The sequence below is a fragment of the Bombina bombina genome, chromosome 8 (assembly GCF_027579735.1).
Source record: "Bombina bombina isolate aBomBom1 chromosome 8, aBomBom1.pri, whole genome shotgun sequence".
Taxonomy (NCBI): Eukaryota; Metazoa; Chordata; class Amphibia; order Anura; family Bombinatoridae; genus Bombina; species Bombina bombina.
The window spans coordinates 271,560,457-271,689,297 of record NC_069506.1 but is presented as its reverse complement, the minus strand read 5'-3'; the positions used below and the strand labels follow the sequence as shown (position 1 = coordinate 271,689,297).

At 41.2% G+C, this 128,841-nt stretch overlaps 6 protein-coding genes across 10 annotated transcripts; 4 read left to right on the top strand and 2 right to left on the bottom strand.

Moving 5' to 3' along the window:
• The first annotated feature begins 9,550 nt into the window (after positions 1-9,550).
• DPAGT1 (dolichyl-phosphate N-acetylglucosaminephosphotransferase 1) lies at positions 9,551-21,877 on the top strand. The gene is made up of 9 exons (XM_053691343.1): positions 9,551-9,749; positions 10,001-10,121; positions 11,650-11,863; positions 12,219-12,365; positions 14,384-14,468; positions 15,005-15,193; positions 15,301-15,388; positions 15,528-15,683; positions 17,623-21,877. Exons 1-9 carry the CDS (start codon positions 9,604-9,606, stop codon positions 17,686-17,688), a joined length of 1,212 nt encoding a protein of 403 aa, XP_053547318.1. The 5' UTR covers positions 9,551-9,603; the 3' UTR covers positions 17,689-21,877.
• Positions 21,878-22,823: 946 nt separating this feature from the next.
• LOC128639149 (histone H2A-like) lies at positions 22,824-24,488 on the bottom strand. The gene has a single exon (XM_053691354.1). It carries the CDS (start codon positions 24,446-24,448, stop codon positions 24,029-24,031), a length of 420 nt encoding a protein of 139 aa, XP_053547329.1. The 5' UTR covers positions 24,449-24,488; the 3' UTR covers positions 22,824-24,028.
• An 820-nt stretch (positions 24,489-25,308) lies between these two features.
• LOC128639148 (late histone H2A.2.2-like) lies at positions 25,309-26,106 on the top strand. The gene has a single exon (XM_053691353.1). It carries the CDS (start codon positions 25,380-25,382, stop codon positions 25,803-25,805), a length of 426 nt encoding a protein of 141 aa, XP_053547328.1. The 5' UTR covers positions 25,309-25,379; the 3' UTR covers positions 25,806-26,106.
• A 4,287-nt stretch (positions 26,107-30,393) lies between these two features.
• HMBS (hydroxymethylbilane synthase) lies at positions 30,394-119,713 on the bottom strand. 4 transcript variants are annotated; one of them, XM_053691345.1, is made up of 14 exons: positions 119,624-119,713; positions 82,323-82,376; positions 80,667-80,739; positions 80,330-80,379; positions 78,508-78,563; positions 78,278-78,355; positions 75,541-75,618; positions 73,891-73,966; positions 71,886-71,999; positions 71,682-71,720; positions 47,941-48,060; positions 46,923-46,976; positions 32,121-32,207; positions 30,394-31,329 (listed from the first exon to the last, which is right to left on the bottom strand). In XM_053691345.1, exons 1-14 carry the CDS (start codon positions 119,711-119,713, stop codon positions 31,156-31,158), a joined length of 1,143 nt encoding a protein of 380 aa, XP_053547320.1. In that variant the 3' UTR covers positions 30,394-31,155. The 4 variants fall into 4 exon arrangements, with proteins under 4 accessions (XP_053547320.1, XP_053547322.1, XP_053547321.1 ...); XM_053691347.1 differs by lacking the exon at positions 119,624-119,713 and adding an exon at positions 86,846-86,983; XM_053691346.1 differs by lacking the exon at positions 119,624-119,713 and adding an exon at positions 83,125-83,463.
• Positions 85,116-102,178, top strand: FOXR1 (forkhead box R1). 2 transcript variants are annotated; one of them, XM_053691349.1, is made up of 7 exons: positions 85,116-85,345; positions 90,681-90,778; positions 91,346-91,435; positions 99,502-99,686; positions 99,855-100,069; positions 101,538-101,770; positions 102,009-102,178. In XM_053691349.1, exons 1-7 carry the CDS (start codon positions 85,305-85,307, stop codon positions 102,035-102,037), a joined length of 891 nt encoding a protein of 296 aa, XP_053547324.1. In that variant the 5' UTR covers positions 85,116-85,304; the 3' UTR covers positions 102,038-102,178. The 2 variants fall into 2 exon arrangements, with proteins under 2 accessions (XP_053547324.1, XP_053547326.1); XM_053691351.1 differs by lacking the exon at positions 85,116-85,345 and adding an exon at positions 87,025-87,359 and having other exon boundaries at positions 101,538-102,178.
• On the top strand, positions 119,636-128,094 carry TTC36 (tetratricopeptide repeat domain 36). The gene is made up of 3 exons (XM_053691352.1): positions 119,636-119,787; positions 122,046-122,234; positions 127,522-128,094. The coding sequence occupies exons 1-3, from the start codon at positions 119,676-119,678 to the stop codon at positions 127,782-127,784; spliced, it is 564 nt and encodes a 187-aa protein (XP_053547327.1). The 5' UTR covers positions 119,636-119,675; the 3' UTR covers positions 127,785-128,094.
• Positions 128,095-128,841: the final 747 nt, after the last annotated feature.

Here is a 128,841-nt window from a genome sequence, read left to right as displayed (position 1 = left end):
TTTTAACATGTCAACACATGTTACATTTTCCTTTATTACATTTATAGGTACCCATAGGGATAGATAACTAATTGCTTAGATTGATTTTTTGGAGGTTACCTTTAATATCAACCCTAGTGCAGCACTGTAATTACATTCACTCACACCCTTAGTACTAACCCTAGTGCAGCACTGTAATTACATTCACTCACACTGTAAGTATTAACCCTAGTGCAGCACTGTAATTACATTCACTCACGCCCTAGTATTAACCCTAGTGCAGCACTGTAATCATATTCACTCACGCCCTTAGTACTAACCCTAGTGCACACTGTAATTACATTCACTCACGCCCTAGTATTAACCCTAGTGCAGCACTGTAATCATATTCACTCACACCCTTAGTACTAACCCTAGTGCAGCACTGTAATTACATTCACTCACACCCTTAGTATTAACCCTAGTGCAGCACTGTAATTACATTGACTCACGCCCTAGTATTAACCCTAGTGCAGCACTGTAATTACATTCACTCACGCCCTTAGTACTAACCCTAGTGCACACTGTAATTACATTCACTCGCACCCTTAGTATTAACACTAGAACAGCACTTTAATTACATTCACTCACACCCTTAGTATTAACCCTAGTGCAGCACTGTAATTACATTCACTCACACCCTTGGTATTAACCCTAGTGCAGCACTGTAATTACATTTACTCACACTGTTAGTATTATCACTAGTACAGCACTGTAATTACATTCACTCACACTGTTAGTATTAACCCTAGTGCAGCACTGCAATTACATTCACTCGCGCCCTTAGTATTAACCCTAGTGCACACTGTAATTACATTCACTCGCACCCTTAGTATTAACACTAGCGCAGCACTGTAATTACATTCACTCACACCTTTACAGTGCTGCACTAGGGTTAATACTAATTACATTCACTCACACCCTAGTATTAACGCTAGTGCAGCACTGTAATTACATTCACTCACACCCTTGGTATTAACCCTAGTGCAGCACTGTAATTACATTAACTCACGCCCTTAGTACTAACCCTAGTGCATACTGTAATTACATTCACTCACACCCTAGTATTAACCCTAGTGCAGCACTGCAATTACATTCACTCACACCCTTAGTATTAACCCTAGTGCAGCACTGTAATTACATTCACTCACACTGTAAGTATTAACCCTAGTGCAGCACTGTAATTACATTCACTCACACCCTGGTATTAACCCTAGTGCAGCACTGTAATTACATTCACTCACACCCTAGTATTAACCCTAATGCAGCACTGTAAATACAATCACTCACACTGTTAGTATTAACCCTAGTGCAGCACTGTAATTACATTTACTCACACTGTTAGTATTAACCCTAGTGCAGCACTGCAATTACATTCACTCACGCCCTTAATATTAAACCTAGTGCAGCACTGTAATTACATTCACTCACACCCTAGTATTAACCCTAGTGCAGCACTGTAATTACATTCACTCACACCCTAGTATTAACCCTAGTGCAGCACTGTAATAACATTCACTCACACCCTTAGTATTAACCCTAGTACAGCACTGTAATTACATTCGCTCACGCCCTTAGTATTAACCCTAGTGCAGCACTGTAATTACATTCACTCATACCCTAGTATTAACCCTAGTGCAGCACTGTAATTACATTCACTCACACCCTTAGTATTAACCCTAGTGCAGCACTGTAATTACATTCACTCCCACCCTTAGTATTAACGCTAGTGTTGCACTGTAATTACATTCACTCACACCCTTAGTACTAACCCTAGTGCACACTGTAATTACATTCACTCACACCCTTAGTATTAACCCTAGTGCAGCACTGTAATTACATTGACTCACACCCTAGTATTAACCATAGTGCAGCACTGTAATTACATTCACTCACACCTTAGTATTAACCCTAGTGCAGCACTGTAATTACATTCCCTCACGCCCTTAGTACTAACCCTAGTGCACACTGTAATTACATTCACTCACACCCTTAGTATTAACCCTAGTGCAGCACTGTAATTACATTCACTCCCACCCTTAGTATTAACCCTAGTGCACACTGTAATTACATTCACTCCCACCCTTAGTACTAACCTTAGTGCACACTGTAATTACATTCACTCACACCTTAGTATTAACCCTAGTGCAGCACTGTAATTACATTCACTCACACCCTTAGTATTAATCCTAGTGCACACTGTAATTACATTCATTCACACTGTTAGTATTAACACTAGCGCAGCACTGTAATTGCATTCACTCACACTTAGTATTAACCCTAGTGCAGCACTGCAAATACATTCACTCACGCCCTAGTATTAATCCTAGTGCACACTGTAATTACATTCATTCACACTGTTAGTATTAACACTAGCGCAGCACTGTAATTGCATTCACTCACACTTAGTATTAACCCTAGTGCACACTGTAATTACATTCACTCATGCCCTTAGTATTAACCCTAGTGCAACACTGTAATTACATTCACTCACACTGTTAGTACTAACCCTAGTGCACACTGTAATTACATTCACTCACACTGTTAGTACTAACCCTAGTGCACACTGTAATTACATTCACTCACACTGTTAGTACTAACCCTAGTGCACACTGTAATTACATTCACTCACACTGTTAGTACTAACCCTAGTGCACACTGTAATTACATTCACTCACACTGTTAGTACTAACCCTAGTGCACACTGTAATTACATTCACTCACACTGTTAGTATTATCACTAGTGCAGCACTGTAATTACATTCACTCACACCCTTAGTATTAACCATAGCACAGCACTGTGATTACATACACTCACACCCTTATTATTATCACTAGTGCAGTACTGTAATTACATTCACTCACACCCTAGTATTAACCCTAGTGCAGCATTGTAATTACATTCACTCACACCCTAGTATTAACCCTAGTGCAGCACTGTAATTACATTCACTCACACCCTAGTATTAACCCTAGTGCAGCACTGTAATTACATTCACTCACACCCTTAGTATTAACCCTAGTGCAACACTGTAATTACATTCACTCACACCCTTAGTATTAACCCTAGTGCAACACTGTAATTACATTCACTCCCACCCTTAGTATTAACCCTAGTGCACACTGTAATTACATTCACTCACACTGTTAGTATTATCACTAGTGCAGCACTGTAATGATTCACTCACACCCTTAGTATTAACCCTAGTGCAGCACTGTAATTACATTCACTCACACCCTTAGTATTAACCCTAGTGCAGCACTGTAATTACATTCACTCACACCCTTAGTATTAACCCTAGTGCAACACTGTAATTACATTCACTCACACCCTTAGTATTAACCCTAGTGCAGCACTGTAATTACATTCACTCACACCCTTAGTATTAACCCTAGTGCAGCACTGTAATTACATTCACTCACGCCCTTAGTATGAACCCTAGTGCAACACTGTAATTACATTCACTCACACCCTTAGTATTAACCCTAGTGCAACACTGTAATTACATTCACTCACACCCTTAGTATTAACCCTAGTGCAACACTGTAATTACATTCACTCACACCCTTAGTATTAACCCTAGTGCAGCACTGTAATTACATTCACTCACACCCTTAGTATTAACCCTAGTGCAACACTGTAATTACATTCACTCACACCCTTAGTATTAACCCTAGTGCAACACTGTGATTACATACACTCCTGCCCTTAGTACTAACCCTAGTGCAGCACTGTAATTACATTCACTTACGCCCTTAGTATTAACCCTAGTGCAGCACTGTAATTACATTCACTCCCACCCTTAGTATTAACGCTAGTGTTGCACTGTAATTACATTCACTCACACCCTTAGTACTAACCCTAGTGCACACTGTAATTACATTCACTCACACCCTTAGTATTAACCCTAGTGCAGCACTGTAATTACATTGACTCACACCCTAGTATTAACCCTAGTGCAGCACTGTAATTACATTCACTCACACTGTTAGTACTAACCCTAGTGCACACTGTAATTACATTCACTCACACTGTTAGTACTAACCCTAGTGCACACTGTAATTACATTCACTCACACTGTTAGTACTAACCCTAGTGCACACTGTAATTACATTCACTCACACTGTTAGTATTATCACTAGTGCAGCACTGTAATTACATTCACTCACACTGTTAGTACTAACCCTAGTGCACACTGTAATTACATTCACTCACACTGTTAGTACTAACCCTAGTGCACACTGTAATTACATTCACTCACACTGTTAGTACTAACCCTAGTGCACACTGTAATTACATTCACTCACACTGTTAGTATTATCACTAGTGCAGCACTGTAATTACATTCACTCACACTGTTAGTACTAACCCTAGTGCACACTGTAATTACATTCACTCACACTGTTAGTACTAACCCTAGTGCACACTGTAATTACATTCACTCACACTGTTAGTACTAACCCTAGTGCACACTGTAATTACATTCACTCACACTGTTAGTATTATCACTAGTGCAGCACTGTAATGATTCACTCACACCCTTAGTATTAACCATAGCACAGCACTGTGATTACATACACTCACACCCTTATTATTATCACTAGTGCAGCACTGTAATTACATTCACTCACACCCTAGTATTAACCCTAGTGCAGCATTGTAATTACATTCACTCACACCCTAGTATTAACCCTAGTGCAGCACTGTAATTACATTCACTCACACCCTTAGTATTAACCCTAGTGCAACACTGTAATTACATTCACTCCCACCCTTAGTATTAACCCTAGTGCAGCACTGTAATTACATTCACTCACACCCTTAGTATTAACCCTAGTGCAGCACTGTAATTACATTCACTCACACCCTAGTATTAACCCTAGTGCAGCACTGTAATTACATTCACTCACACCCTTAGTATTAACCCTAGTGCAGCACTGTAATTACATTCACTCACACCCTAGTATTAACCCTAGTGCAGCACTGTAATTACATTCACTCACACCCTTAGTATTAACCCTAGTGCAACACTGTAATTACATTCACTCCCACCCTTAGTATTAACCCTAGTGCAGCACTGTAATTACATTCACTCACACCCTTAGTATTAACCCTAGTGCAGCACTGTAATTACATTGACTCACACCCTAGTATTAACCCTAGTGCAGCACTGTAATTACATTGACTCACACCCTAGTATTAACCCTAGTGCAGCACTGTAATTACATTCACTCACACCCTTAGTATTAACCCTAGTGCAACACTGTAATTACATTCACTCCCACCCTTAGTATTAACCCTAGTGCAGCACTGTAATTACATTCACTCACACCCTTAGTATTAACCCTAGTGCAGCACTGTAATTACCTTGACTCACACCCTAGTATTAACCCTAGTGCAGCACTGTAATTACATTCACTCACACCTTAGTATTAACCCTAGTGCAGCACTGTAATTACATTCCCTCACGCCCTTAGTACTAACCCTAGTGCACACTGCAATTACATTCACTCACACCCTTAGTATTAACCCTAGTGCAGCACTGTAATTACATTCACTCCCACCCTTAGTATTAACCCTAGTGCACACTGTAATTACATTCACTCCCACCCTTAGTGCACACTGTAATTACATTCACTCACACCTTAGTATTAACCCTAGTGCAGCACTGTAATTACATTCACTCACACCCTTAGTATTAATCCTAGTGCACACTGTAATTACATTCATTCACACTGTTAGTATTAACACTAGCGCAGCACTGTAATTGCATTCACTCACACTTAGTATTAACCCTAGTGCAGCACTGTAATTACATTCACTCATGCCCTTAGTATTAACCCTAGTGCAACACTGTAATTACATTCACTCACACTGTTAGTACTAACCCTAGTGCACACTGTAATTACATTCACTCACACTGTTAGTACTAACCCTAGTGCACACTGTAATTACATTCACTCACACTGTTAGTACTAACCCTAGTGCACACTGTAATTACATTCACTCACACTGTTAGTACTAACCCTAGTGCACACTGTAATTACATTCACTCACACTGTTAGTACTAACCCTAGTGCAGCACTGTAATGATTCACTCACACCCTTAGTATTAACCATAGCACAGCACTGTGATTACATACACTCACACCCTAGTATTAACCCTAGTGCAGCATTGTAATTACATTCACTCACACCCTAGTATTAACCCTAGTGCAGCACTGTAATTACATTCACTCACACCCTAGTATTAACCCTAGTGCAGCACTGTAATTACATTCACTCACACCCTAGTATTAACCCTAGTGCAGCACTGTAATTACATTCACTCACACCCTTAGTATTAACCCTAGTGCAACACTGTAATTACATTCACTCCCACCCTTAGTATTAACCCTAGTGCACACTGTAATTACATTCACTCACACTGTTAGTATTATCACTAGTGCAGCACTGTAATGATTCACTCACACCCTTAGTATTAACCCTAGTGCAGCACTGTAATTACATTCACTCACACCCTTAGTATTAACCCTAGTGCAGCACTGTAATTATATTCACTCACACCCTTAGTATTAACCCTAGTGCAGCACTGTAATTACATTCACTCACACCCTTAGTATTAACCCTAGTGCAGCACTGTAATTACATTCACTCACACCCTTAGTATTAACCCTAGTGCAGCACTGTAATTACATTCACTCACACCCTTAGTATTAACCCTAGTGCAACACTGTAATTACATTCACTCACACCCTTAGTATTAACCCTAGTGCAGCACTGTAATTATATTCACTCACACCCTTAGTATTAACCCTAGTGCAGCACTGTAATTACATTCACTCACACCCTTAGTATTAACCCTAGTGCAACACTGTAATTACATTCACTCACACCCTTAGTATTAACCCTAGTGCAACACTGTAATTACATTCACTCACACCCTTAGTATTAACCCTAGGGCAACACTGTGATTACATACACTCCTGCCCTTAGTATTAACACTAATGCAGCATTGTAATTATTAATAGTATAAATAATCTCAGCACATCTATTGTGTATTTAAAAAAGTAATTTTTATTAAGCAAATCATATCAGAATATATAATTTTAGTGATCCTAAATGCACAAAACATCTCTATTCACCATTCAGAATCCATTAAAAAAAAAAAAGAGCTAAAAATAATAAGGGAAAAAATAATTTAAAAGAAATAGTGTTTAGATGTGTTTTGATTGGTGAACACACACCTCCAATATACGTGCCACACTATACCCTTAAAGGGATAGGAAAGTAAAAATAAGCTTGCATGATTTAGATACAGCATGTAATTTTAAGACACTTTTAAATTCACTTCTATTTTCAAATGTGCTTCATTCTCTTTGTATCCCTTGTTGAAAAAGAAAATGCACATATCATATTCCATTTTTGCATAACCAACACTTGTATTAATACACGTTTTACCTGTGATTACCTTGTATCTAAGCCTCTGCAGACTGACCCTTTAAGTTCTTTTGAGAGACTTGCATTTTAGCCAATTAGTGCTGACTCATAAATAACTCCACGAGAGTGAGCACAATGTTACCTGTATGACACACATTAATTAGCACTGTCTAGCTGTGAAAAAAATTCAAAATGCACTGAGATAAGAGGCGGCCTTCAAGGGCTTAGAAATTAGCATATGAGCCTACCAGGTTTAGCTTTCAACAAAAAATACTAAAAGAACAAAACAACTTTGATGATAAAAGTAAATTGGAAAGTTGTTTAAAATTGCATGTCCTATCTGAATCATGAAAGTTTATTTTTGATTAGAATATGCCTTTAAAATGGCTTGATTAGCTAAATATCTCCTCTCTGGTAAACTTATCTAAGAAATCTTGTCAGTATTATGAGGTCCTTCAAAGAATTTTAGAAACGAAAATTGTACCTTATGAACCGTTTCTCTAGTTATGAAGGTCCTGGATGTTAAGGACAGATACATAAATAAATTACAATATAATGCTAAAAAAAGCCCCAAAGATGATTTTTCTATGCCAGCAAGTTTTTGATCATTAGGCCCCCATTGTAAAGATGCAGAACTTCAATAATTATTACTTTTAAATGTTAAATAAGAGAACAACTTTGAAAGGAACTGCAGGAACAAAAGGAAAAACTATAGCACAGTGAGTAGTAACCATGCAACAGTAGATATTAACGGTTAACCCATTTTCAGGAGTTAAAGGGACAGTCTACACCAGAATTTTTTATTGTTTTAAAAGATAGATAATCCCTTTATTACCCATTCCCCAGTTTTGCATAACCAACAGTTATATTAATATACTTTTAACCTCTGTGATTATCTTGTATCTAAGCCTCTGCAAACTGCCCCTTTATTTCAGTTCTTTTGACAGACTTGCAGTTCAGCCAATCAGTGCCTGCTCCCAGATAACTTCACGTGCACAAGCACAGTGTTATCTATATGAAATACATGAACTAACACCCTCTAGTGGTGAAAAACTGTTAAAATGCATTCTGAAAAGAGGTGGCCTTCAAGGTCTAAGAAATTAGCATTTGAACCTCCTAGGTTAAGCTTTCAACTAAGAATACCAAGAGAACAAAGCAAAAGTGCTGATAAAAGTAAATTGGAAAATTGTTTAAAATTACATGCTCTATCTGAATCATGAAAGTTTATTTTGGCCTAGACTGTCCCTTTAAACACATGGATCCAGCCCCACACCCATAATAAAATACTGGAACATATTAAAACATTTTCTTTTTGCACACTTCAATCCTTCTAACCGTCTCTGATATGATTGTTTTTCAATAGCTAAACTTTACAGACCACTTGTCTTGTGGAGGAGCCGTTCTGGATTTGTTTCTGGGATAAAGTAATTACTTTGCTGGTTTTATCAGATCAACTCTGCTGAAGCCAATAAGGAACAGACATAGCAAAAGTTTAACTTGACAAGCCAAAATAGGGCAAAAAAAAATAATGAACACTTACTGCAAAGTTGTTTTTTTTACTCAGAAGACATTTTAAATGACAAGTTCTAAGCTTTCACTGTCATTTTAAATTACATTAAACTTGCCTCACATTTCCAGCCCATTCTTACACAGCCTGGCCCTCATCAGGGTTACAAACTGATCTCAGAAGATTCTCTGGCAGCATTTTACAGCCAGATCTCTGGTCTTTCTCTTATAATAAGAGATTGGTGAATGCAAATCATCAGAGAAGAAACTGAGAAAAACATAACTTTTACTAACAGATAGCTGTATCATGTGATCTATATTCAGTCACATGACACCTCAGAGGTCCAAGATATCTAGCCGCTAATAGGTGGGTACCCATGTTTCATTTTATTGCAGAGCCCGCCCATCAATTCACTACCAATCAATTACTCAAGTCAAAAGCATATGGTTAAAAAAACCTCCAATCCGTACATGCCACTTGTTCCCACCCTCTAATTTCTCCAATCATTCTATGAAAATATGTCCCGCCCTTAAAGATCCTCCAATCAGCACACAGAACACGTGGAAGTCGTATGTTACGTTAGTGTTGCATTGAATAATGTCTGACTGGAAACAGGAAGTGAAGTTGTGATCTAAACATGCCGGCGATTCCGTTGCTCGTTAATGTGGCCGGTTCGGTACTCGGGGGCCTAGCCACAGCCAAACTTATTCCAGCTTTCCGGGAACACTTCATAGCGGCCAGGCTTTGTGGAAGGGATCTGAACAAGAGTGGCGGGGAGGCAGTGTGAGTGGTGATGAAATAGGGAGACTGGGTATTGAGGGAGTTAGGGTTGTATAATAAATCAGAGAATAAGGAGAACTGAGAGGTTGCGTATAAGGAGGAGGGGGATAGTGTGAAATTACTTTAGGGAGTGTGTCAGTTAAAACTATAAATATTGCTAGTATTGTCATATATGCTTGTGACACTGAGATCGGTAAGAGGGATTATTATTGCCTATTCTGATTAATTACCTGTGTCTGGTTTTACTGTTGCAGCCCAGAATCCCAGGGAGTCATCAGTGGTGCTGTTTTTCTCCTAATCCTGTTTCTCTTCATCCCGGTGCCTTTCCTCAGTTGTTTTGTTGAAGAGCATTGCAAAGAATTTCCTCACCATGAGGTAGGCAATCTGCTTCAAGATGCTTTTTTTTTTTTTTTTTTTTAAATTCTAACGAGATATATATATATATATATATATATATATATATATATTTGTATGTGAGATTGGACCTGGAAATTTGTACCCTAAGGTGAGGTTCAGAGCAGTTCCACTGTGCTGTACACCCTTTTTCAAGTGCCACCAGGGGGACCAGTGTTCATGCTTTTGGGAGAGCTACACAACTAGGGCTCGAGTTATCAAGCTACGGCAGGCAGGGGCGTACATATGCACTGCTGTCCATCGCAGCTCACATCTGGCGGACTGAATTCCCCTTGCGGAATTTAACATTGCATGCAAGCGCTATTTTGCGATATCGAACAATGCTGCCCCCTGCCCACGCACAGCCAATCACGTGTGGGCAGGAGCTGTCAATCTCAGACGGAAAAGACCAGGGAGATTTAAATTCTTAATCTAAAAGGTGGAGAAGTAGCTAGGAAGCAGCGGTGTGATGACCTCTGCTTGATAAATTGTGACTGCAGGTTCTCTTGTGAAAACTTGCAGTCGTAGAGGGGGGCTTGATAAATCAAGCCCCTACTAGCAACCCTATCCGCAGTTATTAAGCTTTGTTGTGAAAAAAGCTCTTTCTCTCCTATACAAACACCAGACAAGGCTTAGTGCAGTAGAGTAAATAATTTTAACGGTCAAGACAGGCTGTTTTTATACAGTACAAGATATAAAATGTAAATATGCAAACGCCAGTTACATACCGCAACCTCCCTCCTTGGGTCCAAATCTGCTGTGCTTAACTATTAGCCCCGCAACTTTTATATCCGGTAACTTTAACGGTGAAGCACCAGGCTTTCTAGAGGGGGTGTCCCCAAGTGTCTGATCATTTTAAAGCTCTTGTTCAGGTGCACATTCTTTAAAAGCTTGGCCCATTTTAGTGCAGGAGCGTCAAACCTTTTTGTGTTTACTGGGCGCTTACAAGATAGCATAGCCAGGATAGGTAGGGGGTATTGTAGGTACAAAAACGCATTCAGGCAGCTAGAAAAATGCACTGAAATGGTGCTTTTGTGAGGTGATGGGAAACAGAGTTTAATAGGGCAGAAAGAAAAGAAAAAAATAAAGGGACTTGTGGCTAGGAACCATCTTTTTAACCCCTGAGTGGCTGGGCTGTAGAATAAGCAACAGACTTTGTGTCTATATAGCCATAACGTTTATATTTTTAATTATACTTATAACACTTTTATCCCCATCCTCCTGTTATCCCCATCCTCCTGTTTCATTATTGTTATGTGTTACCCACCATCTTTGCTTGGTCTGCACTCTCTCTTATTACTACTTTTCTCATTTTGTTTTAAACCCTACCTTTTATTCTTCCCTTGCTCTCACTACTTACATTAATATTCTCTTTTGTTCCCATCCTTTAACTTGAATCATTCTACTCCCCCCACTTCCCATTTTTATTCTTGGTCTTCTCCCATTTTTCATTTTTTTCCCCTAGTTCCTCTCTTCTTTCATGGTCTGTTGTGTCTCCCGTTTCTTTTAGTTTGTGGCTCTCATTGGCTCCCTCTTGGCCATCTGCTGCATGATCTTCTTAGGATTTGCTGATGATGTCTTGAACCTTCGATGGCGCCACAAATTGCTGCTTCCTACTGCAGCCTCGCTCCCCCTCCTTATGGTCTATTTTACCACATTTGGCAACACCACTATTGTGGTCCCTAAGCCCCTACGGCCACTTCTGGGGCTTCATGTGGACTTAGGTGAGATCCATTAATCTGATCAATTGATTTATATAAATGCTTTATTGTTCATATAGTTTTATCCTAAGTCTCTCTAACCAGATGCTTTGTGGTGGTATTTGGCAGCTAGATGTTATCTGTGTCTTCCCAGACAGCTTATAATAGTTTGCCCTTCATCTTCTGAGATTAATTATTTCATTTTTTTTGTCCTCTCATGGGAGACAGTCTATGTCCTTGTCACTTTAGATTTTCTTCCTAGACATCTCTTTGCCACCACTGCTCTCTTGTATTCTGTTATTTTTCTTTTTGGGTCCACTGCCCTTCATCTCTCTAGATGCCCATATAATATTCATCTCTTCTACTTATCTTTCCACAGGCCTCCTGTACTATGTATATATGGGAATGCTGGCCGTCTTCTGCACCAATGCTATCAATATCCTAGCGGGGATTAATGGACTAGAGGCTGGTCAGTCTCTGGTCATTGCTGGCTCAATCATCTTGTTTAACATTGCAGAGCTGAATGGTGAGAAGCTTCTGGGCATATGTTTGCATGACTTAATGTGTGTGTAAGATGCATTGTAGGGCTAAGTGTTCCATTGGGAAAGTAGAAAAACCACTCAAGGCTACAGAGTGTCTTAATATAAAATAAACATTTGGTGATGCAAGTTGTAGTATCAAGATTTAGATTAGACAATGGTGTAGCTCTCTAAAGTACAATATACAGTATGTTATGGATAATATCATGTATATTCACGAGTCTCATCATGGAATGACATAATTTGAAATATATATATATATACTCACACTAGTATGTAAAAGTTTAGGCACCCCTGACAATTTCCATGATTTTCATTTATAAATAATTGGGTGTTTGGATCAGCAATTTCATTTTGATCTAATCAAATAACTGAAGGACACAGTAATATTTCAGTAGTGAAATGAGGTTTATTGGATTAACAGAAAATGTGCAATATGCATCAAAAACAAAATTAGTCAGGTGCATAAATTTGGGCACCCTTGTCATTTTGTTGATTTAAATACCTGTAACTACCTAGCACTGATTAATTGGAACACACAATTGGTTTGGTGAGCCCATTAATCCTTGAACTTCATAGACAGGTGCACCCAATCATGAGAAAAGGTATTTAAGGTGGCTAATTGCAAGTTGTTGTTCTCTTTAACTCTCCTCTGAAGAGTGGCAACATGGGGGCCTCAAAACAACTCTCAAATGACCTGAAAACAAAGATTGTTCAACATTATGGTTTAGGAGAAGGCTACAAAAAGCTATTGCAGAGATTTAAGCTCTCAGTGTCCACTGTGAGGAAATTGAAGACCCCAGGCACAGTTCTTGTTAAGGCCAGAAGTAAAATATCGGAAAGGCAAAGGATGGTGAGAACGGTCAAAAACAGCCCACAGACCACCTCCAAAGACCTACAACATCATCTTGCTGCAGATGGTGTCACTGTGCATCGTTCAATAATTCAGCTTATGGGAGAGTGATGCGGAAGAAGCCTCTTCTGCACACACGCCACAAACAGAGTCGCTTGAAGTATGCAAACGCACATTTGGACAAGCCAGCTTCATTTTGGGAAAAGGTGCTGTGAACTGATGAAACAAAGATTGAGTTATTTGGTCATAACAAGGGGCATTATGCATGGCGGCAAAATAACACAGCATTCCAAGACAAACACTTGCTAGCCAAAGTAAAATTTGGTGGATGTTCCATCATGCTGTTGGGCTGTGTGGCAAGTGCCGGTACTGGGAATCTTGTTAAAGTTGAGGGTCACATGGATTCCACTCAATATCAGCAGATACTTGAGAATAATGTTGAGGAATCAGTCACAAAGTTAAAGTTACACCGGAGCTGGATATTTCAACAAGACAACGACCCAAAACACTGCTCAAAATCAACTCTGGCATTTATGCAGAGGAACAAGTACAATGTTCTGGAATGGCCATCCCAGTCCCCAGACCTGACTATCATTGAAAATCTGTGGGTTGATTTAAAGCGGGCTGTCCATGCTCGGCAACCATCAAACCTAACTGAACTGGAGATGTTTTGCAAGGAGGAATGTTCCAAAATTCCTTCATCCAGAATTCAGACACTCATTACAGGCTATAGGAAGCGTCTAGAGGCTATTATTTCTGCTAAAGGAGGCTCTACTAAATATTGATGCAATATTTCTGTTGGGGTGCCCACATTTATGCACCTGTCTAATTTCATTTTGATGCATATTACACATTTTCTGTTAATCCAATAAACCTCATTTCACTACTGAAATATTATGTCCTTTGGTTATTTGATAGATCAAAATGAAATTGCTGATCCAAACACCCAATTATTTATAAATGAAAATCATGGAAATTGTCAAGAGGTGCCTAACATTTCTGCATATGACTGTATATACACATTTTATTTATTTAATTCTGTAAGCCAGAACCTTTTGAATCACCAAACTATTACAAAAATGTTCTCCATCCTTGCAGAATTCATGTATCATGAGCTTGCAGTAACTGATTATGACCTCTCTTCACCAACAGGTGATTGGCGGGATGATCATCTTTTCTCTCTTTACTTCATAATTCCATTCTTCTTTACCACTCTGGGGCTTCTGTACCATAACTGGTGAGAATCACAAACATTGGGTTCTAGGGGATTCACCTGAAGTCAAGAGGGATGGCATAGAAAATAGTGAATAAATGAGTTAAGTAGCAATGCTAAGGTATAAGTGTAACAATGTGAATACCTGCTTGGAAACTTTTGAGAGAATGTTCTTAGAAAAAATAATAATAATTTAGGGTCTCCTTGTCCACTCATTTGCCCTCCGTTGTCAATGGGGTACAACTGATGTGAAAGATCCTTATATTGCACCCAGAACAGAAAAATACACCCATTGTGTTTGTGATTAAGAATGGAATAGTTGTGTGACTGTTAACATAGTGGATATGTGATTTCTGATTATAAGAAAATGTGGTCTCCTGTCCTAATGAGCAAACAGTGAGATCATTGTAGATGTATGTGAGACCTACACGTGCCCAATCACCATACTTTTCCCCACCACGCCTCTACAAATATATATTTCTAGAACAAAAAATGGCATATCTCCTTTATGTTTCCCATTCAGTGTAACTAAAGTGTCTCATATTTGTCCTCTATTTCAGGTACCCTTCACGAGTGTTTGTTGGTGATACTTTCTGTTACTTTGCTGGTATGACCTTTGCTGTTGTTGGCATAGTTGGGCACTTCAGTAAAACAATGCTGCTCTTCTTTATTCCTCAAGTACTGAATTTCTTGTACTCTCTACCACAGCTACTGCACATCATCCCCTGCCCTCGCCACAGAGTACCCAGGTAAGCTCCTTCCTCTGTCTCCTATTTGGAATATCTCACCTATGTCTTCATAATCAGTAGTGGATTACATTTTCTGGCACCTGAAATTAATGTATGTGTTTCTTCAGATTTGATCCCAGCACTGGTAAACTCAGCATGAGTTATTCCAAGTTCAAGGTGAAGGAGCTGTCTGACCTGGGAGCCTTTATAATAAAGGTAATCTATGTTCCTACACTAGACTTATGTTTGTTAACTGTCTGCTTACAACAAAAAGAGTAGCATTATTGTAGGTGACTCCCCTCCAAATGTCTACATGTTTTTTCTATGCTGTTGCTCTAATTTATGCATTCCACAGATTGCTGAAGTACTGCACATTGTGGATGTCCAAAGATCAAAGGGAGAGGATGGAGAATTAATGGAAATAAACAACATGACCCTTATAAACTTTGTGCTGAAACTGATAGGACCAACACATGAGCGGACCCTTACACTGCTGCTACTTATTATTCAGGTGACACACATGGAATATTCTCAGTTGCTGTTAGCAGGTCCAAAAATATTAGTGTAGAGGGTGAACCCAAGAGTACAAAGGCTGGTGCAGTTTGAAAAGGACATATTTGTTCTTCTGCTGTGACTCCTCCAGTCCTATAAACTGTGATATTTATACCTAAAGTTTTAAACTTGCCCAGATAAAAAAAAAAAGTACTTTGTGAAGACCATTGTGGCAATGAATAAAGAGAAGGTCATTACAAGATAGGACAATTTATTTCTCTCTTGGTTAATTAGTGGCCAGTCACCAATGAGAAACCCCAAACATGACTATTGTGATTCTTCAAATGGTCTGGTAGACACTTACCTGACCTCCAGATTGCTGAGAAATGTACCACTTCAGCTTCTTCTAGATCTAACATTGAATAACAGATTTGCTGTTGAGAGGCGAAAAGGGAACTCCACAAATGCATTCTATAAAATAGACTGGGCATATATGCCATACCGCCAATTTCAATACTAGGAATCATGAGTAATATTGAACAAATGAGACTCATTCCCTATTTAAACTAATAAAATAGAACCATAATCAGCGTTATTGCTCATTGTCGAAAAGTAAACCCATGCCAATATAATTAAACCACCACAGATGAGATCTGATATAAATGCAAATTTCACTCACACACCATCCCTTTAGCCCATAGGACAGAATGGACTTTTTTTTCTTAGAGGAAGTAATTGGGGGGGGGGTTTATGGGGTTTGGTTCTGTCCATACACATATGCAATATATCTCATTGAGGAACAGTTGCTATGGAGAGCAAAGAGAATTTTAAAACATAATATAAAGTTATAAAACATTAAAGGGACAGTCAACACCAGAATTTTTGTTGTTTAAAAAGATAGATAATCCCTTTATTACCCATTCCTTAGTTTTGCAAAACCAACGCTGTTATATTAATACACTTTTTACTTCTGTGACTAACTTGTATCTAAGCATCTTCTGACCGCCCCTAATCACATGACTTTTAGTTATTATCTATTGACTTGCATTTTAGCCAATTAGTGCAGTGTCTGCCATTAGCCACGGGCGTGATCACAATGCTATCTATATGGCCTACATGAGCTAGCTCTCACCTGCTGTGAAAAGTAAATAAAATAGAGGCGGCCTTCAAGGGCTTAGAAATTATCATATGTGCCTTCCTAGGTTTGCTTTCAACTAGAATACAAAGAGAACAAAGCAAATTTGTTGAATTGGAAAGTTGTTTAAAATTACATGCCCTATTTGAAAAAGGAAAGTTTTTTTTTTTGGACTTAACTGTCCCTTCAAAATAAAGAATGCAGTCTTGAAATAATTTACATGGTAAACATTTTGAATGTATATAATCTAAATTGCTCTGTAGAATGTTTATTAATTTATGAGGAATTTGACTTTAAGTTTTAGGTGACATGTGCAATCTTACATCACACGTGGAACACACGTTTGACCGTCACAATCTCTCTCGGAGCTAGAGAGAATGTGTCTAAAATACAAAAACATTCAGGATTAAATATAGGCAGGGACTTGGACTAGTGCTGATCAAAGTAGCAACTTACCTATTTTATTGATCTTACCGCTAAAATATCTACAAAAAAGTCTCTCTAAGCAACTGGATTTATGAGTATACATAAAAATAAAGAAGATTCCAGATGAGGTTTGTTTTAATCAGTCTATATGATCTCTTCATGGAATCTGATATTTCAATATAAAATGGTTCATTTATTTAAGGACTATATGACTTGTGCAATTTCCAGAGTATGATTTTAACCCTTTAAGGACACAGCTTTCAGTTTGCTCAATTGTTTTATGACGGAAAAATTCTGTCATATGTCCTTAAGAGGTTAAATGCATTTGTGTTAAATACTTAAATCGAAAACAATATCTCACAGCTGTTTTAGGAATTAATCACTGTTCTTTTTGCAGGTCCTTGGAAGCTGTGTAGCATTCCTTGTCCGGTACCAGTTGGTCCGTCTTTTCTATGATGTTTGAGTGACCCCAGGAGGGTGGCATGCTGCCCTCATTGACTCTGCTGCTAATGTCATTATCACGAGAAGGGAGTATAACCATCAGCTGCAGAAAACCTACGCCCATAATGAACCAGAGCTGTTTGATATGCAGTGCAGATCTCTGGCAAACAAGGAGTTAATTTAAGACATTTCAACAAACATTTTTACAGTGATGGGGACTATCTCAAATATCTTACCATTTGAGAGAGGAATAATAGAAGTTGACAAATTCTTAAAATATGCAACATTTTAGCTCTAATTTTTTTTTATATATTGTCACAGATTTTATAACTGAAATCCTATGTCATCCCAGTTCCATTTAACAGAAAAAGTAACCCTCCAAACTTTGTTTGGAACAGTTTCTTTTTCTTAATATTTTTATTTTATAAAACAAAATTTGTTGTAACTGTTCAGCTGCAGAATCAGTGTGAGGTTCATTCAATCACTAGTGCACTTGTCAGATGAATCCTAATTTAAAGGGACAATACTATCTCATAATTTAGATACATCATACAATTTTAAAAAAAAACTGTTACTTTTTATTCTCAAATTTGCTTTGTTCTATTTGTATCTTGATTCAGACAGCACATTCTTGTTTTAAAGACCCTTTTAAATTAACTATTTCCAAATGTACTTGGTTTCCTATGGAGAGAATATGTTCATATTAGGACTGCACCATATGATGGGGGAAGATATTGCGATTTTATTACAATATTTTTTTTAAAACCTACATTTTGCATTCAATAATGCATTTAACTGTCCAAACAAAACAGTGGCTTGCAGTTTGCACTGCAGGCTGAATAGGGCAGAGAAAAGAGCACACTTTGCCTGTGCACACCTCAGGACTGAAGCAACAAACCATGAGGCAAGTACAATGGCAGAGGTAGTATTCAGTTGTGTGACACTTCCTGGTCCGCCCCTCTGGAGGAGTGATACGTGCTGCTGGACTGGAGGGTTTGTGTGACTGACAAGACGTGTTAACCCCTTCATGCCGTCCTAACCGCTTTAAAGCATTTAGGCTGCATTAAAAGGACACAAAACCCAAATGTTTTCTTTCATGATTCAGATAGAGCATGCAACTTTCTAATTTACTCCTATTATCACATTTTCTTCATTCTTTTGGTATCTTTATTTGAAAAGCAAGACTGTACGTTTAGATCCTGGCCCAACCCCAATCTGGGTTGTTCTTGCTGATTGGTGGATTAATTTAACTGACTAATAAACAAGTGCTGTCCAGTGTCTGAACCAAAAAAAGCTTAGATGCCTTACTTTTCAATAAAGATAGCAAGAGAACGAAGAAAAATTGATAATAGGAGTAAATTAGAAAGCTGTTTAAAATAGCATGCTCTATCTGAATCACAAAAGAAAAAATTTGGGTTCAGTGTCCTTTTAAGCCACCAATCAGCATGCACAACCCAGGTGCTTTACCAAAAATTGGCTGGCTCCAAGCTTACATCCCTGCTTTTCAAATAAAGATACTAAGAGAACGAAGAAAAATTAATAGGAGTAAATTAGAAAGTGGCTTAAAGTGGTGGTAAAAATAAACAGTAGTTTAATTCATCACTTAATTAAAAAGGGTGCTAAAATCACCCTTTCGCTAAACACAGCGGCTCTGGCTGCCCACGGCACATTGCTCTCCTTCAACTAAGTGATGTTTGCTCCTCTAAACCAATAGCCGTGCGTGTCAGCTGACAGTGTTCTGTATCCACGGCTATTGGTTTAGAGGTGCAAACGTCACCTCATTGGTAGAGCGCTGTGCCCTGGGCTGCCGGAGCTGCTGATTTTAGCACTTTTTTTTTTTTTGCAAGTTATGAATTAAACTAATGTTTATTTTTAGTGATGGTAAATCCTAGCATTTGTTAAAGTGAATGTAAATTTTGATACTCAAGTGCCCGGTGTTCAAAAATTTGATTAAAAACAGGGGCACTTTAATTCATCAAAATTTACATTTCACTCCTTTTGTGAAAAAAAAACTATCTTTTAATCTTGACAGCCGATCCAGCTTCCTCCGGTCGTCGCAAAGCCTCTTCCTGGGTCTAAAATGAGAAATCTGGCTTCCTCCAATCACGGCGTTGAATCAGACACCGATTCCCAGGGGGGAAGCCGTGATTGGAGTATGACCTATCCATCATTTCTGACATCAGAAATGACTTGTGACGACCGGAGGAAGCTGGAGCTGCTGTCAAGTTTTAAAAGTAAGGGGTTTTTTTTCCCCCCAACAGGAGTGAAATGTAAATTTTGAGGAATTAAAGTGCCCCTGTTTTTAATCAAATTTTTAAAAACCGGGCACTTTAGCATCAAAATTTACATTCAACATCACTCTTAAATTACATGCACTATCTGAATCATGGAGAAAAAAAAATGTTGTGTGTTTCATATCCTCCCTTTACCCCTTCCCGCCCTTTGGACGTTCTATGCGATCCTAACTGCACCGGGCTTTAACGCCCTTAGGACAGCATAGACCATCCTAGCCTTTTGGCTGTACTTAAAGGGATACTAAACCAATTTTTTTCCTTTCATGATTCAGATAGTGTGCATTTTTAAGCAACTTTCTAATTTACTCCTATTACCAATTTTTCTTTGTTCTCTTGCTATCTTTACTTGAAAAGCAAGAATGTAAGCTTAGAAGCCGGCCCATTTTTGGTTCAGCACCTGTAATTGTAATCTACTTCTATTAGCAGTTATTACTGTTTTTCTGTGGCATACTCACATATCCTGTGAGAGCTTGTGGTCTGGTATTCAAATACCACACCTTCACAGGGATTTAGCAGTGGCTTGTACGACACACATTACATCTTCAGATGCAATACTCACCACAGCCAGGTCTCTGAGATGTGGTGTTTAAATACTGGTGCACAGGCCCTCGGCATATGCCGTTGAAAAACTAACAACTTTTACTAGAAGCATTTTTGCGGATGAAAATATATTGCGATAATGCTTCTATTTCAAATGAATATGCACCTTTAAATTCTGATCTTTCTAGCCCTTTAAATCTTTTGTTTTCACCACACACAAAAAGTGTGTTTAAGTAAACTGTTTTTCCTAACAGTTTAACTGGAATCAGGAAATTCTCAATTCACATGAAGTATTTCAACAATGCATATGCTACATTGCATTACTGGATGGATAATCAATGCTGAAATCATGATCATTTGATAAGTTTTCAATGCTAAATCAAAACTAAGTTCACACCACACATTTCAGAATTATTAGAAAAAAATAAATAAAAGTAGGTTCTAATTTATCTTCATATGTGACCTTATAAACATTGCACTGTTCTTTTTATCTATTACAAAATATTTTAATAAATTAAGAGATTTTATCCATGAATTTCCAACACAGAAAACTTTTGTATAGAAAAACGTTAAAGGGATATGAAAAAACACAATTTTGTTCCTTACATGATTCAGATAGACTAGAGAATATCATTTGAAACATTCCAATTTACGAACATTTAATTTGCTTCATTCTTTAGATATCCTTTGTTGATGAAGAAATATCAATGCGCATGGGTGAGCCAATCACACTAGGCATCTTATGTGCAGTCACCAATAAGCAGCCTATTTAGATATGCTTTTTAACAAAGGATATTAACATAATGAAGCAAATAGAAGTAATTTGGAAAGTTGTTTAAAATTGCATGCTCTTTCTAAATTGCGAAAGGAAAGTTTGGGTTTCATGTCCCTTTTAAATTTACTATGTAACCCCAGTTAACCTTTTAAAGCCGTTATGCCGTTCCATTCCGTCATAATTAGACTGGGCTTTAAAGCCGTTATGACGGAATGGAACGTCATAACTAACGGCTGTCCTGAAGCCTTCTGTGCTTCAGGGATTTAATCGCGGTCTGGAGGGCGTTCCTAGGATTGTAGGGACGCCCCCCAGATGCGATCCAATAATTGAAATCTCGCGATCGTATGCACGATCGCGTAGTTTCAATTTGTCTACATCGGAACAGTTGTTCCGATGTAGGCACTTTAACCCTGTCACGAAAGGGTTAAAGTATCTCTTCTGTTTCATATCATTTTCTACCCTTACAATTTTCATGTGTAAAGAAATGTAAAACAATGTTTTAATTGAAGTTAACAGATTTTGCTTGCACAGTGGTGTAAAGATGTCAATATTTATTGTAAACAGTTTCTAATATAAATAAATGCAACTTCGGTTTTTATATATGACTGCGTCTGAAAATATTTATTATATTACTGTGAAAAAAAACCCTGTAAAGAGTATGTTTATTAAAAATAAAATGTTTATCAACAAAAATGTGGTGAACATAACAAATCAAGATTTTTGCCTTGAAAATAGTACTCCACGACTGCTGTATAATTGGCGATAACACTATAACGCAGACACCGGTAGGATTGTGCCTAGAGGTAATGTGTGCATTAAAGGGACATATTCCAGCCAAAACTAATCTTTATGGATGCATTTCAGTTTTCAATAAAAAAATAATTGTAATATAAATGTATTATCTAAAATGCTTCTAATAAAGATAGCAGTATGCACCAGCATTTAAGACACAGCACCTGCTCAGGCAGCCAAAAGTAAAGTAAGGCTTTTCGTTATCCAGATTTAATAAATAGATTAAAAATAAACCTCACTTTAATTCAACAATTTCTTCAGATTGTTTTCTAAGTACATTTTTTTTCTATTTGTTTGCCAAAGTCACTCGATGTTTCAGCACCCGTATAAAAAGTTTTTCCTTAGCTGTGACAAATCCCGGATATCTGATTGGTTCCCCCAGTGGCGTCCAAATCAGTTCATTATCAGCCCTGATTTCAATGCGCATGCAGCCAACTGAATTTGATCTCTCTTTAAGCACGTTCACGATAGCCACATGCGCATTTTATCAAAAGGGAATCCTATACTTGCATCACAGCATTCACACTGAGCCAGCGATTGGACGAATAGAGCTTAGTTCTGCAATTTGTTACAGTAAGTATATTAGCTTGTAACTCACTATTTATAAATTTTAAGTGACCATGCGCATAAATTAGTGGATCGTGACTGAGCATGCTTGATGACTAATACAGCGGGTGGGAGGAACATTGTGAGAGATTATTTCGCAATAGTATAAAATATTTATTAAAAAAACGTTAGGGACAGTCAACACCAGCATTAGTTTAAAAATATAGATAATTCCTTTATTACCCATTCCACAGTTTTGCATAACCAACACGGTTATATTAATATACTTTTTACCTCTGATTAACTTGTATCTAAGCATCTTCTGACAGTCCCCTGATCAAATGACATTTTAGCCAATTAGTGCAGTGTCTGCCACAAGCTACGGGCATGATCACAATGTTATCTATATGGTTTACATGAACTGGCTCTCCCCTGTTGTGAAAAGAAAATAAAGCATGTGATAAGAGGCAGCCTGCAAGGGTTTAGAAATTATATGAGCCTTCCTGGGATTAGCTTTCAACTAATACCACCAACAGTACAAAGCAAAATTGGTGATATAAGTAAATTGGAACTTTTAAAATTACATGCCCTATTTGAAACATAAACTGTCCCTTTAAAACAAGTTAGCAACTACACTAAATTAGAATAGATGAAACCATAGCCGTATTCATATATAATTAAATTTACTTTCACTTAAAGGGGTTGTATCATCTGACAATGACTCAATCGGTCAACTGCCGACAATACAAGTCCCATTGGCTCTGAACTGCTGGTGCACTTGTTATATCTAACTGTACCACACTCACAGAAAAGTGTTAAAGGGACAGTATACACTCATTTTCATATAACTGCATGTTACACTATAAATACAGTGCAGATACTGATATAAAAAACCTGTTTATAAACTTACTTAGCTCTCAGTTTAGCGCTGTTGAAAAGCCCACTGCAAGTAGGAAATGAGACACTCTCCCTCCCCTTTAGGATATGAAAAGACCCTTTACACAAACAGGAGCAAGCTGGAGAAGGTAGCTGGCGGTATTCTCAAAACTTTGGGGCTTGGTTAGGAGTCTGAAAATCAGAGCAATGTTATTTATTTAAAAAAAAAAAAAAAAACACAACTTTATGGGCTACATAAATAGATCTACAAAACATTTATGCAAGAAAAAAAGGGATTATTTTTACTGGATGCATTTTTGCCAATACATGTTAATTACAAAGATATTTTATCGCAAGACTTCATATAGAAGCACATAAATAGAATTCACATATATATTGACTGGAATGTGTTAATGGTGATTGAGAAGTACAGATAAAGTAACCAGGACTCTAGATAGATAGAAAGTAAATAAGCTCTTTTTTGAGTATATGGGTGGCCCTGAGAAGGGCCTTTGTTTGTTGGTGACTGTACTGGCGATTTAATATTCCTGCGACTGTTGCCCCTTCTTGCCTCCTGAAGCTTGGCTGGGTGTGGATCCCTTCTTGGGCAGCAGCACTTGCTGGATATTGGGCAACACACCACCCTGAGCGATGGTCACCGATCCCAGCAGTCTGTTGAGCTCCTCGTCATTACGGACAGCCAGTTGTAGATGCCTCGGGATGATACGGGATTTCTTGTTATCTCTGGCTGCATTCCCCGCTAATTCCAGGATTTCAGCCGTTAGGTATTCCAGCACTGCTGCTAGATACACTGGAGCCCCAGCACCAACCCGCTCGGCATAATTACCCTTTCTTAGCAAACGATGCACTCGGCCTACAGGGAACTGCAAGCCAGCCCGGGAAGAACGAGTCTTGGATTTAGCACGAGCTTTGCCGCCGGTCTTTCCTCTGCTAGACATATTGCCAAGAAAATACGATTACGTAATACGAACTATAAGAATCGTGAACTAAATGTGCTGCTGAATGGGTCTGAACAAGCTTATTTATAGCCACATACCGCGCTGAGTTTGACGCTTTACTCTGTGATTGGTTCTTCTAGCAAACCGGCTCATTAACTTGATAGTATTAACCAATCATCACAAAGCGCGCGGGAATTCAAACCTCGTATATCGGTTATACAGAACTGAGTTGCCATTTATTTGAATTGTCTTACAAATTATATTTTTCGCGCTTAAACAAATTATACCAGTTTATGTAATACTCAAATATATTCCGAAGTGGAGAATGCAGATGGTTTTTATACCGACGAATTACACGAACTAACTCTGGTGCGCGGAATTATAAAATCACAAATCTTAATCATTTCAAGAGTTCACGGAGGATAAGGAAAAGTGTTGGGATTCGTAGTTATTTACACGCGTTGATAGATTATTATTTTTCATTATTCTTATCCTGTTCTTGAAGAGTGCTCGTCAACGTAAAATATAAATGTATTATAAAAAGAAAAGTAGTAAAAAAACAACTTTTACTTCCAACAATATTTATGTGTGTTACTGTATATAATCTGATCATTTTTCATTGCCAATAATATGTTTTTATTAATTTACCTATTAAGATTTTACTATTAAATGCGCTAATAAAAACCCTTTAGGGCGCGGGCTTTTCTGGTGATGCTATTATGAGATTCTTCAAGTAATTTTTGAATTCCGCGCGCTCAGTGCAGATTGGACAGCGCTTACATGCCAATGAGCTGCATTATAGAACGGACCAATCACAGACAGAATAACTAGCTGTGGGCTCACGAGCGGGTATAAATAAGACCGACGTGTGGTTCTTTAACGCATTGTGTTGTTAGTTTCGGTTTTTAGTTGCTGAGAAATCATCATCATCATGTCCGGAAGAGGAAAGGCTGGAGCTGGCGGTAAGGCCCGTGCTAAATCGAAGACTCGTTCATCACGAGCTGGGCTTCAGTTTCCCGTGGGCCGAGTTCACCGTCTGTTACGTAAAGGAAACTACGCCGAACGTGTTGGCGCTGGGGCTCCTGTATACTTAGCTGCTGTACTCGAGTATTTGACTGCCGAGATTCTGGAACTGGCAGGGAATGCAGCCCGAGACAACAAGAAAAGCCGCATCATCCCGAGGCACTTGCAGTTGGCTGTCCGTAACGACGAAGAGCTCAACAGGCTGCTGGGCTCGGTGACCATCGCACAGGGAGGCGTGCTGCCCAACATTCAGCAAGTCTTACTGCCCAAGAAGGGCTCTGCGGCTGGCCAACAGGCTGGCGGGAAGAAGGGGAAGGAATCCCAGGAGTACTGAGCCGCTTAACATCACACACACCCCCCAAAGGCCCTTTTCAGGGCCACCCAAATCCGCAAAAAAGAGCTTAACTTGGCAATCCCAAAGGCCATTTTCAGGGCCACTCAAACCCGCACAGAGTTTCACTTTAATCCTCACTATTTCCCAGGGCCACCCCGGAGCTCCACCGTACAGACTGGGACAGGGCATTTGCCTAAGGGATGGGGGTGGTCTGGTTTGTCCCACAGCTTAAAGCAGCCGCATAGTTTGGTCATTTCAAGTAGCAACTATAAATAAACATTTCATTATATGAATTAGAAAATGAAGGGTTTTTTTTTGTCTTTTAGTTACTTATGTCTAAAGCGTTAACACTCCCATGTACGATATACGGCCTTCCTGCTGCACATGTCAGTGATTTTATTTCACTCTGGAAATTACTGCAACCACGACAAACATTGTCTATTTCTTAACTAACCCCACAACAACCTAGAGTTTTATATTTTACAAGAGCATAGGGGGAACAATCTGTATGGATGAGCAGGTTATTTCACCTTTGCTTTAGATCAAGGGGAATGAAACCCAAAGCATTTTCTTTCCTGATTTAAAAAAGCCTACTGTTTTCAACACATTTCTAATTTGCTTAAAGGGATAGGAAATTATTCAGATAGAGCAAGTCATTCATTTTAAGACCCTTTTAAATTCACTTCCGTTTTCGAATGTGCTTTGTCCTATTGGTATCCCTTATCGAAAAAAAATACACACATATCCTAGCTGGCAGAACCAAGAGAAAGCAAAATTGGTGCTAAAAAGTAAATTGGAAATTTGTTTAAAATGACATGCTCTATTTGAATTATGAAAGTTTTTTTTTTTTTTACTTGCCTGTCCCTTTAATTTATGTAACATTTTATCAAAGTAATTCTATAAACTTTTGGTTTTATGGTAGGGAGGGTTTGCTAGTTTCTATTGGGATGTTGTCTAAATAGACCCTTTTAAATTCACTTCCTTTTTCAAATGGGCTTTGTCCTCTTGGTATCCCTTATGGAAAAATAATACACACATCCTAGCTAGCTTCTGATTGGCATCTGCACACATCTGTCTTGTGATTGGCTAACTAGAAGTGTTCAGCCATCTGCCAGTAGTAGTGCAATGTTGCTCCTTCAGCAAAGGATAACGAGAATGAAGCACATTTGATAATATAAGTCAAATTGTATGTTCTATCCAAATTATGAAAACATTTTGGGGTTTTCTGTCCCTTTAAGTCTCTTGATATCCTTGGTTGAAAAGTATAATTAAATAGGTCCATTAGCTGCTGATTGGTGGCTGCACATAGATGCCTTGTGATTGGCTCATGCATGTGCATTGCTATTTCTTCAACAAAGGATATCTAAAGTAGCAAATTAGATAATAGGTGTAAATTGGAAAGTTGTTTTTGTTTAAAATTTTATTCTCTACCTGAATAATTAAATACATTTGGGTTTTATGTCCCTTTAAGATCTCATGAAAATCTTGCCTGATAAGGGGTACTTGAGGCCTGAAATTAAGACTTAAGTTTAAAAGGGACATAAAACCCATTTTTTTTTCTTTCATGATTTACATAGAACATAACATTTTAAACAACTTTTTAATTTACTTCTATGATCAAATTTTCTTAGTTTTCTTGTTATCCTTTGTGGAAAAGCAGAAATGTAAGCTCAATAGTGTGCACGTGTCTGCAGCACTACATAGCAGCAATTTTGCATCAATGTTTTACATTAGCAGGGGCACTAGATGGCAGCACTATTTCCCATTGTGTAGTGCTTCAGGCATGTGCACGCTACCTACCTAGGTATCTCTTCAACAAAGAATAACATGAGAATGAAAAGAAATTAATAGAAGTAAATTGGAAAGTTTTTAAAAATTGTATCCTGTATCTGAATAATGAAAGAAAGATTTTGGGTTTAATGTCCCTTTAAGTAAATGCACAATTAAAATCCAATAATCAATGATGGACTGACATATATATTTGCTAAGATCACCTCACTGCAAAATAGTGTTCTGCCGTGAGCAGCCTGAGGCACTCAGCGCGGCGAACGCTGCAGACAAAGTAACTTTCATCATGAAGTATTTTATACTACATGACTGAAAGTCCCCTTTTTTGTTGCACTGGTAAATCCTAGCGTTTCAAAAAGAGTACGGTTTCTTAAAGAGATTGTTAAGTTTAAAGAAATAGTAAACCCCAACATTTTCTTTTAGGATTCAGATAGAATGTACAATTTTAAACAACTTTTCAATTTAATTCTATTATCACATTTTCTTCATTCTCTTGTTATCCATTGCTGAAGGGACAGCATTGCACTACTGACAGGAAGCTGAAAATATCTATTTAGCCAATCACGAGACAAATGTGTGCAGGCACCAATTAGCAGCAGCAGCTCCCACTAGTGTATGATATGTGCATATTTATTTTTTAACAAGGGATACTAAGAACGAATCACATTTGAAAATAGAAGTGAATTAAAAAGTGTGTTAAAATGACCTGCTCTACCTGAATCATGCAAGTTTAAATTTTGACTTTCCTATCCCTTTAAGGAATTGGTGCCCAGTATCTAAAAATACTCTTAAAAACAGGGGCACTTTAATTGCATTAAATGTACACCCTTCTTTTTTTAATATACTATTTAATTACTTTGAATAGACAGCTGATCCTCCGCCCACATCTCCTGTATTGAGCAGATTGAGGACTAATCTGGCTTCCTCCAATCGTTGTGTGCCCCCATTGGCTTCCAGCTTGTTGTTGGGCACGCAACAATTGGAGGAAGCTGGATTCGTCATTGATATGCTAAATTCAGTCGGAGAGAGACCCATGGCACATCGCTCTTTACTAATGAGAGTTGACGTTTCCACCTCTAAACCGATAGCCGTGCTAGGATGTCAGTTGACACGCATCATGGCTATTGCTTTAGAGGTGGAATCGTCACCTCATTGAAGGAGAGCGATGTACAGTGAGCAGCCGGAGGCACTGAGTTTAGCAATTTACTTCAGCACAGAAAGGGTCAGTTTAGCACCCTTTTTTTTTGTTTAAGTTATGACAGAAACTAGAGTTTATTTTTAGTAAAGGGAAATCCGAGAATTTGTTGATTGCTCAGATTTACCATCACTTTAAAAAGGGACAGTCAACACCAGAATTATTGTTGTTTTAAAAGATAGATAATCCCTTAAAAGGGACACTAAACCCAATTTTTTTTTTCTTTCATGATTCAGATAGAACATGCCGTTTTAAGCAGCTTTCTAATTTACTTCTATTATCAATTTGTCTTTGTTCTCTTGCTATTTTTATTTGAAAACGCAGGAATAAAAGCTTTGGAGCAGGCCCATTTTAGCTTGAGAACCTGGGTTGAGCTTGCTGATTGGATGGCTTAATGCAAGCACTAATCAGCAAGCCCTATCCAGGGTACTGAACAAAAAATAGGCCGACTCCAAAGCTTTCATTCCTGCTTTTTCAAATAAAGATAGCAAGGAGAACAAAGAAAAAAATATTATAGGAGTAAATTAGAAAGTTGCTTAAAATTGCATGGTCTATCTGAATCATGAAATAAAAATGTTGAGTTTACTATCCCTTTAAAGGACCAGTCAACACAGTCGATTTCCATAATCAACAAATGCAAGATAACAATACAATGCAATAGCACTTAGTCTGAACTTCAAATGAGTAGTAGATTTTTTCTTCTGACAATTTTAAAAGTTGTCTTTTTCCACTCCCCCTGTACCATGTGACAGCCATCAGCCAATAACAAATGCATACACGTACCATGTGACAGCCATTCAGAAATGCATACACACTTTTTCTTGCACATGCTCAGTAGGAGCTGGTGACTAAAAAAGTTTAAATATAAAAAGACTGTGCACATTTAGTTAATGGAAGTACATTGGAAAGTTGTTTAAAATGGCATGCTCTATCTGAATAATTAAAGTTTAATTTTGATTGAGTGTCCCTTTAATTACCCATTCCACAGTTTTGCATAACCAACAAAGTTATAATAGACATTTTACCTATGTGATTACCTTGTATCTAAACCTCTGCAGACTGCCCCCTTATTTCAGTTCTTTTGACAAACTTGCATTTTAGCCAATCAGTGCTCACTCCTCAGTAAATTCCTGTGCATGAGCTCAATGCTATCTATATGAAACACATGAACTAACACCCTCTAGTGGTGAAAAACTGTCAAAATGCAGAGGCGGCCTTCAAGGTCTAAGAAAATAGCATATGAACCTCCTAGGTTTAGCTTTCAACTAAGAATACCAAGAGAACAAAACAAAATTGGTGCTAAAAGTAAATTGGAAAGTTGTTTAAAATTACATGCCATATTTAAATCATGAATTATTTTTTTTTGGACTTGACTGTCCCTTTAACTTATGTAACATTTTATCAAAGTACTTAAATAAACTTTTTGGTTTTATGGTAGAGAGGGTTCGTTAGTTTCTATTGGGATGTTGTCTAAATAGTCAACGCCTAAAGATAGCTAAAAATTCTATATAATTTTATAACTAGCTGGTAGTTTACAACAGGGATATTATTAAATGCTTATTCTATTAATTGCAATGCTTTCACAAATTAATCCACAACACTGTAAAACGTAGATAAACTTTTTTATTAAGATTATATTACATTCATCTGATGTACAATAAAAACAATAAACCTCTTGCAGCAAGTAAAGGATGTGTAAACCAAGTGTCCCACCTAGGTCCAAACTGAAGTAAACAGTTAATAACCCAAGTTCACACTGTTCTGGTATTTTCATCTCTGGATACAGTTTGAGTTTTACTAACTGCATATGCTTTTTATTTTTTAATCTGATAGGTTAAAGGGAAACAGTAGTGCAATAATACATACAGGTTATTGTATAAAATGTTTACTTTTGTATTTATACATTAAATACATTTCATGCACCTTCTAATCATATGTGCTGCCATTTTGGAACCTTTGTTGCACTTCAGGTATCTGAAACTGGTCAGCACAGGAATGTAATGAAAGATGGTGTCACCATGGCAAAAGGAGGCAGGGAAGAATAGGATACGGTGGGTGACTGCCATCTATGTACATTTATTGGGCCACCAACAGTGTCTTCCTCTAAATAGCAATGTTTTGTGGTTCCTGAGTGGACTTCAGCTATGTTTTTACCCATTTGCAAGAGTTGAATACATTAAGGCAAACATTTGTGCAATAAAATGATTTGCTACATTGGAACATATTATTGCACTAGTATGTTCCCCTTTATTTTAAGAATGGCTAAATTCTAGATATCAAGCAATGATACAACACATTTGGCAAAACAGTGGCAGCTCCCTCTGGTTGTGCAAAGGCTTTAGCTACTAATCTGTAGGTTGACCACCATTATCTGGCATCATTGAGCTGCCTTGCGACTGTTAGGATCTCTTTGGCTCCTTTGCTCAGTAGTAGATTTGCAAGCTCTGTCCCTAAATGCTCTGCAGATTGCAGAGCTTGCCGAGAGACACCCGACGCAGTGATCCCCACATGCTGTGTATCATCGTTCGGTCCCTCTTCATCCTGGGGTGCAGAAAGAGACCGTATTATTTTCACCAATAGCTTGTGAATTTTGGTTTATTTAAGGCACTGGTTTTCAAACCTGTCCCCAAGCCTCCCTAGCAGGCCAGATTTTCAGGATTACCTTGGGTGAGAGCAGGTAAAATAATCATGTTTACTATTCTGATGATTATTTCACCTGTGCTCCAGTTCAGATATCCTCAAAATGTGGCCTGTTAGGGGAGGTCTGAGGAAAGGTTTGGAAGCCAATGATTTTAGAAACAAAGCAAAATGTATGTATATGAACTCTGGATTTCAATATAAAAGCAGCAAAAGCTAAAATATTAGACTCGAATACAAACTGCAATCAGAATTTTCATAATTCTATCTGAAAACGTCTTCAAAGCAATCCGATTAAAGAAACATGCAAGTGGAAAATAATGTGTACAGCATTTTATCACTTCACTATTTGCATATGTTTTGAACACCTAAAAGAAAAAAGTCAGCTTCAGAGGAGCAATGCAATGTGGTGAACCAATGAGACAAGTGTCTGTAGACACCAATCCGCAGCTAGCTCCCAGTAGTACATTGCTGTTCCGGAGCCTACATAATTATCCTTTACAACAAAGAATACCAGTAAATTGAATTGCACTCACTGTTCCATGAGCACAAACGTTTAGTATTATGTTCCATACATATGCTGCCATAGGTTTCATCTGTGCACAATGGGGTATGCTATATTCTCAGAGCATACTGAAGTATATAATAAACCATTTACACATGAAAATCTAATATGAGGTACAAACTGTTCTAACCTCAGATGGGAACTGAATACAGGTCTGCATTGTTTCCTTCAAACTGTCTGATCCATCCAGGCTGTAAACGGCACCAGTTAGGTAAAGCTGAAGAGGAAATGAGGACACCATGTTTATACAAAGTGATTTATTCATTTGTTTAGCATGGATGGAACACATGCATGTTCATGAAAAGATGTAAATAAAGCAAAGAGAAAACAGAATTTATGCTTACCTGATAAATTACTTTCTCCAACGGTGTGTCCGGTCCACGGCGTCATCCTTACTTGTGGGATATTCTCTTCCCCAACAGGAAATGGCAAAGAGTCCCAGCAAAGCTGGTCACATGATCCCTCCTAGGCTCCGCCCACCCCAGTCATTCGACCGACGGACAGGAGGAAATATATATAGGAGAAACCATATGATACCGTGGTGACTGTAGTTAGAGAAAATAATTCATCAGACCTGATTAAAAAACCAGGGCGGGCCGTGGACTGGACACACCGTTGGAGAAAGTAATTTATCAGGTAAGCATAAATTCTGTTTTCTCCAACATTGGTGTGTCCGGTCCACGGCGTCATCCTTACTTGTGGGAACCAATACCAAAGCTTTAGGACACGGATGAAGGGAGGGAGCAAATCAGGTCACCTAAACGGAAGGCACCACAGCTTGCAAAACCTTTCTCCCAAAAATAGCCTCCGAAGAAGCAAAAGTATCAAATTTGTAAAATTTGGCAAAAGTGTGCAGTGAAGACCAAGTCGCTGCCTTACATATCTGGTCAACAGAAGCCTCGTTCTTGAAGGCCCATGTGGAAGCCACAGCCCTAGTGGAGTGAGCTGTGATTCTTTCAGGAGGCTGCCGTCCGGCAGTCTCATAAGCCAATCGGATAATGCTTTTAAGCCAAAAGGAAAGAGAGGTAGAAGTCGCTCTTTGACCTCTCCTTTTACCAGAATAAACAACAAACAAGGAAGATGTTTGTCTGAAATCTTTAGTAGCATCTAAATAGAATTTTAGAGCACGGACTACGTCCAAATTGTGTAACAAACGTTCCTTCTTTGAAACTGGATTCGGACACAAAGAAGGTACAACTATCTCCTGGTTAATATTTTTGTTGGAAACAACTTTCGGAAGAAAACCAGGCTTAGTACGCAAAACCACCTTATCTGCATGGAACACCAGATAGGGCAAACACTGCAGAGCAGATAACTCTGAAACTCTTCTAGCAGAAGAAATTGCAACCAAAAACAAAACTTTCCAAGATAGTAACTTACTATCTACGGAATGTAAGGGTTCAAACGGAACCCCTTGAAGAACTGAAAGAACTAGATTTAGACTCCAGGGAGGAGTCAAAGGTCTGTAAACAGGCTTGATCCTAACCAGAGCCTGAACAAATGCTTGAACATCTGGCACGGCTGCCAGTCTTTTGTGAAGTAAAACAGATAAAGCAGAGATCTGTCCCTTCAGAGAACTTGCAGATAATCCTTTCTCCAAACCTTCTTGTAGAAAGGATAGAATCTTAGGAATTTTTATCTTGTTCCATGGGAATCCTTTAGATTCACACCAACAGATATATATTTTTTCCATATTTTATGGTAAATTTTTCTAGTTACAGGCTTTCTAGCCTGAATCAGAGTATCTATTACAGAATCTGAAAACCCACGCTTTGATAAAATCAAGCGTTCAATCTCCAAGCCGTCAGTTGGAGGGAAACCAGATTCGGATGTTCGAATGAACCCTGAACAAGAAGGTCCTGTCTCAAAGGTAGCTTCCATGGTGGAGCCGATGACATATTCACCAGGTCTGCATACCAAGTCCTGCGTGGCCACGCAGGAGCTATCAAGATCACCGAGGCCCTCTCCTGATGGATCCTGGCTACCAGCCTGGGGATGAGAGGAAACGGTGGGAATACATAAGCTAGGTTGAAGGTCCAAGGTGCTACTAGTGCATCTACTAGAGTCGCCTTGGGATCCCTGGATCTGGACCCGTAGCAAGGAACCTTGAAGTTCTGACGAGACGCCATCAGATCCATGTCTGGAATGCCCCATAATTGAGTTATTTGGGCAAAGATTTCCGGATGGAGTTCCCACTCCCCCGGATGGAATGTCTGACGACTCAGAAAATCCGCTTCCCAATTTTCCACTCCTGGGATGTGGATCGCAGACAAGTGGCAGGAGTGATCCTCCGCCCATTGAATTATCTTGGTCACTTCTTTCATCGCCAGGGAACTCCTTGTTCCCCCCTGATGATTGATATATGCAACGGTCGTCATGTTGTCTGACTGAAACCTTATGAATTTGGCCTTTGCTAGTTGAGGCCAAGCTCTGAGAGCATTGAATATCGCTCTCAGTTCCAGAATGTTTATCGGGAGAAGAGACTCTTCCCGAGACCATAGACCCTGAGCTTTCAGGGATTCCCAGACCGCGCCCCAGCCCACTAGGCTGGCGTCGGTCGTGACAATGAACCACTCTGGTCTGCGGAAGCTCATTCCCTGTGACAGATTGTCCAGGGTCAGCCACCAACGGAGTGAATCTCTGGTCTTTTGATCTACTTGAATCGTCGGAGACAAGTCTGTATAATCCCCATTCCACTGTCTGAGCATGCACAGTTGTAATGGTCTTAGATGAATTCGTGCAAAAGGAACTATGTCCATTGTTGCAACCATCAATCCCATTACTTCCATGCACTGCGCTATGGAAGGACGAGGAACAGAATGAAGTACTTGACAAGAGCTTAGAAGGTTTGATTTTCTGACCTCTGTCAGAAAAATCCTCATTTCTAAGGAATCTATTATTGTTCCCAAGAAGGGAACTCTTGTTGACGGGGACAGAGAACTTTTTTCTTTGTTCACCTTCCATCCGTGAGATCTGAGAAAGGCTAGGACGATGTCCGTATGAGCCTTTGCTTTTGACAGGGACGACGCTTGAATCAGGATGTCGTCCAAGTAAGGTACTACTGCAATGCCCCTTGGTCTTAGAACCGCTAGAAGGGACCCTAGTACCTTTGTGAAAATCCTTGGAGCAGTGGCTAATCCGAATGGAAGTGCCACAAACTGGTAATGCTTGTCCAGAAAAGCGAACCTTAGGAACTGATGATGTTCCTTGTGGATAGGAATATGTAGGTACGCATCCTTTAAATCCACGGTAGTCATAAATTGATTTTCCTGGATAGTAGGTAGGATCGTTCGAATAGTTTCCATTTTGAACGATGGTACCCTGAGAAATTTGTTTAGGATCTTTAGATCCAAAATTGGTCTGAATGTTCCCTCTTTTTTGGGAACTATGAACAGATTGGAATAAAATCCCATTCCTTGTTCTCTTATTGGAAATGGATGTATCACTCCCATCTTTAACAGGTCTTCTACACAATGTAAGAATGCCTGTCTCTTTATTTGGTTTGAAGATAATTGAGACCTGTGGAACCTTCCCCTTGGGGGTAGTTCCTTGAATTCCAGGAGATAACCTTGAGAAACTATTTCTAGCGCCCAAGGATCCTGAACATCTCTTGCCCAAGCCTGAGCAAAGAGAGAAAGTCTGCCCCCCACTAGATCCGGTCCCAGATCGGGGGCTATCCCTTCATGCTGTTTTGGTAGCAGTGGTAGGCTTCTTGGCCTGCTTACCCTTGTTCCAGCCTTGCATTGGTTTCCAGGCTGGTTTGGGTTGTGAAGTATTACCCTCTTGCTTAGAGGATACAGAATTAGAGGCTGGTCCGTTTATGCGAAAGGGACGAAAATTAGGCTTATTTTTAGCCTTAAAAGACCTATCCTGTGGGAGGGCGTGGCCCTTTCCCCCAGTGATGTCTGAAATAATCTCTTTCAAATCAGCTCCAAATAATGTTTTACCTTTGAAAGGAATGTTAAGCAATTTTGTCTTGGAAGACACATCCGCTGACCAAGACTTTAGCCAAAGCGCTCTGCGCGCCACGATAGCAAACCCTGAATTTTTCGCCGCTAATCTAGCTAATTGCAAAGCGGCATCTAAAACAAAAAAGAGTTAGCCAATTTAAGTGCTTGAACTCTGTCCATAACCTCCTCATACGAAGATTCTTTACTGAGCGACTTTTCTAGTTCTTCGAACCAGAAACACGCTGCCGTAGTGACAGGAACAATGCATGAAATTGGTTGTAGAAGGTAACCTTGCTGTACAAAAATCTTTTTAAGCAAACCCTCTAATTTCTTATCCATAGGATCTTTGAAAGCACAACCATCTTCGATAGGAATAGTAGTGCGTTTGTTTAGAGTAGAAACCGCCCCCTCGACCTTGGGGACTGTCTGCCATAAGTCCTTTCTGGGGTCGACTATAGGAAATAATTTCTTAAATATAGGGGGGAAGACAAAAGGTATGCCGGGCCTTTCCCACTCTTTATTTACTATGTCCGCCACCCGCTTGGGTATAGGAAAAGCGTCGGGGGGCACCGGAACCTCTAGGAACTTGTCCATCTTACATAATTTCTCTGGAATGACCAAATTGTCACAATCATCCAGAGTAGATAACACCTCCTTAAGCAGTGCGCGGAGATGTTCTAATTTAAATTTAAATGTCACAACATCAGGTTCAGCTTGATGAGAAATTTTTCCTGAATCTGAGATTTCTCCATCAGACAAAACCTCCCTCATGGCCCCTTGAGATTGGTGTGAGGGTATGTCAGAACAGTTATCATCAGCGTCCTCTTGCTCTTCAGTGTTTAAAACAGAGCAATCGCGCTTTCTCTGATAAGTAGGCATTTTGGATAAAAGATTTGCTATGGAGTTATCCATTACAGCCGTTAATTGTTGCATGGTAATAAGTATTGGCGCACTAGATGTACTAGGGGCCTCCTGTATGGGCAAAACTGGTGTAGACACAGTAGGGGATGATGTAGTATCATGTTTACTCCCCTCATTTGAGGAATCATCTTGGGCAAAATCATTATCTGTGGCATTACTGTCCTTACTTTGTTTGGACACTATGGCACAATTATCACATAAATTTAAATGGGGAGACACATTGGCTTTCATACATATAGAACATAGCTTATCTGATGGTACAGACATGTTAAACAGGCTTAAACTTGTCAACAAAGCACAAACAACGTTTTAAAATAAAACCGTTACTGTCACTTTAAATTTCAAACTGAAAACAATTTATTACTGAATATGTGAAAAAGTATGAAGGAATTGTTCAAAATTCACCAAAATTTCACCACAGTGTCTTAAAGCATTAAAAGTATTGCACACCAAATTTCAGAGCTTTAACCCTTAAATTAACGGAACCGGAGCCGTTTTTAAATTTAACCCCTATACAGTCCCAGCTATATGCTTTGCTGAGACCCAACCAAGCCCAGAGGGGAATACGATACCAAATGACGCCTTCTAGAAGCTTTTTTAGTGATTCTTAGATCCTGACACATGCATCTGCATGCCTTGCTCTCCAAAAACAACTGCGCAGTAATGGCGCGAAAATGAGGCTGAGTCTATAACTAGAAAGGCCCCCAGACTAAAAAAGGTGTCCAACACAGTGCCTGCCGTTTTTTAAACGTTCCCCAAGATTATAATGCCAATTATAAGCTACAATCTGCATAATATGCCCCAATAAAGCAATCGTTTTAGCCCATAAAAATGTCTACCAGTTTTTAAGCCCTTTTTTAAGCCCTTTATTCTTTTATATTTGACTAAGAAAATGGCTTACCGGTTCCCATGAGGGGAAATGACAGCCTTCCAGCATTACACAGTCTTGTTAGAAATATGGCTAGTCATACCTTAAGCAGAAAGGTCTGCTAACTGTTTCCCCCAACTGAAGTTACTTCATCTCAACAGTCCTGTGTGGAAACAGCAATCGATTTTAGTTACTGTCTGCTAAAATCATCTTCCTCTCACAAACAGAAATCTTCATCCTTTTCTGTTTCAGAGTAAATAGTACATACCAGCACTATTTTAAAATAACAAACACTTGATAGAAGAATAAAAACTACATTTAAACACCAAAAAACTCAACCATCTCCGTGGAGATGTTGCCTGTGCAACGGCAAAGAGAATGACTGGGGTGGGCGGAGCCTAGGAGGGATCATGTGACCAGCTTTGCTGGGACTCTTTGCCATTTCCTGTTGGGGAAGAGAATATCCCACAAGTAAGGATGACGCCGTGGACCGGACACACCAATGTTGGAGAAAATAAAAATAGTCAAAATAAGAATATAGTCTATTAAAGGGACTTAAAACCCCCAAAATTTCCAATTTACTTCTATTATGAAATTTTCTTTGTTCTCAGGTTATTCTTTGTTAAAGGAATAGAATAGTCAAACTTAAACTTTCATGGTTCAGCCTTCAGATGACATCAAATATTTATATACATGAGCTGCGGTTGAGACCAGGTTCCTCCACCAGAGGGGAGTAGAATTCTATAAATGTACATGAGTTCTAAAATTCTCCATATTACTTGGCAAAAGGTCAGACTTTAAGTTGACGTGAGATTTCTATACTAGATTGTGTAATGGCCCCCATGGATCCTCCCTATGTAGTGTAAAAGTAGACCCACTTATAGTTATACCTGTTTGTTTTCATGCTTCTGAGATTATGAGAGTGATATTACAGTTTATTTTTTTTATATATATTATCTGGTATATAGGGTATTAAAGAGTATTCATTTAGATATTATGATATAGATTTGTCTATAAACAAGGGCTTAACAGGGACCCTCTATGTTAATTTAAAAATCTGAGGTTCGCTTTAAGTTCTTACAAACCACATAGGTAACACTTATATATCTAAGCCTCTGCAGACTGCCCCCTTATTTAAATTCTTTTGACACTTGTATTTTAGCCAATTAGTGCCGACTCCTAGGTAACTCCACGTGCATGAGCAAAGTGTTATCTATATGACACACATGAACTAACACCCTCTAGTGGTGAAAAACGGTCAAAATGCATTCGGATCAGAGGCAGCCTTCAAGGTCTAAGAAATTAAAGTGGAAGTAAATCCTAGCGTTTTACAAACGCTAGGATTTACTATTGAAACAAATAAAGGGGACTTTCATTCATGAAGTATAAGATACTTCATGTAGAAAGCTCCTTTATCTGATTCAATCGATCGCCGTTTTTACCTTGTACAGCAGCCCACGGCAAAAAAAAAATTTGGCTAAGAGGTGGCATTTTCACCTCTTAGCCAATAGCCGTGCGGTAAATCCAGCTCCCATGGGCACCAACCTGGATTTACCGCACGGCTATTGGCTAAGTGGTGAAAAAGTCACCTCTTAGCCAACATTTTTTTTTTTTTTTTGCCTTGGGCTGCTGTACAAGGTAAAAACGGCTAGGATTTACTTTCACTTTAACATATGAACCTCCTAGGTTTAGCTTTCAACTAAGAATACCAAGAGAACAAAGCAAAATTGGTGCTAAAAGTAAATTGGAAAGTTGTTTAAAATTACATGCCCTATCCGAATCATGAAAGTTTATTTTGGACTAGACTGTCCCTTTAATTCACTCTCTCCCACACAGACACACTTACTGCATTTAAATGTTTGCTGTGGGCAGTGGCGTCACTAGGGGGGTGCGGCCCGCACCGAGGTGACACCACTCCACATAGTATCATACTACCATCAAGTTGTATTAATGTATTTTACTAATAATATACTTTTATTTTTAATTGTTTGGTAAACAACTATATACTCCCATTTCTAAACTAGTACACTATTATTAAAAATATTTTATTTAATATTGTGCATTCTGTCTGTGCGCTGCGCAACACCGCCCCCCACTCACAGATGGCAGATGATTGGCAGCTGCTGGCTTACTCTTGGTCTCTCTCTCTCAGACAACATGGCCCCCACTGGTCTGGCACCACCCACCCACCACCATCAGAGAGTGAGATCTGAGATTCATCATCCCAGCCATGACCATGAGCCATCCCAGCATCGATCACCACCAGTGCACGCCTCCCAGACCAGTCTGTCCCTCCCCTCTAATACCGGTCACGTTCCTCACAGGCTCTATTGCTGAGAAGACTGCTGGCGCAGCACAGACCACCACCATGTGAGGAACGTGATCGGAGATGATTGAACAGGCATGGGGGGGGGGAGCAGGAATACTGCGACTGCGCAACTGTTCTGAGCCGCTGAGGAAAAGAAAATTTATGCTTACCTGATAAATTTATTTCTTTTTTGACACGATGAGTCCACGGATCATCTTAATTACTAATGGGAGATTTACCTCCTGGCCAGCAGGAGGAGGCAAAGAGCTCCTCCCTTCCCTCCCACTCCAGTCATTCGACCGAAGTTAGGAAGAGAAAGGAAAAGCCAAGGTGCAGAGGTGTCTGAAGTTTACAATAACCCACAACCTGTCTAAAAGAACAAGGCGGGCCGTGGACTCATCGTGTCAAAAAAGAAATACATTTATCAGGTAAGCATAAATTTTCTTTTCTTTTTTAAGACACGATGAGTCCATGTATCATCTTAATTACTAATGGGATTCAATACCCAAGCTAGAGTACACAGATGATACGGGAGGGACAAGACCGGTAACCTAAACGGAAGGCACCACTGCTTGAAGAACCTTTCTTCCAAAAGCGGCCTCAGCCGAAATAAAAGTATCAAATTTGAAGAACTTTGAAAAAGAGTGAAGAGAGGACCAAGTTGCAGCCTTGCAAATCTGTTCCACAGAAGCATCATTCGTCAATGCCCATGAGGAAGCAACAGCCCTCGTGGAATGAGCTGTAACTCTCTCAGGAGGCTGCAGTCCAGCAGTCTCATATGCAAAACGTATTATACTCTTCAGCCAAAAAGAAAGAAGTAGCCGTAGCTTTCTGTCCCTTACGTTTTCCTGAGAAAATCACAAACAAAGAAGAAGACTGATGAAAGTCCTTAGTTGCCTGTTAATAAAACTATAAAGCACGGACCACGTGCAAATTGTACAGAAGACTTTCCTTCTGAGAAGAAGGATTAGAACACAAGGAAGGAACAACAATCTCCTGATTAATGTTCCGGTCAGAAACAACCTTATGAAGAAAACCTAAATTGGTACGTAAAACTACCTTATCTGAATGGAAAATAAGATAAGGAGACTCGTACTGTAAAGCCGAGAGCCCTGACACTCTCCGAGCAAAAGAAATAGCCACAAGAAATAAAACTTTCCAAGATAACAACTTAATATGTAAGGAATGCATAGGCTCAAACGGAGCCCCTAGAAGAACTTTGAGAACTAAATTCAGACTCCATGGAGGAGTAACTGGTTTGAACACAGGCCTGATCCTGACCAAGGCCTAATAAAAAGATTGAACATCTACCAGATGTTTGTGTAACAAAATAGATAAAGCAGAGATTTGACCCTATAGGGAACTCGTAGACAAGCCCTTCTCCAAACCCTCTTGGATAAAAGACAAAATTCTAGGAACCCTAACTTTACTCCATGAGTAGCCCTTGGATTCACACCAATAAAGATATTTACGCCAAATCTTATGGTAAATCTTTCTAGTCACAGGCTTACGAGCCTGAATCAGAAAAACCCTGCTTGGGTAAAATTAAGCAGTCAGCTTCAGAGAAACTAGATTTGGATGAAGGAAGGGCCCCTGAATCAGAAGGTCCTTCCTCAATGGGAGTCTCCACAGTGGCAGAGATGAAATTTACACCAGATCCGCATACCAAATCCTGCGAGGCCAGGCCGGAGCTATGAGGATCACTGAAGCCCTCTCCTGTTGGATTCAAACAATTACCAGAGGAAGGAGCGCAAACGAAATAGGAATGCTAGACTGAATGTCCAAGGGACCGCCAGAGCATCTATCAGCTCTGCCTTGGGGATCCTGAACCTCGACCCGTATCTCGTGAGTTGGCATTCTGTCGAGATGCCAAGAGATCCAATTCCGGCTGACCTCACTTGAGAATCAGGCTGGAAACACTTCCGGATGGGGTTCCCACTCCCCCGGATGAAAGATCTACCTGATCAGGAAATCCGCCTCCCAGTTGTCCACCCCTGTGAAGTGGATCGCAGACAGGCAGCAAGAGTGGATCTCCGCCCACTAAATTATTTTGGATACCTCTATCATCGCTAAGGAACTCCTCGTTCCTCCCTGATGATTGATGTAAGCCACTGACGTTATATTGTCCGACTGGAACCTGATAAACTGGACCGAGGCTAACTGGGGCCAGTCCAGAAGAGCATTGTAGATCGCTCTCAGCTCCAGAATGCTTAAAGGAAGAACAGACTCCGACTGAGTCCAAACCCCCTGAGCCCTTAGGGAGCCCCAGACTGCTCCCCACCTTAGAAGGCTGGCGTCTGTTGTCACAATCACCCAAGATGGTCTGTGAAAGCAGGTTCCCTGGGAGAAAATATCTAGAGACAACCACCATTGAAGAGATCCTTGTCTCCTGCTCCAGTAGTATTCGAGTAGACAAATCCATATAATCTCCGTTCCATTGCCTGAGCATGCTTACCTGCAGAGGTGAAACCGAGCAAACGGGATGATGTCCATTGTCGCCGCCATCAGCCCGGTTACATCCAAGCACTGAGCCACTGATGTCCGAGGAGTGGACTGAAGGACTAGACAAGAATCGATCAGCTTTGATTTCCTGACTTCTGTCAGAAAAATCATCATAGATATGGAGTCTATTATGGTTCCCAAGAATGTTACCCTTGTGCTTGGGACTAAGGAACTCCTTTCCCAAATTTACCTTCCACCCGTGAGAACGCAGGAAGGCTATGAAATCTTGCTTGCTGGAAGAATGGCGCCTGGACTAGGATGTCATCCAGATAGGGCGCCACTGCAATGCCCCGTAACCGAAGCACCGCCAACAGCAATTCCCATACCTTTGTGAAAATTCTGGGAGCTGCGGCAAAACCAAAAGGAAGAGCCACAAGCTGGAAGAGTTTGTCCAGAAAAGCAAACCTTAGAAACTTGTGATGAGTCTTGTGAATGGGCACATGAAGGTACGCGTCCTATAAATCCACTGTTGACATAAATGGACCCTCTTGGATCAAGGGAAGAATGGAACGAGTAGTTTCCATCTTGAAGGATGGTACTCTGAGAAATTTATTTAGACTCTTGAGATCTAAAGTTGGTCTGAAGGTTCAATCTTCTTGAGAACCACAAACAGATTGGAATAAAAACCCAGATCCAGTTCCTGTATTGGAATTGAAACATTCACTCCCAGGTCTGAGAGGCCTCCTACGTAGTGCAAGAATGCCTCTCTTTTTGTCTGGGCTGCAGATCTTGAAAGCAGAAACCTGCCTCTGGGGGGGGGGGGAAACCTTTTCAACTCTGTTGTCCCTTTTTGTTTGCTTCTCTTATCCTGCGGAAGAAGATGACCCTTACCTCCCGTGATATCAGAGATAATTTCCGACAAGCCAGGAACAAACAAGGTCTTCCTCCCAGATTGATAACTTGAATGGAAGCATCCGTAATAAAGGAATAGCTAAATTAAAAGCTTTTATCCAATCCTAGATTACATCCAGGGAAGTTTCCGTCCTGATAACATCAGACAACGCATCAAACCAATATGCCGCCGTGCTAGTGACGATAGCAATGCACACAGATGGTTGTCATTGTAAGACCTGGTGTACATAGAACTTCTTGAGTAAACCCTCCATAGGAGCTTTTGAAGGCACAAATATCCTCTATGGGAATAGTAGTTCTCTTAGCTAAAGTGGAAACGGCTCCTTTCACCTTGTGAACTGTTTGCCAAGCCTCCTTAATAGAGTCGTGCTATGGGAAAGATCTTTTTAAATATAAGAGATGGAGAAAAAGGAATACCCAGACTCTCCCACTCCTTATCTCAGAAGTTTGGCATGGACCGAAAAATGTCTGTCAAGGAAGGAACCTCAAAATATTTTTTGAGCTTACTGGACTTCTTAGGAACAACAACTACGGTGGAGTCGCTGTCATCCAAAGTAGCTAAAATCTCCTTAAGTAACAGACGGAGGTGCTCTAGCTTAAACCTGAAAGAAACTACTTCAGTATCAGCAGGAGGAATTATACTGTCAGAAACTGAAATTTTATCCTCAGATGCTACCGAAGTATCCTCTTCCTCAGTCTAGGAGGGGACTTCTGAGATAGCAACAACCGTGACAGAAACCTCGCTCACTGAATGTTTAATTTTCCTCTTGCGCTCTCCCTGCAGCATGGGAAAAGCCAACAAACGCACCTGAGACCTAGTACAAGAGGGAAGCAATGTCTTGCAAGATAACTCCCGAAGGAGATGTGGAAGAAACACAGGACACTTAAGGAGAAGGCTACGGCATATATTGAACATTGTTAGAATGTTTCTTGCCGCATTCAAGACAATGTTGGCTCTGAAAATGTAAAATCCTATCAATACACGAGGAACAGAAAATTTTTACCGTTCCACATTAGCATCAAGGCATAACACCCATGTAACCTCTATATTCGCATTTAACATACAGTAATAAGGTTTACTGCGTCTTTACATTCCTAAATGTGCTATACATTTATTCCATTAACATAGGATAAGCCATTAATATGGTGTAGAGCCACATAGACCAGCAGAATTCTCAATTTGATTAAATCAAATAGGATGGTACTGTGTCTTTAAATGTTAAAAAAACACCTTACATTTAGTCCATTAACAGTAGATATGCTAACATATATGGCGTAGGGCCTCTTGGACCAAAAGACCTCACAAGTTGTTTAACTTAAAATTGGGTGGTACTGTGCCCTTAAAATGTTAACCACTTTAGGACATATGACTGAATTTTTCCGTCATAAAACAATTGAGCAAACTGAAAGCTGTGTCCTTAAAGGGTTAAAAAAAAACAGTGCTCTTATTTTTACAATATGGTTCTTAACGTACAAGCAGAAAATCTCAACTGGCAGAGATGACTGTCTGCTACCGTAAGGTTGACTAACAAACAGCAGGCATCCGAATCACTTTAAGCTATTCTTAGTATGCATGAGAAGCCTCCCTGCTGAATGACCGCAGCAGAGGAGACCCCCCTTTCGCTCTTCGTTTATCGGGATTGTGTATAAAAGGCGCACAAACTTTCTCTTTAGTGTTGCGTAGCCTAGCTCCACCCATCGTGGGCGTATCAAGCTGGAACTCCCGGGCGGCTAATTTGTGAAAATGGAGCAGTCGGGAAAATTAACCCACATCATAGCCATTTAAAGACAAACCTCCCGATCAGCTAGAAAGTAAAATACAGCCATCGGGAGTAGCGAGTTGCACTACCATGAGTAACACCTAACCTGTATAATAAGGCCAATCCAAGTCGGTTAAATAAAATAAGACTTGCGCTCTTTTAACATGCTAACATGGCGAAAGCCACATAAAAAATTAGAGCCACTTCTCCACGGTCTCCAGTGCCTGCAACCATTGCCCAATAACTTATCCTCACCCCCAGGGATAATGTCATTAAGTGTCCATGAAAATAAAGTGCCAATTTTTCTGTGTCTCCAGAAAATAACACTTAGCACTTTCCTTAGAAATCTGCCCGTCAGTAAGGCAGCTCACGCGGCTTGCAACGTTTCTTTTTTCCTCTCCCTTACATTGGCCTGTGGAAAACAAAAAGTAATGAGTCTATTTTTTCCCCCCAGACTTTCACAAATAGGGCAGCATATAATCTATGGGAGGCGCAGTGAGAATTATGTCCCACAAGTTCCCATTGCTCTAAAGCCACCAAAAGCTCTACTGTAGAGACTGATATGGACTACGGCTACACCCCAGAACAAAGCAGCACTCTCTGGCACTACTTTAAAAATAATAAACTCTTAATTGAAGAATCTGACACCTAACTTTACCTCTTCCTAGCACTAACATAGGCAAAGAGAATGACTGGAGTGGGAGGGAAGGGAGGAGCTATTTAACAGCTCTGCTGTGGTGCTCTTTGCCTCCTCCTGCTGACCAGGAGGTGAATATCCCATTAGTAATTTAGAAGATCCGTGGACTCATCATGTCTTAAAAAAGAAAGAGCGCTGGATGACGGCAGGCGGTGTCTGGTGGTGACTATGGTACTCGTGTGTGGAGAGAGAGTGACATTGATCTCGTGGGGTGGGGACCGTAAAGGAGCAGAAGGTAGGGGGGGCTGGCTACTGTCTACTTCATTGGTGTTAGAGTGTAAGGTGTGGGACTGCTTGTCACAGAGAAAGGAGACTTGCAATTAACTCACTCACTGCTGGCTTTGAATAGTTTAATACAGACAGCATTTTGAATATAGTATTATTTGGGTACATTACTTTACACAGCTAACCTTATTTGTTTAAACAATTGGCAGCACTGAAAAAAAGTTTAACTGTGCAGAGTAATGTACCCAAATAACACTATATGCAGTCAACAGTGAGTGCTTTGATTTAGGGACTTCTTAAGCTAAACGGTTAATGTGAAATCCCCTAAGAAAACAATATAGTCTATTAAAACAAGTCCACCCCACACACAAAAAAAAATACACTACACACACAGAATACCCCCTACACAAACAAACAAGCATGCTACAAATATACACACAAGACACTTATAAATTCACATATTAACTTATAAAGACATAACAATATTATTATGACACTAGATTAAGAAGCATATGTATTATATATAGCTGATGTTAGAGCTTCAAATTTGAAAAAAAAATAAACATGGGGTTAACACCATGAGTTAACGCACCGGGTGACACCAACCCTAGTGACGCCACTGGCTGTGGGTCAAGCATAAGTGCAAATAAATATTGTGTAGCCTCTCTTAGACTTAGTGGTCTATATGTGGTCTTTACTGGTAACCTGTCACGGATACAAAGGGACACAATAATGTGTAATGAACAGAAGAAAAAAATACTGTTTAAATTAATTCCCAGCCTAGCGTTAAAAGCAGTTTGCAAATTAATTAGGTGCACAGTTCTTGTGGAAGTTGCTGACAGTCTGTACCTGGGAATCCGTCACAGATGTGCTCACTGCTACCGGCACACTGCAGCCACCCTCCTGCAAAAGAAAAAGTAACACAAGTGTTTGCTACGTTGTGTATTACATGAAGATAACCAGGTTTATACTTGGTACATTCATTTCTTTTCACTCAGTTAACTTATTCAGGAAGTGATGCTTCATAGTTGGAAATAAAAGTAACCATTTGAAACAGGATGCACTAGTGATTCTGGGTTACAGTAAGACCGCTCTGAACACCAACAGGATTATCCAAATAACTCTTAGGCTAAAGGAACTTACATCCAATCTATTAAAAACAATTCTTAAACATTTGCTTTTAATAAATCAGATTTACAAACACAGGTCCTTAGCATCTTTTGTAACAACGCTTCTTAATCTAAGAGATCTTCTTTGGATATTCTAGTAGGTGTTTAGAGCAGTATTATTATAACCCGGAGCGGTTTAGAGTTTCAACCAAGTTGGAGACTGAATACCAGCATGCCCGTACTGCACTATACTTTTCATGCCAACCAAAACGTGAGTGGTCAATTTGGGAAATTAATATCACATTATAGAGTTACGCTATGTAGCACCACTTTTTTTTTTTGTTGATTTCAGTTATGCTTCATAAACACATCAAGTTAGAAGAAAACTTTGCTGAGGTATTCAGACTCCTCCCTTTCCTGCCATCTTTAGCTCACAAGATAGAGAACTGTCATCCAAATAGGGCTCGGAAAAAACCTAGGCATAAGACACTTTGCTTTGTGTATATATATAGCCAGACCTTTATGTAAAATTAATTTACAGTAAGCATAAAGCCGATTAGTAATTTGTTTTCCCTGAGACAAAATGTTCACTGTGCCTTCCATGCATGCAGAACACATTGTTGGAAAAAATGAAAGCTGTATTCAAATATAGCATTATACATGCAGGTCTGCAGACTGCAAATAGGGGGATGACTATATACGGATGTGTTTATGCATGACACATATTGCCCCTAATCCTACATGCAGGTTCTCCTTACCAGTCTTTTCATGAAGGCTCGTTCTGCTATGCACCGAAGCACCGTATGGGAGTCCTGCAGAACAGATACCATTCTCAGGATATGTTGGTCCTTGGCTCTGACCTCCACTGCCAGCGCCCCCTGCAGGACATAAACATATTGCAGTGATACCATACTTTCAAACCATGAACATTTTGAAAGGATCAAGGATAGAACCTACTAGTATAGTACATTTTGCCAATTTGCTTTTTTTTTTTTTTTAATCTAGCGAGCTACAGAATGTAAAAGAGTATTGTGTTATTAGCAGAGCTATGTGTATCTAGCGCATTATGAGCGGAGCTATAGGATGGGGAGCAGGTCTGTGTGTATCTAGCACATTATCAGTTGACCTACAGGATAGGGAGCAGAGCTATGTGTATCTAGCGCACTATGAGCAGAGCTATGTGTATCTAGCGCACTATGAGCAGAGCTATGTGTATCTAGCGCACTATGAGCAGAGCTATGTATATCTAGCGCACTATGAGCAGAGCTGTGTGTATCTAGCGCATTAAGAGCAGAGCTAAAGGATGGGGAGCAGAGCTATGTATATCTAGCGCACTATGAGCAGAGATATGTATATCTAGTGCACTATGAGTTGAGCTACAGGATAGGGAGCAGAGCTATGTGTATCTAGCGCATTATGAGCAGAGCTATAGGATGGGGAGCAGAGCTGTGTGTATCTAGCGCACTATGAGCAGAGCTATGTATATCTAGCGCACTATGAACAGAGCTATGTATATCTAGCGCACTATGAACAGAGCTATGTATATCTAGCGCACTATGAGCAGAGCTATGTATATCTAGCGCACTATGAGCAGAGCTATGTATATCTAGCGCACTATGAGCAGAGCTATGTATATCTAGCGCATTATGAGCAGAGCTATGTATATCTAGCGCATTATGAGCAGAGCTGTGTGTATCTAGCGCATTATGAGCAGAGCTATGTATATCTAGCGCATTATGAGCAGAGCTATGTATATCTAGCGCATTATGAGCAGAGCTGTGTGTATCTAGCGCATTATGAGCAGAGCTATGTGTATCTAGCGCATTATGAGCAGAGCTATGTGTATCTAGCGCATTATGAGCAGAGCTATGTATATCTAGCGCATTATGAGCAGAGCTATGTGTATCTAGCGCATTATGAGCAGAGCTAAAGGATGGGCAGCAGAGCTATGTATATCTAGCGCACTATGAGCAGAGCTGTGTGTATCTAGCGCACTATGAGCAGAGCTAAAGGATGGGGAGCAGAGCTGTGTGTATCTAGCGCATTATAAGCAGAGCTATGTATATCTTGCGCACTATAAGCAGAGCTATGTATATCTAGCACATTATGAGCAGAGCTATGTGTATCTAGCACATTATGAGCAGAGCTATGTATATCTAGCGCACTATGAGCAGAGCTATGTATATCTAGCGCACTATGAGCAGAGCCATGTATATCTAGCGCACTATGAGCAGAGCCATGTATATCTAGCGCACTATGAGCAGAGCCATGTATATCTAGCGCACTATGAGCAGAGCTATGTATATCTAGCGCACTATGAGCAGAGCTATGTATACCTAGCGCATTATGAGCAGAGCTAAAAGGAAGGGGAGCAGAGCTATGTGTATCTAGCGCATTAGGAGTTGAGCTATAGGACAGGGAGCAGAGCTATGTGTATCTAGCACATTATGAGCAGAGCTAAAGGATGGGGAGCAGAGCTATGTGTATCTAGCGCATTACGAGCAGAGCTAAAGGATGGGGAGCAGAGCTGTGTGTATCTAGCGCATTATGAGCAGAGCTATGTATATCTTGCGCACTATGAGCAGAGCTATGTATACCTAGCGCATTATGAGCAGAGCTAAAAGGAAGGGGAGCAGAGCTATGTGTATCTAGCGCATTATGAGCAGAGCTATGTGTATCTAGCGCACTATGAGCAGAGCTAAAAGGAAGGGGAGCAGAGCTATGTATATCTTGCGCACTATAAGCAGAGCTATGTGTATCTAGCGCATTAAGAGCAGAGCTATGTGTACCTAGCGCACTATGAGCAGAGCTAAAGGATGGGGAGCAGAGCTATGTATATCTAGCGCACTATGAGCAGAGCTATGTATATCTAGCGCACTATGAGCAGAGCTATAGGATAGGGAGCAGAGCTATGTGTATCTAGCGCATTATGAGCAGAGCTATGTATATCTAGTGCACTATGAGCAGAGCTATGTATATCTAGCGCACTATGAGCAGAGCTATGTATATCTAGCGCACTATGAGCAGAGCTAAAGGATGGGGAGCAGAGCTGTATGTATCTAGTGCATTATGAGCAGAGCTATGTGTATCTAGCACATTATGAGCAGAGCTATGTATATCTAGTGCACTATGAGCAGAGCTATGTATATCTAGCGCACTATGAGCAGAGCTATGTATATCTAGCGCACTATGAGCAGAGCTAAAGGATGGGGAGCAGAGCTGTATGTATCTAGTGCATTATGAGCAGAGCTATGTGTATCTAGCACATTATGAGCAGAGCTATGTGTATCTAGCGCACTATGAGCAGAGCTATGTGTATCTAGCGCACTATGAGCAGAGCTATGTGTATCTAGCGCACTATGAGCAGAGCTATGTGTATCTAGCGCACTATGAGCAGAGCTAAAGGATGGGGAGCAGAGCTGTGTGTATCTAGCGCACTATGAGCAGAGCTATGTATATCTAGCGCACTATGAGCAGAGCTATGTATATCTAGCGCACTATGAGCAGAGCTATGTATATCTAGCGCACTATGAGCAGAGCTATGTATATCTAGCGCACTATGAGCAGAGCTATGTATATCTAGCGCACTATGAGCAGAGCTATGTATATCTAGCGCACTATGAGCAGAGCTATGTATATCTAGCGCACTATGAGCAGAGCTATGTATATCTAGCGCACTATGAGCAGAGCTATGTATATCTAGCGCACTATGAGCAGAGCTATGTATATCTAGCACACTATGAGCAGAGCTATAGGATAGGGAGCAGAGCTATGTGTATCTAGCGCACTATGAGCAGAGCTATGTGTATCTAGCACACTATGAGCAGAGCTATGTGTATCTAGCACACTATGAGCAGAGCTATGTGTATCTAGCACACTATGAGCAGAGCTAAAGGATGGGGAGCAGAGCTGTGTGTATCTAGCGCATTATGAGCAGAGCTATGGGATGGGAAGCAGGTCTGTGTGTATCTAGCGCACTATGAGCAGAGCTATGTGTATCTTGCGCACTATGAGCAGAGCTATGTGTATCTTGCGCACTATGAGCAGAGCTATGTGTATCTTGCGCACTATGAGCAGAGCTATGTATATCTAGCGCACTATGAGCAGAGCTATGTGTATCTTGCGCACTATGAGCAGAGCTAAAGGATGGGGAGCAGAGCTATGTATATCTAGCGCACTATGAGCAGAGCTAAAGGATGGGGAGCAGAGCTATGTATATCTAGCGCACTATGAGCAGAGCTATGTATATCTAGCGCACTATGAACAGAGCTAAAGGATGGGGAGCAGAGCTATGTATATCTAGCGCACTATGAGCAGAGCTATGTATATCTAGCGCACTATGAACAGAGCTAAAGGATGGGGAGCAGAGCTATGTGTATCTAGCACACTATGAGCAGAGCTAAAGGATGGGGAGCAGAGCTGTGTGTATCTAGCGCATTATGAGCAGAGCTATGCGTATCTTGCGCACTATAAGCAGAGCTATGTATATCTAGCGCACTATGAGCAGAGCTATGTATATCTAGCGCACTATGAGCAGAGATATGTGTACCTAGCGCACTATGAGCAGAGCTAAAGGATGGGGGGCAGAGCTATGTATATCTAGCACACTATGAGCAGAGCTATGTATATCTAGCGCACTATGAGCAGAGCTATGTATATCTAGAGAACTATGAGCAGAGCTAAAGGATGGGGAGCAGAGCTATGTATATCTAGCGCATTATGAGCAGAGCTAAAAGGATGGGGAGCAGAGCTATGTGTATCTAGCGCATTATGAGCAGAGCTAAAGGATGGGGAGCAGAGCTATGTGTATCTAGCGCATTATGAGCAGAGCTATGTGTATCTAGCGCATTATGAGCAGAGCTATGTGTATCTAGCACACTATGAGCAGAGCTAAAGGATGTGGAGCAGAGCTAAAGGATGGGGAGCAGAGGTGTATATCTAGCGCATTAGGAGTTGAGCTATAGGATAGGGAGCAGAGCTATGTGTATCTAGCACATTATGAACAGAGCTATAGGATGGCGAGCAGGTCTGTGTGTATTTAGCGCATTATGAGCGGAGCTATAGGATGGGGAGTAGAGCTATGTGTATCTAGCGCATTATGAGCAGAGCTATGTATATCTAGCGCACTATGAGCAGAGCTATGTATATCTAGCGCACTATGAGCAGAGCTAAAGGATGGGGAGCAGAGCTGTGTGCATCTAGTGCATTATGAGCGGAGCTATAGGATAGGGAGCAGAGCTATGTGTATCTAGCGCATTATGAGCAGAGCTATGTATATCTAGCGCACTATGAGCAGAGCTATGTATATCTAGCGCACTATGAGCAGAGCTAAAGGATGGGGAGCAGAGCTGTGTGCATCTAGTGCATTATGAGCAGAGCTATGTGTATTTAGCACACTATGAGCAGAGCTATGTGTATCTAGCGCACTATGAGCAGAGCTAAAGGATGGGGAGCAGAGCTGTGTGCATCTAGTGCATTATGAGCAGAGCTATGTGTATTTAGCACACTATGAGCAGAGCTAAAGGATGGGGAGCAGAGCTGTGTGTATCTAGCACATTATGAGCAGAGCTAAAGGATGGGGAGCAGAGCTGTGTGTATCTAGCGCATTATGAGCAGAGCTAAAGGATGGGGAGCAGAGCTATGTGTATCTAGCGCATTATGAGCAGAGCTATGTATATCTAGCGCACTATGAGCAGAGCTATGTATATCTAGCGCACTATGAGCAGAGCTATGTGTATCTAGCGCACTATGAGCAGAGCTATGTGTATCTAGCACATTATGAGCAGAGCTATGTATATCTAGCGCACTATGAGCAGAGCTATGTATATCTAGCGCATTATGAGCAGAGCTATGTATATCTAGCGCATTATGAGCAGAGCTGTGTGTATCTAGCGCATTATGAGCAGAGCTGTGTGTATCTAGCACATTATGAGCAGAGCTGTGTGTATCTAGCGCACTATGAGCAGAGCTGTGTGTATCTAGCGCACTATGAGCAGAGCTGTGTGTATCTAGCGCACTATGAGCAGAGCTGTGTGTATCTAGCGCACTATGAGCAGAGCTGTGTGTATCTAGCGCACTATGAGCAGAGCTGTGTGTATCTAGCGCAGTATGAGCAGAGCTGTGTGTATCTAGCGCACTATGAGCAGAGCTGTGTGTATCTAGCGCACTATGAGCAGAGCTGTGTGTATCTAGCGCACTATGAGCAGAGCTGTGTGTATCTAGCGCACTATGAGCAGATCTGTGTGTATCTAGCGCACTATGAGCAGAGCTGTGTGTATCTAGCGCACTATGAGCAGAGCTGTGTGTATCTAGCGCACTATGAGCAGAGCTGTGTGTATCTAGCGCACTATGAGCAGAGCTGTGTGTATCTAGCGCAATATGAGCAGAGCTATAGGATGGGAGCAGAGCTATGTGTATCTAGCGCACTATGAGCAGAGCTAAAGGATGGGGAGCAGAGCTATGTGTATCTAGCGCACTATGAGCAGAGCTACACGATAGGGAGCAGGTCTGTGTGTATCTAGCGCATTATGAGCGGAGCTATAGGATGGCGACCAGGTCTGTGTGTATCTAGCGCACTATGAGCAGAGCTATAGGATGGCGAGCAGGTCTGTGTGTATCTAGCGCATTATGAGCGGAGCTATAGGATGGCGAGCAGGTCTGTGTGTATCTAGCGCATTATAAGCGGAGCTATAGGATGGCGAGCAGGTCTCTGTATCTAGCGCATTATAAGCGGAGCTATAGGATGGCGAGCAGGTCTCTGTGTATCTAGCGCATTATAAGCGGAGCTATAGGATGGCGAGCAGGTCTCTGTGTATCTAGCGCATTATGAGCAGAGCTATAGGATGGGGAGCAGAGCTATGTGTATCTAGCGCATTATGAGCAGAGCTATAGGATGGCGAGCAGGTCTCTGTGTATCTAGCGCATTATGAGCAGAGCTAAAGGATGGGGAGCAGGTCTGTGTGTATCTAGCGCATTATGAGCAGAGCTGTGTGTATCTAGTGCATTATGAGCAGAGCTAAAGGATGGGGAGCAGGTCTGTGTGTATCTAGCGCATTATGAGCAGAGCTAAAGGATGGGGAGCAGGTCTGTGTGTATCTAGCGCATTATGAGCAGAGCTATGTGTATCTAGCACACTATGAGCAGAGCTAAAGAATGGGGAGCAGAGCTATGTGTATCTAGCGCATTATGAGCAGAGCTAAAGGATGGGGAGCAGAGCTATGTGTATCTAGCGCATTATGAGCAGAGCTAAAGGATGTGGAGCAGAGCTAAAGGATGGGGAGCAGAGGTGTATATCTAGCGCATTAGGAGTTGAGCTATAGGATGGCGAGCAGGTCTGTGTGTATTTAGCGCATTATGAGCGGAGCTATAGGATGGGGAGTAGAGCTTTGTGTATCTAGTGCATTATGAGCGGAGCTATAGGATTGGGAGTAGAGCTATGTGTATCTAGTGCATTATGAGCAGAGCTATAGGATTGGGAGTAGAGCTATGTGTATCTAGTGCATTATGAGCAGAGCTATAGGATGGGGAGTAGAGCTGTGTGTATCTAGCGCATTATGAGCGGAGCTATAGGATGGGGAGTAGAGCTGTGTGTATCTAGTGCATTATGAGCGGAGCTATAGGATTGGGAGTAGAGCTGTGTGTATCTAGTGCATTATGAGCGGAGCTATAGGATTGGGAGTAGAGCTATGTGTATCTAGCGCATTATGAGCAGAGCTATGTATATCTAGCGCACTATGAGCAGAGCTATGTATATCTAGCGCACTATGAGCAGAGCTAAAGGATGGGGAGCAGAGCTGTGTGTATCTAGCGCATTATGAGCAGAGCTATGTATATCTAGCGCACTATGAGCAGAGCTATGTATATCTAGCGCACTATGAGCAGAGCTAAAGGATGGGGAGCAGAGCTGTGTGTATCTAGTGCATTATGAGCAGAGCTATGTGTATCTAGTGCATTATGAGCAGAGCTATGTGTATCTAGCACACTATGAGCAGAGCTATGTATATCCTGCGCACTATAAGCAGACCTATGTGTATCTAGCGCATTAAGAGCAGAGCTATGTGTATCTAGCGCACTATGAGCAGAGCTATGTATATCTAGCGCACTATGAGCAGAGCTATGTATATCTAGCGCACTATGAACAGAGCTAAAGGATGGGGAGCAGAGCTATGTGTATCTAGCACATTATGAGCAGAGCTAAAAGGATGGGGAGCAGAGCTATGTGTATCTAGCACATTATGAACAGAGCTATAGGATGGCGAGCAGGTCTGTGTGTATTTAGCGCATTATGAGCGGAGCTATAGGATGGGGAGTAGAGCTATGTGTATCTAGTGCATTATGAGCGGAGCTATAGGATAGGGAGCAGAGCTATGTGTATCTAGCGCATTATGAGCAGAGCTATGTATATCTAGCGCACTATGAGCAGAGCTATGTATATCTAGCGCACTATGAGCAGAGCTATGTATATCTAGCGCACTATGAGCAGAGCTAAAGGATGGGGAGCAGAGCTATGTGTATCTAGCACATTATGAGCAGAGCTAAAAGGATGGGGAGCAGAGCTATGTGTATCTAGCACATTATGAGCAGAGCTAAAGGATGGGGAGCAGAGCTTTGTGTATCTAGCGCATTATGAGCAGAGCTAAAGGATGGGGAGCAGAGCTATGTGTATCTAGCGCATTATGAGCAGAGCTATGTGTATCTAGCGCATTATGAGCAGAGCTGTGTGTATCTAGCGCATTATGAGCAGAGCTAAAGGATGGGCAGCAGAGCTATGTGTATCTAGCACATTATGAGCAGAGCTAAAGGATGGGGAGCAGAGCTTTGTGTATCTAGCGCATTATGAGCAGAGCTAAAGGATGGGGAGCAGAGCTATGTGTATCTAGCGCATTATGAGCAGAGCTATGTGTATCTAGCGCATTATGAGCAGAGCTATGTGTATCTAGCACACTATGAGCAGAGCTAAAGGATGTGGAGCAGAGCTAAAGGATGGGGAGCAGAGGTGTATATCTAGCGCATTAGGAGTTGAGCTATAGGATAGGGAGCAGAGCTATGTGTATCTAGCACATTATGAACAGAGCTATAGGATGGCGAGCAGGTCTGTGTGTATTTAGCGCATTATGAGCGGAGCTATAGGATGGGGAGTAGAGCTATGTGTATCTAGTGCATTATGAGCGGAGCTATAGGATAGGGAGCAGAGCTATGTGTATCTAGCGCATTATGAGCAGAGCTATGTATATCTAGCGCACTATGAGCAGAGCTATGTATATCTAGCGCACTATGAGCAGAGCTAAAGGATGGGGAGCAGAGCTGTGTGCATCTAGTGCATTATGAGCAGAGCTATGTGTATTTAGCACACTATGAGCAGAGCTATGTGTATCTAGCGCACTATGAGCAGAGCTAAAGGATGGGGAGCAGAGCTGTGTGCATCTAGTGCATTATGAGCAGAGCTATGTGTATTTAGCACACTATGAGCAGAGCTATGTGTATCTAGCGCACTATGAGCAGAGCTAAAGGATGGGGAGCAGAGCTGTGTGTATCTAGCACATTATGAGCAGAGCTAAAGGATGGGGAGCAGAGCTGTGTGTATCTAGCGCATTATGAGCAGAGCTAAAGGATGGGGAGCAGAGCTATGTGTATCTAGCGCATTATGAGCAGAGCTATGTATATCTAGCGCACTATGAGCAGAGCTATGTATATCTAGCGCACTATGAGCAGAGCTATGTATATCTAGCGCACTATGAGCAGAGCTATGTGTATCTAGCACACTATGAGCAAAGCTATGTATATCTAGCGCACTATGAGCAGAGCTATGTATATCTAGCACATTATGAGCAGAGCTATGTATATCTAGCGCACTATGAGCAGAGCTATGTATATCTAGCGCATTATGAGCAGAGCTATGTATATCTAGCGCATTATGAGCAGAGCTGTGTGTATCTAGCACATTATGAGCAGAGCTGTGTGTATCTAGCACATTATGAGCAGAGCTGTGTGTATCTAGCACATTATGAGCAGAGCTGTGTGTATCTAGCGCACTATGAGCAGAGCTGTGTGTATCTAGCGCACTATGAGCAGAGCTGTGTGTATCTAGCGCACTATGAGCAGAGCTGTGTGTATCTAGCGCACTATGAGCAGAGCTGTGTGTATCTAGCGCACTATGAGCAGAGCTGTGTGTATCTAGCGCACTATGAGCAGAGCTGTGTGTATCTAGCGCACTATGAGCAGAGCTGTGTGTATCTAGCGCAATATGAGCAGAGCTATAGGATGGGGAGCAGAGCTATGTGTATCTAGCGCACTATGAGCAGAGCTAAAGGATGGGGAGCAGAGCTATGTGTATCTAGCGCACTATGAGCAGAGCTACACGATAGGGAGCAGGTCTGTGTGTATCTAGCGCATTATGAGCGGAGCTATAGGATGGCGACCAGGTCTGTGTGTATCTAGCGCACTATGAGCAGAGCTATAGGATGGCGAGCAGGTCTGTGTGTATCTAGCGCATTATGAGCGGAGCTATAGGATGGCGAGCAGGTCTGTGTGTATCTAGCGCATTATAAGCGGAGCTATAGGATGGCGAGCAGGTCTCTGTGTATCTAGCGCATTATAAGCGGAGCTATAGGATGGCGAGCAGGTCTCTGTGTATCTAGCGCATTATAAGCGGAGCTATAGGATGGCGAGCAGGTCTCTGTGTATCTAGCGCATTATGAGCGGAGCTATAGGATGGGGAGTAGAGCTATGTGTATCTAGTGCATTATGAGCGGAGCTATAGGATGGGGAGCAGAGCTATGTGTATCTAGCGCATTATGAGCAGAGCTATAGGATGGCGAGCAGGTCTCTGTGTATCTAGCGCATTATGAGCAGAGCTAAAGGATGGGGAGCAGGTCTGTGTGTATCTAGCGCATTATGAGCAGAGCTAAAGGATGGGGAGCAGGTCTGTGTGTATCTAGCGCATTATGAGCAGAGCTAAAGGATGGGGAGCAGGTCTGTGTGTATCTAGCGCATTATGAGCAGAGCTATGTGTATCTAGCACACTATGAGCAGAGCTAAAGAATGGGGAGCAGAGCTATGTGTATCTAGCGCATTATGAGCAGAGCTAAAGGATGGGGAGCAGAGCTATGTGTATCTAGCGCATTATGAGCAGAGCTAAAGGATGTGGAGCAGAGCTAAAGGATGGGGAGCAGATGTGTATATCTAGCGCATTAGGAGTTGAGCTATAGGATAGGGAGTAGAGCTATGTGTATCTAGCACATTATGAACAGAGCTATAGGATGGCGAGCAGGTCTGTGTGTATTTAGCGCATTATGAGCGGAGCTATAGGATGGGGAGTAGAGCTATGTGTATCTAGTGCATTATGAGCGGAGCTATAGGATTGGGAGTAGAGCTATGTGTATCTAGTGCATTATGAGCGGAGCTATAGGATGGGGAGTAGAGCTATGTGTATCTAGTGCATTATGAGCGGAGCTATAGGATGGGGAGTAGAGCTATGTGTATCTAGTGCATTATGAGCGGAGCTATAGGATGGGGAGTAGAGCTATGTGTATCTAGTGCATTATGAGCGGAGCTACAGGATAGGGAGCAGAGCTATGTGTATCTAGTGCATTATGAGCGGAGCTACAGGATAGGGAGCAGAGCTATGTGTATCTAGCGCATTATGAGCAGAGCTATGTATATCTAGCGCACTATGAGCAGAGCTATGTATATCTAGCGCACTATGAGCAGAGCTAAAGGATGGGGAGCAGAGCTGTGTGTATCTAGTGCATTATGAGCAGAGCTATGTGTATCTAGCACACTATGAGCAGAGCTATGTATATCCTGCGCACTATAAGCAGACCTATGTGTATCTAGCGCATTAAGAGCAGAGCTATGTGTATCTAGCGCACTATGAGCAGAGCTATGTGTATCTAGCGCACTATGAGCAGAGCTATGTATATCTAGCGCACTATGAGCAGAGCTATGTATATCTAGCGCACTATGAGCAGAGCTATGTATATCTAGCGCACTATGAGCAGAGCTAAAGGATGGGGAGCAGAGCTATGTGTATCTAGCACATTATGAGCAGAGCTAAAAGGATGGGGAGCAGAGCTGTGTGTATCTAGCGCATTATGAGCAGAGCTATGCGTATCTTGCGCACTATGAGCAGAGCTATGTATATCTTGCGCACTATAAGCAGAGCTATGTGTATCTAGCACATTATGAGCAGAGCTATGTGTACCTAGCGCACTATGAGCAGAGCTAAAGGATGGGGAGCAGAGCTATGTATATCTAGCGCACTATGAGCAGAGCTATGTATATCTAGCGCACTATGAGCAGAGCTAAAGGATGGGGAGCAGAGCTGTGTGTATCTAGTGCATTATGAGCAGAGCTATGTGTATCTAGCGCACTATGAGCAGAGCTATGTGTATCTAGCGCACTATGAGCAGAGCTATGTGTATCTAGCGCATTATGAGCAGAGCTATAGGATAGGGAGCAGAGCTATGTGTATCTAGCGCATTATGAGCAGAGCTATGTATATCTAGCGCACTATGAGCAGAGCTATGTATATCTAGCGCACTATGAGCAGAGCTATGTATATCTAGCGCACTATGAGCAGAGCTATGTATATCTAGCGCACTATGAGCAGAGCTATGTATATCTAGCGCACTATGAGCAGAGCTATGTATATCTAGCGCACTATGAGCAGAGCTATGTATATCTAGCGCACTATAAGCAGAGCTAAAGGATGGGGAGCAGAGCTGTGTGTATCTAGTGCATTATGAGCAGAGCTATGTGTATCTAGCACACTATGAGCAGAGCTATGTGTATCTAGCGCACTATGAGCAGAGCTATGTGTATCTAGCACATTATGAGCAGAGCTAAAGGATGGGGAGCAGAGCTGTGTGTATCTAGCGCATTATGAGCAGAGCTATGTATATCTAGCGCACTATGAGCAGAGCTATGTGTATCTAGCACACTATGAGCAGAGCTATGTGTATCTAGCGCACTATGAGCAGAGCTATGTGTATCTAGCGCACTATGAGCAGAGCTATGTGTATCTAGCGCACTATGAGCAGAGCTATGTGTATCTAGCGCACTATGAGCAGAGCTATGTGTATCTAGCACACTATGAGCAGAGCTACAGAATAGGGAGCAGAGCTATGTGTATCTAGCACATTATGAGCAGAGCTAAAGGATGGGGAGCAGAGCTGTGTGTATCTAGCGCACTATGAGCAGAGCTATGTATATCTAGCGCACTATGAGCAGAGCTATGTGTATCTAGCACACTATGAGCAGAGCTATAGGATAGGGAGCAGAGCTATGTGTATCTAGCACATTATGAGCAGAGCTATGGGATGGGAAGCAGGTCTGTGTGTATCTAGCACATTATGAGTTGAGCTACAGTATAGTGAGCAGAGCTATGTGTATCTAGCGCACTATGAGCAGAGCTATGTGTATCTTGCGCACTATGAGCAGAGCTATGTATATCTAGCGCACTATGAGCAGAGCTAAAGGATGGGGAGCAGAGCTATGTATATCTAGCGCACTATGAGCAGAGCTAAAGGATGGGGAGCAGAGCTATGTATATCTAGCGCACTATGAGCAGAGCTAAAGGATGGGGAGCAGAGCTATGTATATCTAGCGCACTATGAGCAGAGCTAAAGGATGGGGAGCAGAGCTATGTATATCTAGCGCACTATGAGCAGAGCTATGTATATCTAGCGCACTATGAGCAGAGCTATGTATATCTAGCGCACTATGAACAGAGCTAAAGGATGGGGAGCAGAGCTATGTATATCTAGCGCACTATGAGCAGAGCTATGTATATCTAGCGCACTATGAGCAGAGCTATGTATATCTAGCGCACTATGAGCAGAGCTATGTATATCTAGCGCACTATGAGCAGAGCTATGTATATCTAGCGCACTATGAGCAGAGCTATAGGATGGGGAGCAGAGCTGTGTGTATCTAGCACATTATGAGCAGAGCTATGTGTATCTAGCACACTATGAGCAGAGCTATGTGTATCTAGCACACTATGAGCAGAGCTATGTGTATCTAGCACACTATGAGCAGAGCTATGTGTATCTAGCACACTATGAGCAGAGCTATGTGTATCTAGCACACTATGAGCAGAGCTAAAGGATGGGGAAGCAGAGCTAAAGAATGGGAAGCAGAGCAGAGCTATGTGTATCTAGCACACTATGAGCAGAGCTAAAGGATGGGGAGCAGAGCTTTGTGTATCTAGCGCATTATGAGCAGAGCTAAAGGATGGGGAGCAGAGCTGTGTGTATCTAGCGCATTATGAGCAGAGCTATGTGTATCTAGCGCATTATGAGCAGAGCTATGTGTATCTAGCGCATTATGAGCAGAGCTATGTGTATCTAGCGCATTATGAGCAGAGCTATGTGTATCTAGCGCATTATGAGCAGAGCTATGTGTATCTAGCGCATTATGAGCAGAGCTATAGGATGGCGAGCAGGTCTGTGTGTATCTAGCGCATTATGAGCAGAGCTAAAGGATGGGGAGCAGAGCTGTGTGTATCTAGCACACTATGAGCAGAGCTATGTGTATCTAGCGCATTATGAGCAGAGCTAAAGGATGGGGAGCAGAGCTATGTGTATCTAGCGCATTATGAGCAGAGCTAAAGGATGGGGAGCAGAGCTGTGTGTATCTAGCACACTATGAGCAGAGCTAAAGGATGGGGAGCAGAGCTTTGTGTATCTAGCGCATTATGAGCAGAGCTAAAGGATGGGGAGCAGAGCTATGTGTATCTAGCGCATTATGAGCAGAGCTATGTGTATCTAGCGCATTATGAGCAGAGCTAAAGGATGTGGAGCAGAGCTATGTGTATCTAGCGCATTATGAGCAGAGCTAAAGGATGGGGAGCAGAGGTGTATATCTAGCGCATTAGGAGTTGAGCTATAGGATAGGGAGCAGAGCTATGTGTATCTAGCACATTATTAACAGAGCTATAGGATGGCAAGCAGGTCTGTGTGTATTTAGCGCATTATGAGCGGAGCTATAGGATGGGGAGTAGAGCTATGTGTATCTAGTGCATTATGAGCGGAGCTATAGGATAGGGAGCAGAGCTATGTGTATCTAGCGCATTATGAGCAGAGCTATGTATATCTAGCGCACTATGAGCAGAGCTATGTATATCTAGCGCACTATGAGCAGAGCTAAAGGATGGGGAGCAGAGCTGTGTGCATCTAGTGCATTATGAGCAGAGCTATGTGTATTTAGCACACTATGAGCAGAGCTATGTGTATCTAGCGCACTATGAGCAAAGCTATGTGTATCTAGCGCACTATGAGCAGAGCTATGTGTATCTAGCGCACTATGAGCAGAGCTATGTGTATCTAGCGCACTATGAGCAGAGCTATGTGTATCTAGCGCACTATGAGCAGAGCTATGTGTATCTAGCGCACTATGAGCAGAGCTATGTGTATCTAGCGCACTATGAGCAGAGCTATGTGTATCTAGCGCACTATGAGCAGAGCTATGTGTATCTAGCGCACTATGAGCAGAGCTATGTGTATCTAGCGCACTATGAGCAGAGCTATGTGTATCTAGCGCACTATGAGCAGAGCTATGTATATCTAGCGCACTATGAGCAGAGCTAAAGGATGGGGAGCAGAGCTATGTGTATCTAGCGCACTATGAGCAGAGCTAAAGGATGGGGAGCAGAGCTGTGTGTATCTAGCGCATTATGAGCAGAGCTATGTATATCTAGCGCACTATGAGCAGAGCTATGTGTATCTAGCACACTATGAGCAGAGCTATGTATATCTAGCACACTATGAGCAGAGCTATGTATATCTAGCGCATTATGAGCAGAGCTATGTATATCTAGCGCATTATGAGCAGAGCTATGTGTATCTAGCACACTATGAGCAGAGCTAAAGGATGGGGAAGCAGAGCTAAAGAATGGGGAGCAGAGCTATGTGTATCTAGCGCATTATGAGCAGAGCTAAAGGATGGGGAGCAGAGCTATGTGTATCTAGCGCATTATGAGCAGAGCTATGTGTATCTAGCGCACTATGAGCAGAGCTATGTGTATCTAGCGCATTATGAGCAGAGCTATGTGTATCTAGCGCATTATGAGCAGAGCTATGTGTATCTAGCGCACTATGAGCAGAGCTATGTGTATCTAGCGCACTATGAGCAGAGCTATGTGTATCTAGCGCACTATGAGCAGAGCTATGTGTATCTAGCGCATTATGAGCAGAGCTATGTGTATCTAGCACACTATGAGCAGAGCTAAAGGATGTGGAGCAGAGCTAAAAGATGGGGAGCAGAGGTGTATATCTAGCGCATTAGGAGTTGAGCTATAGGATAGGGAGCAGAGCTATGTGTATCTAGCACATTATGAACAGAGCTATAGGATGGCGAGCAGGTCTGTGTGTATTTAGCGCATTATGAGCGGAGCTATAGGATGGGGAGTAGAGCTATGTGTATCTAGTGCATTATGAGCGGAGCTATAGGATGGGGAGTAGAGCTATGTGTATCTAGCACATTATGAGCGGAGCTATAGGATGGCGAGCAGGTCTGTGTGTATTTAGCGCATTATGAGCGGAGCTATAGGATGGGGAGTAGAGCTATGTGTATCTAGTGCATTATGAGCGGAGCTATAGGATGGGGAGTAGAGCTATGTGTATCTAGTGCATTATGAGCGGAGCTACAGGATAGGGAGCAGAGCTATGTGTATCTAGCGCATTATGAGCAGAGCTATGTATATCTAGCGCACTATGAGCAGAGCTATGTATATCTAGCGCACTATGAGCAGAGCTAAAGGATGGGGAGCAGAGCTGTGTGTATCTAGTGCATTATGAGCAGAGCTATGTGTATCTAGCACACTATGAGCAGAGCTATGTGTATCTAGCGCACTATGAGCAGAGCTAAAGGATGGGGAGCAGAGCTGTGTGTATCTAGCACATTATGAGCAGAGCTAAAGGATGGGGAGCAGAGCTGTGTGTATCTAGCGCATTATGAGCAGAGCTGTGTGTATCTAGGACATTATGAGCAGAGCTGTGTGTATCTAGGACATTATGAGCAGAGCTGTGTGTATCTAGCGCACTATGAGCAGAGCTGTGTGTATCTAGCGCACTATGAGCAGAGCTGTGTGTGTGTGTGTATCTAGCGCACTATGAGCAGAGCTGTGTGTATCTAGCGCACTATGAGCAGAGCTGTGTGTATCTAGCGCACTATGAGCAGAGCTATAGGATGGGGAGCAGAGCTATGTGTATCTAGCGCACTATGAGCAGAGCTGTGTGTATCTAGCGCACTATGAGCAGAGCTGTGTGTATCTAGCGCACTATGAGCAGAGCTGTGTGTATCTAGCGCACTATGAGCAGAGCTATAGGATGGGGAGCAGAGCTATGTGTATCTAGCGCACTATGAGCAGAGCTAAAGGATGGGGAGCAGAGCTATGTGTATCTAGCGCACTATGAGCAGAGCTACAGGATAGGGAGCAGGTCTGTGTGTATCTAGCGCATTATGAGCAGAGCTAAAGGATGGGGAGCAGAACTATGTGTATCTAGCGCATTATGAGCAGAGCTATGTGTATCTAGCGCATTATGAGCAGAGCTATGTGTATCTAGCGCATTATGAGCAGAGCTATGTGTATCTAGCACACTATGAGCAGAGCTAAGGGATGTGGAGCAGAGCTAAAGGATGGGGAGCAGAGGTGTATATCTAGCGCACTATGAGCAGAGCTAAAGGATGGGGAGCAGAGCTATGTGTATCTAGCGCACTATGAGCAGAGCTAAAGGATGGGGAGCAGAGCTGTGTGTATCTAGCGCATTATGAGCAGAGCTATGTATATCTAGCGCACTATGAGCAGAGCTGTGTGTATCTAGCGCATTATGAGCAGAGCTGTGTGTATCTAGGACATTATGAGCAGAGCTGTGTGTATCTAGGACATTATGAGCAGAGCTGTGTGTATCTAGCGCACTATGAGCAGAGCTGTGTGTATCTAGCGCACTATGAGCAGAGCTGTGTGTATCTAGCGCACTATGAGCAGAGCTGTGTGTGTGTATCTAGCGCACTATGAGCAGAGCTGTGTGTGTGTATCTAGCGCACTATGAGCAGAGCTGTGTGTATCTAGCGCACTATGAGCAGAGCTGTGTGTATCTAGCGCACTATGAGCAGAGCTGTGTGTATCTAGCGCACTATGAGCAGAGCTATAGGATGGGGAGCAGAGCTATGTGTATCTAGCGCACTATGAGCAGAGCTGTGTGTATCTAGCGCACTATGAGCAGAGCTGTGTGTATCTAGCGCACTATGAGCAGAGCTGTGTGTATCTAGCGCACTATGAGCAGAGCTATAGGATGGGGAGCAGAGCTATGTGTATCTAGCGCACTATGAGCAGAGCTAAAGGATGGGGAGCAGAGCTATGTGTATCTAGCGCACTATGAGCAGAGCTACAGGATAGGGAGCAGGTCTGTGTGTATCTAGCGCATTATGAGCAGAGCTAAAGGATGGGGAGCAGAACTATGTGTATCTAGCGCATTATGAGCAGAGCTATGTGTATCTAGCGCATTATGAGCAGAGCTATGTGTATCTAGCGCATTATGAGCAGAGCTATGTGTATCTAGCACACTATGAGCAGAGCTAAGGGATGTGGAGCAGAGCTAAAGGATGGGGAGCAGAGGTGTATATCTAGCGCACTATGAGCAGAGCTAAAGGATGGGGAGCAGAGCTGTGTGTATCTAGCGCACTATGAGCAGAGCTATGTGTATCTAGCGCACTATGAGCAGAGCTGTGTATATCTAGCGCACTATGAGCAGAGCTGTGTGTATCTAGCGCACTATGAGCAGAGCTGTGTGTATCTAGCGCACTATGAGCAGAGCTGTGTGTATCTAGCGCACTATGAGCAGAGCTGTGTGTATCTAGCGCACTATGAGCAGAGCTGTGTGTATCTAGCGCACTATGAGCAGAGCTGTGTGTATCTAGCGCACTATGAGCAGAGCTGTGTGTATCTAGCGCACTATGAGCAGAGCTGTGTGTATCTAGCGCACTATGAGCAGAGCTGTGTGTATCTAGCGCATTATGAGCAGAGCTATGTGTATCTAGCGCACTATGAGCAGAGCTGTGTGTATCTAGCGCACTATGAGCAGAGCTGTGTGTATCTAGCGCACTATGAGCAGAGCTGTGTGTATCTAGCGCACTATGAGCAGAGCTGTGTGTATCTAGCGCACTATGAGCAGAGCTGTGTGTATCTAGCGCACTATGAGCAGAGCTGTGTGTATCTAGCGCACTATGAGCAGAGCTGTGTGTATCTAGCGCACTATGAGCAGAGCTGTGTGTATCTAGCGCACTATGAGCAGAGCTGTGTGTATCTAGCGCACTATGAGCAGAGCTGTGTGTATCTAGCGCACTATGAGCAGAGCTGTGTGTATCTAGCGCACTATGAGCAGAGCTGTGTGTATCTAGCGCACTATGAGCAGAGCTGTGTGTATCTAGCGCACTATGAGCAGAGCTGTGTGTATCTAGCGCACTATGAGCAGAGCTGTGTGTATCTAGCGCACTATGAGCAGAGCTGTGTGTATCTAGCGCACTATGAGCAGAGCTGTGTGTATCTAGCGCACTATGAGCAGAGCTGTGTGTATCTAGCGCACTATGAGCAGAGCTGTGTGTATCTAGCGCACTATGAGCAGAGCTGTGTGTATCTAGCGCACTATGAGCAGAGCTGTGTGTATCTAGCGCACTATGAGCAGAGCTGTGTGTATCTAGCGCACTATGAGCAGAGCTGTGTGTATCTAGCGCACTATGAGCAGAGCTGTGTGTATCTAGCGCACTATGAGCAGAGCTGTGTGTATCTAGCGCACTATGAGCAGAGCTGTGTGTATCTAGCGCACTATGAGCAGAGCTGTGTGTATCTAGCGCACTATGAGCAGAGCTGTGTGTATCTAGCGCACTATGAGCAGAGCTGTGTGTATCTAGCGCACTATGAGCAGAGCTGTGTGTATCTAGCGCACTATGAGCAGAGCTGTGTGTATCTAGCGCACTATGAGCAGAGCTGTGTGTATCTAGCGCACTATGAGCAGAGCTGTGTGTATCTAGCGCACTATGAGCAGAGCTGTGTGTATCTAGCGCACTATGAGCAGAGCTGTGTGTATCTAGCGCACTATGAGCAGAGCTATAGGATGGGGAGCAGAGCTATGTGTATCTAGCGCACTATGAGCAGAGCTAAAGGATGGGGAGCAGAGCTATGTGTATCTAGCGCACTATGAGCAGAGCTACACGATAGGGAGCAGGTCTGTGTGTATCTAGCGCATTATGAGCGGAGCTATAGGATGGCGACCAGGTCTGTGTGTATCTAGCGCACTATGAGCAGAGCTATAGGATGGCGAGCAGGTCTGTGTGTATCTAGCGCATTATGAGCGGAGCTATAGGATGGCGAGCAGGTCTGTGTGTATCTAGCGCATTATAAGCGGAGCTATAGGATGGCGAGCAGGTCTCTGTGTATCTAGCGCATTATAAGCGGAGCTATAGGATGGCGAGCAGGTCTCTGTGTATCTAGCGCATTATGAGCAGAGCTATAGGATGGGGAGCAGAGCTATGTGTATCTAGCGCATTATGAGCAGAGCTATAGGATGGCGAGCAGGTCTGTGTGTATCTAGCGCATTATGAGCAGAGCTATAGGATGGGGAGCAGAGCTATGTGTATCTAGCGCATTATGAGCAGAGCTAAAGGATGGGGAGCAGGTCTGTGTGTATCTAGCGCATTATGAGCAGAGCTGTGTGTATCTAGCACACTATGAGCAGAGCTAAAGGATGGGGAAGCAGAGCTAAAGAATGGGGAGCAGAGCTATGTGTATCTAGCGCATTATGAGCAGAGCTAAAGGATGGGGAGCAGAGCTATGTGTATCTAGCGCATTATGAGCAGAGCTATGTGTATCTAGCGCACTATGAGCAGAGCTATGTGTATCTAGCGCATTATGAGCAGAGCTATGTGTATCTAGCACACTATGAGCAGAGCTAAAGGATGTGGAGCAGAGCTAAAGGATGGGGAGCAGAGGTGTATATCTAGCGCATTAGGAGTTGAGCTATAGGATAGGGAGCAGAGCTATGTGTATCTAGCACATTATGAACAGAGCTATAGGATGGAGAGCAGGTCTGTGTGTATTTAGCGCATTATGAGCGGAGCTATAGGATGGGGAGTAGAGCTATGTGTATCTAGTGCATTATGAGCGGAGCTATAGGATGGGGAGTAGAGCTATGTGTATCTAGTGCATTATGAGTGGAGCTATAGGATTGGGAGTAGAGCTATGTGTATCTAGTGCATTATGAGTGGAGCTATAGGATTGGGAGTAGAGCTATGTGTATCTAGTGCATTATGAGCGGAGCTACAGGATAGGGAGCAGAGCTATGTGTATCTAGCGCATTATGAGCAGAGCTATGTATATCTAGCGCACTATGAGCAGAGCTATGTATATCTAGCGCACTATGAGCAGAGCTAAAGGATGGGGAGCAGAGCTGTGTGTATCTAGTGCATTATGAGCAGAGCTATGTGTATCTAGCACACTATGAGCAGAGCTATGTGTATCTAGCACACTATGAGCAGAGCTAAAGGATGGGGAGCAGAGCTGTGTGTATCTAGCACATTATGAGCAGAGCTAAAGGATGGGGAGCAGAGCTATAGGATGGGGAGCAGAGCTGTGTATATCTAGCGCACTATGAGCAGAGCTATGTGTATCTAGCACATTATGAGCAGAGCTATGTATATCTAGCGCACTATGAGCAGAGCTATGTATATCTAGCGCACTATGAGCAGAGCTATGTGTATCTAGCACACTATGAGCAGAGCTATGTATATCTAGCGCACTATGAGCAGAGCTATGTATATCTAGCACATTATGAGCAGAGCTATGTATATCTAGCGCACTATGAGCAGAGCTATGTATATCTAGCACATTATGAGCAGAGCTATGTATATCTAGCGCATTATGAGCAGAGCCATGTATATCTAGCGCATTATGAGCAGAGCTGTGTGTATCTAGCACATTATGAGCAGAGCTGTGTGTATCTAGGACATTATGAGCAGAGCTGTGTGTATCTAGGACATTATGAGCAGAGCTGTGTGTATCTAGGACATTATGAGCAGAGCTGTGTGTATCTAGCGCACTATGAGCAGAGCTGTGTGTATCTAGCGCACTATGAGCAGAGCTGTGTGTATCTAGCGCAATATGAGCAGAGCTATAGGATGGGGAGCAGAGCTGTGTGTATCTAGCGCACTATGAACAGAGCTATGTGTATCTAGCGCACTATGAGCAGAGCTACAGGATAGGGAGCAGGTCTGTGTGTATCTAGCGCACTATGAGCAGAGCTAAAGGATGGGGAGCAGAGCTATGTGTATCTAGCGCACTATGAGCAGAGCTACAGGATAGGGAGCAGGTCTGTGTGTATCTAGTGCATTATGAGCGGAGCTATAGGATGGCGAGCAGGTCTGTGTGTATCTAGCGCACTATGAGCAGAGCTATAGGATGGCGAGCAGGTCTGTGTGTATCTAGCGCATTATGAGCGGAGCTATAGGATGGCGAGCAGGTCTGTGTGTATCTAGCGCACTATGAGCAGAGCTATAGGATGGCGAGCAGGTCTGTGTATATCTAGCGCATTATGAGCGGACCTATAGGATGGCGAGCAGGTCTGTGTGTATCTAGCGCATTATGAGCGGAGCTATAGGATGGCGAGCAGGTCTGTGCGTATCTAGCGCATTATGAGCGGAGCTATAGGATGGCGAGCAGGTCTGTGCGTATCTAGCGCATTATGAGCGGAGCTATAGGATGGCGAGCAGGTCTGTGCGTATCTAGCGCATTATGAGCGGAGCTATAGGATGGCGAGCAGGTCTGTGCGTATCTAGCGCATTATGAGCGGAGCTATAGGATGGCGAGCAGGTCTGTGTATATCTAGCGCATTATGAGCAGAGCTATAGGATGGGGAGCAGAGCTATGTGTATCTAGCGCATTATGAGCAGAGCTATAGGATGGGGAGCAGAGCTATGTGTAACTAGCACACTATGAGCAGAGCTAAAGAATGGGGAGCAGAGCTATGTGTATCTAGCGCATTATGAGCAGAGCTAAAGGATGGGGAGCAGAGCTATGTGTAACTAGCGCATTATGAGCAGAGCTATAGGATGGGGAGCAGAGCTATGTGTATCTAGCGCATTATGAGCAGAGCTATGTATATCTAGCGCATTATGAGCAGAGCCATGTGTATCTAGCGCATTATGAGCAGAGCTATGTGTATCTAGCGCATTATGAGCAGAGCCATGTGTATCTAGCGCATTATGAGCAGAGCTATGTGTATCTAGTGCATTATGAGCAGAGCTGTGTGTATCTAGCGCATTATGAGCAGAGCTATGTATATCTAGCGCATTATGAGCAGAGCTATGTATATCTAGCACATTATGAGCAGAGCTGTGTGTATCTAGCACATTATGAGCAGAGCTGTGTGTATCTAGCACATTATGAGCAGAGCTGTGTGTATCTAGCACATTATGAGCAGAGCTATGTATATCTAGCGCATTATGAGCAGAGCTATGTATATCTAGCGCATTAGGATTTGAGCTACAGGATAGAGAGCAGAGCTATGTATATCTAGCGCATTATGAGCAGAGCTATGTATATCTAGCGCATTATGAGCAGAGCTGTGTGTATCTAGCACATTATGAGCAGAGCTGTGTGTATCTAGCACATTATGAGCAGAGCTATGTATATCTAGCACATTATGAGCAGAGCTGTGTGTATCTAGCACATTATGAGCAGAGCTGTGTGTATCTAGCACATTATGAGCAGAGCTGTGCGTATCTAGCGCATTATGAGCGGAGCTATAGGATGGCGAGCAGGTCTGTGCGTATCTAGCGCATTATGAGCGGAGCTATAGGATGGCGAGCAGGTCTGTGCGTATCTAGCGCATTATGAGCGGAGCTATAGGATGGCGAGCAGGTCTGTGCGTATCTAGCGCATTATGAGCTGAGCTATAGGATGGGGAGCAGGTCTGTGTGTATCTAGCGCATTAAGAGCGGAGCTATAGGATGGCGAGCAGGTCTGTGTGTATCTAGCGCATTAAGAGCGGAGCTATAGGATGGCGAGCAGGTCTGTGTGTATCTAGCGCATTAAGAGCGGAGCTATAGGATGGCGAGCAGGTCTGTGTGTATCTAGCGCATTATGAGCTGAGCTATAGGATGGGGAGCAGGTCTGTGTGTATCTAGCGCATTATGAGCTGAGCTATAGGATGGCGATCAGGTCTGTGTGTATCTAGCGCATTATGAGCGGAGCTATAGGATGGCGAGCAGGTCTGTGTGTATCTAGCGCATTATGAGCTGAGCTATAGGATGGCGACCAGTTCTGTGTGTATCTAGGGCATTATGAGTGGAGAAGGTCTGTGTGTATCTATCGCATTATGAGCGGAGCTATAGGATGGCGAGCAGGTCTGTGTGTGTATCTAGGGCATTATGAGTGGAGAAGGTCTGTGTGTATCCAGCCCATTATGAGTTGAACTACAGGATAGGGAGCAGAGCCCTCACTTACCTGACCCACAGCATATAAACACTCATCTGAAGTTAGCACCTTGAAAAAGAAAACTTAAATTACATTTCTGTATATCTGCAGATCCGTCATGAAGCTGAACAAGCATCTTGTAAAGTCAACATTCAATGTGAACTCTCCAGCTCAATTTGTGCATCAAACTTCTGGCATTTATACTGTATTGTGCAGTTCCATACAACACCTCACCTGACCAATCCGATTCTCCCAGCCCATTCGTTGTAAGCCAGCAGCCGCCAAAATTATAGCACTGAAATCCTCTTGATCATCTAGCTTTTTAAGGCGCGTGTTCAAGTTACCACGCTGGAGTGGTAAGGCGTCAAGGTTTAAACAAAACAAGTATACAGAATATCTACACTCCCACTGTAAATACATTGAAACCTACAAACACCACTATGTGCTGACAACACCTCTACTCCCCTAAATCCTATAAAGCGTAGGGAAATAAAAAGTATCCTCAAATCCAGAATAGTTACCAGTATTACAGAAAGAGCAACATACACAGGTCCCAAGTATTTTTATACAATATCCTAAATACAAAACCATTTAAAGGGACACTGAACCCACATTTTTTCTTTTGTGATTCAGATAGAGCATGCAATTTTAAGCAACTTTCTAATTTACTCCTATTATCAATTTTCTTCGTTCTTGTGCTATCTTTATTTGAAAAAAAGGCATCTAGACTTCTTTTTTTGGTTAAGACTCTGGACAGCCCTTTTATTGGTGGATGAATGTATCCACCAATCAGCAAGAACAACCCAGGTTGTTCACCAAAAATGGGCCGGCATCTAAACTTACATTCTTGCATTTCAAATAAAGATACCAAGAGAATTAAGAACATTTGATAATAGGAGTAAATTAGAAAGTTGCTTAAAAATGTAATTCTCTATCTGAATCACAAAAGAAAAATTTTGGGTTCAGTGTCCCTTTAAATGTGTGTGAAACAGAATAGAATAAAGTGAGAAAGAAGTGTAGAGGGAATACAGCTGTTCTTTAAAGTGAATGTAAATTTTGTTGCTAAAGTACTCGGTTTTTAAAAATTCGATTAAAAACAGGGGCACTTTAATTCATCAAAATTTACATTTCACTTGTGCTGTGAAAAAACAAAAACAAAACTTACCTTTTAATCTTGACAGCAGCTCCAGCTTCCTCCACCTGGGTCTAAAATGATGAATCCTGCTTCCTCCAATCACGGCATTGAATCAGACACTGATTCCCACGGGGCGGAAGCCGTGATTGGAGGATGACCTATCCATCATTTCTGACATCAGAAATGGCTTGCGACGACCGGAGGAAGCTGGAGCTGCTGTGAAGATTAAAAGGTAAGTATTTTTTTCACAACAGGAGTGAAATGTAAATTTTGATGAATTAAAGTGCCCCTGTTTTTAATCGAATTTTTAAAAAACATAAAAGCATAAAAATTTACATTCACTTTAAAGGGACACAAACACATTTCATGCACCTCCCTCTAATCATGGGTGCTGCCATTATGGAACCTAGGTTACAACGCAGGTATCTGAAGGAGAATTGCTGCACATATACAAACAGGTCAGCTCTAGAATATAGTGAAATACATATTTCAACATGGCGGCACCCATGACTAGAGGGAGGCGGTGAATAATCTGAATACTAAGCTTATAAAATGTATTTAGTGTTTAATGTCCATTTAAGTAGTAAATTAGAAAAATGTTTTAGGTATTAAAAAAAAAAAAAAAAAAAATGTACCTTTCTGCCTCAAAAGATACCCTGCAGGTGGCAAGCTAAGAAGCTGGGAGCTAGCAGCCGATTGGTGGCTGCCCATATATCCCTCTTGTAATTGGCTTAATGATGTGTTCAGCTAGCTACTAGTAGTGCACTGCTGCTCCTTCAACAAAGAATGCCAAGAGAATGAAGCAAAACTAATAATAGAAGTAAATTGGAAAGTTATTTAAAAACATAAATGCATGCTCTATCTGAATCCCGAAATCAAATTTGGGGTTTCATTACCGATTAGTTGTAGAGCGCCAAACAGATTCCGCAGCGCTATATATGCCTATGTTCCCACAATCAGCTATATGAACTGTGCACACAGTCATGTTGGCATCTGTAATAAGTAAACCCTGAGATAGTCAGCCTAGCTGAGCTTTAGGGAACATGCAAGGTCTAATTTGCCTTTAGTGGGGTCTCACATAATTGTTTCTTGTGTAATGGATACAATATCTTTGAATTCCAAATGAGGAAATTTTTTCTTGAGCTGAGCAGCTCTCCGAAGAGAGCTTGTTCCGATGACACTGTGTGGCACAGAAAAGGAGAAAATCAACAAAAAAGGACATGTCTGAAAAAGAGGCCATGCTTAAAACAACTTTACTAAATTATAAAACAATGAGTAGAGACTGTGCAAAAATCTGAAGAAAGATGTAGGTTCAAGTCTTAAGCTGTGCCAAGACTGGACCTGGCACCAAGATTTGTGACCCTTCGATGCCCTTATCTTCCTTCCACTACACTGCCGTTTTAATTTTAAAAAGCAGTAACATAATTTGAATTGCACAAAACATAATTTGAATTGTAGCTGCAATGCGCATATATAGCTACACATGATTCAAAATACAATTCCCATAATGAGATACAATTCAAAATGTGATACCAGAGGTAACAGAATATGAAAGTACACAACTGATTAATTTGTGATAAAGCATTAACTCATTGCTGCAAGCTTTTTTTCCGCAGTAGCAATTTAATTGTACATGTCTGTCTGTTCTAATCAATTCACTGTTGGATGTACATGTCTGGCAATCAAGGGTTTAAATCACTAACGGAGTTGTAAGAGCAGTGATTGTATCTCCATTCCCAGTGAGTGTGAGTAGTTAAAACAGCAATGTTTTAGGTCTTCTGACAAAGGTTGTTTCGGTTTGAACTGGGAAGCTCCTAAATATTTATTTATTATTGTTGTGAAAAATGCTGTCAAACTATAACATTTTGACTGTCTGTATGGAATATGCAGTGACTCCAAATGATTTCCACGTTGTAAGAACCAAATACACAGGGTTTTTGACACTTTCCATTAGTTTACTAATCCCAGACTAGTAAGAAATTGCAGCAGAAGAGTTAGAAATCAAGCTCTTTCCCATAATTAAAGGGGACATACAAAGTCAAATTAACAGTAGTGCATTTCAAATTTGACTGGAAGCATCTTTGGATTCTGGGAAACAAATCACATATTCTGTGCTAACTTTTCAAGTGTATATGGCTCCTCTAACATTCACAGGTAAGTCACATGCACCCATGCTCTGAGTGCACTGCTGTGCATTTTAAAGGAACATAGTACTCAAATCTGAATTGCAAACAAGTCATTTTATTCTGAATAGTAGCAGTTTTGCAATACTTTGCATCCGTGTTCATTATTTAACAGCTTTTGCTGTGCACAGAGCATACAAACACCATGCGTGCTGAGAGAATATATATTGCATCAGCAATGTTTGCGTCAGAGCTAACAAACACACGTCAATGTCGTCTTTTGAGGCTGAAATTAGGGTGTATGGGGCATAACTAATTAGAAGCATTTTTGTTAATATATGGGTAGTGGGAAAAAATGCTTAATTTTAAAAGAGAAATGCACATGAGTATTTTGAGTATTCAGTGGACTAGAAACTGTTTAACCCGACTGCTAAAATTAGTGATGTGTTTCCACCACTGTATATATCATGAAAACTGGGGGGAGAAATCAGGCTCTTACATTTTTGGCTTGACACATGCATTTTAAACAAATGTATCCAGCGCTCTTTTTATCAAACCTCCCACAGAATGTATAATTAGAAAAAAAAAAAAAATGCAGTGTGTCCTAAACTAAAGCCAGTGCTGGTCTCACCTCTTCTCAGGCAGAGAGTTCAGAGTCTTTCCGAAGTGTTTTGGATGAAAGACAACAGCATCGTATGGATTCTCCCGTCTGCGGAGAGATGAATGCATGTCAGTCTGCATATACATTAAGGCATTGCTGTACGCTGTGCACACACAAACTGATGAATATGCTGTTTCCTATGTAAACACACACAAGATCTAAAACTACTCCCTATGCACGCGCACGCACAGATTAGAGCTAAGCTACTCCCTACACGCACACATATCTAGTATGTGCATGCATAGGGAGTAGCTTATATCTAGTATGTGCATGCATAGGGAGTAGCTTATATCTAGTATGTGCGTGCATAGGGAGTAGCTTATATCTAGTATGTGCGTGCATAGGGAGTAGCTTATATCTAGTATGTGCGTGCATAGGGAGTAGCTTATATCTAGTATGTGCGTGCATAGGGAGTAGCTTATATCTAGTATGTGCGTGCATAGGGAGTAGCTTATATCTAGTATGTGCGTGCAGAGGGAGTAGCTTATATCTAGTATGTGCGTGCATAGGGAGTAGCTTATATCTAGTATGTGCGTGCATAGGGAGTAGCTTATATCTAGTATGTGCGTGCATAGGGAGTAGCTTATATCTAGTATGTGCGTGCATAGGGAGTAGCTTATATCTAGTATGTGCGTATAGAGTAGCTTATATCTAGTGTGTGCGCATAGTGAGTTGCTTATATCTAGTGTGTGTGTGCGCGCGCAAAGGGAGTAGCTTTATATCCGTGTGTGTGTGTGAGCATAGGGAGTAGCTTATATCCCTGTGTGTGGGCATAGGGAGTAGTTTATATTTATGTGTAAGTGTGTGTGTGCGCATAGGGAGTAGCTTATATCTAGTGTGTGTGTGTGTGTGTGTGTGTATATATATATATAGGGAGTAGCTTATATCTAGTGTGTGTGCGTGCGTATAGGGAGTAGCTTATATCTAGTGTGTGTGCGTGCGTATAGGGAGTAGCTTATATCTAGTATGTGCGTATAGGGAGTAGCTTATATCTAGTATGTGCGTATAGGGAGTAGCTTATATCTAGTATGTGCGTATAGGGAGTAGCTTATATCTAGTATGTGCGTATAGGGAGTAGCTTATATCTAGTATGTGCGTATAGGGAGTAGCTTATATCTAGTATGTGCGTATAGGGAGTAGCTTATATCTAGTATGTGCGTATAGGGAGTAGCTTATACTAGATATAAGCTACTCCCTATACGCACATACTAGATATAAGCTACTCCCTATACGCAAATACTAGATATAAGCTACTCCCTACACACACACACTAGATATAAGCTACTCCCTATGCGCACATACTAGATATAAGCTACTCCCTATGCGCGCACACACTAGATATAAGCTACTCCCTATACACACACACACTATATACAAGCTACTCCCTATACACACACACACTATATACAAGCTACTCCCTATGTGCACATACTAGATATAAGCAACTCCCTATGCGCACACACTAGATATAAGCAACTCCCTATGCGTACACACTAGATATAAGCTACTCTATACACACACACACATCTAAGCTACTCCCTATGCACAAGATATAAGCTACTCCCAATACACACATACTAGATATAAGATACTCCAATACACACATACTAGATATAAGCTACTCCCAATACACACATACTAGATATAAGATACTCCAATACACACATACTAGATATAAGCTACTCCAATACACACATACTAGATATAAGATACTCCAATACACACATACTAGATATAAGCTACTCCCAATACACACATACTAGATATAAGATACTCCAATACACACATACTAGATATAAGCTACTCCCTATACGCACATACTAGATATAAGCTACTCCCAATACGTACATACTAGATATAAGCTACTCCCAATACGCACATACTAGATATAAGCTACTCCCAATACACACACACTAGATATAAGCTACTCCCTATGCACACACTAGATATAAGCTACTCCCTATGCACGCACACACACTAGATATAAGCTACTCCCTATGTGCACATACTATATACAAGCTACTCCCTATGTGCACATACTATATACAAGCTACTCCCTATGCGAACACACTAGATATAAGCTACTCCCTATGCGCACACACTAGATATAAGCTACTCTATACACACACACAGATCTAAGCTAATCCCTATGCACACATACTAGATATAAGCTACTCCCAATACACACATACTAGATATAAGCTACTCCAATACACACATACTAGATATAAGCTACTCCAATACACACATACTAGATATAAGCTACTCCCTATACGCACACACTAGATATAAGCTACTCCCTATGCGCACACACTAGATATAAGCTAGTCTATACACACACACACACACACTAGATATAAGCTACTCCCTATGCGCACACACTAGATATAAGCTACTCCCTATGCGCACACACTAGATATAAGCTACTCCCTATGCGCACACACTAGATATAAGCTACTCCCTATGCGCACACACTAGATATAAGCTACTCCCTATGCGCACACACTAGATATAAGCTAGTCTATACACACACACACACACAGATCTAAGCTACTCCCTATGCACACATACTAGATATAAGCTACTCGATATGGACACACACACACAGGATACACTGCTAAGTAGACACAACAACCTTATATAGCTCCACAGGTACAGTCCAGTACTTCTGCTCTCTGTTCACTTTATAACCCCCACCCTTCCTTACTTGCACACTGCACCAATAGTGAATCCAGGAGGTAGAGATGTTGGTAAATCTTTTAAGGAATGCACCACAAAGTCAACCCTATAAAAACAGGAATAATTAGGAACAGGAATCCACTCTAAGCAATCACACAATACATGTCAGTATCACATAAAGAGCAGATTGCACAACTTAAATCCCCACCCAGTTATCACAAACCGCCTCCTTTACACCCAGTATTGTTCCGTTCTTACTCATTTCTCTCTAGTGCATTCTCCAGTTCCTTAGTGAATAGGCTCTTCTCTCCAATCTGATGACAACAAAAAGGTCAGAAATGAGGATCTTCCGCTCACTTCTCTATATTACATCATTTCATACAGTAGGACACCCGTGCTTATGATACATAGCAATGCCCCAAAGCCCTTTTTCAACACATAAGTGCTCCGTTCTTCAGTCACAGCACAGCTTTGTCCCACTCAGGCACAGCACAGAGTTTGTCTTCAGCAGTACAAGACAATGCTGCCCCCCAAACACACCACAAAACAGACAGGACACAAAGTATTTCCCACTGAGACATGGCACAGCTCTCGTGTCACAAACCACAAAACAGACCCCACTGAGACATGGCACAGCTCTCATGTCACACACCACAAAACAGACATGGCACAGCTCTCGTGTCACACACCACAAAACAGACCCCACTGAGACATGGCACAGCTCTCATGTCACACACCACAAAACAGACATGGCACAGCTCTCGTGTCACACACCACAAAACAGACCCCACTGAGACATGGCACAGCTCTCATGTCACACACCACAAAACAGACAGGACACAAAGTATTTCCCACTGAGACATGGCACAGCTCTCGTGTCACACACACCACAAAACAGACCCCACTGAGACATGGCACAGCTCTCATGTCACACACCACAAAACAGACATGGCACAGCTCTCGTGTCACACACCACAAAACAGACCCCACTGAGACATGGCACAGCTCTCATGTCACACACCACAAAACAGACAGGACACAAAGTATTTCCCACTGAGACATGGCACAGCTCTCGTGTCACACACACCACAAAACAGACCCCACTGAGACATGGCACAGCTCTCGTGTCACACACACCACAAAACAGACCCCACTGAGACATGGCACAGCTCTCGTGTCACACACACCACAAAAAACAGACCCCACTGAGACATGGCACAGCTCTCGTGTCACACACACCACAAAAAACAGACCCCACTGAGACATGGCACAGCTCTCGTGTCACACACACCACAAAAAACAGACCCCACTGAGACATGGCACAGCTCTCGTGTCACACACACCACAAAAAACAGACCCCACTGAGACATGGCACAGCTCTCGTGTCACACACACCACAAAAAACAGACCCCACTGAGACATGGCACAGCTCTCGTGTCACACACACACCACAAAAAACAGACCCCACTGAGACATGGCACAGCTCTCGTGTCACACACACACCACAAAAAACAGACCCCACTGAGACATGGCACAGCTCTCGTGTCACACACACACCACAAAAAACAGACCCCACTGAGACATGGCACAGCTCTCGTGTCACACACACACCACAAAACAGACCCCACTGAGACATGGCACAGCTCTCGTGTCACACACACACCACAAAACAGACCCCACTGAGACATGGCACAGCTCTCGTGTCACACACACCACAAAACAGACCCCACTGAGACATGGCACAGCTCTCGTGTCACACACCACACAAAACAGACCCCACTGAGACATGGCACAGCTCTCGTGTCACACACCACAAAACAGACCCCACTGAGACATGGCACAGCTCTCGTGTCACACACCACAAAACAGACCCCACTGAGACATGGCACAGCTCTCGTGTCACACACCACAAAGCAGACATGACACAAAGTATTTCCCACTGAGACATGGCACAGCTCTCATGTCACACACACCACAGGACAGTGCTCAAACACGCATATAAAAAAAGAGGTGCTCTGCATATGCAGATAGGGTGACAAGAAACCTATAACAAGGATACACTGATCCTGCCAGTACTGACCTTAGAGAGAGCAGTGTCTAGAATTTTATCCCCTGTAGTGGACATGGCAACTAGGAAGAAAACAAAATATTCAAACTGAGACTGATGTACAAATCCTAGACTCTGAAGGATGTAGCAATATACTGTTTAATAGAGTGGGGAAAAGGAAGAGAGAGAGAAAACAAAGACAGAGGGAGGGACAGAGGTGGAAAGGGAGAGGAAGTAAAAAAAAAGGGAGAAAGACTCGAGGGAAGACTAATAAGTGAATAGTAGTAGAATAAAAAACAGAGGGGCAGAGAGTTATTAGTGATCACTGATGTGACAGTTTCCAGGTGTCTCTCATGGCCTCGTCTCCTACCAATTTCGAAATGAGCAGCTTGGAACTTCTTGCTCAGCATTTCCACAACGCTGTCTGTCTGTATGCGAGCCAACTGCAGGAGATAAAGAAGATGGCTTACTGAACATACTTCCCATTACCACCCCTCAGTGTTACACCCTGCTACTCATGTAGCACTGCTATATACACAGCTCTGTCATTGTATAGCCAGCATATGTACAGCCAACCCTGCTACTCATGTAGCACTGCTATATACACAGCTCTGTCATCGCATAGCCAGCATATGTACAGCCAACCCTGCTACTCATGTAGCACTGCTATATACACAGCTCTGTCATTGCATAGCCAGCATATGTACAGCCAACCCTGCTACTCGTGTAGAACTGCTATATACACAGCTCTGTCATTGTATAGCCAGCATATGTACAGCCAACCCTGCTACTCATGTAGCACTGCTATATACACAGCTCTGTCATCGCATAGCCAGCATATGTACAGCCAACCCTGCTACTCATGTAGCACTGCTATATACACAGCTCTGTCATTGCATAGCCAGCACATTTACAGCCAACCCTGCTACTCATGTAGCACTGCTATATACACAGCTCTGTCACTGCAAAGCCAGCATATTTACAGCCAACCCTGCTAATTCAGTACTGCTGCTGTATATCTATCATGCCAGCTCCCACCTCCATTACTAATGTACTGGCACTGTACACACAGCTTTATCACTGTATATCTATCATGCCAGCTGCCACCCCCATTACTAATGTACTGGCACTGTACACACAGCTTTATCACTGTATATCTATCATGCCAGCTGCCACCCCCATTACTAATGTACTGGCACTGTACACACAGCTTTATCACTGTATATCTATCATGCCAGCTGCCACCCCCATTATTAGTGTACTAAAAAAAAAAATCATATATTTCACCAGCACTTATGGGTATAAAACGTTCATCTTTTATTGAAGGATAAAGTTAAAAATAAGCAACGTTTCGTGACCTTATGTCACTTAAGCATGATTAAATGACATAAGGTCACGAAACGTTGCTTATTTTTAACTTTATCCTTCAATAAAAGATGAACGTTTTATACCCATAAGTGCTGGTGAAATATATGATTTTTTTTTAGTGACTGAGAGGAGTTGCAGGTTTTCCTCTACACCGTGCACATTCAGTGCTGCTGTATTCACACATGATATTGGATTATTAGTGTACTGGCACTGTACACACAGCTGTATCACTGTATATCTATCATGCCAACTGCCACCTCCATTATTAGTGTACTGGCACTGTACACACAGCTGTATCACTGTATATCTATCATGCCAACTGCCACCTCCATTATTAGTGTACTGGCACTGTACACACAGCTTTATCACTGTATATCTATCATGCCAACTGCCACCTCCATTATTAGTGTACTGGCACTGTACACACAGCTGTATCACTGTATATCTATCATGCCAGCTCCCACCTATTAGTGTACTGGCACTGTACACACAGCTGTATCACTGTATATCTATCATGCCAACTCCTCAATTACTAATGTACTGGCACTATACACACAGCTCTGTCACTGCATATCTGTCATACCTAGGGCTGCCACTGAACATATACCTTTTAGAAACCACCTATTTATGACCCTTAAATCAAATAAAGTTTACTCACTTGGCTTTTCCTTGTCCCAACTCTTATGACATCGTTGCCAATTCCCAAACCATCCTGCAAATGATTGACAAACATATGGTTAGTACCGCCATAGGACCAAGTCATGTCTATCCTGTTCCTTGCGATTCTGGGTAGGGGGTTCTGGTTTTAAAGCATATGCCTCTGTGAATACATTTACCCAAAGAAAAAATCAAATTTATCAGAAAAGGCTGATGAAACCTCAACTTTGGACAGTAACAATAAAGGGAAGCTCAACCGTGAAGACACATTGATAAATAGAAGTGTGAAAAGCACAGGTTGCAATAAGCTGATCAGAGTGCAAGGAAAAAAACAGAGACCAATAAGTTAATGAGGGGTGTAGGGTGGAAAAGCACAATATGGCAAATAGCTGAAATATATGCCATATGCAAGACTAAATGAAAACCTCTACAAAGCGGAAAAAGCAGAATTTAAATACATTCAGAGACTTTACCACAGAAATATAAATTGTTTATTTTGTTTGCTATATATTGTAAATGCACTATTACTTAATGTGGCTACAATCAAATCTAACTGGTATGTACATTTTAAACATTTTTAATAATAGGTTTGTGCCAGGGTGGACACATTTATTTAGGAGCCAGCATTAACGTTGAGGACACAGCCACATAAAGGCTGTTGTAAATATAGAGCAACTAAGATAAAAAGTTTGGAACTAGACATAAAACTCATGAAGCCATAGTTCCCAGAATTTTAAAGCTGTGACTCATTAAAAAAAGATTTTGCAGAATATAAAAGAACTACAGAGACCAAGAACCCTTACCCGTGTCCTAAACCTCTCCATTGCAAGCTCCCTTTATGAAGAACTAACACAGCAACCCTCCGTTTCCACGTGTCCCCTGAGAATGAACTTATTCCCAACAGTACAACAACTGTCACTAAAACCCCAGTGCTCTCTGGGACAATGTGGACAGAGAGATAAGATGGAGAGACATAGAGCAGGGGAAACCAATCCAAGACCCCACCCCATTGAATAATTAAATATGGCTTCCCACATGGTAATATTGGAGCAGTCAGCTCTTAGTGAGTTGTACAGTAATGTTATCAGCAATACTCAGGCCATACTTGTCATTTCTACTGTAATCATAAAAGCAATGGCAGAGGAGCATCTTATCTAAATATACAGGGGCAACTCCCTATGTGCTGAGCAGTGAAAATGCATCACCCCTCCCAGCATGCATCTAGGAAGGGGAGAAGAAATGTGTGAATATACAGTATATATATATTGAAGAAGTAACTCACTGTATAATAATTGCTAAGGGTGAAACAGATTCCAATAATGTATGCAGTCAAATGATAACTACAGATTTTAAAAAGCTAAAAAAGAGAGGCCTAATACAGATATATGCTTTGAGTTTGTCTGCCAAGGAGCACATATACTGCAGTATGAGTTAACATATCTGTCAGCTAATGAACACAATTACAGCAAAAGTATCTGCATAAATCAGCCAATGGGTACTAGCACAGTTGTATGTGCTGTGTGTGTCATGTAATGGGCGGAATTGGGAGTAGTACTGGGGCTAAGAAGCTAAGGGTATGTGATAAATAATCTTCTTAGCGCCAGTACTACTCCCAATTCCTCCTTTCTGTTTTCTCTGGGGTCTATAGAGAGGGTCCCACCTGTACTTGGCTGGGTTAAAGATTAGCGCCAACTCTACCCACCTACCAAAACTGTCATGTAATGGGCACCAATGCAGCAGTATGAATTGTGTCTGTAGGAGACTAGGCACTAAATCCTAGATATGAAATACATCTGTCTGCTAATGGATCCTAATGTATCAACATGACCTGCACCTGTCAGCTAATAGGCACATATACAGCATTATGAATTGCTTATTTTAGCCAATGGGCACTATTATAGCAGTATTAGTTGCACCGGTTATCTAATGCGCACTAATAGTTTGGTATAAGTTTTGCCTTTCATGCCAGTCAGCTGTTATACAGCTGTATGATTTGTATCAAAAGAAATTCTTACTTCAGCTGCATAAGTGAAATCTGTCAACTAGTCAGCTCTAGTACATCTGTATGAGATGAAAGTCTATCAGACAGCTATTTAAAGGGACAGGAACCCCTAACATTTTCTTTCATGATTTGGATAGAATATACAATTTTAAGCAACTTTCCAGTTTACTTCTATTATCAAATTTGCTTCATTATCTTGTTATCCTTTGCCAAAGGAACAGCATTGCACTACTGGGAGCTAGATGAATTCATCTAGTTAGCCAATCACAAGAGACAAATGTGTGCAGGCACCAATCAGCAGCTAACTCCCATTAGTGTAGGATATGTGCGTATTCTCTTCCAACAAGGGATACCAAGAGAACGAAGCACATTTAAAAATAGAAGTGAATTTAAGTGTCTTAAAATGACATGCTCTATATGAATCATGCAAGTTTAATTTTGACTTTCCTATCCCTTTAAAGGGACAGTCTACACCCAATTAAATAATGAGCCGTTACTTCGATCACCCTTAAAACATACCATTGCATCCCTTTACATACATAGCAGATGGACCGGTATACAAGTAATGTTACGATAAGTAACTTTATTTGTCTTCTAGATATGGCCGCCAAACTCCTCCCCCTCCTCCTTTGTCCCCTTCTCTATTTCTTTTCCAGACTCGTGCATGTAAGAAACCGTGACGTCGCTGTTATGCTTATGACAAGTAGCGGTCGGAACACTATGTATTGTAGTGTAGATTCATAAAATCAAAGTAACACTCAATTACACCAAGGTTCTGGATATTTGGTTCCTATTTAATTGCACATGCGCAAATCGGCGTGAACACTTTTTCAAAGTTTAACTAGTGAGCAGATTCTGATTGGACAATTAATATAACAAAATGTAAAGAAGTAACAGTGGGCGGAGTTTGGTGGCCATATTTACATGAACTAAACAAATGTTCTTTTTAGGATTATTTGTGTACCGGTCCAGCTACAGGACATGCAATGCAGTGCAGGTGGATCTTCTTTGGTTAATCTAAGGTATGGGTTTATGTTTAATCGGTTGTAGACTGTCCCTTTAACTGTCCTAATTGTGAAATATCGTAACACGCTCAGATGTGCATGTACTATCAATTATCTTTGTCAGACAACAATCACTATACAGCTTTATGACATGTCTCTGTAATAATGCAGTTTAGTTACAATTGTATAACTGCGTAATATCTTTCAGCCATTAAAACAACTGGCTGGCAGGTTTGTCTAGCAGCCAAAAAGCACCAACCTAATTGTGAAATTCCAAATAATAATAACAACATGCAGGAGAATTAAATTACCATATAAATAATAGTACTAAGTACATTAAACTATGACCAACTAATGGCACACACACTACAAATAAGCTGGCCCTCCACCTTTGGGCTACATACTGATTGGTTATAATTGTTATGCATTCTTCCCAGGCCTTTTTTTTTTTAATGATTGCACCACCAGGCTGATTTTACAATAAATTATCTTATTAAAGGGACATGAAACCCAAATTTTTTCTTTCATGATTTTGAAAGAGCATACAATTATAAACAACTTTCTAATTTACTTCTATTATCTATTTTGCTTCATTCTCTTGATATTCTTTGCTGAAAAGCATATCTAGATATGCTTAGTAGCTGCTGATTGGTAGCTGCACACAGATGCCTCCTGTGATTGGTTCACTGTGTGCATTGCTATTTCTTCATTAAAGTATATCTAAAAAATAAAGCAAATTAGGTAATAGAAGTAAATTGGAATGTTGTTTAAAATGATATTCTTTATCTGAATCATGAAAGAAAATGTTTGGGTATAGTGTCCCTTTAAGTTGTGCTATATATCAGCAAGAACCATTAATTGTTTATATATTTTATTAGGATTTTAAAGGGACATGAAACCCAAATTATTTATTTCATGATTCAGATAGAGCATGTGATATTAAACAATTTTCTTCTATGAACTAATTTGTATTGTTCTCTTGACATCTTTGTTTTTTTGTAAAGGATACCTAAGTAGGATCTGAAGCTGCTGATTGGTGGCTACACGTATGTCTCATGTTATTGGCTTTCAGCTAGCTCCCAGTAGTGCATTGCAGCTTCTTTAACAAAGTATTATTGGAAAGTTGGTTAAAATAGTATTCTCTTCTTTGTGCATGAAAGAAAATCTTGGGTTTCTTTCATGTCCCTTTACAGAAAAAAAATAATTGTACTGTTTCTTTAATGTACGTTTGAGTTAAAAACTGTAAGGTCTCGAGATGTTTTAAGAAGATTATAAAAACCCATATGTTCAGTTGTCCCCCTACTTTTAGTTAGGGAACAGAGTTTATAGAGCAAGTGAAACTAATAATTCTAACTTTCGGACACAACGTGACTTTTTCCTAATTCCTACTAGTTCATTCATTTGGCACAAGACAAGCACCGCCCATTCTGTGACTGACAGGTGCCCTTACAAATTGTGTACCAGGGTTGCAAAGAGGTGGCCAATCAGCTTGTTGCAAGCAAGTCTCCGGTAACTCACCATGCTGCCTTCGGACATGGCTGTCCCCGTGTACGGGATCAAGAACACCGGCAGAAGAGGTCTGTGGAGTTACAAGATGTCCACCAAGCTAAGAGTCCTGGCTCCTCCATGCAACGTCCCAGCAGCTGTTCACAGCCACTTAAACTAAAGGTCTGCTCTGACCTCTCTTCCGCTTGAACTTTCTCCAATGACAGCAGTTTTTTTTTTATTAAAAACTTTATTGAGAATACAGTGTGAACATTCTGTCATCAATCTGTTGCACGATACTTTTTAAATAAAGTTTGATACGTTTCAATTCGATTTTATCTTGTTTTATACTTTCTGTACTGATTTTAACTGTTTGTTTAGATATAGCGTTTGCCGAAAAGACACTTAGTTCATGTGTGCCATATAAATACTATTGTGCTCACTCCCGTGGAATTATTTAAGAGACGAGTCAGCATTGATTGTCTAAAATGCATGTCTGTCAAAAGCACTGAGATAAGGGGACAGTCTGCAGAAGCTTAGAAACAAGGTAATCACAGAGGTATAAAGTGTATTAATATAACAATGTTGGTTATGCAAAACTGGGGTATGAGTAATAAAGGGAATATCTATCTTTTTAAACAATAAAACATTCTGGAGTAGACTGTCCCTTTAAGTAAATTAAAAAAAAATGTTTATTATTATTATTACGTGTCCAGTCTTTACTGACATCGCCTATGGATTCTATGAAATATGAACTTGTTGATCACTTTTGTTTGGTAAGGAAACTGCCATAGTGTGGAAATGATAACAAATATGTGTCACACTAGATCTCTACATTAAACTTCTAGACACATTTTTAACAGAATGGTTATTACTCATCATGCAGTTGTTGTTAACACACATACAATACAGAGGTTTATATTTTTACTGTTTTTATACACAGTTTAAAAGCTACATTGTTATGCACATGAATAATCTGCTATACGAGCAATGCAGCCTCTTCAAATATTAATTACTGGATTATCATGGCAATCCTTCTCTAATCTACAATATATATATATATATATATATATATATATATGCATTTGTGTTTATATATTAACCTTTTACCGCCGTTATGGCGTTGTATTCAGTCCAAACGGCGCTGGGCTTTAGCACCGTTAGGATGAAATACAACGTCATAGCCGTTTGGCTGTCCTGAAGCCCACAGCGCTTTCTGGATGTGATTGTGATCTGGAGGGCGTGACTAGCGTCATAGGGACGCCTGACCCGATTCCATAATTGAAATCTCGCAATCGTGTGTGCGATCGTGGGATTTCAATCTGTTTACATTGGAACGTTGTTCCGATGTAGACTTTATGACCCTGTCATGAAAGGGTTAAAGCAGGTTTGAACGCTAATTTGCTGTGAGGTGACGATTCCACCTCTTAGCCAATAGCGTGCTAGCTATCCGACATGGCGCCAATTGGCCTGCACGGCTATTGGCTAAGAGGTGGAAACGTCACCTCGCGGCAAAATAGCATTCTGCCGTGGGCTGCCTGAGGAGCTCAGTGCAGTGAATGCTTCAGACAAATAAAGGAACTTTCAGCATGGAGTATTTTATATTTCACAACTGAAAGTCCCCTTTATTTGTTTCACTGGTAAATCCATCACTTTAAGGTCACACTCACTGGATTTGTAAATAAATTATTTTCATTGATGTAACGTTTTAGGAGCTCAGAGCAAGGGCGTGATTCCCCCAAATTAAGCATTAATAAAAATTGTTTATCTACCAAACCAGTACGAGCAAGTAGGGTTGCCACCTCAGCCATGTTTTCCTGGGCACTTATGAGTTTCACATGCTGCAGGGTGTGCAGGGAGGAACATGTATTGTGTTTATGGACAGCACTATTCATAGGCACTATACATATTCCTCCCTGCACACCCTGCAGCATGTGTAACTTATAAGTGTTCTGTATTTTAAGGGACGGGTGGCAACCCTACGAGCAAGCTTATTTTAAAGGGCCATTGTGGTGAAAAAAAAGAAATGCTCTAATTTGTTACTAAAGCATGCAGTTTTAGCACTAATGACACTTTGTGTTTAACCCCATGCAATGGGGTTAAATGCATAAGTACCATGTAAGATGCGCAAAGAACTGTTGGTGCAGACCTGCAGGGCAGACAGGACCAGTGAGCCAATCAGCATTGATAGTCATGCAACCCAGCTGAGAAACTTTGTTGCTAGTGCTAAAATTACATGTTCTAACAAATTAGCACATGCATTTTTTTCCCAGTAGAATATCCATTTAATGCTGTTTGATTTTAATTGGACTTCTATTGCACACTGTTGGATGAAATTAAAGTTTGGTGAGCAGCCCCCGCCCCTGTGAAAAGCTGCATTGGATCAGCAGAAGAAGCAGTGGCGACAGCCGAGTGGCTGGCTGGGCGGGTGGGCTGTTTCTCGTGCACAAGCATGGAAACTCAGCTTTAGAGTAGTAGTAGTAATGGGAGTAGTTGCAGTGGGGGGCGGAGTTCCGAATATTGCAGAGGAGCCGAATAAACAGCTTTCCATGAGCGCACCATTTCTGATACAAAATCCCACGCATGCGCTCTAGAAAGGGTCCCGGAATTTCACAGCTCTAAATATTGTATCAGTGACGTGTGTGGCCAGGTATGTGATGACGCTGGTACGCATGCGCATTACGTCCAAAATTTGCGAAACAGCTGATGTAACATCACAGGAAGTGACATGGTTTGCTGTTTTCCAAAGTTCGCCATCTTACCAAAACACCTGCCCTTGGAACTTGTGATACAGCGAATATATACAGAATATTCATGCCACAATTTAGCCTAAAAATGCATCTACAGCATACTCTTCCTCTTAATAAACACATAAAGCATATTATTTTTACATTAGATTGCCTCTTTAAAGAAAGGTTTAGGTTTTTGAGGATTACCTAACACCTGATTAGGAAATAGTTTAAATTGTGTTGATTATAATAAAAACATTTTTTATCAGTTTACATATTTTTTTAGTTTTTGTGACAGATCTCAAGCTATGAAAAACATAAAACATCCTTGTAGTCCTAATGAGAAAACAAATATATTAAACATTTAACAAAATAAATACGTTTATATGCAAGTTCTGTCTCTAAAACATGTTTTTGGAAATATTTATATTTAATTTAAAAGCATAGTGTATGGCGATTAGTTCACTTTTTGAAATGGCACTATTTTTACTCTGATCGGTCTTATTTAAAGGGAAATTAAAGTCAAAATTAATATTTCATTATTCCAATAGACTGTACAATTTGAAGGGAAAAAAAATAATTATTTCTCTTGGTATCCTTGTTGAAATGTATCTCTTTTCCATGAGCTTATACAGAAGCGCCCTTGCATTTTGTGTACTATATTTCAGAAGTATCTATGACATACATATAGTACACAACACATGCACGCTCTTGAGCATTCTTGGGTATTCAGTAATGAAAGAAGCTATATTTCTCTGCATAGGGTACAAAGAAAGAAAAAAAATAACAATAGGGGAAGTGTTTTTGTTTTTAATTTTCTCCTTTATTTGTACCATGAAAGTAATTTTGACTTGTGTATCCTTTTAACACACACACACACATCTATGATACTAGGCATTGTGGTAAGCAATTGATAAAACAAGCTTCAGAAAGCTCAAAAGTAACCACAGGTTATTGACATTTTAATCAATTATTTAAATTGAACCACCTGACTCTTTAAGTCCAGGGGTGGTCTGATTTGTTTTTGTTTTTTTTGTTTACAAAATATATTTCTTTAAAAAGAGTGATGCAAATTGTTATATTTTGAAGAAAAAAATAACAAAACAAACAACAATAATGTATTTGCGATTTTCTAACAGGGCTCCTTATGAGAAACTTCATTTATCAACTGCACTGGAAGATTGGGATATGATGGAGGAACTTAAACTTACTATAACTATTGACCAGTATTTTCCTGGTAAGAAGCTCCTTGCACATACTTTTATGGGGGTCTTTAAACTTGTATTTTATTTTTTATGGCAGCTTTCCCGGTATATTCTGGAATTTTTTTTTATTTATTTTTTTGTAGTTTGACCGTGCAATATACTGCAGCCACTGCAAATGCTAGACAGAATTGTGTTTTCAAATTAAAGATTAACCTGAACATTAATATGCAGATGTATTTTTAAAGTATTAGTTGTTTTAAATATTGAGAAAATGAGTGTATAACTTCAGAAACTAATTTGCACCACCATATTGTAATTTAGGTTAGGGACAGATCTAAATGGGTCATTAGAGTGTGCAATTAATGGCTGTGTGTGGGTTTTTTTTTGTGTGTGTATATATGTGTGTGTGTATATATATATATGTATATGTATGTGTGTGTGTATATATATATATATATATATATATATATATATATTAGTACACACTCTCAGTGTTTGGTGTCACTTTACTTTGCTGTGTGTGGATAGATAGATTTAACTTCACTTGATAAGCTTGTTCTAAAACAAAGTCTCTTCTGTATACTGCTTGTGGATTGCAGGATCTGATGATAAAGCGGAGCGGTACACTCTGAGAAGGCAGCACAGTGTTGATTCATCTCCAAGTAGTTCTGAGGATGGCGAGCTCCCAGGTGAGGACAAGTATGGCTGAATAGTGTTTTATTGACCATTACAGCTCTAGAACAGCAAGTTACCAAAACTACTCTGTTAAAGGTTCAGTCTGACTATTAGAATAGTGACCTAATGAGTGATCAGTTCAATTGGTCAAACCAGAAAAGGCTACTGATTTAACGTTAAATTACCCCTATTTGAAAGTTTGGGGGACCAGGATTAAAGGTCCATAATAAGCGTCCTCATGCAGTATATGATAACATTCCTTAAAGGGATTCTAAACCCACATTTTTTTCTTTAATGATTCAGATAGCGCATGCAACTTTCTAATTTACTCCTATTTAATATTTTTTTTTTCTTTGTTCTCTTGCTATCTTATTTAAAAAGCAGGAATATAAAGCTTAGGAGCCGGCCTATTTTTGGTTCAGAACCTGGGTTATGCTTGCTTATTAGTTTGCTAAATGTAGCTACCAATAAGCAAGCAGTATCCAGGGTGCTGAAACCTAAAATGGTCTGGCTTCTAAGCTTTACATTCCTGCTTTTTAAATAAAGATAGCAAGAGAACAAAGAAAATTAATAGGAGTAAATTAGAAAGTTTCTTAAAATTGCATGCTCTTTCTGAAGCATGAAAAAAAAAAGTTTAGTTTCCCTTTAAAGTGAATGTAAATTTTTATGCAAAAGTGCCCAGTTTTTAAAAAATCGATTAAAAACATGGGCACTTTAATTCATAAAAATTTACATTTCACTCGTGTTGTGAAAAAAAAAAATACCTTTTAATCTTGATAGCAGCTCCAGCTTCCTCCACCTGTCGCAAAGCCTCTTCCTGGGTCTAAAATGAGGAATCCGGCTTCCTCCAATCACGGTGTTGAATCAGACACTGATTCCCCTGGGGGGGGGGGAAAGCTGTGATTGGATGATGACCTTAGCCATCATTTCTGACATCAGAAATGACTTGCAACGATCGGAGGAAGCTGGAGCAGCTGTCAACTTTAAAAGGTAAGTTTTTGTTGTTTTGTTTTTTCACAGCAGGAGTGAAATGTAAATGTTGATGAATTAAAGTGCCCCTGTTTATAATCAAATTTTTTAAAGAAAAACGGGCACTTTAGCATCAAAATTTACATTCACTTTAAGGGGCATTTTACATTATTGCATATTTTCTTTCTTAAAAAGAAAAAAAAAGTATATTTTATTATAGAAATATAATAACATAGTCCCACATGGAGATTTTCCTAAACACCCCAGAAATAGGCCCTTTTTTTTTTTTTTTGTCTTTTCTAATGTCCAATCAGCATTGCCTTGCTGATCAGATACGGGAGTGTGCATTCAATAGCACGCTGACACTGGAACCATTGCCAATGTGTTCCCTCAAATAGGGCCGGATCAGCTTTAGACTGACAGGTTGCTGTAATGCTGGAGCCTGCATTTCTTAGGAAGGGGTAGTGGCGCTGTGTATAAACAATGAACTGCGCAGGCTCTAACCCTATATGTCGGTCGTCCGACTCAGTAAGTTATTGGATCTGAAAGTTTGTTTTTTAGATTTTTATGGGCAGTGGAAGCAATTAATATTTGTAAAGTAAATATCTTTAAAGCTGTAAATAATATTTAATACATGTATATGAGGGAACATTTATGACCATAATTAACTTTTGAAAAACAATGTGCTTGGAACCCTTAAGGTTGCATCCTGTCTGGGAATGACTTGACCAGTTCAGGTTCTCATGTGTGTTTTCGGGTTTTGAAACTGTCTGGGTTTGGAGAAAATGGCCACAGCCAAAAAAAGGTGAAATTGTGCATTTGCAACAATCTGCACATGCCTAAAGTTATTTCTCTCTCTCTCTTGTGTGTTTGTCAGTGTCTGTGTAAGAGTAGGGTTGCCACCTCGGCCATGTTTTTCTTGACACTTATAGTTACACATGCTGTAGGGGGTGCAGGGAGGAACATTTATTGTGCTGTTCATGCGCACTATTCAGGAAATGTCCAGAGGCACAATACATGTTCTGCCCTACTTACCCTGCTCATAAGTGTCTAGGAAAACGTGGCCAAGGTTGCAGAGTGAGTGTTCGGGTTTGGACTGAACTTAAAGGGATGGTAAACTCTCTCCCATTTTAAAAATCAGATCCGGAATGTTAGTGATATTTTAGATGGAGTTTAATTCATCAGTTGTAATGAAGTTGCGCTTTAACTTTTTAATATAGATATGAAATTCTAATAACCTACGCTCCGTCGTCCCCTTCAAAAGTACATTTTTCTGTGAGCTAGCAATTTTAATTGTTGTCCAATCAGCGCTCTCCCCATATGGCACTTTTTGTTGTAGCCATAGAACTGATTTGAGAAAAATTTAAACCATTAGCTCACAAACATTTCCTTTCTTTACTAAGATATGGTAAGTCCATGGCTTCATCAATTACTGTTGGGAATACCACTCCTGGCCAGCAGGAGGAGGCAAAGAGCACTACAGCAAAGCTGTTAAGTATCACTTCCCTTCCCACAATCCCCAGTCATTCTCTTTGTCTCTGTTAATGGAGGAGGTGAAGTTTTTGGTGTCTGAAGAAAATTGGATTTCTTATGCTTCAAGCAAGATTTTATTATTTTGAAAGCCAAAGTAGGTTTGCTCTGATCTTTCCTATGTTCTGGTTATAGCTGTAGTCCAGGTCAATCTCTTCAGTAGAGTAGTGGTGGCTTTAAAGTAGTTGGGAACTTGTGAGGTGGGCCTTGCTGCGATTTCCTAACATTGTTGCTGCCCTACAATAGAAAGCCTGAGTAGGTTTACTCTGATCTTTCTTTTTTCTACAGGTCTCTGTGAGGAGTGACTTCCTTTAATACCTTGTAGGCTGTCCTCCTGCCGGACAGCTAGAGATGCAGGTAAGTGCCTTTTTGTATTCTGGGGTAAAGATTTACAGAAGGAGGCTGGCACTGAAGGGGTTAAGCTCTTCCCAAAAAGTTTTACAGACTGGAGTTTCTTTGCCATGGTTGGCGTGGATTGTTCGGTGGGCGGACACTCGCATTCGTTTATTCACTTTTCAGGAGTGAATACCGGGAGTGGACCAGGGCCGCCACTAGAAATTTTGGGGCCCCTGACTTAACCATTGATCAGGCCCCCCCCCCTTTGTCGACGTGCAATTTTTGACCAAGTGACTAAAACGTATATGCACTTTATTCTTAAGTGTCTATTTAAATTGGAATTGTTGTAAAGGTAGTAACATACAGACACACTCATACACTGAAACACACACACACACACACACACACACTCACACATAAGGATTCACATATAGACACTCTAGCAGACACTCAAATAAACACACTCAGACACAGACACTCAGCACTTGTTTACATTGACCTGACAAGTAATTAGGTAAACTACAGTTTTGTGAAAAAATGAGATTTAGAAAACAAAATATGGAGTTCTGATTATATTTTTTGCAAAGGAAGATGCCAACTAAATGATGACAACAGCATGCAGTGGCTGAAAGGAAGGGACCTGAACTACCTAAACAATAATTTAAGGGTTAAATGGTGGATTGGTGACTTCCGGAAAGGTCTTGTTAGTCTCAAAGTCTGTAGAAAGATGTGAATAATCAATAGTAAGGCCAAAATGTCCTAAAAAGGAACAGACAATGTTTATGTGCATAGTGGTTTAGTGCACACTCAGAAATCCTCTCAAATGCTAATACTTTACTCCTTGTAATAACAATTCCCATTGTCAATTAGCACTCTGCTGTAGTACCCACTGGTGGCTGCCAAAATGTAAAAAAAAAAAAAATTTTTTTTTTTTTTTAGTTCTTGCCTCATGGGGCCCCCCTGGCCCATTGGGCCCCTGACAGGAATCACCCCTGTCACCCCCTGATGGCGGCCCTGGAGTGGACTTCTTGAGCAGTCAGACTTTTCATCCTGGGGAATGGGCGCTTCTCCCGGAGATGTTCTCCAGGTTAACCCTCAAATGGGGGGTGCTGGATTTGGAGATGGCAGTACGCCAAGCTTCGAAGTTATGTTAAAGTGAAGAGATTAGCAGGCTGCTCTGTTAAATACCCTGCGGTTCTGTGGGATTTCAGTCTGGCATCCCTGTTCTTTAGTTTGCTTTCCTTCTACGAGGCATTGCTCGTATCAAATGGGAGTGAGCATCAGTATTTTAATAGTTCCTGCATAGTTTCGCAGGATCTGGTATACAGATATAGCGGAGATGTATTTCTTCCACCTTGGTGGTTGTTCTAGAGAAAGGACCTTCTAATTCAGGGTCCATTCTTTCGTTTTCTCTAAAGCTTTCTGCTTGGAGATTGAATGCTTAGTTCTATCTAAGCGTGGTTTTTCAGAATCGGTCATTGAGACCATGATTCAGGTTCGCAACTCTATTACTGATCATTTTAACTATAAGGTATGACGTAAATTGAATCCCAGGACTACTCTTTGAAGTAGGGTCAGGATTCCTTGGGGTTTTACTTTTTTCTCCGGGAAGGTCTGGAGGACGGTTTGTCAGTCAGTTTTCTAACGGGTCAGATTTCTGCATTATCCTGTTTTACACAATTGTCTGACGTATGTGCCAGACGTGTAATCTTTTTGTCAGACCCTGGTTAGTATCAGGCCTGTGTTTAAGTCTGTTAATCCTCTTGGAGTTTTAACCTTGGTTTTAAGGTTTTGCAGCAGGCCCAGTTTGAGCCATGGCATTCCACAGATTTATCTTGGAAGTTTTTTTTGTTTGTCTTTTGCTATATCTTCTGCTCGGAGAGTTTAGGTACTCTCAGCTTTGCAGATCCGCTTTATCTTATTTCGGATAAGGCGGTTATTTATCCTAAGTGGAAATTTTGTTTGGGAATTTGTTGTTCTTGTTCCCTCTGTGTCCTCATTCTTATATGTTAAGGAACGTGTGTGCACATTTTGAATGTTGTGTGTACTTGATTTTGTTTTCTCTGTATCAGAAAGCTACTGCTACTTCTCTTTTCTCTGGTTGAGAAGTTTATTTTGTTTTGTTTTTCAGACTGCGGGGCTGCAGTCTTCTGAGAGAGATATGGCTCATTACATGAGGGCTGTCTCTTCTTAGATTTTCACAGATGAAGCTTCTGTGGATCGGTTTTACAAGGTTGCAACTTGGTCTTCTTTGCATACTTTTTTGAATTTTTTAAATTTGATTATTTTGCCTCGGCTGAGGCTTCTTTTGGGGGAGACTTTTTTCAAGCGGTGGTGCCTTTTTGTTTAGGTCTGCCTGTCTTGTCCCTCCCTATTCATCTGTGTCCTCTAGCTTAGCTCTAGCTAGGGTATTGATTCCCAACAGTAATTGATGAAGCCATGGACTCACCATATCTTAGAAAAGAAAACAGGATTTATGCTTACCTGATAAATCTATTTCTTTCCAGAGTCCACGGCCCCGCCCTTTATTTCAAGACCGTTAGATATATCTATCTATATCATTTATTTTAATTTTTTAATTAAACCTCAGGCTCCTGAACACCTTGTGTTACTCCTTTTTTTCTCCATTTCCCTTCGGTCAAATGACTGGGGATTGTGGGAAGGGAAGTGATACTTAACAGCTTTACTGTGGTGCACTTTGCCTCCTCCTGCTGGCCAGGAGTGGTATTCCCAACAGTAATTGATGAAGCCGTGGACTCACCATATCCGGAAAGCATAAATCCTGTTTTTGAAGTGGGTTGCAGAGCGCAGGGTATTTGAATCCATTTTAAAAAGTAAGTTACAGGCATCTTCGTTACAACTGATGAATGAAACTCAATATAAAATATCAATAACATCCTGGATCTGATTTTAAAAAGGGGAGAGTTTACCATCACTTTAAGGTGGCAACCCTAGCTAGGATTTGAATTCTGTGGGGTGTGTTTTTTTTTTTTTTTTACCTCACCTCACAATGCTATATAAGTTTCAGATGAGCACCATTTTAGTAAAATGCTTTTTCTTACCCAAGTGGCAAAAACTTACACATACAAGCAAACTGATAAAGTGTGTATATATATATATATATATATATATATATATATATATATATATATATATATATATATATATATATATATATATATATACACAGATGTCACAGGAATTGGCTATATACACATATAAAGTAAATCCGCTATTTCATGATTTTTGTCAGTTGCAAGAGTCTCATGGGTAGGTACACAGTTGTTGCAAAGGAGGAGGGGTAGAGGAGTAGTATAGAGCTCCAAGTTGTAGCAAAGCCTCCCCCCCCCCTCTATATTCACTCATATGTTGTGCATACACATTTTGCTATTCACATACACAAGCATTATTATTATCTGTTATTTGTAGATCATACAACCTGAAGATATTTGGTGCTGGATAAAAGGCACTATAAGCTATAGGGTTAAATAGGACCATGCTGGGCTTGTTCTTGGTCCTTTTGTTCTTAGCAAATAATAAAGTCCATAGGGGGTGCCCTTCAGAACCACACATACTCAATATAAATAGTCCCAAAAATTCCTAGCTCTGTGAGTGATACATTTTCTTTGAAGTGAAAGCCTGGTGATAGATCTACCAGAATAGAGACACTTCCAGGATAATGTGTCTTCTATGTAAATCAAGGGTGCTCTATGTGCAGGCTGGGATTTCTCAGCCGCCCAGCTGACAGGTCCCAAGTCCACAGGAAATGGCTCTTCACCTTTTAAAGGAATACTAAATGAAAACATTTTCTTTCATGATTCAGACAGAGCATGCAATTTTTAAGCAACTCTCTAATTTACTCCTATTATTTTTATTTTCTTCATTCTCTTGGTATCTTTATTTTTTATTTAAAAAGCAGGAATAAAAGCTTTGGAGCCAGCCCATTTTAAGTTGAGAACCTGGGTTGCGCTTGCTGATTGGATGGATAAATGTAGCCACCAATAAGCAAGCTCTATACAGGGTACTGAACCAAAAATGGGCAGACTCCTAAGCTTTATATTCCTGCTTTTTCAAAAAGGATACTAAGAGAACAAAGAAAATGAATAGGAGTAAATTAGAGCATGCAATTTTAAGCAACTTTGTATCTGAATCATGAAAGAAAATATTTGGGTTTAGTATCCCTTTAAGGAATCACTGTCAACATGACCAAGTATAGTCTGATATAATGTGAAAAGATGATAGTATAGAACCTATTGTTGGTGCTCTGTGTGCAGGCTGGGACTTCTCAGCCGCCCACCTGACAGGATGGTTCACAGCAACCAATACGATGTTTCCAAAAAATCCAACATTTGTCAGATGCAGCAAAAATAAAGCAGCATGTGCACATAAATGTCATAAAAACATTTATTAAAACCTAGCAATGTGTTTCTTAAAGGGCCAGACAATGCAATAGCACTTAGTCTGAACTTCAAATGAATATATATATATATTTTTTTTTTCTTCTGACAATTTTAAAAGTTGTCTATTTTCACTCCCCCTTTACCATGTGACAGCCATCAGCCAATCACAAATGCATATACGCTTAGTCTGTGAATTCTTGCACATGCTCTGTAGGAGCTGGTGACTCAATTTTTAAATATATAAAAGACTGTACACTTTTTTTTTTTTTAATGGAAGTAAATTGGAAAGTTGTTTAAAATTGCAGCTCTATCTGAATAATGAAAGTTTAATTTTGACTTGAGTGTCCCTTTTAAGGCTTATATACATCAAGTGAAACCTGCAGCTAATATAACACCAGTATCATCACAAAACGTTGCACACACCTGTGTATTACACAAACCACAAGATTAAAAGAGCACTGCCCACAATAATGTTCTTGATCCTAAAACTGAGAGTCCAGCAATTCTAGATATCAAGGGTGGAGGACTACACTGGTGGTAGTCACTGATTGGTTACTGCATATCTGTGCTTTTCATATAAGTTCACCAATTTTATCATTCTTCTTGTCATCAGTTGGCAAAGGATGCGTAAATAAAAAAAAAAAAAAAAAGAATTACCATGCAGATTTATACCTGATACCTTTTGCGAATTGGTGGTGCATACCAACCTCTGTAATAGCCATTGGTCCTATATAGAAGCAAAATATTCTAATGGCAAATACTTTTTTTTTTTTTTTACCTGTAAGGCCGGGAAAATTCAGGAGTAAATACTCTGCTATTGCTAACACTTTGTTTCTGATCCACAGAGTGTAACTTTCGCCCCAGTTTATGGCTTCTTGTGAACCCCAATGTGGTTATGCCCTGTCCTGAAGGAACGCCCCGTGTTCCCCCTGAGCCCTCTGTATCTCCCTGTGAGCTTCAGACACCATCTTTAATGGATTACTCTACTTTGGAAGAGTCTGAGGAGGAGACCCCCACCTCTTACAGTGAGGTAATTGGCTTCATGTTCTTTGTAAAATCGGGTGAGCGTGTAATATTCAGGTACCAATGAAGTTTGTGGGTTAGCCCAGGAATGAATGTCATTAAGTCTCCTTATTGACTTGTGTAAATGAATAACATTTCTACATACACTGGGAGTAACTGGTCCCCTATACTTTAGTACACAGAGGAGGAAGAAGTGGCCCTTCCGAATCCAGCCCACCTACCCCACAAGAGAGTGAAGAGCCCGAGCAAGCGGGGACGAGCACAGCGTGGTGTATCCCAGCTGAACTCTTGGCCTCGGCCCCCCATTAATTACTGCAACCTGATCTCTCTGGCTTTGAGAAACAGTCAAGAAGGCAGTCTGAACGTGCAGCAAATATACAGCTTTGTCAGGTAAAGATAGGGTTGCTGAATCGCTGCTCTAAGGTTAATCAAATCAAGGTTGTTGTCTTTAGTTTGGTGTTAGCAGAGACTAATGCTGTAAACCTTGTTCCTGGCATTGTGTGCACCAATGATGGCCAATTTCCTTACATATGGGAGACCACAGATCAATATTTTAGAAGCCTTAAAGGGATATGAAACAGTGCTCCTTTAGGGGGAAAAAAAGCTAAATCAAAGTAAACATAAAAAAGACATTGTAAAACTTAAAGGGACATGAAACCCAAAACATCTTGATTTACAATTTAGAGAGAAGTAAATTGCAAAGTTGTTTAAAATTGTATGTTCTGTTCAAATTTGCTTCATTCTCTTGGTATCCTTTTTGAAGGAGCAGTAATGCTGTAAACACATCAAGTGAACCAATGACAAAGCCTATATGTGCAGCTAGCTCCCAGTAGTGTATTCCTGAGCCTACCTTGGTGTGGTTTTTCAACAAGCAATACAATGAGAGTGAAGCAAATTCAATAAAATAAGTCAAATGGATAATATATTAAATGTGTATGGTCTGAATCATGAAAGAAAATGTTTGTGTTTCATGTACATTAAGTTCTACTGTCACATGATTATTGCAGCAAATGTCGTCCTACTGAGCATAGGCAAGAAACTGACTGGAGCTAGAGCAGGTGTCTCCTAGCAACCACTTCAATTGAACAGCTACTCTTTTGCCTTCCTGTATTATTGTAAATACTTCTTGTCACAGCCCCACAATGTAGTAAGAAATCCTGTACACTTAAAGGGACAGTAAAGACTCAAAATTAAAATTTCACAATTCAAATAGGGCATGTTATTTTAAATAACTTTCCAGTTTACTTCTGTTATCAAATTTGCTTTGTTTTCTTTGTTTTTTTTAATTTTTATTGAAGAGTAAAACTAGGTAGGCTCATAAGAGCTCAGGAGTGTGCACGTGTCTTTAGTACTCTATGGCAGTGGTGTTTTTTAACATTATTTGTAGCTTTGTTATACATTGTTATAAACCACTGCTGCCATACAGTACTAAAGACGCGTGCACACTCCTGAGCTCTTATGAGCCTACCTAGTTTTACTCTTCAATAAGATACCAAGAGACCAAATTTGATAACAGAAGTAAACTGGAAAGTTATTTAAAATAAAATGCTCTATTTGAATTGTGAAAGTTTAATTTGGACTTTACTGTCCCTTTTTTTTAAGTGGTTGTGTTTTTTTTTTTTTTTGCTCATGCACATACTTTAGTTCTGCTTTTTCCTGGGGCCACAAAACTTATGGCGCACACATTCTTAGTTCTGCAGAAATTAATGGAAAGGGCCACACCTGGTCCTTGGGTGCCCTGCTGTCCTTCCCAGGGGTTGTACTCTTGGATATACTGATCCCTCTATTATGATGTTCTATGGTTTTATTTTTAAAAATAAAAAAAATATTATTATTCTTTTTCCCCCACCTGTCTTAGGGAACATTTCCCATTTTTTCGAGCTGCCCCAGATGGCTGGAAAAACACTGTCCGTCATAACCTTTGCTTCAGCAGTAGCTTTGAGAAGAGCTCAGGTTGGGTATGTGCGGATGGTCACAGGCGCTCTTGCTTGTGGAAGCTAACACGCCAGGGCCGTAGAAAGTTCCGAGCAGAGATGCAGACACTGTCTGACGAATTAGTGCGTGTGCTTAGGAGAAGCATGAACAAACCAGGTAAGAGATGTACATTTTTGTTTTTTTTCCTTAAGGGGGAAATTAAGAATGTTTGTCCTATGTAACAAGGTTATGGGGAGCAGAAAAGGACTTTTAAGAATGTATTGTTACCCCAAGAATGGGTTCTGTGAGGTAAATAACAATTTGAAGGGACAATAGTTGTCATGGGGGTGGGTTGTGATCATAAAGTTATGCATAAAAATTCAGTATTAATTTAACCTTCTTTCTCCTCTCTCAGCACTGATGGAGCTCATGTTTGGTATGTGAAGATACTCAGACAACATCCATTTGCACTTAGCCCTGATAACGATCCTCCAGATCTTTACTGAAGAGTTGTCAGGGTCACCCCTCCCTTCACTTATGTCTTTGGAAGTGGTGTCACAATAAAGCCCTATTTTGTCACATTGACATTTGTATTTATTTTATAGTAAACCGATCTGTGACTGCAATACAAATCTAGCTCTATCACCCTGGATTACCAGTTGTTTAATACAAAAACACGGAAAATCAGTGGTTAATCCAGGGGGAACGCAGTTGGGGGAGTTGTCATCTCTTCTGAATCTTGATCACATGGCCCTGCAACTACTGTATATGATCAGATTTGCATTAGTTATTTGCTCATTTCAAATCCTTTTTTTTTTTTTTTTCTTTTCTTCAGGTTCAATATGCCCACATTGAATCTCAGAACACATGATTTTGGTACCTTAGTCCCTTGATCCTATAGCAATATCCACCATTTCAGCATTGCAAATAGTAGGAAAGGGTCCATTTCTTAGCTGTAAAATATGGATTATGATGGCCTTGGTGACTCTACAGTCCAAATTTTATTAAAGACAGGAGGCGAGTATTTTGCTTTACTTTCTAAACTCCAGCAGTAATAAAAGTACAGAAAAAAGAAACATTATTTCTGGACAACCAATGAGATCACAGTAAACGGTAATAAAGCCAGGTGCTAGACAATCCACTTCCTCTTTCTTCACTGGTCCGGACCGAACCAATCCTCAGGAACTGTAGAATATAAGACCAACGGAACCGGAACTTCCTGGAAGATTTCCTGAACTTGAAATCAGACTACTCACACTAGAATAAAACAGATAATGCATCAAAGTAACACAAAACTATATATATAGTGAAAGAAATTTACCCAAGGGGGGGGCAAAATACTTACCTCCTGTCTTAAATAAAATTGGGACTATAGAGTCACCAAGGCTATCATAATCTATATTTCATGACAAGGCTCCTATTTTGCTTTTTTAAAGCTTAAGTATCTAACAGTGACAAAGCAGCCTGAGAAATAGGTTTAAAATAAAAATTTACGAAATATAGAGTCAGAAGACCAGTCTGCCGCAGCCAGTAAGTCTTGCAAAGAGCAACCTTGCCTAAAGGCACAAGAGGCTGTTGCCCCTCTAACTGAATGTGCTCCGAAGGAGGACGGAATGTGAGCTAGTGACATGACCCATCATATCCATCTGGCAATAGTAAGGACCGATATGGGGCAAAAGGGTTGAATATAAGAAATCAGTAAAGAGCCTTTATCTGAAGTACGGAAAGGAGCCGTGCGAGCGCAGTTTTCTTTAAGGCATCTTGCTACACACAGTAGAGGTTCAGAATCTAGATAAGGGTAAGATAGAGAAGACGAGAAGGTTTTAGTACGCCTATTAATATGAAACTGTAAACCTGACAGAGAAAACTCGTCTATATTGAGAGCCTGAACATCAGAGGCTCTCCTAAAGGAGAGAAGGGAAGCAAATTTAGCTGATAGTTGTTTCATGGAAAGCAAGGAGTTATCCGGCCAGGATTGAAATAAGGACAGAAGTTTTGATACCCCCACAGGAATTTATAATGAGATTGAGGGGGAATCCTAAGACGGATACCCCTCAGGAGGCGAGAGATGAGAGGATCCTTACCAACCGGTAAGCCATTAACCGGTAGGTGAGCCGCTGAAATGTCAGAGCGAAAGAGATTAACAGTACGATAGGCTTTCCATTGTTCATATAGATGTGCAAGGAAAATGGCTATAATCACCGGAGGTGCTTAAAAGGGATCAGTACATTCTGCCAAGCACCAACGAACCCAGATCGACTATGCGAATTCATAGGACCGTCGAGTTCCAGGGGCCCAGGAATTTCTGAGGAGACCCTAAGCTGTGTCCGAAAGGCCTGAGGGGTCCCAGGAACCCCTGAAACTGTCCATACTAGGAGACAGAGTGATTCATCTAGAATTAATGGGTGATGGTCACCTTCTGTGCTCCTTAAGAGGTTCGGAAAGGGAGATATCAGTAGAGGGTACTGACGAGATAGTTCTAAGAGGGCTGGAAACCAGGCTTGAGCTGGCCAAAGGGGAGTGACTATCACGATAGTGATCTGGAGTCTGCGGATGAGGGCTAGAACCCTGGAGATCATGGAGAATGGGGGAAAGGCATAAACGCTGTATGGGGGCCACTTTTGGAGAAAGGCATCTGTGGCCAGGGCTCCTGGGTCTGATAACCAACTGAAGTATGTCAGGAACTGGTAAGTGTCTATTGACAAGGGTCCCCTGAGAGCTTGTATTATGAGAAAAATACATCTGTTCAGTTTCCAGTCGCTGACGTCTCTCCAGTACCTGGAAAGCTAGTCCGTTACGTTGGACTGTCCCGGAAGATATTCCGCCATCACTTATATATTGTTCTCAACGAAAAATTGGTAAAACTGTTGAGTTAAAAACCCTAGGATCAGTGACCTGGTACCTCCAAGTTTGTTGATATAATGGACAGCTGAGATGCTGTCCATATGGATTAGGACACAACAATTGTTCAACGAATCCTTGAAGGATTAGATGGCAAAAGGACCTGCTATGAGTTCCAGACAGTTGATATGGAGCGAGGACTTCTCCGGAGTCCATTTGCCCCCGGTGGCCTGAAAGTCGGAGGATGCGCCCCAGCCAATCAGGCTGGCATCTGATTATATTACGAAATCCGGCGAGAAACCGAAAATGACCCTGCCATTCCAGGCTTCCATATTGTGAAGCCACCATGATATCTCCTGTTTGACCTCTGGGGAGAGAGTTACTGGTTGGGCAAAGGAAGGGTCTTTGTGTAGGTAAGAGTGCTTCAATCTCTGCATGGCCCTGTAGTATAAGGGACCTGGGGAAATTGCCTGAATGGAGGAGGATAGGAGCCTTATGATCCTCGCAAGTTGTTTCCTCAGAGCTGATCTGAGTTCCTTTCGAATGGTGACTAGTTTGGCCTGCGGCAAGGGCACGATAGCTGTTATTGAATTCACTGTGAAACCTAGAAAGGAGGAGAGATTTGTCATGATTGATCACAAAACCTAGGTGTTGCAGGAGGTTCGTTGTGAACTCTAAATGATTGAGTAATAAGCTCTTGTCTTGCGCTAAAATGAGGATGTCGTCTAGAGATAGAGGATGAGCCTGATGCCCCTGGTTCGAAGGAAGGCTGCAACCGGTCTCATAATCTTGGTGAAACACCAAGGAGCTGAACTGAGGCCGAAGGGGAGACATGTGAATTGCCAGAGTTCTCCGTTTCAAAGGAACTGAAGATAATGGCGGAATGCGGAATGCATGGGCACTGTCAAGTATGCATCTTTTAAATCTAGACCATCCAATCATCCAATCCTGCCCTTGCAGGGTGTCCCTGAGTAGGTGTATGCCCTCCACTTTGAAATGGTGGTAGACGAGAAATAAGTTTAAGGTTTTCAAGTTGATGACCAGGCGAAAGCCTCCGTCCTTCTTTTGACCAAAAACATGTTTAGAAACCCTCGTACTGAGGCCCGTTCTATAGCCCCTTTGCAGAGAAGCTGACGCATTTCCAAATTTATAAGTACCTGCATAGCATGAGGAAACGGGATTGGGTTGGGAGGGAGGGGTTGTGACGGGAGTTGGAAGAATTCTATCTGGAATCCTAAAACTGTTTGCAAAACCCACTGGTCTGAGGTGTTCTATGTTGGGAAATAACGTGCAAGTCTGCCCGCCAGTTCTATTGGGGAAGCATGAAGGAGCGAAGGACTCACCTTGATTAGTGGGAGCTGGAGGGGCTTGTGGATGACCTCTGGCTCGGAAGGGCCGGCCCCTTGTACGGAACAAGGGTCTAATTTGTGGAGCATATTGCTGACGGAAGGAGACTCTGAACGTTGCTTGGCTGGACAAACGATCCCTGAAACACCCAGCCCTGGCAAAAAACTGTTATAAAGTACTCTGCGCACGTTAGACTGAGCTCTGTCCAAAGAGGTAAATCTGGAAACCAATCTATTCAGATCTCAAATAAAGGACTCCCGAAGAGTAATCCTTTGGCTGAGGATCCGCCTTCTGTCTTTGCCATATGGGCCAGTTTAGGATCTAGTCTGGCAAGAGCTGCCCTGCGCCTCTCAGTAGAGAGTGCTACATTGGTGTTGCCTAGAAGGCAAATTGTACATTGTGCCCATTCTCTGATCTGCTGAGGGTTGGGAAGTTATCATAGCCTTATCGGTGATCTGTAACATTTGTGTAATCAGCCCCACCATGTCTAATAATTTATCCTGGGACGATCTAAGTGATTTGTCTTGGCCCCTTCTAGGGTCTCTCCCACCTCTGGTGAGGAAAGTCACCATAGTGGAGTCAAATTCAGGGGTGGAAGATTCCCTATCTGGGAGCATGGGTCGTGGGCGTTCTGCCCGTAATTTATTCGTAGTGGGATTAGGAAGGGGTTTTCTTAGCCATGCTTGTAAGAATTGCATTGTGTGGTGAAGGGGACCATTCAGATGACCGTGGGTGTCTTATTTGGTCAGGGTCAAACATGGGCCCTGACTTATTAACAAACTAACTTCACTTAACTAACAGTTTCCCTCATCTATCTCCTCACTAATATCATTCTCACCTTTGCAGTCCCCACCTCCTGTTTCCCATCCTCCTACCCATCTAGATTGTAAGTTCCCACGGGACTAGGGCCCTCAATTCCCCCTGTATTTGTCTGTAAAATGTTGTCTTTTATTGTATTGTTACTCCATTGTACTGTTATCCTTGTACCCAGGGGCAGCGCTGCTGAATCTGTTTGTGCTTTATATATATATATAAAGAATAATAGGCTGACCTAAGGGGTCTATAATGGTTTGTGCGGGGAAGGTGTCCGTGTCCTCTTGGGTACAGGGTGTTTCGTGAGGCTCTTCAGGCCATTCTGACTCATGATTTGATAGGTACCCATCAGGGTAGTACATGGGGTTATTTGGTTCAGAGGTAGTATTATTGTCATTGTCTTTCGTAATATTACCCCAGGGGAAGGGTTATGGCAGGCTTATTTTTCTTAGAATGGGGGGGTTCCCCTTGGTGTTTGGTTTTGGAAGTACGCTTTTTAGAGGTCTCTGGTTCAGAGGAGTTGTGCATCAGGGCCGGAGGTTCAAGGGTCTCCTGTATAATACTTTTAACCATAGATGAAATATCTGCTAGAGCAGAGGATACTGCTTGTGACACAGTGTTATTAACCAGCGACTGTATGTCAACAGGGGTTTGTTCATCATCAGACATGATATCTGATTATTAAATTAAGGAAAAAATAAAATATATATGATATGATTAATATGTATTTTGCCTGCTGCGGAGCTCAGAGAATACCGCCAAATGCCAGAAAACACTTCTGTTTATTTTTGGTAAAAGGATACGTTTTCTTTGTTGTTTTCCTTAGTTCTTGTTCACAGGGATATTGCGATATTGATCTGTATCTGCAGATGTATATAAATTACTTTAGTACCCCATATATAGTCGATTTGCATCAATTTAACTATAAATATAAGTGCACCGTTTATTATGGTATATAACTCACTGTAAATATGTTTATCGTTGGTGGTATAGTGGAAATAATAAAATCCAACATGGCCGCGGTCACAAGGTGTGACGTTGCGTGCGTAGTAAGCAAGTATTGCAAAATTCCTCTACCAAGATGGCCGCCTGGGCACCGTTTGTGGCGGTAAAAAGTGCGCCCGGACAGCGATACTGTCAGAAGATATTGCAAGCTTCAATCTACAGTAGATCCACTACGCTACCAACGATACTATCGTTTACATAATATATCGAAAAACACAAGTGTTTAATAGAAAATTAAGCGGTAAGAGATAGAGAAAAGTTTGAAATCACAAACGAATGTTAGTGTGTATATTCAGTGGATATAAAAAGTCCACACACCCCTGTTAAAATGTCAGGTTTCTGTGATGTAAAAAAATGAGACAAAGATAAATAATTTCAGAACTTTTCCCACCTTTAATGTGACCTATAAATTATATAAATCGGGATGTAGACGAGTTTAAAATTGAGCAATCACATTCAAAATCATGTTAAATAGGAGTCAGTACACACCTGCCATAATTTAAAATGCCTCTGATTAACCCCAAATAAAGTTCAGCTGTTCTAGTTGGTCTTTCCTGACATTTTCTTAGTCGCAACCTACAGCAAAAACCATGGTTCGCAGAGAGCTTCTAAAGCATTAGAGGGATCTCATTGCTAAAAGGTATCGGTCAGGAGAATGGTACAAAAGAATTTCCAAGGCATTAGATATACCATGGAACACAGTGAAGACAGTCATCATCAAGTGGAGAAAATATGGTGCAACAGTGACATTACCAAGAACTGGACGTCCCTCCAAAATTGATGAGAAGAAAACTGGTCTGGGAGGCTGCCAAGAGGCCTACAGCACCATTAAAGGAGCTGCAGGAATATCTGGCAAGTACTGGCTGTGTGGTGCATGTGACAACAATCGACCGTATTCTTCATATGTCTGGGCTATGGGGTAGAGTTGTAAGACGGAAGCCTTTTCTTACAAAACAAAACATCCAAGCCCAGCTAAATTTTGCAAAAACACATCTGAAGTTTCCCAAAAGCATGTCGCAAAAGGTGTTCTGGTTTGATGAAACCAAGATTAAACTTTTTGGCCATAATTCCAAAAGATATATGTTCGGCGCATAAACACTGCATATAACTAAAAGAACACCATAGCCACAGTGAAGCATGGTGGCAGCATCATGCTTTGGGTCTGTTTTTCTTCAGCTGGAACTGGGGCCTTAGTGAAGGTAGAGGGAATTATGAACAGTTCCAAATACCAGACAATATTGGCACAAAACCTTCAGGCTTCTGGTAGAAAGCTGAACATGAAGAGGAACTTCATCTTTCAGCATGACAACACCCCAAAGCATACATCCAAATCAACAAAGGAATGGCTTCACCAGAAGAAGATTAAAGTTTTGGAATGGCCCAGTCAGAGCCTGGACCTGAATCCGATTGAAAATCTGTGGGGTGATCTGAAGAGGGCTGTGCACAGGAGATGCCCTCACAATCTGACAGATTTGGAGTGTTTTTGCAAAGAAGAGTGGGCAAATCTTGCCAAGTCAAAATGTGCCATGCTGAAAAACTCATAGCCAAAAAACTGAGTGCTGTAATAAAATCAAAGGGTGCTTCAACTTATGCAACCGTATTATTTTAGTTTTTTAGTTCTACTTCCCTCCACCTAAACGGTTTTAGTTTGTTTTGCAATTGAGTTGTACAGTTTATAGGTCACATTAAAGGTGGAAAAAGTTCTGAAATGATTTATCTTTGTCTCGTTTTTTTTACATCACAGAAACCTGACATTTTAACAGGGGTGTGTAGACTTTTTATATCCACTGTGTGTGTATGTGTGTGTGTATATATGTGTGTGTATATATATATATATATATAATATATACTAGTTAGAAAAAGATGTAGAAAATAATCCACTCTCAATGCATAAGTGGCAGGGAAAGCTAGAGTCTCAAGAAACAGAGAAATACAAAGCAATTTAAAAATCAATTCAGAACAAGTTTACATCTGGAGCAGTAAAGAAAGAGGAAGTGGATTGTACAGAACCTGGCTTTACTACCGTGTACTGTAATCTGATTGGTTGTCCAGAGATACTATGTTTCTTTTTTCTGTACTTGTATTACTGCTGGAGTTTAGAAAGTAAAGCAAAATAGGAGCCTCCTGTCTTATAAAATACAGGAACAGTTATTTCATACTCTATACCAGTGGTGTTTACAGTGTGAGGCGGGTCTCCTCTGGGGGGTGCTGGAGCATATAAGGGGAAGCTCGGGAGCAGTGACGCTTTGCATTATCCTATGGAAATAAACAAGGAGCAGGTGACTTTGGCAAAACATAGAACGGTTTTTAAGAGCTGACAATGACTCTTGAAATGTAGTGGCGGAATAAAGCAAAGGTAGAAGAAAGACACAGAGCTCAAAACTGCTCAAACTGCTTTGTGTTTGTCTTGTTCAGTAACTTGCATTTAATCCCTTCCCGACGGCTTTAGCGCTATTAGGACAGCATAGAACGTCCTAGCTGTTTGGTTGTCCTGAAGCCACAGCCGCTTCCTAAATGGGATTGCAGGCCGGAGGGGAGTGTCTAGCGTTATAGGCCCACCCCCACCCCCGAACCAATCTCATAGTTAAAATCACAATCGCATGAATGATCATGTGATTTCAAGTCTTACTTAATTTTTTTGTTCCGATGTAGACAAATAATTCCTCACAGGAGGGGATTAAAAGAGGAGTAACAAAGTGCAAATTTGAAATGTGAGTGAAACATTAACTATTTTTTTTATTTTATTTAACAGAACCAGTCTATATAAATTTCCCAAATTAAAACTAAAAATAAATATTAAAATTACAAGGATAAAAAAATACATATCTCCCCACTAGATGGCGCAAACTTCTACTATCCGTAGTAAAGAGCAGCAAATAGAAATATAGATAGACCTATACGTTTTATTTATTTTTTTACATAGAAGTACTGTACAAGAAAAAATAAATCTAATGTTATTATGCAAGCAGCAGAGAATTAATAAAATACTCTGTTTAATCCCTGCAAACAGTTATTAAAGAGATAGAAAGGTCATAATGGAAACGTGCATTTCAGTTAGATATAGAAGTATTTCTGCAATAAGCTTCCAATAAACATTGATTTTTTTTTTTTCCTCTTCAGCAGCATACACACATGTGCTATAAGGGTTTAGTGCCCCAGTATACTGACACCATGCCTTCTCAGAAAGTCAGTAGTGGCTTGTATGACACCATTGCCCGCTGAGCAGGTGTGGGGTATGAATACTGGTGCATGTTCCTCAGAGCATATGTGAATATGTTGTTTAAAAAATATTATTTTTAACTAGAAACATTTTTGCTAATGGAAGTATATTGCAAAAACACTTCTATTTAAAATTGAAATGCATCCATGAAGATTTGAACTTTGACCTTTATAAAGTCGGCTGCAGAGAGTAATAATGCACTACTGAGGATAGCTGGTGATTGGTTGCCACACACATATGGTTCTTGTCATTGGCTCACTAGATGTCTTCAGCCAGATCTCAGTAGTGCACACACAAAAAAAAAACTGTCCTGCAGTTAGAGCTGTCCTCAAACATTGCAGGTTTACCAATACAAAAAGTATATATATATTTCTCTTGTTAAGTGTATCCAGTCCACGGATCATCCATTACTTGTGGGATATTCTTCTTCCCAACAGGAAGTTGCAAGAGGATCACCCACAGCAGAGCTGCTATATAGCTCCTCCCCTAACTGCCATATCCAGTCATTCTCTTGCAACTCTCAACAAAGATGAACGTAGTAAGAGGAGAGTGGTGTATTATAGTTAGTTTCTTAACTTCAATCAAAAGTTTGTTATTTTTAAATGGTACCGGAGTGTACTGTTTTATCAAAGGCAGCATTAGAAGAAGAATCTGCCTGTGATTTCTATGATCTTAGCAGAAGTAACTAAGATCCATTGCCGTTCTCACATATTCTGAGGAGTGAGGTAACTTCAGAGAGGGAATGGCGTGCAGGTTTTCCTGCAATAAGGTATGTGCAGTAAACATATTTCTAGGGATGGAACTTGCTAGAAAAATGCTGCTGATACCGGATTAATGTAAGTTAAGCCTAAATGCAGTGATTTAATAGCGACTGGTATCAGGCTTATTAACAGAGATACATACTCCTTATAAAAGTGTAATATAAAACGTTTGCTGGCATGTTTAATCGTTTTTATATATGCTTTGGTGATAAAACTTATTGGGGCCTAGTTTTTTCCACATGGCTGGCTTTATTTTTGCCTAGAAACAGAGGCTTTCCACTGTTATAGTATAAAAGTTACAGTTGGTGCAGTTAAAATTACAAACTGTGACATTCAGCTTCCCTCAGCAGTCCCCTGCATGCTATAGGACATCTCTGATGGGCTCAAAAGGCTTCAAAAGTAGGAGCTGTGGCAGTTGTTATGACTGTTTAAAAAACATATTTAAAGAATTGTCACCAGAGGGGTCTGTCGAGGGGGAAGTTATGCCGACTAACTCTCCCCACGTGTCGGACCCTTCGCCTCCCGCTCGAGGGACGCACGCTAATATGCCGCCAAGTACATCAGGGATGCCCATAGCGATTACTTTGCGGGACATGGCTGCAATCATGAATAATACCCTGTCACAGGTATTAGCCAGATTGCCTGAATTGAGAGGCAAGCGCGATAGCTCTGGGGTTAGACGAGATACAGAGCGCGTAGATGCGGTAAGAGCCATGTCTGATACTGCGTCACAATATGCAGAACCTGAGGACGGAGAGCTTCAGTCTGTGGGTGACGTCTCTGAATCGGGGAGACCTGATTCAGAGATTTCTAATTTTAAATTTAAGCTTGAGAACCTCCGTGTGTTACTTGGGGAGGTATTAGCTGCTCTGAATGACTGTGACACAGTTGCAGTGCCAGAGAAATTGTGTAGGCTGGATAAATACTATGCAGTGCCGGTGAGTACTGATGTTTTTCCAATACCTAAAAGGCTTACAGAAATTATTAGTAAGGAGTGGGATAGACCCGGTGTGCCCTTTTCCCCACCTCCTATATTTAGAAAAATGTTTCCAATAGATGCCACTACACGGGACTTATGGCAGACAGTCCCTAAGGTGGAGGGAGCAGTTTCTACTTTAGCAAAGCGTTCCACTATACCGGTTGAGGACAGTTGTGCTTTTTCAGATCCAATGGATAAAAAATTAGAGGGTTACCTTAAGAAAATGTTTATTCAACAAGGTTTTTATTTTACAGCCCCTTGCATGCATTGCGCCTGTCACTGCTGCGGCGGCGTTCTGGTTTGAGGCCCTGGAAGAGGCCATCCATACAGCTCCATTGACTGAAATTATTTGTTTCTGATGCCATTGTTCATTTGACTAAACTAACGGCTAAGAATTCCGGATTCGCCATCCAGGCGCGTAGGGCGCTATGGCTTAATTCCTGGTCAGCTGATGTGACTTCAAAGTCTAAATTACTTAACATTCCTTTCAAGGGGCAGACCTTATTCGGGCCTGGTTTGAAAGAAATTATTGCTGACATTACTGGAGGTAAGGGTCATACCCTTCCTCAGGACAGGGCCAAATCAAGGGCCAAACAGTCTAATTTTCTTGCCTTTCGAAATTTCAAGGCAGGTGCAGGATCAGCTCCCTCTACTTCAAAACAAGAGGGAACTTTTCCTCAATCTAAGCAGGCCTGGAAACCTACCCAGTCCTGGAACAAGGGCAAGCAGGCCGAAAGCCTGCTGCTGCCTCCAAGACAGCATGAACGAGCGGCCCCCTATTCGACAACGGATCTAGTAGGGGGCAGACTCTCTCTCTTCGCCCAGGCGAGGGCAAGAGATGTTCAGGATCCCTGGGCGTTGGAGATCATATCTCAGGGATATCTTCTGGACTTCAAAGCTTCTCCCCCACAAGGGAGATTTCACCTTTCAAGATTATCTGCAAACCAGATAAAGAAAGAGGCATTTCTAAGCTGCGTGCAAGACCTCCTTGTAATGGGAGTGACCCATCCAGTTCCGCGGACGGAACAAGGACAGGGGTTTTATTCAAATCTGTTTGTGGTTCCCAAAAAAGAGGGAACCTTCAGACCAATTTTGGATCTAAAGATCCTAAACAAATTCCTCAGAGTTCCATCATTCAAGATGGAAACTATTCAAACCATTTTACCCATGATCCAAGAGGGTCAGTACATGACCACAGTGGACTTAAAGGATGCCTACCTTCACATTCCGATCCACAAGAATCATCATCGGTTCCTGAGGTTTGCCTTTCTAGACAGGCATTACCAGTTTGTAGCTCTTCCATTCGGGTTGGCTACAGCCCCAAGAATTTTTACAAAGGTTCTGGGCTCACTTCTGACGGTTCTAAGACCGCGAGGCATAGCGGTGGCTCTTTACCTAGACGACATCCTGATACAGGCGTCAAGCTTTCAAATTGCCAAGTCTCATACAGAGATAGTTCTGGCATTTCTGAGGTCGCATGGGTGGAAAGTGAACGAAGAAAAGAGTTCTCTATCTCCTCTCACAAGGGTTTCCTTCCTAGGGACTCTGATAGATTCTATAGAAATGAAAATTTACCTGACGGAGTCCAGGTTATCAAAACTTCTAAATGCTTGCCGTGTTCTTCACTCCATTCCGCGCCCCACGGTGGCTCAGTGCATGGAAGTAATCGGCTTAATGGTAGCGGCGATGGACATAGTGCCATTTGCGCGCCTGCATCTCAGACCACTGCAATTATGCATGCTCAGTCAGTGGAATGGGGATTACACAGATTTGTCCCCTCTACTAAATCTGGATCAGGAAACCAGAGATTCTCTTCTCTGGTGGTTATCTCGGGTCCATCTGTCCAAAGGTATGACCTTTCGCAGGCCAGATTGGACCATTGTAACAACAGACGCCAGCCTTCTAGGTTGGGGTGCAGTCTGGAACTCCCTGAAGGCTCAGGGTTCATGGACTCAGGAGGAGAAACTCCTCCCAATAAATATTCTGGAGTTAAGAGCAATATTCAATGCTCTTCTAGCTTAGCCTCAGTTAGCAACACTGAGGTTCATCAGATTTCAGTCGGACAACATTACGACTGTGGCTTACATCATCCATCAAGGGGGGACCAGGAGTTCCCTAGCGATGTCAGAAGTCTGCAAGATAATTCGCTGGGCATAGACTCACTCTTGCCACCTATCAGCGATCCATATCCCAGGGGTAGAGAACTGGGAGGCGGATTTTCTAAGTCGTCAGACTTTTCATCCGGGGGAGTGGGAACTCCATCCGGAGGTGTTTGCTCAATTGGTTCTCCGTTGGGGCAAACCAGAACTGGATCTCATGGCGTCTCGCCAGAACGCCAAGCTTCCTTGTTACGGATCCAGGTCCAGGGACCCAGAAGCGGCACTGATAGATGCTCTAGCAGCGCCTTGGTTCTTCAACCTGGCCTATGTGTTTCCACCGTTTCCTCTGCTCCCTCGTCTGATTGCCAAAATCAAACAGGAGAGAGCATCGGTGATATTGATAGCGCCTGCGCGGCCACGCAGGACCTAGTATGCAGACCTAGTGGACATGTCATCCTTTCCACCATGGACTCTGCCTCTGAGACAAGACCTTCTAATACAAGGTCCTTTCAATCATCCGAATCTACTTTCTCTGAGACTGACTGCATGGATATTGAACGCTTGATCCTATCAAAGCGTGGCTTCTCCGAGTCAGTAATTGATACCTTAATACAGGCACGAAAGCCTGTCACCAGCAAAATTTACCACAAGATTTGGCGTAAATATCTTCATTGGTGTGAATCCAAGAATTACTCATGGAGTAGGGTTAGGATTCCTAGGATATTGTCCTTCCTCCAAGAGGGTTTGGACAAAGGATTATCAGCTAGTTCTTTAAAGGGACAGATTTCTGCTCTGTCTATTCTTTTACACAAGCGTCTGGCAGAAGTTCCAGACGTTCAGGCATTTTGTCAGGCTTTAGTTAGAATTAAGCCTGTGTTTAAACCTGTTGCTCCCCCATGGAGCTTAAACTTGGTTCTTAAAGTTCTTCAAGGGGTTCCGTTTGAACCCCTTCATTCTATTGATATCAAACTTCTATCATGGAAAGTTCTTTTTCTGATGGCTATTTCCTCGGCTCGAAGAGTCTCTGAGTTATCTGCCTTACATTGTGATTCTCCTTATCTGATCTTTCATTCAGATAAAGTAGTTCTGCGTACAAAACCTGGGTTTTTACCTAAGGTGGTTTCAATCAAGAGATTGTTGTTCCATCATTATGCCCTAATCCTTCTTCAAAGAAGGAACGTCTTTTGCATAATCTAGACGTAGTCCGTGCATTGAAGTTTTACTTGCAGGCTACTAAAGATTTTCGCCAAACATCTCACCTGTTTGTTATTTACTCTGGACAGAGGAGAGGTCAAAAGGCCTCGGCAACCTCTCTTTCTTTTTGGCTTCGGAGTATAATCCGTTTAGCATATGAGACTGCTGGACAGCAGCCCCCTGAAAGAATTACAGCTCATTCTACTAGAGCTGTGGCTTCCACCTGGGCCTTTAAAAATGAGGCCTCTGTTGAACAGATTTGCAAGGCTGCGACTTGGTCTTCGCTTCATACCTTTTCAAAATTTTACAAATTTGATACTTTTGCTTCTTCGGAGGAAGTTTTTGGGAGAAAGGTTCTACAGGCAGTGGTTCCTTCCGTTTAAGTTCCTGCCTTGTCCCTCCCATCATCCGTGTACTTAAGCTTTGGTATTGGTATCCCACAAGTAATGGATGATCCGTGGACTGGATACACTTAACAAGAGAAAACATAATTTATGCTTACCTGATAAATTTATTTCTCTTGTAGTGTATCCAGTCCACGGCCCGCCCTGTCCTTTTAAGGCAGGTCTAAATTTTAATTAAACTTCAGTCACCACTGCACCCTATGGTTTCTCCTTTCTCGGCTTGTTTCGGTCAAATGACTGGATATGGCAGTTAGGGGAGGAGCTATATAGCAGCTCTGCTGTGGGTGATCCTCTTGCAACTTCCTGTTGGGAAGGAGAATATCCCACAAGTAATGGATGATCCGTGGACTGGATACACTACAAAAGAAATAAATTTATCAGGTAAGCATAAATTATGTTTTTTTATTATTATTATTATTTTTAATGTTTATATAACTGGAACAATGGTATATCTGGGCTCATAATTTCCACTAGCCATTGGCGAGTGGAAATTTAACGGTGGTGATTGAAAGTTATTGAGTGAATGTTGAGTCTGAAGTCTGGTGGCATGTAAGTAGCAAAGTTGGCACATTGTAATTGCAGAATGTACGCTCCTATTGCAGTACTGACAAACACACATTTTGTGCTGCAACTATTATCTAAAGAGATATTGTAGATCCATGACAGGGCAAATATATGTTGTTTCTCTAGGGACCCCATTAGTGCTTAGACTGTAAATTTTGAGAGGGTAAATGGGGGTAGAGAGAGACTGTATAGAAGAAGTTAATTAAGAGAGAATGGAGAGGGAAAAAAAGAGTGAATCGATATGAGAGAGGGGAAAGAAAGTGTAAAGAGAATATATTGGCCTGAGAGAGAAGGGAGAGGGTAAAAAGAGAGATTGAAGAGAGGAAGGAGTTGAGAGATTATAATTATTAAAAAAAAAAAAAAAAAAAAAAAAAGGTCTGCTATGACCTTCCATGACTGTCAGCACTCTCTATGTTCAACAACTTCCTTTTTCTATCCATCTGTTGTCTTATCCAGAACATCTAGTTGATGTTTCTAACTGCTATGAACTTATTTTTGTTAATTTATTGCTGTATGTAGCATTATTTAATTTGTTCTGGTATAAAATAAAAACAATATTACAAAATGTTTCACAATGGCTAAACATATGCAAAGAGGGGGTGAAGTGGGGAGTAACATTTTGTCCTGGCGTGTATGTACAGTATCCCACAAAAGTGAGTACACCCCTCACATTTTTGTAAATATTTTATTAGATCTTTTCATGTGACAACACTGAAGACATGACACTTTGCTACAATGTAAAGTAGTGAGTGTACAGCCTGTATAAAGGTGTAAATTTGCTGTCCCCTCAAAATAGCACACAGCCATTAAGGTCTAAACCGTTGGCAACAAAAGTGAGTACACCCCTAAGTGGAAATGTCAAAATTGGGCCCAAAGTGTCAATATTTTCTGTGGCCACCATTATTTTCCAGCACTGCCTTAACCCTCTTGGGCATGGAGTTCACCAGAGCTTCACAGGTTGCCACTGGAATCCTCTTCCACTCCTCCATGACGACATCACAGAGCTGGTCGATGTTAGAGGCCTTGCCCTCCCCCAACTTCTGTTTGAGGATGCCCCACTGATGCTCATAAGGGTTTAGGTCTGGAGACATGCCTGGCCAGTCCATCACCTTTACCCTCAGCTTCTTTAGCAAGGCAGTGGTCGTCTTGGAGATGTGTTTGGGGTCATTATCATGTTGGAATACTGCCCTGAGGCCCAGTCTCAGAAGGGAGGGGGATCATGCTCTGCTTCAGTATGTCACAATACATGTTGGCATTCAGGGTTCCCTCAATGAACTGTAGCTCCCCAGTGCCGTCAGCACTCATGCAGGCCCAGACCATGACACTCCCACCACCATGCTTGACTGTAGGCAAGACACATTTGTCTTTGTACTCCTCACCTGGTTGCCGCCACACATGCTTTACACCATCTGAACCAAATAAGTTTATCTTGGTCTCACTGGACCACAGGACATGGTTCCAGTAATCCATGTCCTTAGTCTGCTTGTCTTGAGCAAACTGTTTGGAGGCTTTCTTGTGCATCATCTTTTGAAGAGGCTTCCTTCTGGGACGACAGCCATGCAGACCAATTTGATGCAGTGTGCGGCGTATGGTCTGAGCACTGACAGGCTGACCTCCCCACCACTTCAACCTCTGCAACAATGCTGGCAGCACTCATACGTCTATTTCCCAAAGACAACCTCTGGATATGAGCATGTGCACTCAACTTCTTTGGTTGACCATGGCGAGACCTGTTCTGAGTGGAACCTGTCCTGTGAAACCGCTGTATGGTCCTTCCCACCGTGCTGCAGCTCAGTTTCAGGGTCTTGGCAATCTTTCTATAGCCTAGGTCATCTTTATGTAGAGCAACAATTCTTTTTTTCAGATCCTCACTGAGTTCTTTGCCATGAGGTGCCATGTTGAACTTCCAGTGACCGGTATGAGAGAGTGTGAGAGCGAGAACACCAAATTTAACACACCTGCTCCCTATTCACATCTGAGACCTTGTAACACTAACGAGTCACATGACACCAGGGAGGGAAAATGGCTTATTGGGCCCAATTTGGATATTTCCACTTAAGGTTGTACTCACTTGTTGCCAGCGGTTTAGACATTAATGGCTGTGTGTTAAGTTTTTTTGAGGGGACAGCAAATTTACACCGTTATACAGGCTGTACACTCACTACTTTACATTGTAGCAAAGTGTAATTCTTCAATGTTGTCACATGAAAAAATAAAATATTTACAAAAATGTGAGGGGTGTACTCACTTTTGTGGGATACTGTGTGTGTGTATGTATGTATATATAAATATATATATTTTTTATTATTTTTTTTTATGGCAGAGGGAAAATGTTAATCTATATTACTCACTGCTGCATAATCAAACACATTTCATAACCACAATGAGCTGTTCTCCAATCAGCAATTTACTGTGTTCAGTTCAAATTATAAATCATGGGATTATGATTAAACAATGTAATGACTATTCTCTTAAACTTTGTGTAAGCCTGTCAATAACAGTATAAAAGGGGCATAATACTCAACATTTTCTATCTTGTATAAAATATATTTTTTTTGCATGAGCAAATCTTAAGTAAAATCTGTTTACAGTTAATGGGAAACATATTATATACAGTATATATTATGAATAAAAATAAACGTGAACCTTTTAACATAACATTTCCCAATCCTTTCAAGCACAGGAGGATATCAGGACATAACTCTGCCTTCTTATCATGATCTGTAGTTTTAGTACAAACAGATGTTTGCTACATCTGGGTTACAGACACCACCGCCCCCCATCTTATTGGCTGTCGCTGTACCTCCCTCAGGTTCAGGTCCTGCAAGTCGGATCTCAGCTCACAGAGAGGCAGGATGTGCTCCCCAAATGACATTGCTGTGCTGCGTGCCATTTTCCACCCCAATGCTCCATTCGGGGACGATGATGACCAGAGTGCAGTTAAAACTGAGGGGGAGGCTGATCAAGGTGAGTTAACCAATAAGTTGAGACCTCCTCTACCTGCAAATGATTTGGTGTGAGAACAATGTTAAATAAAGAGGAGCTGACTGTTTAATCAATAACTACTTGCTTGGGTTAATGTTCCATTACGTGTGTTGGCACAGAATGCCTCTGCCACCGCTCTTCAGCTAGGTCTTTTCAGGGGTCATTGGGGCAGAGTTCTAGGGCTCTATTCACAGAGAGAGGAATTGTTGGTGAATTTGAGATCTTTAATTAGCTATGCATTATTAAAGGGATATGAAACACAAAATGTTTCTTTCATGATTAAGATACAGCATGCAGTTTTAAACAACTTTCTAATTTACTTCTATTATCACTTTTTCTTCGTTTGTCTTGGTATCTTTGGTTGAAAAGCAGGGAAATAAGCTGAGGAGCATTTGTGGAGCACTATATGGCAGCAGTTTTGCAAGAATGGTATCCATTTGCAAGAGCACTATATAGCAGCACTATTTCCTGCCCCGTAGTGCTCCAGATGACTAACGAGATGATTTATTCAACACAGAATATCATGGGAACAAAGCAAATTTGATCATAGAAGTAAATTGGAAACTTTTTTTAAATGGGATCCTTTGAATCACAAAATACATTTTTGGGGTGTCATATCCCTTTTAATGGCCAAACCCATTAAAGGGACAATGAACCCACATTTTTTATTTTGTGATTTAGATAGAGCAGGCAATTTTAGGCAACTTTCTAATTTACTCCTATTATCAAATGTTCTTCATTCTTTTGGTATCTTTATTTGAAAAGCAAGAATGTAAGTTTAGATGCCGGCCCATTTTTGGTGAACAACCTGGGTTGTTCTTGCTGATTGGTGGATAAATTCACCCACCAATAAATAAGTGCTGTCCAGGGTACTGAACTAAAATGTGTCTGGCTCCTTAGCTTAGATGACTTCTTTTTAAAATAAAGATAGCAAGAGAATGAAGAAAAAATGATAATAGGAGTAAATTAGAAAGTTGCTTAAAACTGCATGCTCTGAATCACAAATTAAAAATTTTGGGTTCAGTGTCCCCTTAAAGGGACACTAAACCCAAACTTTTTATTTTATGATTCAGGTAGATAATACATTTTTAAAGAACATTCCAATTTACTTATATTATCTAATTTGCTTAGTTTCTTAGATATCCTTTGTTGAAGAAATAGCAATGCACATGGGTGAGCCAATCACACAAGGCATCTATGTGCAGCCACCAATCAACAGCTACTGAGCCTATCTAGATATGCTTTTCAGCAAAGAATATCAAGATAATGAAGCAAATTAGATAAAAGAAGTAAATTAGGAAGCTGATTCAAATTGCATGTTCTTGATAAATCATGAAAGAAAAAAAATTGGGTTTCATGTCCCTTTAAGCATCTCCTGCAAGACGAGCTGAGTTAGCCCTGCACAATGCATAGCTAATGGTGTGCATCCAATTGACCTGCAATTCTCCTGTTTTAGGTGAATTGTACACATTATTAACTATACAATATGCAGGGCGAACTCGGCTCTTCTTTCAGGAGATACTCACTGTGTTTGGCCCTTCATGATGCATAGTTAATGGCGTGAACTTAATTTTCAGTTCACCTGACATTCACGTCTTAATGAATAAACCCCTTAGTGTTTAATCATTTAAATCCAATGTTTATATTACATTATCAATAGCCATAGCACTGTTCCACATCTGCTAAGTGCCTTATTGCATGATTATATGTTTACCTAGCCTCAGTCTACTCCACAATTTTTATTGTTTAAAAAGATGGATAATCCCTTTATTACCCATTTCCCAGATTTTCATAACAAACACGGTTATATCAATATACTTTTTACCTCTGTGATTACCTTGTATCTAAGCCTCTGCAGACTACCCCCTTATCTCAGTAATTTTGACAAACTTGTATTTTAGCTAATCAGTGCTGACTCATAAACAACACCACGGGATGTTAAAACTGTCAAAATGCACTGAGATAAGAGGCAGCATTCAAGGGCTTAGAAATTAACACATGAGCCTACCTAGGTTTAGCTTTCAACAAAGAATACCAAGAGAAAACTGTTAATTTGATCATAAAGTAAACTGGAAATTTAAAAAAAAAAAATGCATGCCCTATCTGAATCATGAAAGTTTAATTTTGAATAGACTGTCCTTTTAATTGCATGGTACTAATAGTGTTAATCTTCTCTATGTCCCCATGTTAAGGTATTTTACATATACCTGTCGTTCTGTTTTCTTTCTGCATTGTCACAGATAAGGACTTTCCCCCTGCCCTCCTGGATCAGGTCAATAACCTAGAGAGGTGTGGAATTAAGGCAGCAGAATCTGGGAACCCTAAGACAGCTGTGCAGAGTTTCAGTGAAGCTATTGCACTCCTTCCTGAGCGCCCATCTGCATATAATAACCGGGCTCAAGCCCTCAGACTGCAGGGAGACATAACTGGTAAGTGTATTGTAAAAACAATGTGGTGAATAGAGTAGCTGCTGCCATTAATATGTGAAACTGCTGGTTACTTTAAATCAACAATTTCTTTAATACTTTAGACACAGCCACCTGCAAACTGTTGTATACATTGTATAGTCACACTGTGAGTATTTATTACAGCAACAACTCTATTCTGCCTTCCTGTTCTAAATAACATTATTAATTCTGTTACAGAGAGAGAGAGAGAGAGAGAGAGAGAGAGAGAGAGAGAAAATAAATAAGTAAAAGTGTGTGTATGTCTAGGGCGTTTTTGTATATGTCTAGGGTTATTACATATGTCTATGAAACCTTGACTTGTTCCCAGTTTATTTGATTGAGAGCTTGCATTGTATGACTGTATTAGGGACCCAGGTTTTGGGAGAGAGACCTTGACGTGGTACCTGGGCTTGTCCCTTTTGGCCAGGTACGGTAACTAACTCTTCCAGTTTTGCTTTTAATCTTAGATGAGTACTTGCAAGAGAGTGCTGGACTTTCTCTATATGTTGTGTGTGTATGTTTGTGTATATATAATATATATATATATATATATATATGCACCTGTCAGGCACTCACTCCCTCGGCCGTAGCTCATACAGTGCCTGGATGACTCCTTAAATCACATGTACAAAGTATTCCAAGAAAGGGCACTCACAGGGCTTGACAGTAGAAAAGACAATCTTTATTTCATACAATTCATCATAGTGTGTCAGTCGACGTTTCGGCTATGCATCTAGCCTTTTTCAAGACAATCTGTATCAGTTATAACAATAACTCTGCATTTTTCAGCGCCATTCCGTGACTGTGTATCACGGAATGGCGCTGAAAAACGCAGAGTTGTTGTTATACGATATACGTCGACTGACACACTATGATTAATTGTATGAAATAAAGATTGTTTTTTCTACTATCAAGCCCGGTGAGTGCCCCTTTCTTGGAAATATATATATATATATATATATTTTTTTTTTTAATATATTATAATATATATTAATATAATATATCGTAAAGATCTACACTCACTGGACTTGTGCCCATTGTGATATTTATTTTAGTGACGTTTCGGAGCAACAATGCCCCTTCTTCAGATCAGAGCGTGCGTGTGTATATATGTATGTGTATGTATGTATATATATATGTATGTATATATATATATGTATATATATATATGTATATATATATATATATGTATATATATATATATATATATATATATATATATATATATATGTGTGTGTGTGTATGTATATATATATGTACACTGCTCAAAAAAATAAAGGGAACACTAAAATAACACATCCTAGATCTGAATGAATAAAATATTCTAATTAAATACTTTGTTCTTTACATAGTTGAATGTGCTGACAACAAAATCACACAAAAATTAAAAAATGGAAATCAAAATTTTCAACCCATGGAGGTCTGGATTTGGAGTCACACTCAAAATTAAAGTGGAAAAACACACTACAACTTTGATGTAATGTCCTTAAAACAAGTCAAAATGAGGCTCAGTAGTGTGTGTGGCCTCCACGTGCCTGTATGACCTCCCTACAACGCCTGTGCATGCTCCTGATGAGGTGGCGGATGGTCTCCTGAGGGATCTCCTCCCAGACCTGGACTAAAGCATTCACCAACTCCTGGACAGTCTGTGGTGCAAAGTGAAGTTGGTGGATGGAGCGAGACATGATGTCCCAGATGTGCTCAATTGGATTCAGGTCTGGGGAACGGGAGGGCCAGTCCATAGCATCAATGCCTTCATCTTGCAGGAACTGCTGACACACTCCAGCCACATGAGGTCTAGCATTGTCTTGCATTAGGAGGAACCCAGGGCCAACCGCACCAGCATATGGTCTCACAAGGGGTCTGAGGATCTCATCTTGATACCTAATGGCAGTCAGGCTACCTCTGGCGAGCACATGGAGGGCTGTTCGGCCCCTCAAAGAAATGCCACCCCACACCATTACTGACCCACTGCCAAACTGGCCATGCTGGAGGATGTTGCAGGCAGCAGAATGTTCTCCACTGCGTTTCCAGACTGTCACGTCTGTCACATGTGCTCAGTGTGCCCCTGCTTTCATCTGTGAAGAGCACAGGGCGCCAGTGGCGAATTTGCCAATCTTGGTGTTCTCTGGCAAATGTCAAACGTCCTGCACGGTGTTGGACTGTAAGCACAACCCCCACCTGTTGACGTTGGGTCCTCATACCACCCTCATGGAGTCTGTTTCTGACCGTTTGAGCAGACACATGCACATTTGTGGCCTGCTGGAGGTCATTTTGCAGGGCTCTGGCAGTGCTCCTCCTGTTCCTCCTTGCACAAAGGCGGAGGTAGCGGTCCTGCTGCTGGGTTGTTGCCCTCCTACGGCCTCCTCCACGTCTCCTGATGTACTGGCCTGTCTCCTGGTAGCGCCTCCATGCTCTGGACACTACGCTGACAGACACAGCAATCCTTCTTGCCACAGCTCGCACTGATGTGCCATCCTGGATGAGCTGCACTACCTGAGCCACTTGTGTGGGTTGTAGACTCCGTCTCATGCTACCACTAGAGTGCAAGCACCACCAGCATTCAAAAGTGACCATAACATCAGCCAGAAAGCATAGGAACTGAGAAGTGGTCTGTGGTCACCACCTGCAGAACCACTCCTTTATTGGGGGTGTCTTGCTAATAGCCTATAATTTCCACCTGTTGTCTATCCCATTTGCACAACAGCATGTGAAATTGATTGTCACTCAGTGTTGCTTCCTAAGTGGACAGTTTGATTTCACAGAAGTGTGATTGACTTGGAGATACATTGTGTTGTTTAAGTGTTCCCTTTATTTTTTTGAGCAGTGTATATACAGGGAGTGCAGAATTATTAGGCAAGTTGTATTTTTGAGGATTAATTTTATTATTGAACAACCATGTTCTCAATGAACCCAAAAAACTCATTAATATCAAAGCTGAATAGTTTTGGAAGTAGTTTTTAGTTTGTTTTTAGTTATAGCTATTTTAGGGGGATATCTGTGTGTGCAGGTGACTATTACTGTGCATAATTATTAGGCAACTTAACAAAAACAACTATATACCCATTTCAATTATTTATTTTTACCAGTGAAACCAATATAACATCTCAACATTCACAAATATACATTTCTGACATTCAAAAACAAAACAAAAACAAATCAGTGACCAATATAGCCACCTTTCTTTGCAAGGACACTCAAAAGCCTTACAATCCATGGATTCTGTCAGTGTTTTGATCTGTTCACCATCAACATTGCGTGCAGCAGCAACCACAGCCTCCCAGACACTGTTCAGAAAGGTGTACTGTTTTCCCTCCTTGTAAATCTCACATTTGATGATGGACCACAGGTTCTCAATGGGATTCAGATCAGGTGAACAAGGAGGCCATGTCATTAGATTTTCTTCTTTTATACCCTTTCTTGCCAGCCACGCTGTGGAGTACTTGGACGCGTGTGATGGAGCATTGTCCTGCATGAAAATCATGTTTTTCTTGAAGGATGCAGACTTCTTCCTGTACCACTGCTTGAAGAAGGTGTCTTCCAGAAACTGGCAGTAGGACTGGGAGTTGAGCTTGACTCCATCCTCAACCCGAAAAGGCCCCACAAGCTCATCTTTGATGATACCAGCCCAAACCAGTACTCCACCTCCACCTTGCTGGCGTCTGAGTCGGACTGGAGCTCTCTGCCCTTTACCAATCCAGCCACGGGCCCATCCATCTGGCCCATCAAGACTCACTCTCATTTCATCAGTCCATAAAACCTTAGAAAAATCAGTCTTGAGATATTTCTTGGCCCAGTCTTGACGTTTCAGCTTGTGTGTCTTGTTCAGTGGTGGTCGTCTTTCAGCCTTTCTTACCTTGGCCATGTCTCTGAGTATTGCACACCTTGTGCTTTTGGGCACTCCAGTGATGTTGCAGCTCTGAAATATGGCCAAACTGGTGGCAAGTGGCATCTTGGCAGCTGCACGCTTGACTTTTCTCAGTTCATGGGCAGTTATTTTGCGCCTTGGTTTTTCCACACGCTTCTTGCGACTCTGTTGACTATTTTGAATGAAGCGCTTGATTGTTCGATGATCACGCTTCAGAAGCTTTGCAATTTTAAGAGTGCTGCATCCCTCTGCAAGATATCTCACTATTTTTGACTTTTCTGAGCCTGTCAAGTCCTTCTTTTGACCCATTTTGCCAAAGGAAAGGAAGTTGCCTAATAATTATGCACACCTGATATAGGGTGTTGATGTCATTAGACCACACCCCTTCTCATTACAGAGATGCACATCACCTAATATGCTTAATTGGTAGTAGGCTTTCGAGCCTATACAGCTTGGAGTAAACAACATGCATAAAGAGGATGATGTGCTCAAAATACTCATTTGCCTAATAATTCTGCACTCCCTGTATATATATATATATATATATATATATATATATATATATATATAAATATAAATAAAATCTCTCACATACATACATACCCACCCAATCAGCAGAGGCTTTTGTGCATAGCTGCCAATGACCAGCCATGTTGGACTCAGGATATGTCCCTTTTGTGGAGGTTTAGCAAATAGTTATAGGTAAGCAACAGTGCAATATGAAAATGTTCTAAGGCGTTAGCATTTTATTTCTTTAGCTTAATGTTCCTTTTACCTCCGTAAGGACGTTCCATGCTGTCCTATCTGTGCTGGGCTTTAGCGCCATTAGGACGGCATGGAACATCCTAGCCGTTTGGCTGTCCTGAAGCCAGCTGTGCTTCCAGAATGGGATTGCGGTTTGGAGGGCCTGCCTAGCGTCATACGGATGCCCCACTGACCCGATCCCACCCTTTTTAAATGGGCCATGCCTTCTTTCTTTCCCACAACTCCACTGGGAGGTTGATTCCTGCTTTTTCTTGTTTAGATAGTTCTTATATAGCCAACACAGATGGTTGTTTCAACAGCGAAAATAAGCTATGTCAAATGACAAAATAAAAGTGAACATGATATTTGTAAACAATTCAATACACCCCAGTAGGTAAAATGAATAATTGGGAATGCATTAAATAGGACAACATTTTACAGTACAGTATATCCCTTTAACTTACAGATTTAAAACTGCAGGCAAATAATGTTGTGGAGGTGTGGCAGTAATACACATTTAGACACATTTTGACTGCTCTGTGACCCAGCTCCTAAAAACGTTGTGCCACAAAGTCTCTCATATTTTACAGATGATGTATTTCTGTTTATACAAAATTAATAATGCTCATGTTTCTCTATTTTTTTTCCCCTACCCAGGTGCCTTGCAGGACCTGGATAAAGCAGTGGAGCTGAGCGGAGGGAGAGGGCTTGCAGGACGCCAGGCCTTGGTGCAGAGAGGGCTCTTATGTCGTCTTCAGGGGGATAATGAGGCAGCAAGAAAAGATCTGCAGAGGGCAGCTGAGCAGGGCTGCAGTTTTGCCAAACAGCAGCTTGTTCTTTTGAATCCATATGCTGCCCTCTGCAACCAAATGCTAAGAGATATGATCCAGAAACTGAAGGAGCCAGACACTCATGGGTGATGAGAAATAGGATATCCTGGGGCTGGACAGGGACGTAAGAGATATTCTCATTGGTCCTGAGCAAGGATGTGTCACATGATTCTTCTATCACTAAATAAAAGCCAAATCCCAGTGCAAAGTGCAACTTTCTGCACTATTACCTAATGAAAACGCACTAGAGAACATGGTGTCAGGATCCTATAAATTATTTTAAAGGATCAAACAAAATAAAATAACTGTATACACCTGATTTTTATCTTTTAGTTTAGGTACCAATAAAAGAAACAGCCTGGATAAAGAAAATGCTGATCATTAAATGGTTTTGTGCTTATTTATGGCATTTATTTCCATGAAACAAAATATACGCATGATAGAATATGTGTGGGTTTAATGTACCTTTTAAGTCCATCTAATTCCTAAATTAGTGGTTAAAAAATACTATCCTTTACTTTTCGTGTAAATAAAATTAATTAATAAAGATCTGGCATATTAAATGTTTTCATTGTGTTTGTTTGTAATCTTCCATTGCTTCTTTCAGATCCTTGTGATAAAGCTTTAAAAGCTACTTCTGCAAAGAAAAAAATAATTACAAAGACAGAAATTTTAGTGCAAAAAAGAAAAATGGAAAAAACAGAAACATATATTTATGTTAGTGCTCTTAAACTGTCCCACGATCTGCAGGATGTCCTGATTCCAGAGCTTTATATGTGTCTTCTATCTATCTCTCACACAGACGCACATCTACTCTCTCTCACACGCACATACTCTCTCTAACACACACACAGACACTAACACTCTCACACACAAAGACACTAACGCTCACACACACGCACATATTCTCTCTAACACACACACAGACACTAACGCACGCACACATATACTCTCCCTCACACACACAAAAACACTAACGCTCACACACGCACATACTCTCTCTAACACACACACACACAGACACGAATGCTCACACACATGCACACATATACTCTCCCTCACACACACACAAAGACACTAACGCTCACACACGCACATACTCTCTCTAACACACACACAGACACATATACTCTCCTTCACACACACA

Coding starts and splice junctions, on each gene's coding strand:
- FOXR1 (XM_053691349.1), top strand. CDS start 85,305: ATGCAATGCAGTGCAGGTGGATCTTCTTTGGTTAATCTAAG. Junction 90,779..91,345: donor TATTGACCAGTATTTTCCTG/GTAAGAAGCTCC, acceptor TGTGGATTGCAG/GATCTGATGATAAAGCGGAG. Junction 100,070..101,537: donor CAAATATACAGCTTTGTCAG/GTAAAGATAGGG, acceptor CACCTGTCTTAG/GGAACATTTCCCATTTTTTC.
- LOC128639148 (XM_053691353.1), top strand. CDS start 25,380: ATGTCCGGAAGAGGAAAGGCTGGAGCTGGCGGTAAGGCCCGTGCTAAA.
- DPAGT1 (XM_053691343.1), top strand. CDS start 9,604: ATGCCGGCGATTCCGTTGCTCGTTAATGTGGCCGGTTCGGTACTCGGG. Junction 15,389..15,527: donor TGGGAGCCTTTATAATAAAG/GTAATCTATGTT, acceptor TGCATTCCACAG/ATTGCTGAAGTACTGCACAT. Junction 15,684..17,622: donor TGCTGCTACTTATTATTCAG/GTGACACACATG, acceptor TTCTTTTTGCAG/GTCCTTGGAAGCTGTGTAGC.
- TTC36 (XM_053691352.1), top strand. CDS start 119,676: ATGTGCTCCCCAAATGACATTGCTGTGCTGCGTGCCATTTTCCACCCC. Junction 119,788..122,045: donor TGAGGGGGAGGCTGATCAAG/GTGAGTTAACCA, acceptor GCATTGTCACAG/ATAAGGACTTTCCCCCTGCC. Junction 122,235..127,521: donor ACTGCAGGGAGACATAACTG/GTAAGTGTATTG, acceptor TCCCCTACCCAG/GTGCCTTGCAGGACCTGGAT.
- HMBS (XM_053691345.1), bottom strand. CDS start 119,713: ATGGCACGCAGCACAGCAATGTCATTTGGGGAGCACATCCTGCCTCTC. Junction 73,967..75,540: donor AACTCTCTGCCTGAGAAGAG/GTGAGACCAGCA, acceptor TGTGCCACACAG/TGTCATCGGAACAAGCTCTC. Junction 31,330..32,120: donor GTATTCAGTTCCCATCTGAG/GTTAGAACAGTT, acceptor TCTGCACCCCAG/GATGAAGAGGGACCGAACGA.
- LOC128639149 (XM_053691354.1), bottom strand. CDS start 24,448: ATGTCTAGCAGAGGAAAGACCGGCGGCAAAGCTCGTGCTAAATCCAAG.